General features: G+C 45.2%; 1 protein-coding gene and 1 pseudogene across 6 annotated transcripts; both read left to right on the top strand.

The window, feature by feature from the left end:
- The first annotated feature begins 204 nt into the window (after nucleotides 1–204).
- LOC147031195 (uncharacterized) lies at nucleotides 205–1,862 on the top strand (annotated as a pseudogene).
- Nucleotides 1,863–36,823: 34,961 nt separating this feature from the next.
- LOC147031194 (uncharacterized) lies at nucleotides 36,824–128,399 on the top strand. 6 transcript variants are annotated; one of them, XM_085876027.1, is made up of 5 exons: nucleotides 36,824–52,786; nucleotides 53,100–53,131; nucleotides 89,585–89,697; nucleotides 115,439–115,524; nucleotides 127,964–128,399. In XM_085876027.1, exon 1 carries the CDS (start codon nucleotides 44,949–44,951, stop codon nucleotides 46,917–46,919), a length of 1,971 nt encoding a protein of 656 aa, XP_085732153.1. In that variant the 5' UTR covers nucleotides 36,824–44,948; the 3' UTR covers nucleotides 46,920–52,786; nucleotides 53,100–53,131; nucleotides 89,585–89,697; nucleotides 115,439–115,524; nucleotides 127,964–128,399. The 6 variants fall into 6 exon arrangements, with proteins under 6 accessions (XP_085732153.1, XP_085732154.1, XP_085732156.1 ...); XM_085876028.1 differs by lacking the exon at nucleotides 127,964–128,399 and adding an exon at nucleotides 121,889–123,622; XM_085876030.1 differs by lacking the exons at nucleotides 115,439–115,524; nucleotides 127,964–128,399 and having other exon boundaries at nucleotides 53,103–53,131; nucleotides 89,585–92,332.
- Nucleotides 128,400–144,179: the final 15,780 nt, after the last annotated feature.

Genomic DNA, 144,179 nt, shown 5'->3' with positions numbered 1-144,179 from the left:
ACCCCTACCCCCTTAATTTGAAATATGTGCACTTTGTGCGTATTCGGTCCAAACAAAGGATAAACGCCTGGCTATAGCTAATACATTAATAGGATTAAGACAAATTCTGATTTTAAATACCATAGCTATGTTTATTTGTTAATATAACATATTCAGTTCAAACTTTAAAAAAATTATACTAATTCTGGATTTTTATTTTCAGACATGGAGGGACCTGAACGGTGTGCCATCTGCAAACAGGATGGAGGAGGCCCATCAGCTTCAACTCTAACAGAAAAGGGGTGCTCAGCCATCAACCAGGCCAGCAGCGCAAGGAAAGACAGCATTCACACTGTACCTGGGGAAAGGGTGCACAAAGACTGCCGGCGTATATACTGCCACCCACATCAGATAGCCAAGGATACCAGGAAAGAAGAATCAAAGGCAAGTACAAGCAGTGATAGACATGTACTTAGGTCATCTGAGGACGGGTTTTCTTTCAACACTGATTGCCTTTTCTGTGGTAGACCAGCCAAGTTTGGGAGGAAGCAGAAGACGCAGGATGTGCTTCAAGTAAAGACAATTGAATTGAAGGACACGCTCCTGGCAATATGCCGCTAACGAGCCGATGTTTGGTCAGATGCTGTGAAGGCACGGATTCTGCATGTGCATGACTTGCACGCAGCAGATGCAGTTTACCACCAGACATGCAGTGTTAACTTTCACACAAATAAACAGATACCAATAGCTCAGATGACAGACACCGAAGAATCCAATAGGACAAAGCTTGGACGGCCTCGAGGCGATGAGAAGACAGCAGCATTCTTGCAAGTGGCAAGATATCTTGAGGAAAATGATGAGCAGATCACCATCAATGATCTCATTGACCTCATGACACAGAAACTGGCAGGCACTAACCACGAAGCGTACAGCTACACCCACATAAAGGCGAGGCTGTGGGAACACTTTGGTGACAGGATAATCCAAACTGCGATCAACGGCAAGCTGAACGTGGTCACCTTCAGGACAACAGCCAGGGCAGTGCTTCAGGAATATTACAACAACCAGCAGCAGGAAAAAGACACAACTGAAGAGAAAATCAAGCTTGTACAGGCGGCTGCCAAACTCATCAAAGAAGACATTAAAACCATTAAAACATCCCATGTGGTGATGACCTGCAATTGCAAGAGGCTGGCATTAAATACTTACCAGATACTCTGCTGGTACTGCTTGAAGGATTGTTTGTGGGAAAGAAAGATGGTGTTAAAGTGGCTTCAATTGGGCAAGCCATAGTGCAGGCAACTAGACCCAGAGTCTTACTGGCATCATTGCAGGTTGGGTTGGGTGTGCAGCTATATCACCACTTCGCATCACGATTTCTCATTGACTCCCTTCATCATCACGGGTTCTGCTGTTCATATGAAGAGGTGCATCAGTTGGAACGAAATGCTGCTCAGTCACATGGAACAGACATCCCTAACCTGACAACAGAGTTTGTGCAGTATGCAGCTGACAATGTGGACCATAATATTCGCACATTGGATGGCCATGGCACATTCCATGGCATGGGGATGATTGCCGCCGTGACCCCTGGAACCAGATCAGGCCGGCCAATACCCAGGGCTAAGGTGACGTCTCGTGATGTCACAATGGTTGGTAGGGTGCAGATACGGTACAACAAAGAAGAAAGTCACGGGATGACAGCAGTGACGTACCAGAAACTTGTCAACCTAAAAGCCCAGAACTGCTCTGAAAATCTTGATGTTCTGTGGAAGACATCCATCTTGTTTGGGTCCCCCAGACCTGCATGGTCAGGAATGATGCAATTCATAAACACAAGGGTGACCACCCTGGCAAGGCGGCTATCATGTTTCTGCCCATGATAGACATGAACTCGAGTGACAGCACATCCATATACTCGACCCTGATGTTTGTCACTGAACATGCACGACGCCACGGTGTCACTCTAGTAATCACCTTTGATCAGCCCCTCTGGCGGAAGGCCCTCATGATCATCAACTCAGAGCCTATGGGAAGTGATCTGAAAGGGATTGTCCTACGCTTGGGCGGCTTCTACGCAGAGATGAGTTTCCTCGGATGTATTGGATACCTGATGGTGTCATCTGGGCTTCAAGAACTGATGGAGTTGATATATGCCCCCAATGCAGTGATTCATATGTTTAGTGGCAAGTCCATTGCCCGTGCAGTTCGCGCACACCTAATTGTTGATGCAGCCCTCAATGCCTTGCTGTTGACAAATGTGCTCAATGCACCTCTACCATGCCTACCTGAAACATCAGACGGCAATGGGAATGAAGACCGGACTTAGCCGAAGCAGCTGCAAGGCCGCTACATGACCAGCATACAGATCTAAGCAATAATCCAGACTTCAACGAAGCTTGTACCCTCCATGAGAAGCTGATGGCTGGGACACTATCTGTGGAAGAAGTATGAAAGTCTGACGTCTTGAAACAAATCAAAGACCACCTTCAAAAGCATGCCGAGTCTGCAAAGATATCTTCTAGAACTTCAGCGCTCTGGGTTCAGTATATGGACATGCTCGACAATCTACGCAAATACATCCAGGCAGAGCGCACTGGGAACTGGGCACTACATCTACAGGCCATCCAGGAAATGCTGCCTTACCTGGCAGCCTCGGGCCACAACCTGTATGCCAAATCTGCGAGGGTGTATCTGCAGCAGATGTCCAACCTCAAAACCCAACATCCCAATGTCCAACAACGTTTTGATAAGTGGTTCCACGTGGTTCGACAAAGTGATCGCCTGTGGGCAGGTCTTTCATCTGACCTGATCATCAAACAAGTTCTGATGAGAAGTTTGAAGACCAGCGGTGGGCTCACTCGAGGGTGAGGAATGACAGAGCAACAACGGCTGGTATGGCTACTATCAATGCCTGCCTGTGCAGAAATAAACCAGGCAATGCAGGAGCTCACAGGTGTGAACTACAACATTGGAGAGCAGAAGAAGGACATGACCAAGGCAAGACAATCTCGTGACTGTAAGGACATACTATCAGCTCTTCAGTATTTACAGGAACGGAATCCGTTCAATAGTGATCCACATCTGAGGAACATTGCCACTGGAGTTCATGCACACCCCACCGTCAACGTCGATACAGCACATGCTGTAGGAGCCAAAATATTGAAATCTATGGATGGGAAAACACCTGCAGAGTACACACATAAGAGGAAAGACCAAATTGTCACCCTCGGCATGAAGTCATCTGTCAAGATTGATGGAGAGCAAGTCCAGGTTGACCCACAACTCCTCTTCCGGAGACTGATCACTGTTGTACAGAGAGCAGAAGAACTGGAGTCGGCCTTCAAATATGAACTGTGCAGCTATCCACCAGCCCTCTTTGATTCCTCTCTTCAGCTCCGAGAAGCACACAAGCCAGTTTTTGCTGATGCCATCTGGGATCTTCTTGGATCCGATGTCCCAGCCGATATCCCCAATGATGGGCAACAGTATTTTTTGGATGGCGGGGCACTTGTTCAACGCATTCCATGGGCTTATGGATCTACATACAGAGACATATGCCACCAGTACACTGATTATGTAACGAAGAAGTACGGAGATGCCATAGTCGTGTTTGATGGTGATGAGAGTTCCAACACAATGGACATGACACAGCAGAGACGGTCTAAAGGGAATGCTGGCACTACTGTGACATTTGCAGCTGACATGCATCTCACATTGAAGAAGGAACAGTTTCTTGCCAACAGGCAGAATAAACAGCGATTCATTTTTATGTTGAGTGAAGAGCTTCAGAAGAAGAACTGTGAGACACACCCGATGTAAAAGAATTGTAATTCCGACTTCCGATTACCGAATTATGACGTCATCACCTGATTTCGTAACGTTAATTTTTCAAGTTCAGCCGATTGACATGGGGCCAACGCCATTTGCAATAGAATGAAAAAAATAATGCTGCAGTCAATTGAAGACAATGACTTCCGACTTCCCGGTTTCCGAATTATGACGTCATCACGTGATTGTGTAACGTTAATTTTTCAAGTTCAGCCGATTGACATGGGACCGATGGAATTTGCTCGAGAATGAGAAATTAATACTACAGTCAATTGAAGACAATGACTTCCGACTTCCCGGTTTCCGAATTATGACTTATGCATTCGACACACTTGCAAAAATGACCGTATGTATATTATACCGTACTAGCAGGGATACCCGTGCTCCGCACAGGAATCCCGTGGATGACGGCGGGTCTGAAGGAGTATATGTCAGTTATTTGTAAAATTGTAGAGGCTGCCACACATACACTGACTGACACACACACGCACACACGCACACACGCACACACGCACACACGCACACACGCACACACGCACACACGCACACACGCACACACGCACACACACACACACACACACACACACACACACACACACACACACACACACACTTTTAATAGTGTGGATACAATATTCACAATATAGAAATCAATCCCGATCGTGTTTATACACCGCACAGTGTTTATTAATATTCGTAACATAGAAATCAAACCCGATCGTGTTTATACACCGCACAGCGTTTAATATTCGCAACATAGAAATCAAACTGAAGTGAAGACGAGAGAAGAACCTTCAGAGTGTAGGCTTTATTCCATTTGATTGAAGCCGCTTCTACGGGCACACCAGGAAATACAAACGCAGTATGGAGTACAAGCAGTAAGGTACACACGCGCAACTAATCACCGCAAAATAAATCAGTATTATATATCAATCAGTGTTCTCACCATTCAATGAGCACCAAGTGAGCCGGCGACATACAATGGCAATGCCCCAGGGACAAAACCCCGCGGCCGAGCCGAACCTCAGCTTTATCTCTTCTGTGCTCGAGCCGCGCGACATGTGATCACACGTCACGACTTTCAATTCACCACATTCTCCCCGTCTTTAAAATGTAACTAGAGGCCCAACTAACGCACCATGATTACTTCAGCGCTACAGGACTATACATTTCAAGCAGTGCGAACTATCTAATCTACAGAAGCATACATGCCAAGCAGTGAGGATTATTGTGAGTTGTAGGAGCATGGTAATGAGCATCGACATATTATGTAACGAGCATATAGGAGCATGAGCATCGAGGATGCCGATAATCCCCTTTACAGATTGAGTCAGCGAGGGGGTATTATCCGTCGACCTCTCCGGGAGTAGATGGCGGTTTCACTTGAGGGAGGCTTCCGATCCTTTTGGTGAGCCTCGACTCGAGCCGGAGATGTCTCCCCGATCGCCCCCGGGTGGAACGCGGTAGCTCCGCCGTCACCCTTCTCGGGTGGAGTCCCTGGGGGAGAAACACCTGGGGAGGGAATGTCAGAGGGAGGTGTGCCAGATGGTGGTGTACCGGCGGGGGGAGTACCTGAGGGAGCCAAATGACGAACCGACACAGTGGTCTCCCTGCCATCCGGGAGCCTGACATGAGCGTATTCTGGATTAGTATCGATGAGTTCGACCTCTTCCACCATGGGTTCATACTTGCTTTGTCGTACCGGGCGTTTCATGAACACTGTTCCGGGATGGGTTAGCCAGTCGGGCACCGATTGGCCGTCAACATAACGTCGTTGGTGAGTAAACATTCGTTCGTGAGGAGTCGCATTGGTGGACGTGCAGAGCAAAGAGCGTATGGAATTCAGAGCGTCGAGAAGGGTAACCTCCCACCGCTCGGGCCCCAGTCCTCTTGATTTCAACGCCAGAGTTACGGCTTTCCAAATAACTCCATTATAACGTTCCACCTGACCGTTACCCTGTGGGTTGTAACCCGTCGTTCGACTAGTTGCTATGCCGTGCTCTAATAGGAACTGTTTTAGCCCGGCCGACATGAAACACGGCCCTCTGTCTGAATGTATGTACGAAGGTTTCCCAAACATAGCGAAGAGGTCAGACAGACATTTCACGACAGTGCCCGAGGTCATATCCGAGCACGGAAACGCGAAAGGGAACCTTGAATACTCATCAACAACAGTGAATATGTATCTGTTGTCTGTCTCGGTCGGCAGGGGCCCTTTGAAGTCAATGTTTAGTCTCTCGAAGGGAGAAGTGGCCTTGATCAGTCTGCCAGAAGCCGAACCATAGAATCTGGGTTTTAGTTCAGCACAAACAGGGCATGAAGCATTCATTTGTTTAATATCTTCAATAGAATAGGGCAGGTTCTGTCTGCGTACGAAATGTGCCATTCTGGTTACCCCCGGGTGGCAAAGAGACACATGGAGGTCTTGCAAAGCCCGACTGATTACCGCCGAGCGGTAGACCCGCGAGAAGGTGTCTGCAGCAGGGTTTTCCCTCCCGGGCCGGTAAACTATCTCGTAACTATAGCAAGCTAGGTCTATCCGCCATCTCATAATTTTTTCATTCTTAATTTTCCCGTTATTTTTCCCATCAAACATGAATGCCACGGATCGTTGTTCCGTAACGAGTGTAAAGTGGTTTCCCAGTAAATAATGTCTCCATTTCCGCAGCGCTTCGACGATGGCGTACGCTTCCTTCTCTATCGCTGAGTGTCTCTGCTCGCTTCCAGAGAGAGTTCTCGAGAAGAACGCGACGGGTCTCCCAGACTGATTAAGCGTAGCAGCTATCGCGTGATCTGAAGCGTCGGTTTCCACCACAAAGGGCACCGAGCTATCGATCGATAAAACCACGGAATTACTGATATCATCTTTGAGGCTGTGGAAAGCTTTTACAACAGCGGCATCTGGTGGAAGGTTTTTGCAATGCACTCGGGGATGTATTTTCTCGGAGTATTGCGAAATCCATCTTGCATAGTAAGCGAACATGCCGATCACCCGGCGCATTGTCTGCAGGTCCTGAGGTGGTGGTAGCTCACGGAGCGGGCGCAATCGTTTAGGATCAGGCTTAATTGTGCCGTCGGCTATCGTGTAGCCAAGAAGGTCAATTGACCTTGCCGAGAATACTCATTTCTCGTAGTTGAGAGTCAGATTATATTTTCTAGCAATGCTCAAGAATCTGTCCAGATTCATATCATGTTCCCCCTGATCCCTACCGCACACTGTGACATTGTCCACGTAAACAAAAGTGTCTTTGAGGTTTTCATCTGAGATGATGTCGTCCATAACCCGTTGGAAGCAAGCTACTCCATTCGTGACACCGAATGGTATCCTCCTGAATTGGTAGAGGCGCCTCCCTGCCTGGAATGCGGTGTAAGGTTTGTCTTCCTCTCGGATGGGAATTTGATGGTAGGTGCTTCGCAAGTCGATGGTGCTGAATACCTTATAATTGGCCACGCGTTCGACCATCTCGTCTATGCGCGGCAGGGGGTAGGCATCGAGTTGGGTAAAGCGATTGACCGTTTGGGAATAATCGACAACCATTCATTTCTTATGGTTCTGACTGCTGGTTACTAACACCTGTGCGCGCCATGGCGAATCGCTCGGTTCTATAATTCCTTCTTCCAGTAATCGCTTGGTTTCTGAAGTGATGAAATTCATGTCAGCAGTGGTATATCGCCGCGATTTGATCGCTATCGGTTTGCAGACCGGCGACAAGTTAGCGAACAGCTGGGGGGACGTTAACTCTGCGGTGGTCAAAGCATTTAAAATTAGACGAGGTTTGCTTCCTCCAAAGGGTATTTCGACGCTTGTGTGCTGCTTGAGGACATTATGACCCAGAATTACGTCTGCGCACAAATCACGAAGCACCAGTACCCTTACATCCCGATGCGTGTACCCTTTTACGTCCAATTCGACTTTGCAGTACCCTCGTACGCGGGATTGTAGTGAGGTGGAGGCCATGCATACCGTATTGTCTGTCGGGTGGATTTTCCATTTCCTGCCCTTCACTAGCGAGCTGTTGACGAAACTTTCAGAGCTACCGGTATCAATCAGTGCCTCAGCCATATGCCCGTTAATTCGTACGTTGATGATAGCCTTGGATAGATTCCCCGGGGAGGCTGCAGTTAATTTATTTTGCGAGTAGAGAGCCGCAGAAGTGGGTTTATTTCTCCTTCGAGTAGATTTACATACCCTGGCATAATGCCCTTTCTTGTCACAGTTCATGCATGTGGCATCTCTGGCGGGGCATTTTTGACGGGGGTGCCTTTTGTACCCACAAAAGAAGCATTTACCAACCGGAGTAGCAGCTGAGGAGTTTTACGTGGCCTGTGTATCCGGCTCCTCGGGTGTTTCTCCATCCCCTATGTCTGGCTGTGTCTGTGTCAGTGGGGTTCCTTGAGTTTCCACCGTAGCCGCGTTCATTAGCAGCATCGGTGTCCCAAATGACTCAGATTGCTGCTGTGCCGTATCCATCGCTCGAGCCTGATCGACTACCTTGTCAAGAGTGGGTTGCGCTTTCTCTAGTAAGCGTTGCTGTATGTGGGCTGATCTGAGTCCTTGGATGAATGCCTCCCGTGTCGCTTCCTTTCGGTGTTCCTCGGCGCTTACGGCCCGGAAGCTGCAGTCTTTTCCCAGCTGATTCAGAGCTTGCAGGAACTGATCGATTGTCTCCCCGGCAGCTTGCCTGCGTGTGTTGAGAAGATGTCGTATGTATACCTCGTTCTTGCGCTTCACGTAGAGCGCCTGCAGCACGTCGATCGCTGCTTCGTAAGTGTCGCACTCCGAGAAGAGCCTGTACACGCTGGGCGAGACATGATTCACGAGAGCGGCAAATTTGTCAGCTCCCTCCTCGATGATGGTCAGATAGTGTGAGAAGGAACAGAACCAATGCGACCATTTCATTTCTGCGTCAGTCGCGTTTGGGTCTGCGTCAAACCTCTCTGGTTTGTAGATCTTGTCCATCGTTGGTTGAGAGAGCCGAGAAAACCAAATGGAATAAATTGAAGTGAAGACGAGAGAAGAACCTTCAGAGTTTAGGCTTTATTCCATTTGATTGAAGCCGCTTCTACGGGCACACCAGGAAATACAAACGCAGTATGGAGTACAAGCAGTAAGGTACACATGCGCAACTAATCACCGCAAAATAAATCAGTATTATATATCAATCAGTGTTCTCACCATTCAATGAGCACCAAGTGAGCCGGCGACATACAACGACAATGCCCCAGGGACAAAACCCCGCGGCCGAGCCGAACCTCAGCTTTATCTCTTCTGTGCTCGAGCCGGGCATCATGTGATCACACGTCACGACCTTCAATTCACCACACAAACCCGATCGTGTTTATACGCCGCACAGCGTTTAATATTCGCAACCTAGAAATCAAACCCAATCGTGTTTATACACCGCACTGCGTTTAATATTCGCAACATAGAAATCAAACCCGATTGTGTTTATACACCACACAGCATTTAATAGTGAACGTAGTGAGCTTCATACTCAACGTGTGCACATGACAGAATAGTAAACAACAACAACAACAACAACACAATACCCTGGCAATTTGGAATCCGTGTCGTCAGCTATGACCCTTTTGCTTCCGGTTTTTGTCATGGGGAATGATGCGTCCCTCGAGATAAAGGCATCGTCGGAGACATGAAAGACTCAAATATCAGACATGGTGTATATTTCCTCTACTGATTTTAATAAAGTTAACTCCCGCATCATCAAAAAATAATTTTTAATCGTGATTTACATTATTTGATCGCTGATCCCGAATCCAGGCCGAAGTGACGTAAAAACGTTATACAGTAACAATGAAAATGGTTTTTATAACCATGGTTATAAAAATAATGAACAAAGAAAATGTTGATAAAATATGACTTGCAGATGATTATGATATCAAAATATATATATATATATATAATATAAAGTTGAAAGTGTGTCTGTCTGTGTCTGTGTGTGTGTTTCTCTGTGACCTATGCACGCGAAAAGTACTGGACTGATCCTCACCAAACTTCACATGCTGACAGAACATGTACCCGGGAGTTTCCCGATGTAAAAGAATTGTAATTCCGACTTCCGATTTCCGAATTATGACGTCAACACCTGATTTCGTAACGTTAATTTTTCAAGTTCAGCCGATTGACATGGGGCCAACGCCATTTGCAATAGAATGAAAAAATATTGCTACAGTCAATTGAAGACAATGACTTCCAACTTCCCGGTTTCTGAATTATGACGTCATCACCTGATTGTGTAACGTTAATTTGTCAAGTTCAGCCGATTGACATGGGGCCAACGCCATTTGCAATAGAATGAAAAAATAATGCTACACTCAATTGAAGACGATGACTTCCGACTTCCCGGTTTCCGAATTATGTCATGCATTCGACACACTTGCAAAAATGACCGCATGTATATTATACCGTATAATGATATAATAATCATCTGTAAGTCATATTTTATTAACATTTTCTTTGTTCATTATTATTATAACCATGGTTATAAAAACCATTTTTATTGTTACTGTATAACGTTTTTACGTCACTTCGGCCTGGATTCGGGATCAGCGATCAAATAATGTAAATCACGATTAAAAATTATTTTTTGATGATGCGGGAGTTATTTTGATTATAATCAGAAGAGGAAATATACACCATGTCTGATATTTGGGTCTTTCATGTCTCCGACGATGCCTTTATCTCCAGGGACGTATCATTCCCCATGACAAAAACCGGAAGCAAAAGGGTCATAGCCGACAACACGGATTCCAAATTGCCAGGGTATTGTGTTGTTGTTGTTTACTATTCTCTCATGTGCACGCGTTGAGTATGAAGCTCACTACGTTCGCTATTAAATGCTGTGCGGTGTATAAACACGATAGGGTTTGATTTCTATGTTGCGAATATTATACGCTGTGCGGTGTATAAACACGATCGGGTTTGATTTCTATTTTGCGAATATTAAACGCTGTGCAGTGTATAAACACGATCGGGTTCGATTTCTATGTTGTGAATATTGTATCCACACTATTAAAAGTGTGTATGTGTGTGTGTGTGTGTGTGTGTTTCAGTGTATGTGTGGCAGCCTCTACAATTTTACAATTAACTGCGACATATACTCCTTCAGACCCGCCGTCATCCACGGGATTCCTGTGCGGAGCACGGGTATCCCTGCAAGTGAATCTTATAAAAATCGATGAGGACAAGAAGTTTCTTGCTTCTCAACATGAAAAGGGGCGTCCAGGAAAGATCGAGAGTCTTGACTACAAGACTTCCAGGACTTCAGAGAAAATTATGAAACGTAAGGATGAAGAGAAAAAGAGGAAACAGAAGGCACTTTTGGAGATGGCTGCAACTTCTGAAACAGCCAACCTCCAGTCTTCCTCCTCCTCCAGCTCTACTGAATCTAGTCCAAGTCGACAACCATCTTCTTTCATCCATCCAACCACCTGTGATTCCCAGCCTCCGAAGAGAAAACGTGGGACAACTGGATTAACATCTGAAGTAACTGAGGCCCTGGATAGAACTCTCCTTAGCGATCGTTCTGCAAGTCGGGTTCTAATTCCATTTGCCAAGCAATTGGGACAAGACATCAATAGACTTTCTCTCAGTCCAAGTGCCATTTGTGCCGCTCGTGTTAAGCACAGGAAGCGACGCGCTGAAGAGATAAAGCAGAGCTTTAAGGTTGACACACCCCTTGTAGTCCACTGGGATTCCAAGCTGATGCCAGACCGAACTGGAAGAGACAAAGTTGACAGGCTGCCATTTTTGGTCACTGGGAATGGTGTGTCAAAAATCCTGGCAATTCCGATGCTGAAAGACTCCAAGGCGGAAGAAACAGCCACGGTCATCTTTTCAACAGTTAAGGAGTGGAACCTGATTGGACGTGTCAAAGGGATCTGTTTTGACACGACAGCTGTTAATACTGGAATCCGGGGTGGGGTCTGTGTTCGTATTGAAAACATCCTTGATCATCAACTTCTTTATTTTGCGTGTCGGCACCATGTCTTAGAACACCATGTCTTTTGGAAGCAGTTTACTCTTCTTCGGTCGATGAAGCATCCCAAGGGCCAGACATCACCTTATTCCAAACCTTCCGGGACTGCTGGCCCAATTTTAATTTCACGCAGTACTTGACTGCTGCTGATGATGCAAGCACAGCCACCGATATCCATCCATGGGCCAATTCTGTCATTCAGCATGCCCAAGAGCTTCTGAAGCAGAAGCATCCCCGAGACGACTACAAAGAACTTCTCCAACTGACGATCATTTTCCTTGGAGGCGTCCCTTCTGGACATCAGGTTCCAACATTCAGGGCACCTGGCGCCGTTCACCGAGCGCGTTGGATGGCTCGTGCAATTTACTGCTTCAAGATCTGAATGTTTCAAGGGCAGTTCTCGGATTTTCTCACTAAACGCGCGTCATCATCCCGCAGTGCATGTCGCACAGAACGCCTATTTAGCAGGATCAAGCAGGTCTGTCTTTTTGTTGCTAAGCACTATATCAGGGCCTGGTTCGACGCTCGAAATGCTGCTTCCGCGCCAAAGAATGACCTCCAGCTCCTTCAAGCCCTCCATTCCTTGAATCATGCTGCATACAAAACAATGAGCCGCCATCTGTGGTACCTGAGCGAAGTTAACGTCGGCCTTGCACTCTTTGATGACAACTTAGATTCGTCAGAAAAGATCGCCATGGTAATAAGCATGAAGGACGTGGAGGGTTCAGAGGATCCATCTCGACGAGTCTGGCTTCCCAATCCAGAGGGAAAGAAGCTGTCTGACCTCTGCTCCTTCCAAACTAAAAATATTTTTATGCTCCTCGAACTGCCAGAAGGCTTTCTTGAGGAAAAGGATCCATCAAACTGGAAGAGCTTTGAATCCTACGGCAGAGCAAAGCAGAGGGTTGACTCTTTGAACGTCGTGAATGATGCGGCCGAAAGAGGCGTCGCCCTCATCCAAGATTTCGCGAAAGCTGGTCAAGCGCAGTACCTTGTTCAAGTGATAGAGGATGACTGACGGAAATACCCAAAGGCCTCAAAGGAAACTTTGATTTTATAAAGGCATGTTATTTACTTTTCAGGAGAATTTTTTTTTAAATTGTTTTCATCAAAAGAGATTTTCATTTTAATTTAGCCATGTTGTACTAATGGAGAAGGATGTCAAGTGCCTGCGCAAGTCCTAAATATTATTTAATCTTAATAAAACTTGGAAGATTTTAGTTTTTCATGTAACCTCACCATTTGGAAGGTTCTGCAAACTTCTATCGCAAATTTGAATTTTTACCATAGTAGCTTAAAGCGCCCGAATATACACGCATATTAAACAGTATATTATATACACACATGTACAGTATATTATATACACGCACATTATACAAGATATATACACGTGTGTTATACAGTATATTATATACACACATATTATACAGTATATTATATACACACATGTACAGTATATTATGTACACACATTATACAGGATATCTTGCTACGAATTTGGAAGCCTTGTGCACACAGACAGACAGCTGTCCCCTATAGCTCAGTAATATCGGTAAGTATGTGTTTCTAGTTAGGGCCCCGTACATGGTCTTATGGGAATTAAATGTACATGTGCTGCGAAGTTATTTTGATGGTTACGATTTGAATTACACCCATAAATCTTCTACAACAACACCAGCATCACCCTCACCTTCATCTCGCTCTGGCCGACGGCATGGCGCCCGTGGTGGGCGGAGTTCAAGGAAGAGCCTCGCGGCGACCCTCGACCAATGGGCGTGCAACGAGTGAGGTGGCCACCGCTCAGCCAACCAGACCCCACCACGGTGGGAAAGGCGGTCCGCGTGACGTCACTATGCCCCGGGCCAATCAACGGACTTGGCGCCCGTTTTGACAAATGACAGAGGCGACGAGCGCATTTGCGCGCCAAAACCGTCCAGTGAGGGAGAGCGGGTAGCGAGGGGGGTCCCCCCCCTGGACAAGTGTGAAATAAGGTTGCTGCGAGATCGGACAGGGCGGAGTGTGGTTGTCGGGACAAGCGCGAGAAGAACAAGGGGAATTGCGTTTGGTCCGCTCGACGCTGATCGCATCTCGCTGGCGCCTGGTTCTTCTGATCGCATCTCGCTGGCGCCCGGTTCTTCTGACCGCATCTCAACGCTGGTCTAGTTCACTCGTCTCAGCCAAACCGCACGAGGCGGGTAGGTCCATGTCCGTGTGTGTGTGTGTGTGTGTGTGTGTGTGTGTGTGTGTGTGTGTGTGTGTGTGTGTGTGTGTGTGTATTTGTGGGCCCGTCTGTAAGTAGAAATCGTTAAGTGCTTGCTCTTTGTACATTGCATAACTGTATTCGGTGTTAATTCTGCTCTGTGTTTTCCCTTTCCCAATTGTAAATAAATCCCCTGTTAAATGTATCAGCTCGTTTCTGTGTTTTCCTCATTGATTTAACACGGTGCGTGTTGGGGAATTAAAGAAGGCCGTTGCTGCTGTCGAAGCACATTTGGACCAACGGGACCTCGGTAACCATCAGCTCGGGTTACGCACGGGTCGAGCACAGAAACGACTCGTCCTGTTCGAGTTCCGTCGAGGGTGTGAATACTCGGTAGTTCACCACGTGGGCCTCTAGGTATTTTGAAGTTTGGCAAATAACCCTGTACCACGTGGTTGATTTATTGACGATTCACTGTCCTGTAAGGGACCCGTACCCTCAGAGTTTTCCGAAAAGTACGATCTCGATCCGGGTGTTCGGTAGAGCCAACCCTACTGCTCCACCTCGCGGTCGTGCTCGCAGCCGACGCCCGGCTCCGCAACAAATTGGTAGTCAGGAGTGCGATTCGGCCTCCGTATAGAAATTCATGGGATTCGGATCAGGGGTAGGGAGCAAACCCCCCCATTCCCCCAAATTGCGAGTGTCAAATGTTATTCCCAACACGCAACATGTCTAACCAAGACGGGCTGAAGCAGGTGGGTAGTGAGGTAGATGTAGTGGTAGACAAACCCATGGTCCAGGACACCATCCCCATGCAAGAAGACATGCGCCCACAACCAAGCTCAGAGTCCGAAAGGGGCGCAGCGGCGGCGTATGACAACCCCCCCTCACCCTCCGTCAAATTTCCTCCCCGATCCAGGCCGGTTCCGCACACCATCATGGCAGATCGGCTCCGCTGAGTCCATTTGACATGAACCGGTTGGGGGAAATGTTTATGGGAATGATGGAAGAAATGAAAGGAATGAAAACGAACACGCAGGCACTGAGGAGCGATATGCAAGAAATGAACGCAAATGCGCAAGTGATGGAAAACAAAATGACACAAATGCGCAGGCATTGAGGGGCGATATGCAAACGAAGCAAGGGGAAATGCAGAGCATGGGGTTGAGTCTCCAAAAGGTCCTGAGTTCAAGCCCCGTTGGGCCACTGAATTAATACACCAGGGGGTTGACTCAGCCTGTCATCTTTCCGAGGTCGGCGAAATGAGTACCAATATACTGGGCCGGTGTATACCCCGGTTAAAATAGGTGTACCATATCCCTGTGTCGTAAGAGGCGACCAGGGTTGTCAGGAAGGGCATCCGGCGTAAAACATGTGCCAAATCACGATGCGGATCATACGGATGATCCGCTGTGGCGACCCTGAACGGGAGCAGCCAAAAGAAGAAGAAGAAGAAGGGGTTGAGTCTCCAGGCAGGGCAAGAGGTGATGAGAGCGAGTATGAAGGAGGTGAAAGGTGAGATGCGGACAATGGATTTCAAAATGGCGACACCACGTGGCGGAGCGACCGAACCAATGAGGGGGAGTGCGAATTGTGTCGGGCCCGTGATGGAGACGGGTAAGGTCGAGGGGACGAGCGACGTCACGATAATTGATGGGGAGACCGAAACGTGTAGGGTGAGACATGAGGGGACGACGGAAAAATTAAAAGAGGTGACGGAGAAATTAACAGAGACACAAGGAGAAACGCAGGAATTAAAAGAAACCAGCATCCATTGAAGACAAAGTCTTCGATATCCCCCGCCATAGTAAATGAGGATTAACAAACATATTCCCTAAGCGTGTGCAATATGTATGTGGAGTTTCCCCTTGATCTGACCAGTCATTCTGGAGAAGAAGATGTTTGAAGGTTTTAGGGTAAATTCAATATGGCCGCCAAACCATGTGACCTATCAATTAGAAATTAACAAACTTCTGAAAGGATGTCTTGGGGGAAAGTGTATGTGAAATTTTGCCTCAATCTCTCCAGCCGTTCTGGAGAAGATTTTTTAAATTTCTTGATTTTCAATCCAAGATGGCTGACGAACCATGTGACCTATGACATCATAAATTTACATTCTGCCTCCAATCCTCCAGTGGAATACATGTGTGAAGTTTCGTGTTAATCGGATGAGGTGTGTTTTTCTATCCAGGATGGCCGCCAAACCATGTGACTTGTGACGTCATAATTTTTACTATGTATGCAGACATGATGGAAGATGATAGTTGCAAATTTTCGCTTCGTTGGGTTATGTGATTCCAAAGAAAACATTATTTAATATTTTTCTTGAATCCAACATGGCTGCCAAACCATGTGACCTATCAATTAGAAAATATCAAAAGGCACCAGTTCGCCACTTGCTTGATATGTGTACCAAATTTCGTAAATATATCTTGAGGGGATTTGTAGTTAAGCTCCGGAAACGAAATGTAACGGACGGACGGAACCCATTTCTATATTCCCCGCCAACTTCATTGGTTGGCGGGGGATAATAACAGAGATACTGGAGATAGATCAGGTATAGAACTATATTCGGTGTTAATTCTGCTCTGTGTTTTCCCTTTCCCTATTGTAAATAAATCCCCTGTTAAATGTATCAGCTCGTTTCTGTGTTTTCCTCATTGGTTTAACACGGTGCATGTTGCGGAATTAAAGAAGGCCGTTGCTGCTGTAGATGTACATTTGGATCGACGGGACCTCAGTAACCATCCACTCGGGTTAAACACGGGTCGAGCACGGAAACGGCTCGTCCCGTTCGAGTTCCGTCGAGGGTGTGAATACTCGGTAGTTCACCACGTGGGCCTCTAGGTATTTTGAAGTTCGGCAAATAACCCTGTACCACGTGGTTGATTTATTGACGATTCACGGTCCTGTAAGGGACCTGTACCCTCAGAGTTTTCCGAAAGGTACGATCTTGATTCTGGGTGTTAGGTTGAGCCGACCCTACTGCTCCACCTCGCGGTCGTGCTCGCAGCCGACGCCCGGCTCCACAACAATATACACGTGTGTTATGCAGTATAATATTATATACATGCATATTATCCAGTATATTATATTGTTGAGGTTTCCCGCCGGTGCGTCGCCAGGAGCACGAACCTCGATGGAGCGGTGGTCTCCTCGGCTCGATCGCCCGGAATATAGATCGTACTTCTTGGGAGAAGACGGGTCCTGGTTCTTTTGGACCGAAATATGCCAATGGGTAGATCACGTGGGGTAGGGTTAATTGCCAACTTCAACTTACCTAAGTACCCACGTGATCCAGCTCCCGGGGTACTTCACCCTCAGCGGAACTCGTGCGGAAGCGAGCCGCTTAAGCGAGCCCGTTCCATGTGCAGAGCCAAGCGTTGGTATCGCCGAATTCCGCCGGCCCGAATATCTTGTGACTCTGGCAATGGCCAACTAATCCCTTACACGCACGACATGCTCAGTCAATGCAGAAATGACACGACGAGCTGAGTACATTTAACAATTGGGGTTTATTTATACAGTAGGCAAGCAATCAATGGGGGAAAGGGGACAAGACGCGAGCAAAGCCTACAGCCAGTTCTATGCGGAATGTACAAACGAGCATGCACTTAACAACAATTCTACTTCTCCAGACTAGCGCCACAAACAGACACACGCACATGCAGACAGAAATGATGTTGCTGGAGCATTTATTCGGCCTTCATCTCAGAGGACAGGGGAGCGAAGGACCAGGATGGCTGGCTACCTGGCCGCCAACGCGCGGCTGGACGATTCCGCCTTCCAGGAGCTCCGGTCTCCGGGGACTCGCGCGGTGAAACCGCAGCCGGCCGAGGTGAGCCAAAGTGATCACCCAGGCTCGCGATCGCACGGAGGAGGAGGAGGAGGAGGAGGAGGAGATGGCGACACTGGGAGCGTTCTCCCTTTTTCGTGGCTGGCTGGGTCCCTCCATAACTCGTGCGCGAGCACCTTGCCAGGACCAGAACGAGATCAAAACGACGACCACGCCAGACCCAGAACAGAATGAACCTCGAACCTCCAACCACTTGTTTGCGCAGACCGCGCTATTTTTATCTCCCCCGCTCCGAAAGGGGCGGGGGGGGGCGCCTCCTTGTAACTTCGCCCTTTCCACAGCGGATGACCATCTGCGCATGCGCGCCCCATCATTCCATGGAGGCGCGCCTTTTCTTCTCTTCGTGACTCAGCTGCCGCCGGTGGGCGCTGCCGCATTCCATTTCCCCCGCGAGCTGCTTTTATGCCCATACAAGGCAAGGAATTCAGATCGGGTGTGCAGTCTGAACACGCCCGCATTCCAGTGAGCGCGCAGGGGACGCTCGCTGTTCTGGCAGCGTGGCCGCCACCAACGGGCATTTTGTGGCTGTTGTTGTTATTGATGGTTTTCCTCATACAAATTGCAGCGCATGAACATTAAATTACCCATTAGTCTAGGGCCGGGACCCTAACTGGCAAATGTACTTACCGATATAACTGAGCTAAAGGACCTGAATGTTGAGTGCGATAGCTTTCCAAATCCGCAACACTACCCCCTCCCCTTTTTACAGACTCGTCCCGAGTCGTCAAATTTTCGTGTGCCTTCATGTGTAAGTTTCTCCTCGTACATTTTATCTTCGGATCTCTGAGTGCGACATTTTGTGTATCCGTGTCCCAAAAATAATAACCTAATGCGCTGCGTAACTAAAAGGCCAATTCACTCAGACTCATTCGGACAACTTAACTAAAATTGCCGGCGCTAAAACAAACTTGCAGGTGGGGGTCCACGTATTTATAATTCTAACTTTTGCCGTAACCTTATGAATTTACACTAAACCATGGCCCAGGACCGATAGACTCTGTGGGGAGAAAGGGCATGGCAAAGTTAATCACAATTTGTGCGGGTGAGCGCCCCGCAGCTGAAGGTCAGATGTCTTTGGGGCCTGTTCAAAAGGCCCCGTTGTCTGTCACTGAACCTTCTTGGTCTTCAGCTGCTGGAGGCAACTCACCCTAACCCAGCATGCCATATGCCATCCCACAGTCCATTTGAAGAGGGTAGCCAGGCTGCCCAAATGCAGTCTCTGGCTCCCTATGCAGGAACAAGAAGGTAGCCGGCTGCCCAATGCAGTCCCAGGCTCCCCCTTTGACATGGACACAAGCAAACACAAAACGGTGCACAGGCTGCATCAATGCAGTCCCCGTGTGTGGCTGCCTGTAGTGCAGTCCTCGCAACTTGCGCGATGATCCTGGCGCACATAGTGATGGAATGAATACAGGGGCAAATGCAAGACACAAGGGAAGCAGGCATGGGGTCAAGGCAGAGGCAGGCAGGCAGACAAGGCATGGCGAGGAAAGGCCGGAACAGGCCGCTGTAGCACAAACAGGCCGGCATATGAAGCTGGCCGGCCTCTGATCTCGTTTCATGAGGTTTGTGGAGGGAGTGCGGTGGTGCCGGCCGCTCTGAAGGTGGGTTCGGACCTACCCTACTGTCTCCCCCCAACCTATCGCCTTTGCCTGTCTCTGTCCATACCCACTCCCTTAGTTTGTTACACAAAACCAAATTTAGCCCCTTTCTATTTTATTTTCCCTTTTTATAATTTCATCTCCCTAACCCCCTTTATCTTATTTGTCCGGCTCACCTATCATGTCGCCTAGCCTTCTCCCAACCCCTACGTTCCCTTCCTGGAGGGGAATAAGGGAGAGGCTCGTGTCCAGTCTCCAGGCCCAATAAAGCCTCAGAATGGCCTCCTCAGATTTCAGCGATCTTTCACCATGGTGAGTCCAGCGGCCCATCGATAGCGAAGGGATGGATGGTGCGGAGGGGTACTTTTTCCTATCCACCCTAAAGGCCCAGTCACACCTTGACGTTTTAGCCAACGTATGCCGATTTTTGAATTTTTTTTCTAAAACGCTGGCACACGTTGAATACGTTATGGGTAAGTTTTGATAACATTGAGAGCATGCTGAAAAACACTGCCATACGTCGTTGTACGCTGGCTTTAAACGTTGTACTTTTCGGTTGTCCTCAAATTTTTGCATTATTGAAATTTCACGACGTATGCCGGCATATGACTCACACGTTCCGCTATGCTGGCCACAAGTTGTATGCACGGTCTGCGATCGTTGACAGACGTCAACACATGCTACTTTAAGTTAATCATAAGTTGAGACACGCCGAGGTAATGTTTAGTGTACCCGAAACTTATTTCTAACCTATGATTAACGTGTTGTTGGCACGTTACGCGACCGTTGCCACACGTCGACAGACGTTACTTTTAAGTAACTCATAGGCTGAAAGACGTCGGTATAATGGATCGTCCTTGCATCAGCATCCACGGCCACGGCCAGGACACTTATTTGCAGCATTCTTCAAACTTTTCTTCGGCATGACGAGGATGTTCACACTTCGATGTCTCGCTTGGCTATGATTCCAATTGTCCAACGGCAGCGTCTATTTAAAAGTCGAGTTTGAGCGTTTTAACACGTTCAGAAGAAACGCTTCAAATTTCCAAACCCCAGCGTCAAAAAACAAAGGCGAGTGACAGCAATTTAAATCGTTCATTGTAAACAATGAAAATAGTTGAGTGGTACCGTTTAAAAGTCGTTGAGTGTAAAAAAAAATCCAATTGTTGAGCGCAAGCGTCTACTTTCAATAGTGGAGTTTGAGCGATTTAGCACGTTCAATAGAAACGATTAAAATTTCCGAGCGCCAGCGTCAAAAAACAAAGGCGAGTGACAGCAATTTAAATCGTTCATTGTAAACAATGAAAATAGCTGAGTGGTACCGTTTAAAAGTCATTGAGTGTAAAAAAAAAAATCCAATTGTTGAGCGCAAGCGTCTACTTTCAATAGTGGAGATGCAGCCATTTAAATCGTTGAGTGGCAGCCTATGAATAGCAAACCCCACGTTACCAGCAAAGATAAACTGCCGCACGAGATGGATAAGTTAGGCTATCGTTGGGCATAGTTTGTGAACGCCGGCTACACGATAATTATTCGTTGGTATACCGTATCTATAAGTTATCGAAGCGCTCTATGCACATTATTAGTTCATTGTGCATTTGTCCAACCCGTTATGAAAAGACCTAAATCGTAAAAACAAGCCATAGCTCATTGTTGAAAATGCCCCATAAAAAATTAGCCGCGAAGAACTTCGAACAATGGTGCAAAGATGTCTCCTACCCATGGACACGTGGACGCAAGGAGGATCCATCATAACCCACACCCTCCCCCTCACACTCACCTACTACTGCCAACATGAACAAACTACTACTGATACTGATACTGTTACTGCTGACATGGACATCGACTCAAAAAGGACTCGAAAACACTGTTGGGTTCCCCTTTTATGAACACCATTTTTATATACCAATTCCCAATATCGCTGGGAACACGTCTTTATATGGCAGTTGTAAGTTAGAAACACGTTCATTTATTTTTTTTGTCGACCGGAAGACGTCATTGGAATACGTCTACATACGTCAATGTGTGTTGGGACTACGTAAAGAATTGGTTCAAAGCATGTCAAACATAAGTTAGAAATAAGTTTCGCGTAAAAAAGACATTACCGCGACGTGTTTCGAATTGTGAGGAGCTTATAAGTAGCCTTTGTGGACGTGTGTAAGCGTCCGCATATCGTGTGTACAACTTATCCCCATCGCATGCGGAACGTGTGTCATACGCCGAGTACGTCGTAAAATTTTGAACATGTTTAAAATTTCTTGACGTATTCTACTTACTACGACGTATGATAGTGTACTTTAGCGTTCTACTCACGTATACCAAACTTACTCATACCGTATTTGATGTGCCCCAACGTTTAGACACATTTTTCTTAGGTCGGCATACGCTGGCAAGATCGCCAAGGTGTGACTGCGATGTTGACACTTCCATTTCTACGGCAGTTATGATTCGAATCGTTGTGCGTCAGCCTTTTAATAGGCTACGTCACGACATCGTCAGCGATGCGTGCAACGCGCTGTGCCTAAGTTAGACTATCGTTGGGCATAGGTTGTGTAGTCCGACAACAGGTTCAGCATTCGTTGGTATAAGTTATCTATAACACAACGAAACGTTCTGTGTCCGTTACTAATGCGTTATACATAAGACCAAGTCGCTATGAATACGTCCGAATCTTAAAAAAAAACATCAAAAGTTCAACGTAAGCCAGCGTTTTACGTAAATTTTAATACGTTGCCATCGCTGGCTAAAACGTCAAGGTGTGACTGGGCCTTAACATTTATTAACCTTAAACTACCCAGGGGCTTTTCAAAAGCGCCTGTCGCTTAAACTCTTGGTTCGACCAACCAAGATTCCCGTCGCCTGTGTTGATGTCCTCACAAATTTTGGCCTTGCCCTCAAATTTTCCCTCGTGCTCTCGCACGGTTTCATGGCTGGGCAGCGTGGCTCACTTGGCAGGAACTACCCACTGCCGATTCTCCAACCATGCTACCCCCAGGCCCTGAGACTGTCTCTGAGCCTACCAGCTCCCTATAATCTGGGGAGTGCCCTCCCTGGCTACTCCCCCTCGACGGTCATGTGGCAGGCTAGAGCCACGTCCCCTTTTCCCCGGGTGCCCGTGCCCACGACACTGCCCACGCGGCCATTGGCGCTCCGGGTCCCGCTTCACGCGGGCCCACCCGTGCCCACAACGCTATCCTGGCCCCTCTTTGGCCCTTGGCCTACCGCGGCCGACTCGTCCGGTGCCCGGGGTGCCCACTAAGCGATACTCACCGTTCGCAGCCACGTTCCTAGCCCGTCAACAGGACTCCTGCACCCCTCCAAACGGGTTTCGGGTCTACACTCGCACCAATAGCAAAACGACTTCCATTTTCTCAATTTGGCTAACTCACCAACTAACATTACTCTGACCCCAGGGTCCCTTGGGTGGGAATCACTGCTCCTCCCCAATCACTCATCGCACCATGCATACCACATTCGCTCCATTCACACAGGCCCACTGGCCCTCACTCACTCGTCAAGTACATTTTTCACTTTTCAACACATATCATCGCTCGCATCACTGCCATTCCTCTTGCTAAATTCCCTCGCTATCTCGTGCTCCCAGTCATCCCTTACGCTATAGCACATCCTTTCAACACGACGTAGCTCAGCTACGTCCCCACGACACATTTAAGTCTGTCAGTGTCTCCAAATAATCAAAAATTCCCATTTTCTAAATCTAAGCTGAAATCCCTCGAACTAATCCATTCCACGAGCTTCATGAGGAACAACTCACGTCCCCATGAAGCCGGTCTAACTGACTCTAACCCATCCTGCTAACTCGTGCTTCCTTTGCCCTAAGCAAGGGGGTCTCCTACCCCCTGCCTGGGCTTGTGTACTCACAGCAAGGCTCTGTGAGCCTTGCGCCTCTGCGAGCCTTCTGCCTCTGCGGGAGCGGTAGTTCCAGCTCCGGCTACTCTGGCAAGACTTATCCATGAGGGCGTAAGGTCGCCCTTATAGGGTCTCAGGCGGTCCGCGTGGACGATCTGGGGGAGGGCTCGTGGTCCCATTTTAATTTTGAGGACCACGTCACTGATTTGCGCCAGGACGACCCCCGGGCCCTGCCAGGGTGAGGTGAGTTTCGGGCATCTGCCCTTCCTCCTCCGGGGGTTGAAGAACTAAATCTTCACCCCCGGAGGGTACCCACTCACTTGGCTCCGGTGGTCGTACCTGCGCATCATCTTTATACCTGCCTGTTGGAGCTGGCGGCGAGCGAAGGCATCAACTTTTTCCATGCCTTCCTCCAACAGACGGGCATAGCCCTCCCCTGGGGTCTGTCGCGACGCTCAGGTGTTGGTCCACGCAGCAAATCGACGGGAGCTCGCAGCTCCCGTCCATACATGAGCAGCGCCGGACTACAGGCGGTGGCCCCATGTTGGGACGCGCGATAGGCCATCAGGAGATATGGGAGATGTTCGTCCCAGTCCTCCTGATTATCGGCAGTGAAGAGGGCCAATTGTTGGATAAGAGTTCTATTGAACCTCTCCACCATACCGTCAGACTGTGGCCTCAGGGGCGTTGTTCGTGTCTTGCGAATTGCCAGGAGCCTGCACACCTCTTTTAGCAATTCGCTCTCAAAATTTCACCCCTGGTCAGTGTGCAGCTCCTCTGGAATCCCGTACCGACATACAAGTCCTTCTACGAAGGCCTTTGCCACGACCCCGGCCTCCTGGTTGGGAAGGGCAAAGGCCTCTGGCCATTTGGTGAAATAGTCCATCATCACGAGGATGTATCGATTACCTTGGCGAGTGGGGGGCAGTGGTCCCAAAATGTCCATGGCCACTCGCTCAAGGGGAGTCCCAACCTGACGTAGTTGGAGTGGGGCCCTCATCCTCCATGCCGGTCCCTTTTTGGCAGTACAGGCGTTGCATGCTTGACACCAGTCCTGTACATCATGCCCCATGTTGACCCAATAGAACTGCCGGCGGACCCGAGATATTGTTTTGGTCCTGCCCAAATGGGCGCGGGTACCGTGCACCTGTTTCAAAATTTGGGTCTTAAATTGATCTGTGACTAATACCAGCCAAGAAGTTCTCTCTGAGGGAATCTCCACCCACTTGCGATACAAGATGTTGTCCCTCATTTCTTGGGTCTTCCACTGAGCCCAGTACGCTTTTGTTCATGCCCCGAATGGGGTGATCTCCCTACTGGGCCTCTTGTTTTCCTGGACCCACTTGTACACGGGCCCTATGACGGGGTCTTCCCGCTGGGCCGTGCTCCACGCCAAACTGCCAAATTCCTCCCCTGCGGTTAGTGGCAAATTTGGGCCAACCACCCGGGCCGCACGGGCTGGGAGTTTCTGGGAGGTGTCCGCCAATTGGTCCCTCTCCTCATGCCTCGTACAATATTTGCAGTTTTCTCCCAGACAAGGGTGTCGAGAGAGCGCATCGGCGTTCCCATGAGCCTTACCGGCTCTATGGGCCACACTGAAATTGTACTGCTGCAACTTTTCCAACCACCTTGCAATCTGGCCCTCAGGTTCCTTGAACCATAAGAGCCATTGCAAGGAGGAATGGTCAATTTGAACCAAGAATTTCCTCCCGTACAAGTACGGATGGAAATGACTCACGGCAGACAGCAAGGCCAATAGCTCCTTGCGAGTAACACAAAAATTTCGTTCGGGCCTACTCATGGCCCGACTGTAATACGCGATCACTCTTTCCACGCCCCCCTGTGTCTGAGACAAGACTGCCCCCAATCCTTCCTGGCTTGCATCCGTGTCCAGGGTATACATCCCGTCATCGGTGGGGTATGCTAAAACGGGTGCGGATGTCAAACACCCCTTTAATTTGAGGAAGGCCTGATGGCATTCCCCTGTCCAATTAAATCTCAACCCCTTCTCCGTTAACCGGTGAAGGGGTCTGGCTATCTCCGCAAAGTTTTCCGCAAAGCGCCGGTCGTAGGAGCAATGACCCAAAACCCCCCACACCTGTTTAACGTTTGTAGGTACGGGCCACTCCTCTTCCGTGGTAATTTTTCCTGGGTCGGTTTTCACCCCTTCGCGGCCTATCACATGTCCGAGATAGGCCACCTCTGTCGCGAACAAAGTACATTTCTCCGGGCTCAATTTCAGCCCTGCCTGCCTGAGGCGCCCAAACACCTGGTCCAAATTGGCTATTGCCTGGGGAAATGTTCTTGCGTGTACCAGGACATCATCCAGGTACACTAGGCATGATTGCCATGGCATGCCGCCCAGCACACGCTCCATCAATCTCTCAAAGGTGGCAGGGGCGTTGCACAAATCGAACGGCATTACAGTGAACTGATACAGTCCCTTCCCTGTAGATGTACCAGGACGTCATCCAGGTACACCAGGCATGATTGCCATGGCATGCCGCCCAGCACACGCTCCATCAATCTCTCAAAGGTGGTGGAGGCGTTGCACAAACCGAACGGCATTACAGTGAACTGATACAGTCCCCTGTAGAAAATGCCGTTTTCTCCTTCCCCGTCTTATCCATCTCCACCTGCCAATACCCACTCTTAAGGTCCAAAGTTGAGAACCGTTTGGAGCCTGAAACCGCATCGAGGGTCTCGTCAATTCTCGGTAGGGGATAGGAGTCTTAGAGTGTCACGTTGTTAAGGTGGCGGTAGTCCACGCAGAAACGCGTGGTCCCATCCTTCTTTTTGACCAGTACAACCGGTGACATCCAAGGACTTCCCGAGGGCTCAATGACGCCTACATTGAGCATCTTTTCTACCTGTTCATCAGCCTCCTCTCTCATGCTCCATTGGGAGCCGTCGAGCAGGCTGACGGACAGGCCGGGCCCCATCGGTGTGGATCTGATGTTGCACCAGTCCCATACGTCCAATATCCTCTGGTGACAAGGAGAAGATTCCTATATGTCGGTCGACCAGTTTGCGTACCGCTGGGCATCCTCCAAATCTACGTTACTCCGATTTACCGTCTCGCAAATGGGGTTGGGCCAATTCCTAACAGACTTTGGAGACCCCCTCTGGGGCCGGTCCGACTCGATGTTATCGTCCCTCAGCACTGTGACTTGTACCACTGGATGCAATCTGCCACCTTCGTGCCCCGTCTTATAGTGCGTGGTTTCGTGCTAACATTTATCACCCGGACGGGCACGATATGCCCGTCAGTGTTTACCAGGGTGCGGCCCACGACTAAACCGGGGGTCGATTGCCCCGCCAGTAGTTCGGCCATGCCGCGGGAGTCCTGCCAGGTTGGGTGTGCCTGCCACCGGGCCGGGACCACCGCCTCGGCACCCGGGAGAATGACCACGGATCCTCTAGCTCCACCCTCTCATCCGTCCCCATGCCCCCCAATGCCAATTCCTCACCACCCAACTGCATGATTCCTCGGCCTAAGTCGATTTTGCAACCACCGGCGGTCAGCACATCCAACCCTATTAGACATCGGTCACACACCTCCGCCACCCAAACCTCAATTTTCCTTTTAGTAGTGCCCAATTTAAGGGTCACGAAACCACGCCCTATGATGGGGGCTGTTGCCCCGGTAGCTAGCTGCAAACTATGATTTTGCAGACGGTGGATCTGTTCCCACCCATCCACACTCAAATTAAGGACTACAGGGCTGATGATCGTGGTGCTTGCTCCTGTGTCCACAACGGCGTCTACCCATATGCCGGCAATTTTGCACCGAATTGTCAAACTTCCAGTGCCAATTTGGCCACAATAGATGACCTGTCGCAGCTCTGAGGGCTCTTCTCCATCTGGGTCTGCCGAACACGGCCCTATATGTTCGGCACTCATTAGTTTCCCTGGGACTGGTGGGGGTGGGGGTGGTGTTGGGGTCCGGCTATTCCGGTTTGCACGGGGCGGAGTTGATGGTCCGAGGGCCTGGGGCCTTTCCCTGTGCGGGGATCTACACCACCGCTGCAGGTGGCCCCCCTTGCCACAGTTAAAACACCTCACCTGGTAAGGTGCATGCCTCTGGTACTCCGAATTATACCCCCCTTCGTTCTGAATTGGGGTATCCCCTGATGGCCCATCTCCCGCCCCTCCTGGGCCCGACCCGGACCCCGTCAACTGGTGGTCGACCATGCCCCGGACCATTTTCTCCAACTGCGCCCAGTCGCCAAAGGTAGCCCTGGCTCCTGGCGCATCGTTGCTCACGGGCTGCCGGATTGCCACTGCATGTCGCCCGGCCCCTCCAGCCGACGACTTTGACGCCTCCCAACGGGCTGCAGCGTCGGCCGCCTTCTGGAGGTTCTCCGGGCGAAATGTGGTCAGTAGCGCCCCGGCATCGGTGCCCGCAAGAGCCTGGATAAAGTAGCCCAGGGCAAGGTCTTCCTGGTACTGCGGTGCCATATTCGCATGTGCGATCCCCACTGCGCGGCGAATATCGTGCGCCAAATCTCCTATCTTCTCATGGGGGTGTCGTTTGCGCCCACTGAGCTGAGCCTTAACAAGCTCGCTCTGCTGTTCCACACCAAACCAGTTATTTAGAGCCGAAAGGAGGGCCGCCAGTGTTATCCCTCCGGAGGGTATCATGGTCAAGACCTCGGCCGCCCCGTCACGCAGTGCCGCCGTGAGCTGTGCAGTACCCTCCTCCAAGCTCCAGCCATTGCCCCTGGCCACGCAGTCAAATGGCCAAATACGCCTTTAGGTCCCTCTTCCCGTCGTACGGAAGCAGCGGCACCTTCTGGCCCCTCGAGGTCCGAACCCCACCTCCCAGTCCCTGAGGGACAAATGGAGGGACGGACCCCCTAGATTCCAATGGTGCCCTACCCCCACAGAGCCCGAGCCATTCGCCCGGGGAGTTTATTACCCCCGTCTGTGTCGGTGCACACCCCGCACCGTCCGGCGTGCTCCCCCATGCCACCCCGCTCGCATTCTGCATACACTCGGGCACAATCATGCTGGGGGCCTGTATTAGGCCAAGAGACCCCGTGGCCTCTGCCCCCCCCCCAAACTCGGCATGCACACCCCCGCGTCGTGCAACACTCTTACCTCGTTCGGTGACCCCGGACCCACCCGGTTGCGATCTGCATCAAGGGAGCGTATTTTCTCCCCCTGTTCCATAAGGAGGCCATCCTGCCTCTTACACCGGGTCTCAACACATTCCACCAACTCTGCCTTCATATCCCCTATCTTCCCCTCCATTCATGCCTGCCCGTCTTACCTTTTCCAGGTCGTCTCTAACCTGCCCTATCTCCCCTTGTCTCTCTACGAATTCACCTTTTACCAGTTTAAATCCATCTGTCTCGTTTATATGTCTGTCCAGTCGTACTCCCATTTCCTGCGTCTCTGTCTCGGCCTTCCGTCCCATCTCTTTAACCATTTCAGTCATCTCTTCCTGTCTCGTTTTACACTCCTTCTTTACGGCCTCCAATTCCTTCTTTGTTTCCCACCTTAGTTGGTCTTGTCCTTCTTTGACCTTTTTCATCCCTTGTCCTAACTTGTCTACCTCCTGTCCAACCGTTATTATTTCTTTTGTCATGTCCCCGTTACCCGCTTCCATTGCGGACCACACACCTTTTACACTCTCCCTCAACTCAGCAATCTCTTCCCGGACAGTGCCGATCTCTTTTGCCATTTTGCCTTTCGCTTCCTCTAATTCCGTCCTCAGTGCCTCTTGTCCTTTTAAAGTTTATTTCACCCCCTGTCCGAGTTTGTCTACCTCCCGTCCGACCGTCATTATTTCGCCGGTCACTTCCTTCTTGCCCACCTCCATCGCAGACCACACACCTTTTACACTCCCTTTCAACTCGTTCACCTCTCCTAGTATCGTGCCGATCTCCTTCGCCATTTTGTCGTTCATTTTGTCCAAGCCTGTCTGCAGGCCTACCCCCATGCACTGCATCTCACCTCGCAGTGTTTGCATATTCTCGTCCATGCCGCCCCTCATCGCATCCATTTTGCTATTCGTGGCTTGTAAATCGCCCCGCAGATCCTGCGTGTTTGCATCCATCTTGGCGTCTATATCGCGCGCATTTGCCTCCATCTTGTTCCCCATCGCTTTTAAATCCTCACTCATTGCTCGTCTGAGCATCTCCACCAAATGGTTCATGTCAAACGGCCCTGACGAAGCCGAATCGCCTCGGTCGGTCGCGGTTTTGCTGGGGACTGGGAGGGGCGCTTGTTCTTGGGGGTGTTCGTGCGCTGTTGCCCCTCCACCGCGCCCATTATGGATTCTGGGTTCGGTTGTGGGGAACGGTCAACCCGCATAGCAGTGTCCTGGGCCTCTGGTTCCTCCAACACTACACTATCAGTACCCACCTGCCTCAGGTCGTCTTGACTGGCCATCTTGCGTGCCAGGAATAAAATGTCAATGCTCGCAATTTGGGGACATGGGGAGGGGGGGAGGGTTTGTTCCTACACCCCTGATCCGCATCCGTGAATTTCGTGTGGAGGCGGATGAGGCCGAATCCCGCTCCCGGACACCAGTGTTGGACAACTAGTGTTCTGCAAATTTACGGAGGTGGAAGCGGAGAGTTCGCTGTCTCACTCCTGACAGCCAGTGTTGAGGTTTCCCGCCGGCGCGTCGCCACGAGCACGACCCTCGATGGAGCGGTGGTCGCCTCGGCTCGATCGCCTAGAATATAGATCATACTTCTCCGGAAAAGTCCGGAGAAGACGGGTCCTGGTTCTTTTGGACCGAAATACGCCAATGGGTAGATCACATGGGGTAGGGTTAATTGCCAACTTCCACGTGATCCAGCTACCGGGGTACTTCACCCTCGGCGGAACTCGTACAGAAGCGAGCCCGTTCCGTGTGTGTAGCCGAGCGGTGGTGTCGCCAAATTCCGCCGGCCCGATTATCTTGTGACCCTGGCAATGGCCAACTAATCCCTTACATGCATGGCATGCTCAGTCAATGCAGAAATGACACGACGAGCTGAGTACATTTAACAATCGGGGTTTATTTATACAGTAGGCAAGCAATCAATGGGGGAAAAGGGACAAGACGCGAGCAAAGCCTACAGCCGGTTCTATGTGGAATGTACAAACGAGCATGCATTTAACAACAATTCTACTTATCCAGACTGGCGCCACAAACGGACACACGCACACGCAGACAGAAATGGTGTGGCTGGAGCCTTTATTCGGCCTTTAGCTCAGAGGACAGGGGAGCTGAGGAGCAGGATGGCTGGCTACCTGGCCGCCAACGCGCGGATGGACGATCCCGCCTTCCAGGAGTTCTGGTCGCCGGGGACTCGCGCGGCGCAACCGCAGCCGGCCGAGGTGAGCCAAAGTGATCGTCCAGGTTCGCGATCGTGCGGAGGAGGAGGAGGAGTAGATGGCGACACTGGGCGCGTTCTCGCTTTTTCTTGGCTGGCTGGGTCCCTCCAGAACTCGTGCGCGAGCACCTTGCCAGGACCAGAAGGAGAGCAAAACGACGACCGCGCCAGACCCAGAACAGAATGAACCTCGAACCTCCAACTTCTTGTTCGCGCATACCGCGAATATTTTTATCTCCCCCTCTCCGAAAGGGGTGGGGGTGCGCTTCCTTGTCACTCCGCCCTTTCCACAACGGACGACCTTCTGCGCATGCGCGCCCCGTCATTCCTCGGAGGCGTGCCTTTTCTTCCCTTCTTGACTCAGCCGCCGCCGGTGGGGGCTGCCGCATTGCATTCCCCCGCGAGCTGCTTTTATGCCCATACAAGGCAAGGAATTCAGATCGGGGTTGCATTCTGAACACGTCCGCATTCCAGTGAGGGTGCAGGGGACGCTCGCTGTTCCGGCAACGTGGCCGCCTCCAATGAGCATTTTGTGGCTGTTGTTGATGGTTTTCCAAATAAAAATCACAGCGCATGAACATTAAATTACCCATTAGCCTAGGGTTGGGACCCGAACTGGTAACATTTACTTCCCGATATAACTGAGCGAAAGGACCTGAATGTTGAGTGCGATAGCTTTCCAAATCCGCAACAACATACACACATGTACACACAGTATATTATAAACACACACATTATACAGGATACATACACATGTGTTATGCAGTGTAATATATACACATATTATCAAGTTTATTATATACACACATGTACAGTATATTATATACACACAATATTATACAGGATATATCCATGTGTGTTATGCAGTATATTATGTACACACACATTATACAGGACAGATACACGTGTGTTATGCAGTATATTATATCCATCCATCCATCGGGACCATACTTCATGCAGAGCGTTGGTGCTGCCTAAGCAGTCTCCTTGGCTATTGGACACAATCCTGGACGGGTCGCCACTCCGACACAGGATACCAGCATGCTGGCACTCATTTTGCCGACCTCGGAAGGATGACAGGCAGAGTCAACCCCACCTGGTATGAATTCAACAGTAGAGTGGGGTTTGAACTCAGGATCAGAGGATTCCAAGCCACCACCCTAACCATTGAGCCAACACCAGGTATAGTATATTATATACACACTTATTATCCAGTATATTGTTGCGGATTCGCGCCCGCCGGCGTGCGGACGGCCACGTAACTCGAATCGCGGCACGTCGCCCACCGGACGGACAATCCAGTCGTGACCCTCTCGGACTAACGCCGGGAACCAGTCACGGGTGGACCTTTCGGTCTCACCGCGATCGTGCCAATCGGCCCCCGCGTGGGATAGGGTTGCTCGCCAAATTCGACCTACCTAAGTACCCACATGGAGGGTAGACCGGGCGATCGCACCTCGCCGCAGGTCGACTTCGGACACGGGCCACTTAAGCGACCCGTTCCGTACTATCGGGATAACCGAGCGGTGTTATTCGTCGGCCTCGACGGTTCGATTAATTATCGGGCGTCTTAGCCCACGACCAACCCTTTACGTGAAGCAAGATGGGGATTCAATGAAAGAAATGACGAAGTGAAGCGGGAAAACAGTTCAACAATAAGCACATTTATTTCGCGATGAACGGAAAGCACACATATACAATTCCACCAAAAGCACATGTAAAAGAAGAAGACAATGCAATATTACACAAAAAGCAAATGCAACAATGCAGATCTATCCGACTACCAGGCACACGGCAACACTTATACAATTTTACTTCACAGACGGCGCCGACAACACATATTCCCAAAGCAAAAGAAAAGAGAACCACCCTCCAGGATGAGGGGGGTAGGCGGGCCTGGGGCCGAGACCGTGTCGGGCCTACCCGTCTGATGATGTGACGCAGAGCGGCCGCGGCGCCTCAACTCCGCGGGCCTCGCGGACAGTGTCTGGTAGGGGGTGGGAAGAGGGGCCCCCTTTGTCGCACTATCTCAGCGCGGGGGGAAACAGGAGGGGGTTGCTGATGCTCGGGGAAAGGAGGATATAACCCTGTCTCGGGTCCCGCGGCGAGCGTCTCCTCCTCCACCTCGGTCGCGTTGCTGGCCTCTCCCTGTGCCGCTCCCGGCACCGACGCGAGCACCCCCTCGTCCGCCTTCGCCGCCGTCACCTCTCCACAGCTCCGTCCTCTTCACTCCGACTAGTACCACTTCTTTCCAGCTCCACCGACGACTCCTTTGAACTCCGCACACTCTCAACCCTCAACTTCCAACTGAACTGCTCTGACTGACGAACGCAGTCGTTTTTATAAGCCCCGTGGCTTCGCTCTTTTACCCTTGACCCTTTGCCTCCGACCCTTCACCTGGCTCCCCATTGGCCCGAGGAAAAGTGGGCGTGAATGCTTTTTGATCCATGAATTTGCATATAGCGACCGCCCTCCAACGCCCTGGAGGCGGGGCCAAATCGCCCCTCGCTCACCGATTGGACGGAACAAAAGTGGGCGTGAGTCGTTTTTGATCCGTTTTTCTGTGGAAAGTCCGTGATGTTTTTGAACACGCTGCTCGGTGCGCGCCCCGCACGAGTCCAGCATCGGTGCCCACGAGTGGCGCGAGATGACGGTGATGCGATGGTGGCGAGTTGTGACGGTAAAGGTCGTGGCGGTTGTGGTGAAGCGGCGTTGTGGTTGGTGGTTGTTGTTGTGAAGCGGCGTTGTGGTTGTTGTGATGGCCGCGTTGTGGTTGGTGGTTGTTGTGTGATGGCTGTTGAGACGTGGTTGGTGGTGGTAATAATGGCGGCTGGTCCAAAATAAAGATAGTAAAAGAAAAACGGCTATCCTGAAGAGTCGCAGCCCTCATGAATGACATTTATTCCCTCTAGACAACGGGTTTGGGCCTAACTACACATATACTTACAGAGATATCTCACCTAAGGGACCTGAATGGTGGTTTGCGAATTTGGTCAACCACAACAATATTATATACACACATTATCCAGTATATTATATACACACATATTATCCAGTATATTATAAACACATATTATCCAGTATATTATATACACATATTGGATTCGCTATATATGCTAGATATCCCGTATTGTCTGGTTGTGTGTGTGTGTGTGTGTGTGTGTGTGTGTGTGTGTGTGTGTGTGTGTGTGTGTGTGTGTGTGTGTGTGTGTGTGTGTGTGTGTGCGCGCGCAACGCGAGGCTCCACAGCACAAACCAGCGAACCGATTTCGATGAAACTTTGCCAACTTGTGCAGTATTTGTTGGGAATGTGCGCGTTTGAATTCCGTTGCCCAGCAACCACCCGTTGCTGTGCAGCGGCCGAAAAACCGCGTACAGTATTTTCAATACTTGTCCTTCAGTTTTGAATGTAGAGAAGTGAGACTTCGGAATTAAACACTTCGAGATATTTAGAAAATTTTACTCGAGCTGATTTTTGATTGAGGTTTTATTTTTCAAATGGTAGTCCTTCAAAAATCGGGTGTCTATTCACCGTCATTTTTTATGAGGGGCTTCGGAAAGTGGGCGCAGCTTCGGGAAGGTGGACGTGGTTGATGAAAAGTGGGAGTGGTGTAGGAAAGGGGGCGTGGTTTATGGAAAGTGGGCATGGCTTATGAAAAATATTGTGTGGCTCAGGAGGTGTGGTCAAACAAGAGCATTGAGAGAAGTTAATCGGGTTTTCCGTGTGTGTGTGTGTGTGTGTGTGTGTGTGTGTGTGTGTGTGTGTGTGTGTGTGTGTGTGTGTGTCTGCAACGCGAGGCTCCACAGCACGAACCAGCAAACCGATAATTTATTTATTTACCGAAAACGATGCACCACCTCCAATTATTTATTTATTTACCAAAAACGAATCCGCACCCACACACCACCTCCAATTATTTATTTGTTTACCGAAAACGATTCCATGATCCACACACCACCTTTAATTATTTATTTATTTCCCGAAAACGATTCCACGACCCACACACTACCTCCAATTATTTATTTATTTACCATTTCGGATTCTCCTCCCGACACACCACCTCCAATTATTTATTTATTTACTTACCGAAAACGATTCCACGACCCACACACCGCGTCCAATTATTTATTTACTAACCGAAAACTATTCCACGACCCACACACCGCCTCCAATTATTTATTTATTTACCAAAAACGATTCCATGACCCACACACCACCTTATTTATTTATTTATTTTCCGTAAACGATTCCACGACCCACACACTACCTCCAAATATTTATTTATTTACCGTAGACGATTCCACGATCCACACACCACCTTTAATTATTTATTTATTTTCCATAAACGATTCCACGATCCACACACCACCTTCAATTATTTATTTATTTAGAGAAAACGATTCCACCACCCACACACCACCTCCAATTATTTATTTATTTTCCATAAACGATTCCACCACCCACACACCACCTCCAATTATTCATTTATTTAACATTTCGGATTCTCCTCTCAACACACCACCTCCAATTATTTATTTACCGAAAACGATTCCCCACCCACACACCACCTCCAATTATTTATTTATTTACCGAAAACGATTCCACGACCCACACACAACCTTTAATTAACCTCCGCCATCTTCGAAGATGGATGGAGTTTACTGTTTTCACCCCTGTCTGTTTGTTTGTTTGTTTGTGAACAGTATTACGGAAAACTCCTTGACGGATTTCGACGAAACTTGGTGGGGGGGGGGTTAGGTATGGTCCAAGGATCATGCCATTAAATTTTTGACTTGGTCCCCCCCCCCCCCAAAAAAAAATTGTTAGAGAATTTTTTTTTTGCATTTATACATGTTTTAAATGATTTCCAACCCCCCCCAAAAAAAATTGGTACCCCCCCCCAAAATAGAGAAATATATTTTTTGCATTTCTACATGTTTTAAGTGATTTCCAACCCCCCCCAAAAAAAAAATTGTTAGAGAATTTTGTTTTGTATTTCTACATGTTTTAAGTGATTTCCAACCCCCCCAAATTGTTACTCCCCCCAAAAAAATTGTTAGAGAAATGTTTTTTTTTTTTTTTTTTTTGCATTTCTGCGTTTTAAGTGATTTCCAACTCCCCCCCCCCCAAAAAAAAAATTGTTAGAGAATTTTTTTTTTGCATTTCTACATGTTTTAAGTGATTTCCATCCCCCCCCCCCCAAAAAAAAAAAATGGAGAAAAGAACTATAACTCTGTCAGCACTGTTGACATCATATTTAATGAATAAGATATAAGGTTCACTTGAGTGACCCAGCAGTATTGGCGGCAGAGGTTTTGCACTCTCCCGAGTGCTCCCCCTCCAGTTAACCTCCGCCATCGAAGATCGGAGGTTACTGTTTTCACTCCTTTCTGTTTGTTTGTTTGTGAACAGTATTACGGAAAAACTCCTCGATGGATTTCGACGAAACTTGGTGGGGGGATTAGGTATGGTCCAAGGATCATGCAATTGGATTTTGGACTTGGTCCAAAATCCAATATGGCCGCTATGGTGGCCATTTTGAAAAAATATTAGAATTTTTTTTTTGCATTTCTACATGTTTTCAGTGATTTCCAACCCCCCCCCCCCCCAAAAAAAAAAATTGTTAGAGAAAAAATTTTTGCAACTTTTTTTTCAACAAAATTTCGATTTTTTTTTTGCATTTCTTCATGTTATAAGTGATTTCCAACAAAAAACATGCCAAAATTATAATTGCGGCTGATTTTGGAACTTCAGGTGGATATACCCACCTAAAATCAATTTCTGTCTCAAGGAATCTCGTTATGACGAATGAATTGAGTATATAAAGGTAAAAGTAAAAGGGAAAGTTGCAAACTATAACTCTGTGAGCACTGTTGACGTCAAATTGAATGAAAAGGATATCAGGTTCACTTGAGTGACCGAGCAGTATTGGCTGCGGAGGTTTTGCACTCCACCGAGTGCTCCCCCTCTCGTTATTTATTTATTTTCCCAAAAAATTCCCCACCCACACCACCTCCAATTATTTATTTATTTACCAAAAACGATTCCACGACCCACACACCACCTCCAATTATTGGATTCGCTAGATATCCCTTATTGTCGGGTTTTCTGTGTGTGTGTGTGTGTGTGTGTGTGTGTGTGTGTGTGTGTGTGTGTGTGTGTGTGTATGTGTGCGCGCGCGTGTGTCTGCAACGCGAGGCTCCACAGCACAAACTATCGAACCGATTTCGATGAAACTTTGCCAACGTGTAATATGTGTTGGGAATGTGCGCGTTTGAATTTCGTTTCCTAGCTACGACCCGTTGCTGTGCAGCGGCCAAAAAAAAAACCGCGTACAGTATTTTCAATACTTGTCCTTCAGTTATGAATGTGGAGAATTGAGACTTCGGAATTAAACACTTCGAGATATTTAGAAAATTTTACTCGAGCCGATTTTTGATTGAGGTTTTATTTTTCAAATGGAAGTCCTTCAAAAATTGGGTGTCTCTTCACCGTCATTTTTTATGAGGGGCTTAGGAAAGTGGGCGGAGCTTAGGGAAAGTGGACATGGTTGATGAAAGTGGGAGTGGCGTAGGAAAGTGGGTGTGGCTTGTAGAAAGTGGGCGTGGCTTATTAAAAATATTGTGTGGCTCAGGAGGTGTGGTCAAACAAGAGCATTGAGAGAAGTTTTTCGGGTTTTCCGCGTGTGTGTGTGTGTGTGTGTGTGTGTGTGTGTGTGTGTGTGCGTGCGTGCGTGCGTGCGTGCGTGCGTGCGTGCGTGCGTGCGTGCGTGTCTGCAACGCGAGGCTCCACAGCACAAACCAGCATAGGGTGTCGATTTACCGTCATTTTTTATGAGGAGTGCCAGTTGGCAAAATACGCAATAGGAAAAATTTTGCCAAGCAGAGGAACAATTGTATGTGAACCAATACGTCTTGGCAATGAATCTTCGTCGGTGGATCAGTCAGAATGAAAAGCATCGTATCCAGCGCTTCGATCCTAGCGAATCCCTCATCGCCTACCAGCTTGTTATACAGTATATTATATACACGCACATTATACAGGATATATACGCGTGTGTTATGCAGTATATTACATACACGTGTGTTATGCAGTATATTACATACACGTGTGTTATGCAGTATATTACATACACGTGTGTTATGCAGTATATTACATACACACATATACAGGATATATACACATGCGTTATGCAGTATATTATATACACACATATTATCCAGTATATTGTATGCACACATATTATACAGTATATTATATACACACATTTAAAAAAAAAAAATTTGTATACCTTGTCGAGGCTCGTATGAGAGCTAACGCACAAAGCACATCAAGGGGGGCATGAGACAGGAGGGGAGGGAATGGGAAGGACAAAACAGTGGGGAACAGAGACATTTGGAGATCTGTGGAAGGGAGAGAGATGGGACGGGGAACATGGGGAATAGAAGATGGACATTACAGGGACTTTCAGGAAGGAAAGCAGGAAATTTGAAGGAGGTGGGTTTGGATTGGATTAACGGGGGTAGAAAAGATCATGGTTTTGGATGGGGGAATATACTGTATATTATGCAGGATATATACACGTGTGTTATGCAGTATATTATATACACACATGTACAGTATATTATGTACACGCACATTATACAGGACATACACGTGTGTTATGCAGTGTATCATATACACACATATTATCCAGTATATTATATACACATATTATACAGTATATTATATACACGCACATTATACAGGATATATACACGTGTGTTTTGCAGTATATTATATACACGCATATTATACAGTATATTATATACACACATATACAGGATATATACACGTGTGTTACGCAGTATATTATATACACACATATTATCCAGTATATTATATACACACATGTACAGTATATTATATACACACATATTATACAGTATATTATATACACGCATATTATCCAGTATATTAAATACACACATACAGTATATTATATACAGACATTATCCAGTATATTGTTGTGGCTTCCCACCCACTCGGTGTGCGGGCGACCGCTTTTAGCCAATGGCGACCGCTCTCGCCCACCGAACGGGCAAACCGAGTCGCAGCTTTCGGATCAACGCCGAAATCCAGCTCCGCGTGTATCTTTAATCACACCGAAAATCGGCCAGCTATTCTGTCCGCGCGCGACAGGGTCCGATCACCAAATTGTCGATTTACCTAAGTATGCGCGTAGACAGAAATGCCGGGGATTTACACCTCGACGGGACCTGATTGGAAACGAGCCGCGAAGCAGCTCACTCCGTTTGCGATTTGCCGAACGGTGTATATCGCCAAGCTCAGCCAGATCCGATTCTCTTATCGGTTATTAAGAACCAACTATATTCCGAACTTAATTATGGCAGTTCAATTTAGGGAAGAGGATGCAACGAGCAGGTGAGCATTCACACAAGGATATTTATTACACACACGACACATATGCAGTCATGCAGTCATGTATGCAATCAGGTCTTCAAGCACACATGCAATAAATGGGGGGTAGGGACAAGACACGAGCAAGAAAAAGAACTACAACCGTTGGTCTATTTATTATGTACAATTACTTATTAACAGTTCTACTTAACGGACTCAGCGCCACAACATTCATTCAAAGAAAAACCCCAGGAAAGGCAAGGGGAAGAATTGGACCTCGTGGGTCTTTATAGTTCACGGAGCTGTAAAGACCGCAGGAACTCCGAGAGACCGGTCTGGTTACCTGTCACCTTCGTGGTTATTTGCTGGGCGCTCCTCGATGTCCCGTCCACACGGCAGCTGGCGTGACCACGGCTCGGCCCAGGCCTCGTGCGGCCCGGTCGATCGGGCCTAGTCGACACCGCCTCAGAGGAACGAACGGGCCTTTGCTCTTTTAGAGTTGATGCTCTCTTAAGAGCCCGCCCGTTCCTCAGCGTCGTTCAGACTGTCCCGGGGCCCGATCACTTCGGACCGTTTGCCGCTGGTTGGCGACTCCTCTCCGGCTGTGCTCCAGCGGCCCACAGTTCGGCACGGCAGGCTGCGCTCCAAGCTCCGCTGCGACGATCCTGACTGCCTGCTCGCCACGCAACTCCTCACAGGCCGCAGACCGACTCTCTTCAAGCGAGCTCCACGGCGAACCCAGACTTCTTCAGCTCCCCACCGACTCCAGACTTCAACTGCACTCCGACTTCAACTGCTCGCTTGGCGTCTCTGCATGCCTTTATATGGAGTCCGTGAGGCGAGGTTTTGATCTCTCCCCTCCGACCTCTGACCCCCCGCTGGCTCCGCCCTCCTGGCATCCCGATCCGAATTGTCGCGAAACGCGAACAAAGCGGACGTTGCAGGAATCACCAGCCCTACGCGGACGTTGTGGAAATCACCGGCCCCCGTCCTAACAGGGAACCCTTGCGTCTGTTCGATGCCATTCGTGGGGAACTCGCCATGGCTGGTGCAAAGATGGCGGCGCAATGGAGATGAAGGTGAGGCGATGCTGTTCGTTGTTGGTTATGTTGTGAGGAGATATGGTTTAGGAGATGTCGTTGTGGTGAAGGTGGTTGTTGTGAAGGCGGTTGTGGAGAAGGTGGCTGTGGTTGTTGAGATGCTGTTGGTGGTGGAGGTGGTTGTTGTGAAGCGGTTGGTCATGGAGGTGGTTGTTGTGAATGCGGTTGTGGAGAAGGTGGTTGTTGAGATGCGGTTGGTGGTGGAGGTGGTTGTTGTGAAGCGGTTGGTCCAAAATAAAGATAGCAAAAGAAAAACACTACCTCATAGATCACAGCACGGTTACACGAATAAATCCCTTTAAACATCGGTGGGGAAATCTAATCTGAACACAGACTTATCTACATAACTGATCTCTGGGGAAGCCTGAATGGTGTTCTGTGAATTTCCACAACTGTAACAATATTATATACACACATTATACAGTGTATTACACACACACATATTATAGTGTATTATACACACACATATTCTACAGTATGTTATATACACACATATTATGCTTTGTATTATATTCACACTTTATACAGCAAATTACACACACACATATTATACAGTGTATTATATCCACACATATTATACAGTGTAATATATCCACACATATTATACAGTATATTGTTACGAATTCGCCGCCCGCCCAGCGTGCGAACGACCGCTTTAGCCAATGGCGGCCGTATGCCCACCAGACGAACAATTCAGTCACAACTTTCCGGAACAACGCCGGAAATCAGTCACGGGTGTGCTCCAAGCGCACACCACGGCCTAGTCAATATTCTACCCGCGCGCAACAGGGTCAATCGCCAAATTGTCGATATACCTAATTATTCGCACGGGCAGCCTACCGAGAGACTGTACCTCAGCGAGGTCTGGTTGGACACGAACCGCTTAAGTGGTTCGTTCCGTTCTGGGATAACCGAGCGGGGTATTATCGCGAGATCTCGCTGGACCCGATTCTTTTATCGGCTATCAAAAAGCCCACTATTATTACGAAGGAAAGATAGCAGTTCAATTGGGGAAAGAGGACACGACGAACGGGTGACATTTAGACAAGCACATTTATTATTTACACACGTATACAATCTAGCAATGAATTGGCGGGAAGGGACAAGACGCGAGCAAGACAAAGCACTACAACCGTCTATTATTAATCATGTACAGGCACTTATACAGTTCTACTTAACGGGACACGGCGCCACATCATTCACACAAAGAAAAGCAAAGAAAGACCCCCTCAAAGACAAGGGGGTCAGACTGGACCCGTAGGCCTTTGTGTCCAAGGAGCTTGGTTTACCAAAGGAACTCCAAGAGGCCGCCGCAGGTTACCTTCACCCTCGTGGTGACTTTCTTGGGCGACCCTCGATGGTCCTTCTCCAGCGACCCACCGACTGCGGGAACTCTGGACTCCAGGCTCCAGCGCGGCTACCCACAACTCCACACTCCGACACTAGCCCAGATCTCCACCGACTGACTGACTCCGAACCCAACTCGACAACCACCTGCTTCTCTTCTCTTCTCAACTCGGTTCTCTCCACGCAGCTCTCCACACTGCGTCCAGCGCACCCTTTTATTTCCAACGCTCCCGCCCCTCCCCTCGCGGCGCGCGGGGGAAGAAGAATTTGCTGCCCTGGCCCCAAGGGGGTGGGGCGCCGGGCCCATTTTTCACCCAAAAACAGGCCCCCACTCTACATCACCTTTGACCCCGGTTCGATCTGCCCTTCCCCCGTCCCGAAGTGCGGGAAAGCAGGAGGGAAAATCCCATGCGTGTTATTGGAGCTTCTTCTTGTTCTCCATGGCGTAGATGTTATTCGCTGCGGCGAGGTTTGTGGTGTGGTTGTTTGTTGTGGTTGCGTGGCCGGTGGTTGTTGTTGTGGTTGAGATGGTGGTTAGGTGATTGGCGGGGTGGAGAAGATGGTGAGGCGATGTTGACGGTTGTGGGTATAGTGGTGAGGATGGTGTGGTTTGTTGAGATGCGGGTGTGGTTGTGGTGGTGGAAAGGCGGTTGGTCTGAAGTGGTTGTTGAGAGCAATGTTGGTGGTGATCTGAAGTGGTTGTTGAGAGCAATGTTGGTGGTGATGGTGGTTGGTGGTTGGTCCAAAATAATGATAGCAAAGAAAAACGACTAACTCAAAGATCACAGCCCTGTCCACACAGATAAACCCCATTAAACAAACCCCATTAAACAACGGTGGGGAAATCTAACTAATCACGGACTTATCGGCATAACTAACTAAGGACCTATATGGTGTTGTGCGAATTTCCACAGCCGTAACAATATTATATACACACATATTATACAGTGTATTATATCCACACATATTATGCAGTATATTACACACACTATTATACAGTGTATTATATCCACACATTATACAGTATATTGCACACATTATACAGTGTATTATATCCACACATTATACAGTATATTACACACATTATACAGTGTATTATTACCACACATATTATACAAAGTATTATATCCACACATTATACAGTGTATTACACGAAGCCTGGTGTTGGCGCAGTGGTTAGGGCAGCGGCTTGGGATCCAAAAGGTCCTGAGTTCAAGCCCCGTTGGGCCACTGAATTAATACACCAGGGGGTTGACTCAGCCTGTCATCCTTCCGAGGTCGGCGAAATGAGTACCAGTGTACTGGCCCGGTGTATACCCCGGTTAAAATAGGTGTACCATATCCCTGTGTCGTAAGAGGCGACCAGGGTTGCGTCAGGAAGGGCATCCGGCGTAAAACATGTGCCAAATCACTATGCGGATCATACGGATGATCCGCTGTGGCGACCCCTAACGGGAGCAGCCAAAAGAAGAAGAAGAAGATTATACAGTGTATTACACACACATCATACAGTGTATTATATTATACAGTATATTATATACACACATATACAGTGTATTATTGTTGTGGGCCAGGTATCGGCGACGAGCACGACCGCTAGATGGAGCAGTGGAGTCTGCTCCACCGAACACCCGGAATTTATAGGTCGTCACCCCGGATAACTCCAGAGCCGACGGGTCCCTTATCGGACCGAAGATCGCCAATAGGTCGACCGCGTGGGAAAGGGTTGATTGCCAATTTCAATTTACCTAAATACCCACGTCATCCAAACTACCGGGGAAATTCACCCTCTGCGGAGCTCGAGCGGAACGCGCCGTTAGCGTGCTCGAACCGTGTGCAACCCGAGCGGATGGTTACCAAGGTCCGTCGGTCCAAATGTACAACTATGGCAGCAACGGCCTTACGAGCTCACAATACGCACCATGTTAAACCAATAAAGAAAACACAAGAACGAGCTGAAACATTTAACAGGGGATTTATTTACAATAGGGGGGGAAAGGAACACACAAGGAGCAGAGTTATCCGACTATAAGAAGAAATGCAAATGATTTACAAGCGAAGAGCACTTCACAATTCCTACATACAGACGGGCCCACACACAGACACACACACACCCAAAAAGAAAACGGACCCAATGGGTCTTCAGTCGGTGGAGCCGGCCCGGGGTACCTGCCTCGCCTCGTACGGTCACACCGACTCGAATCACCATGGTGGGACTCGAACCCACGACCTGAAGTCCACGACCACGACCGTCTGCAGGGCCCTCGTCGACAACCACTCACTGGCTTTGGATACCAGGTTGGAAAATGCCTGGCCTGAGAATGTCCTCTCCCACCAGGAACATCTCACACACGATCCTCGTTGCTTGGGAAAACTCCACGATCTCGCGAACTGGCCAACGCTCCTGCCATGAGCACACCGTCTCTCCACTCGCTGGTCCAGACCACCACTCTTTCTTCTCAGGCGGGATGGGCCTCTTTTTCTCGCCACTCGCCTCCTCATTGAACGGTTCCGTCGAGCGATTCGCTCATTGCCCCCGTGAATGGCCGAAAGGGGCGCCAAGTCAGCTGATTGGACCGGGAAGGGGGGGGCGTGATGGGCATCCCGATGGACCACCCCTCCAAACAAGGAGAGTAACATGGTCCTGCTTGGGCTACGCTTATTAGTCGTCTGACGGCAACCTCGCTCGCATCCCCCGGATTGGGCGAGAGAGACGTCAGGTCCACGTGAACTCTGCGCACGTACGTGCTGACACGTACGCGTGCAATGGTACCGGTGGGGGATGGTGGAAGGAAGCGAAGGCAGGTGTTGTTGTTATAAGTCTCCTATCTATATTGGCATACGCGTGCAAAGCACAATGCGTAGAGCGTTGTGGGGGCGTGGAGGAGTTGTGATGGTAGTCACGTGTCTGCAATGCATATAGCTGGTTGTGCCCGCTTGGGACTTGAAGCACCAGTAGCACCAGTAGCAGCATGTGGTATCATTAGCAGTGTCTTGTAGGTCGTGTGCTTGTAGAGTGCATCGAGTGCATAATAAAGCGGAGTTACGGGCATCCTACGCCCACCCTCTCGCTCGAGGAAATATAGCGGAGTTGTGTTACCCTCCGGCTCGTGTCTGCCTGTTCGCACCTCTGCCACGACACCACAGTTTGGCGACAAGGCTGTTTCGGATCGACGTGTGCGGAGTGCCTGTTTTCCTCGGCATTGACTTTGAGTCGTTGTCAGGACAATTAGATTGTCGGGCGCACAGAGCGCCGGGAGAATCAGCGCAGCTCGCGCGGTACGAGTTTGATCACCTGGCGAGGAGCCCAGGGAAGTGCATCGCGAGTTTTGCCGCACGGGTGAGGCATCTCGCCGGCGCCTGCAAGTTCACGTTAAGTGAACGGTGGGCCGGGCTCGGAGATCGTTTTATTTCTGGTTTGCTCGAGTCGGAAATGGTTTCTGCAATGCCACGGCTAAAGGACGAGGACATTACATTCAACTCAGAAGCGGCGTCAGCCATCGCACAGACTCTGAGGGATGTCCCAGCTCTCGATGGCCAGAGCATGCCAGGTGATCTGGGGGTCCGCGCGGTGTACCAAGCACCCACGGCTGCGCACACAGTCTTCGGTGCGGGTCGTGGCCGAGCATTGCAATGCGACCAGTCGGACGGCGATCTGAACACTCAGGGACATCTACGGTGTGTGTGCCAAGTGTCTTTGGCCACCATAACGGTCATGGTTGGCGATGTGCGAAGCGACCCCAACGTCCCGGGTCGAGACCTACAGCCGGTACGATGTTTTGTGCATGTCATACACTTTTACGCCCCAGGTCGAGTCCTGCAGCCTGGGCAAGGTTTTGTGGATGGAACGCCGATTGTGTTTCAAGTTGGTACCGGAGCGGCGGTGTCGATCATAAGCGAGTGCACCGCTCGTGCACTCCCCGGTCTACGCCTTTTCCGGTCTACCCTCACATTGCACACGTATACCGGTGAAGCGCTGCCAGCGGTTGGCAGGGCACACGTCTTGGTCGCCCATCAAGGTCAGCGGGTCGCGCTCTCGCTGTTCGTGGTGCGAGGGGAGGGGCTCGGCCTTTTGGGTCGGAGATGGTTGGCCCGCATTCAACTAGACGGAACGGCGCCAGTCATTCACCTTGGGCGTCCCGTCCCAAGCCGATTAGAGGGTCGGTGGGAGGAGGTTCCTGTTTCGGAGTTCGTACCTCCAGGTGCACCTGTGTCTCCTTTGCGCCCCGTACCTCCGTTTGGGTCCGGGCCTCCCTCGAGACCCGAGGGCGAGGTCCCGGCGGCAGGGGCCGCGGCGATACAACATGGGTTTCCGTTCATTGCTTCCTGCAACTACGATATACGGTTCCGGAGCAACGGGGAGCATGCCAGCTGCGACGGACTCTCGCGCTTGCGCTGCGCTCATGATACAGTGCACGCCCGTGTCGTTCAGGCAATTTCAACGGGGGATTGGAGCGAGCCGGCCGCATTCAAGAAGTTCGCGGAACGCGACCATCGACGGTGTCCTCTTCGACGTTCAGATGAGGACCTGCACGCAAGTCGTCTCGACGTTGTTACAACCAAGAGGCTTGCGCGCAGCGTGGTTCTTGATTTGTTAATTGTTGTATGTTTGATTCTCACGGCACGAGTGATTAAGCTTGGCGTTATAAAAGCAAATGCCGACAGCCCGCGTATGAGCAAAATGTGGTTGATTGGAATCAATGCTTTCTTTGATGTGAAGAACTTGTGGACGATCATTGCGAATAAAGAGGTCTTCCCAATCCCGATCTTCGATGACAGTCCGCAGTTCGCTGCAACCTCATGTGTTAACATTATACTGTGGGAATGCGCTGTACGTAAAGAGAAGTTTGCATCTGTGCAGATGATGTTTTTGCTGCTTTATGACATTGCTATGCATCCAGTCTACGCTGATCGTCTGTATGGACGTGCGTTGAAGTCTCGGCTGGATTTGCTGCGACCTAAGTGGTTGGTGGCAGGGGCGATGTTGCGCCCGGCGTTGGTGCGCGGTTTTGGTGTGGGACAGCTGGTAATGGAGCCGGCTTATTGCCTGGTTCGAGTTGATGGCGGGGAGCCGGAGCCGGTTCGCTGTTCAGCGTCACCCCCACCCCTGATATCGCCAAGGTCAGACGGGCCAGGCGCCATGGAGCGCAAACCTCTGGTCTCGCCAAGGTCAGCCGCGCTGGCGCCCGCGGGGCTTGCAGGCTCGGGGTGTTTACCTGATTCGGTCCTGTCTGAGGGAGATGTGCCAACTTGTCGACCGGGAGCATTTGATGGTGCCGGGGGAGGTTCGCTTGGGGTGTCATTTCGACCTCGCCGGGAGGCGTGTAAGCATGGGCCGCCTGGGGGCGCTTCTACAGTCTACTGCATTTGGAGTTCAACTCACTCGCACCAACACAGTATATGATGTGCCAGATTAAAACAACGGCTTTGGTGTTACAGGTTGTGCGGATGAAGCACGCTTTTCTTTTGATCCATCTCATCTGGGTTTGTTCTCAGCCCGACCATCACCCCAGGGTTGGATCAAGTGATGTGGTACTTGGAGGATTTTACTTGGTTGATGTCATTTTGTTCCTCTTTGCTTTTTATGTCGTAGTATTCTTTGCCAATTATTATGTCATTATGATTGTCATTTTATAATCATACTTTTAGGAGGGAGGAGTGTGGCGTATTGGCATACGCGTGCAAAGCACAATGCGTAGAGCGTTGTGGGGGCGTGGAGGAGTTGTGATGGCAGTCACGCGTCTGCAATGCATATCGCTGGTCGTGCCCGCTTGGGACTTGTAGCACCAGTAGCACCAGTAGCAGCATGTGGTATCATTAGCAGTGTCTTGTAGGTCGTGTGCCTGTAGAGTGCATAAATAATAAAGGAATAAAGCGGAGTTACGGGCATCCTACGCCCACCCTCTCGCTCGAGGCAATAAAGCGGAGTTGTGTTACTCTCCGGCTCGTGTCTGCCTGTTCGCACCTCTGCCACGACACTACAGCAGCGCATGAACATTTAATTCCCATTATACTAGGAATGGGACCTGAACTAGAAACACATACTTTTCGAAATAACTAAGCTATGGGGACGGCTGTCTGTCTGTGTGCTCAAGGCTTCCAAATTCGTAAAATTATATCCACACATATTATACAGTATATTACAGACACATATATTATGCAGTGTATTGTACTGGATTTTGGGGTGGCCAAGTGGGGCCATGGCCCCGGGCCCCCCCACATTTACAGCCCCCCCCCCACAACTTCGATGACATTTTGAAAATCCCTTGAAAATGTGCTTCTAAAGTTTTATTGTCAGTGAATGAAGATTGTAAACTCTTTGTAAGGATATCTTTTGAAAATTGTCTGTCATTGTGAGGGTCCTTTTCAAGCTTTGGCTTTTTCAAGCCGTTTCTTCCACGGTCCACAGAACGGATCCAACGTGGTCAAAAATTCCCGGGGCAAGCCTCGGGCATTGGCGGCCTGCATTCGGATCTTTTTTGGATCGATCGATGCTTCGGGTGGTTGAGCGTGGCCAACAATACTACGGCACTGCCCGCCAGAGCCCAGCAAGCACAGACGGAATACAGAGGTCCAGCCAGAGGAGAGGTGAAAAGGTGAAAGTCGACGTGGTAAAACTAGGCCAGGCCAGCACAGCATACGGCCGGCAGGGGTGGTATTGTACACACTGAAACTGCGGCTGGCAGGGAACGCTGTCAGTACCCTGCTTACTGGCGCGCACAGCACAGTAACACGGTGTGACTTTCTATGTTCCAGGTGTGTGAAACATACTTGTTCGTGATTCTGGTATGTCCCACGTGCACTCTGACGATATCTCGGTTACTCGGTACCTACCAGCTGCAGAAACCACAATGAGCGGCTTTGGTGACGACGCACAAATCCAGGGCGCCATGGAAATATGACAGTGGTGCTCAAAAGCTGAAACGTTCCAAGGAAAAAGATGAAAGACACAAGGCCGTCGTCGACAAGACCCGGAAAATCTCAGTTTTTCACTCCTGCACAAACAGGCGATTCGTCCATGACAGAGGCTGGAACACCAACAGAGACAGAACAAGCGGATTTGGCAACGCAACCCCCGCGTCAAGATTCACGCAACATCTCGGAAGGTTCCACCGATGAAGAACATGCATCAGATGAAGAAGCGCGAGATATACTTACTGGTTGTGGACCTGGTTTTGCCAATGACATTGGATGTTGGCCTCCTGAGCGACCGTCGTCAGAGATGATTGACTACTGGGCATCACAAGATTTCGAGCCCCTGCAGAATTTGACTGGTCCCTTTGATTCATCCATACAGTTCGTTGAAGGTAGGAAACGCTGCTGCTCCAAGAATCTTTTTTACCGTGGACTACAAAACGGAGAGTCCATGAAAAGGTCCTGGCTTTGCTTCTCCACATCAACTGGCAAACTTCACTGCATCGCTTGCAAGCTCTTTGGGGGTGCTACTGCCCTGGGCGGGGAAGGATTCAACGACTGGAAGCATGCCAGTCATTCTATGGAGGTGCATGAGCGTTCGCATGTGCATTGTGCGAATATCATCCGCTTGTCAGACAGAGCAACATCCGCAGGTCGTGTGGACACTGAACTCGTGAAACAGGTGAGTGAGATTGTGTCCTATTGGAGGGAGGTGCTGAAACGAAGTGTGAGCGTGATATCGTTTCTCGCTGAGCGTGGTCTGGCATTCCGTGGATCAGATGAAATTGGTGGGTCACGGACGAACGTTAACTACCTTGGTTTAATGGAATTACTTGCGGAATACGATCCATTTTTGGCGCAGCACATTCAGAAATATGCCAACCAAGGTAGTGGCCACACCAACTACTTATCATCTACGACATGTGAAGAGTTAATCTCCGTCATCGGAAAATCTGTGCTGGATAACATCGTCGCTCGTGTGAAAGAGGCAAAATACTTTGTGTCAGTCGATTCTACTCCTGACATAAGCCACATCGACCAGCTCACAGTAATTCTACGATACATCGAGAACGAGGCTCCAGTGGAGCGTTTCATGACCTTTGTGAGCAACACAGGACACACTGGATTCCAGCAAGCGACGGGATTATTGGATTTTTTGAAAGCCACTGGTTTGGACATCGCTCACTGCCGAGGATAATCTTAGGATAACGCATCTAATATGATAGCCGATACACCGGGATGCAGGGAATGATCAAACAGGAGAACCCTCTCGCAATATTTGTGCCATGCGTGACGCACTCACTGAACTTAGTCTGTCAGTCGGCCGTGGGATGCTGTAGACCTTCAGCAGCATTCTTTGAATTTGTGGAACAAGTGTATGTATTTTTTACAGCTTCCACATCGCGCTATGCCAGATTATTTGACACCCTGAAAGCCAAAGGTCTGCAAGTACCAAAGCGCCTCAGCGACACTCACTGGTCGGCTCATTCTGATTCAACCCGAGCTCTTGTAGACAGTTACACCGAAATCATGGATGTCCTCGATGAAATCGCAAACAATGTACAACTGAATAGTGAAACAAGAAACACCGCTGAGACACTTCACCAAACGATGTGGATGCTTGAGATAGGGTTCTATGCTGGTTTCTGGTCTACTGTCCTTGGTAGATTTGATCGTACGAGTAAAACCCTTCAGTCGCAAGCTACCGATCTCAACACAGCCGTGCAGCTCCTCAAGTCACTGGCGAGCTTCGTGCAGTCATTATGCGATCAGTTTGATACATTCGTTGTTGACGGAGTGGAGCGCTCAGGTACGGAGGAATTTGCTCGCGGATCGCGTAGACGAAAGCATAATGTCCGCCTCGCTCCCTTGGACTACGGACACACTTCCGAAGTAGAACTAGACGCCAAGGAGTCCTTTCGCATCAGTGGATATGTTGCAGTGATCGACGTACTGCTGTCGCAGTTGGAAAAGCGTACAAACGCTTACAGCGAGATAAGCGATAGATTTGGATTCTTGCGTGCTCTTGTTCAACTCGAAGTGGAGCAGATTCGAGAGTCATGCTCGAAGCTCGTCAAGCTGTATCAGGAAGATCTATCACCTGACCTCACAGACGAAATGATTCAGTTCTAAGCCAGGATGAAGTAAAGGAGTCAGAGCCAGACTCGGGCCATACTGAACTCGAGATGTGCAGTTTTCTCATCGAGCGAAAACTCACCGATACTTTCCCAAACGTGGAAGTGCTGCTTCGGATTTACCTCTCACTGATGGTGTCAAACTGCTCCGGGGAGCGCTCGTTTTCGAAACTCAAGTTTATCAAGAACCATCTTCGCTCCACGATGGGACAGCAGAGACTGGTCAATCTGACCATAATTTCAACCAAATCCGATGTGCTCAATTCCATGCAGGTTGACAGTATCATATCCGAGTTCGCTGCCGCGAAGTCGCGTAGGATGTTTGTCCATTGATTAAGGCACCGTGTGTATGTTCATTGATGTGGATGACACTGCCATATATTTGCGGTCGCTGTAAGTCTGCTATTAATCACCATTTCGGATTTCTCTTGCCCTGAGGGTTTTTTGAAGTTCGAAGATGTTTAGTCGAAGTTCGTAGTATGATTAATGACTGCGTCGTTTGTTATTTTCTTATACTAGTCCATCTCTATCTCTTACTCTTGTAGCAACAGCATTTTTGTGATTTGATTTTAGAAGAGCATAGATAAGTCATCAGCCATATCAATAACAATCCATCCATCTTGTCATATTGTCAGATTTAATTGTAATTTGTGAACATATATGCCAAATCATTCCTGATCAGGATCTGCCAAATCTATAGATATAAGTTCAGTTGTTGATTAAAAAGCAGTTATAATTTAAGTTGTTGATTAATCTCCAACTTTGGGGCCCCCCACAATCATTGTGCCCACAGCCCCCCACATGGTAAATCCAGCCCTGCTGTATTATATCCATACATTATACAGTATATTACACACACACACACACACACACACACACACACACACACACACACACACACACACACACACACACGCTTCATTCCACCTTCTGAAACCTGCACATAGAGATAACAACCAACCACATACACACACGAGCACGCACACACATCTCGTTTTATAATTTATTTCATAGTGACAGCTATTTGTAAAATCTTATTTTATGATGTAAAGGATCATGAAGAAGAGGACAACAGTCCAGCCCAGCATGTGAGGACAAGATGATTTAAATTTTTTTTAAGTGGTTCTTCACCCTGGAGAGATTGTGCCAAACACGATGGACAGCATGATCTTTCAAAACGATGTGGACGAGTTATGGCGAAACGATGTGGATGAGTTGATTAAGTGAGAATAACAAGCCGCTTCCATTTTTGGTTCACGTCGGAATCCAGATGCGGCCTACCAATGGGATCCAAAACGTAACTTGTTCAGCCTGGTGCAGGTATGTGCTCTACCGAGTGATGTTCTCATGACTACAGTAATTGCAGAGAAGTGCTCTATCAAATTACCACTAAACTCCACATTTACCACGTTCTAGCTCTATATGATTTACTGCTTTGCCAGTTGTTTCTTCCGAGTGTTTCTTCGACTTTGTCCCAATTGTAATGAACATGAGGTATTTTATGACCGATGTCATCCCCAATTTCCACCTGGGGTTCATACATGGACCTCCTCCATAATGATTTGGACTATCAGAGGATTCTTGATCAGCAAAATCTTCGTCAAAGTAACTTTTGGATGAGTCTGAAGCGAATTTTGTGGCCATATTATTCTTTGTGTGCTGAGCCAACCTTCCTTTTAATTACGTCATAAAAATGACGTCTTGACATTCGTGGTTTTCTGGAACTTTTAGGGGTGGTACCCGACTGGTTTACTTTTTAAACCGTAACACCTCAAAAAATTCTAAGAAGTAAAAACTATGTTCAGTTTTTTGTTTGTTGCTAAAAAAAATCTACATAATCACACCAAGAATTTTGATGTCTGTGGACTTTTAAGGGTCTTAGGGGTCTTTAAAGGCTGAGGTGGTAAATGAAAATACCCTTGAGACAATCCCTGGGTTGGACTTGGTCTGTGTGCCAAATTTGGTGGTTGTCGGTCTTTGCAAATAACGCTTCTTCTTTTTCATGTTCAGCCTTTGGCTGCTGGTTGCATCATTGGTTGAGTGCATGGCCATGCCGCTGATGCAATGCTCCTATTACCAGTACATTGATACTCATTTCGCCAACTTTGGAAGGATGACAGGCTGAGTCAACCCCACCTGATGTTACTTCAACGAAGAGAGTGGATCGAACAAGCCACCCACTGAAGTGGGACAACCAAAGGAAACCCACGGGCATAGACAAGTATGGCATTTGGACATGTTAAGCTATCATGCTGCATGTGGAGTTTTACAAAATTTGTGCTGGTAATTCATCAGATCCAGAATGAACAATGATGTAATCTACACAAATTATTCACTTCACTTAATATGTGAATACCTGTCCATGCACATGTGAAATACGGTTTATAATGTGAAATCCCACATTATGTGAAATGTGACCTCAAGATCTCAATTCTCCCCCCGCCCCTTCCCCCACTCCTTCAACCCTCCTCCCACTCTCTCCCTCTCTCCTCTCTCCTCTCCTCCCCTCCCCCCTCATCCCACACACTGCACAGAAGGGAGGATCGTGCATGGAGAGAAGATGAAGGTAAGGGTGATGGGTGGGAGAGGGACTTACTTCTGCTTTGACTTGAGAGGATTGACATGATTAACTTGACTTGAGAGTGAAGGATGGGGAGACGGGTGGAGGAAACCTGCCTTGGCTGACTTACTTCTGTCATTCATTTTTTAAGCTTGAAAGCATTGAATACACTTCACAAATTAAAAATTGCTTTGTAAAACCAAACGTTATCTACACTATCATACTCTCCTCCAATGTGTCTGTCTGTTCAGGGTGGGGCTTCTTCCATTGACGGAGGGACTTCAAAATCAAATCACTGCCATTTTGTTTGATTGAGATTTTAAAGTCACCGTATTGGTCTGAGGCCTCTTTTGTAAGGTTCATGCTTTTTGACTCTCACGGCTTTATCTTCACTCAAATTCGCCATCTGATTTCGTTTTTCATAGTCGCGAAGATGGTTAAAGTTTAGGTTTTCAGCAAAAGATGATCTAACTCTCTCTCAATCACTTCCGGTTCCGGTTCTTGGGCGATGGTGGCGGTTCTTCTTCATGGTCTCTGCCGACTTTCTCCAATATAAGTTTTCCGGTCATTTTTGTCACGTTTTTCTGTCATTTTGTTATCTCTGTGTTTACCGTGTGTTTCCAGTTCGGTCTCGTGTTAAAACTTGTGCTAATTGTTGAGTTTTTGTCCTCTTTTCATATCAAGTTTCCTTGAGGCCTACTCTTCTTCCCGTTTGTGTGCACGATTGTGTTTACTGTATTTTCTCCTTTTTACCATCAGTTTTTATTTTCTCCACATTGCCCTCCAACCTCCTTCTATCCCACTCAACTCTAGCCTCTGCCTCACGGCTTAAAATATAAAAAAATACAACAAAAATCCTTTTCCCTCACATTATATCCCACGTAACCACGTGACTTCCTGTACCGACTCTTCTTCCTCCTTCTTTTGCCGCCCTCCCATCTACTTTTGCAGACCCACATTCACCTTGCACCTTCACAATTTTTTCTTCAACCTTTCCTTTACCTAATCTTTAAAAGAAAACATGCTATATTCTTTTAACCTCTCGTTACACCTCCCGTAACCACGTGTTTCTCAACCCCCTCTTCTTCCTGTAACTTTCGTCGAACAACCAGCTTCCTTCTGTGTTTGCCGATCAAAATTCACCAACACATACACGATTTTTCTTCAACCTTTCCTTTTCCTAATCTTACGTAGTTTTTTTTTATCAAAAAATGTAAAAAATGGTCTTTTAAAACGTTACAACTTCCTCTTTCCCACGTTTGGTTCTCGGTATTGTATCATAATTCACAACTCTTATTCTTCTTCTTCTTCTTCAAAACACTGTTTTCAACTCGACCTTTCCTTCCTCCCGTGTCAAAATCGTCCCACTGTTACGTTTCTTCTCTTCTTTCTCTTAATTTTCCTTTATTCCATCCCTCATGTAATGTCTTCAATTGCATCTCTTATGTAAAAAAAATTTAAATCCCAGTTTGCAATGTATGTTCGTGTCCCATCGATCGTCCTTTTTTTACAACTTCAGTGCTAATTCACCCCCACCCTCCTTAAATCTACCTCCTCCTAACCTCTCACCTGTTATCCCCTCTCCTTACCCCTCACATCTTGCCCCTCATCCTACCTTCACTTTTAGCTCCTCCTCACTGTCTTCTGCTTCAGTATCAGCTCCTCCTCTGTTGTCCTAAAGTGTGTGGTGTTCTAACATCTGTGGGCTCCATTCCAACCGAACAGATATCTCACTCTCTCAATCAGTACACTCATCACCACAAACATGCTCCTTCCTTCCTCTCAGCACACCTCCCCCTCTTCCCAACCCCTCAAATTTTGTACCTCCCCTGCCTGCTCCCTTCTTCACCATACCTCGACCAAGTGTCATCCTTCCCTTGTACCATCGCCTTCCTGCACCTTGGCCGTGCCTGCTCTCATCGTCTCCCCTCCCTCCCATAGCTTCCTTCTCACCTGTCACTCTCAAAGCACCCTTCACACTCTTCCCCCTCCAAGCTTCCCTCTCACCTTTCTCAAAAACTCCCCCCTTACCCTTCTCCCTCCAATCTTCCCCTTCCCAAAGTTGCTCCCCCTCACATCCACAAAGACGCCTCCTTCCCCCACCCTCTCTCTTCCATCTCATCACTTCACCTCCTCCAATCTTCAACTGCCCTTTGCCCCCTCTCTTATTACTTCCCACTGTACCTCAACCCATCACCACCGAGCCTTTTCTCCTCATTCGGCCTGCTCCCTTAGCTCTTCTGCAATCCCCCACACTCTTTCAACAACTCTCCTTACACCCCCCCTTTCCCTCGTCCTATCCTCCCCCTTCCCTGCACCCAAAACTCCTCCTCTCTCTCTTCCTTCCTAGTGTGAATCTCACACATCTGGGGCCTTCACTCAAACGTGACAAATCTTTCCATACAGGTTGCCACTGACAAACCATACACAATCTCCTTAACATAAACTTCCTTTTTCAAGACGTCTTTGACTCCCGAGTGTCTCTCCCTAGTTACTCCCTCCTCTGGTATGACAGACCGAAGCCTCGTCTTGGTGGCGGAGTTGTTCTCTTCATCGAAGACTCTATTCCTCACTCTCCATGCGCTGCCCTCACTCCCCCAAACCCCCAGGAATACCTCTGGCTACGGCTTCCCCTCCACTCCCACCTCATGTTTATATGTGTACTGTACCATCCACCAAACAGTGATGACTCCATTTACATCTCGCTCTCTAAAAACATGGACCAACTTCTATCCGCTCGTCCCAACTCTCTCTTCCTCATATGTGGTGACTTCAACTGTCATCACGCCAGTTGGCTGGGTGTGGGTACCTCTCTCACAAATCGTGGCACTTCAGAAAAAGACTTCTGTGACTCATTGGGACTGACACAGTCAGTCAACTTCCCAAAGCGGATCTCAACCAATGGTACTCCATCCCTTCTGGATCCGATTTTAACTAATTTCACTGAAAATATCCGCTGTTCTTTCTCCGCTCCAATCCGTTCATCTGACCACGTGCTTGTCAGAGACATCTCTTCGGCTGTTATTGGAGAACCACCTCAGCGCCGTCGAGTCTGGCATTTCGCTCAGGCTGACTGGCACAGACTTCAAGCAGCCATCAAACTTCTAGACTGGTCTCCCATCTCTACTTCTTCCGACATCAACTCGTCCTGGAAATTCTTTCAAAGATCCGTGCTCTCTCTCATGCACAGATTTATCCCATCTCGTCTTCAGTTGTCCTACCCATCCTCCCGCCCATGGTGCACTGAAGTTTGTGGCGAGGCAGCTGTCCTGAAACAACTCGCCTTCGCCTCATGGAAGGCTAATCCAACCGAAGGTAATCAAAGTTCCTTCCACAAAGCTCGTAACAAGTGTGTCTACCTTCAGGAGAGCCAGAAAACAACATCTTTGTAATATCAAGAATGAACTCTGAAACCTGTGTCCCTCCTCCAAATCCTGGTGGCGTCCCGTGAAGTCTGTTTCTGGTGTATGTTCCCCATTCACCCCCTCTCTTACCTCAAATGGCTGCACAGCTGACACTGCACGTGCAAAGGCTGAATGCCTAAACTCCATGTTTGCTTCTAAATCTTGTGTCCCAAACCCATCGCTTTCTGTACCCAACTTACCCAGTCGCACCCAGCTGTTCCTGGACTCTGTGTCCTTTTCTCTTGACAAGGTGGAGAGCTTGCTGTCAAGCCTCGACTGAGATTCTGCAACCGGTCCAGACAGCATCAGTCCACTTGTCCTAAAAACCTGCTCTGCTGCTCTTGCTCACCCTCTCTCTGTTCTATTCACCCTCTCATTTGCTCAAGGTCATCTGACATGTGTTTGGAAATCAGGAAACATTACTGCTCTGCATGCAAAGTATCAAAAACAGAACCCTGCATCTACAGACCAATCAGCCTTCTCCAAATCATCAGCAAGATCACGGAATCCATCATCACTTCTGACATTAAATCCTTCCTCTTATCCAATGGCTTGATTTCTGATCATCAATTTGGATTCAGACCAGGTCACTCTTCCCTGGATATGTTGCTTCTGCTCTCCCAATGATAGATGGAGGTCCTCAATGCGAGACATGAAATCAGAGCCATCTCCCGAGACATTTCACCTGCTTTCGATACAGTATGGCACCTTGCCCTGCTCATCAAACTCTCTTCCTATAGTATCCAATGATATCTTCACTCATGGCTCATAGACTTCCTCTCCTGTCGCAGCCAACGTGTGGCCCTTGACGGAGGTCTCTGAACCTCCCTTCCTGTCCTCTTCATCTCTTTGCTGATGACTTCACCCTCTGCCGTACCATCTGTTATCCCTCAGATCAGAAAGCAGCACCCTCTTCACTCTCTGCAGATCTGGATAAAATCACAACCTGGTCCAACACATAGAACATATCTTTCAATCCTGACATATCTCACACTCACTATGTCTTTCCGAAATGACTATCTGGAAAACTCCCCCCATCTACTTTCTTAACAATCCTCTTGAATAAGTTCTTTCATTCAAGGTTTTGGGTCTAACTATCTGCCATGATATTTCTTGGGAAAGCCACATTTCCAAGCTGTCCTCCAAAGCCAGTCGCCCAACTGGGCATCCTCCGTCGTGCAAAGTCCTTCCTTGGCACACTGGAGCTCCTGACCACATACGAAGCTTTAATCCTCAGCCTGATGGAGTACTGCTCTCCTCTCTGTGCTGGAGCTCCCACCTCTCACCTTTTTCGGCTTCACGCTGTGGTAACTAAGGCATTTAGGATCATTGGTATCTCCCGTGATGAGGCTGCGTCTTTGGGTCATGAAGACAAACAGCACCTGGACACGTCTGGAGACAAACAGCACCCGGACGCGTCTGGAGACAAACAGCACCCGGACGCCTCTGGAGAAAAACAGCACCCGGACGCGTCTGGAGGCAAACAGCACCCGGACGCGTCTGGAGGCAAACAGCACCCGGACGCGTCTGGAGACAAACAACACCCGGACGCGTCTGGAGACAAACAGCACCCGGACGCGTCTGGAGACAAACAGCACCCGGACGCGTCTGGAGAGAAACAGCACCCGGACGCGTCTGGAGACAAGCACCACCGCGACGTTTCTGGAGACAATCACCGTCCCGATATGTCCAGAGACAGAGACAGACAGAGAGAGTGAGAGGTAGGTGTGGGATGAGGGTGCTGCACTTTATTGCAAGGTGACAGCACAAGGGTGGGACAAATGGAGAGGGGTGGGAGTTGGGGAGTTTGCAGAGAGAATATGTTATGCTTTAAAATTTGGCTTGGTAATTTAGAAAGCATGATAATACGGCAAACGGCTTGGAAATTGGGTGTTATTTCACAACAACTCCCTCAGAATGATGATCCACAAACAAATCACTCAGAATGATGGAGCACGAACGACTCGCTCAGGATGACAGAGCATGAACCACTCGCTCAGAATGACAAAGCATGAACTAATAGCTCAGGATAACCAGCACGAACCACTCGTTCAGGATAACGGAGCATTAACCACTCGCTCAGGATGATGGAGCACAGGCCACTCGCTCAGGATCATGGAGCACGAGCCACTCGCCCAGGATGACGGAGCACGGGCCACTCGCCCAGGATGACGGAGCGCGGGCCACTCGCCCAGGATGACGGAGCGCGGGCCACTCGCCCAGGATGACGGAGCGCGGGCCACTCGCCCAGGATGACGGAGCGCGGGCCGCTCGCCCAGGATGACGGAGCACGGGACACTCGCCCAGGATGACGGAGCACGGCCGCACGGGCCACTCGCTCTGATTGACGTCGCTTGCCAAAAGCGTCCCATTGAGTGAATAATCCGCTCAGAATGACATGTCGCGGTACTTTATCGACTACAGGGTGCTCTTCAAGTGGCGCAAGACTCAAGCAAGCACTCCACTTAAATGGTTGATATGGAACAGCTGGCCAGAATCCCTTGTGTCTGCATACCTTATGGATTCCCTTTAACTTTAAAGTCGGTCTTCAAGACGCTTGCGGTAGTGAAAGAAATTAAATGAATTCGTTCACATAATGACTTTTTCCACAAAAGAGTTGCTGTTTGACGTAGATAGACATCACAAAGTTTAATCCCCCATGAAATAAACATTGCAGATAATTCACCAGTTGCCTGCTCGTCTGTGCACGCAACACGTGGTATATCGGTTCGCAGTCTGCGCAAACGTGAAAACTTTGCAAGGTTTCATGGCTTTGGGGTTATGGACACACACACACACACACACACACACACACACACACACACACACACACACACACACACACACACACACACACACACACACACACACACACACACACTTATTAGCATCGAAGATAATAGCAAGGCATTCTTCAAGTATACAAGTGGTAAAGAACAGGTTTGGACAAGTGTGGGCCCATTGAAGAAAGAAAGATGGCAGGCCTATTTTCCTGTTCTTGTGTAAAATTTGAAGCAAAATAACAGTCAGGAGAATTGCCAATAGCTGAGAGTATCTGTCAAGGAGGTGAGGAAGGGCTTCCACAGAAGATCCAGGTTGGGGTGGAGGAAGTAAAGGAACAGCTCGGTAATTTAAGTGAAGATAAGGCTCTGGGTCCAGATAATATGATACTGAGAGTGTTGATGGAGGTGGCTGAGCAGGTAAGCAAGATGTTAACGGATATTTTCAATAGTTCCCTGGAGTCAGGACAGGTACCGGAGGATTGGAGAGTAGCAAATGTCGCACCATTATTTAATAAAGGATCCAGAGAAGAATTGGGAAATTATAGACCTGTTAGTTTGACTTCAGTTGTGGGGAAGGTGTTGGAGACATTAATTAAGGACCAGATGAGCAACCATTTCAACAAATTCAAACTAATTAAGGTAGTCAGCATGGGTTTACCAAAGGTAGTTCCTGTTTAACAAATCTTTGAGAGTTTGATGAAGCAATGTCTGATTGGGTGGATGAGGGAAAGGCAGTGGACATATTATATCTACATTCTAGACTTTAAGAAGGTACCACATCGGAGGTTGTTAACCAAAGTGAGGGCTTGTGAAGTGGCTGGTCAGGTATGTAATTGGATTGCAAACTGGCTTAGTGGTAGGAAGCAAAGAGTGGCTGTGAGTGGGAGGATGTAAGTAGCAGGGTACCTCAGGGATCAGTACTTAGACCATTACTATTCATTATTTACATTAATGATTTGGATAGTGTGGTAAAGAGTATGCTTTTCAAATTTGCAGATGTGACAAAGCTTGGATAGGAGGTAAGGTGGATAGCAGAGGGGGTGGTGATCAGACACAGGAAAGTATTGATACTTGTATAGATTAGGCAAAAGACTGGCAGATGTAGTTTAGCCTGAACAAGTGTAAGTTGTTGTGGATGGGAAAGAACAATGAAAGTAGAGATTGGAGGATACAAGGGGTAATTATGGAGTATGTCACACAGGAGAAGGATCTGGGGGTGGTAATAGATATGGGAGGTAAGCAGACAGCGCAGTGCCAGGCAGCTATCGGTAGAGCAAGTGCCGGGCCACTCGCTCAGTGCCGGGTTTTAGGAGGATCACTTATAAATCAAAAGAGGTGGTGTTAACATTGTACAGGAATTTTGTGAGGGCCACATCGAGAATATTGTGTGCTGTTTTGATCACCACAACTCAGGAAGGACATAGATACCATTCAGAGGGTTCAGCGCAGGGTGACTGGATTGATTCTGGGCCTAGCTTGACTCAGCTATGAGGAGCGGCTGAAGGAGACAGAGCTGTGTACACTAGATATGAGATGGTTACGAGGAGATATGATAGAGATGTTTAAGATAATGGAGGGTACGGACGTAATAAGTGGAGAAGAATTATTTAGCAGAGGAGATGGTGATATTGTTACGAATTTGGAAATTGATCACACTCAATATTCAGATCCTTTAGCTCAGTTATCTCATTAAGTACGTGTTCTATAGATAGCTCACCTTCCATTGTTTAAAGGGTAAATCTATGTAAATGCGCTGTGATTAATTTTAATAGTTAGGCTTCAATCAGACCAACAACAAAGAAGAATGACCCTCCTCCGCAAATAAGAAGAAGAAGAACCCTCCCATCCCGAGATTCAACAGCATAAACAGGAATGACGGTTGGGGCGGGTCTGACAGAAAGCAAGGTAAACAGCCCCCACCCACGGTTGCGGGGGGCGGCGCACGAGGGCGAATGAGTCACGCCGGAAGCGAGGCGGGGCTGAGAAGGATAAGAAGGGGACCCTCTGCTTGGCTCGAGGGGGTTGCTCTGGTGCTGGTTCGATTTTTTGCTCTGCTTTGTGGTCTGGTTCGGCTGGCTCTTCTTGGTTCGTGGAGCTCTTCGTGGTCTCTGCTTGGTTACCGACTTGGTGCGACTCCTTGGCCTCATCTCGGTCCGTGGTTCTTCGGGGAAGTGACGCATCTTCGGGAAGGATCGACGCCTCGTCTCACAAGCACGTGTTCCGGAGCGTGAGGGGATCCGCCGGAGTTCGGAAAGGATCGCGGCTTGCGGTGGTTGGAACCAGCTCGCCCTCACTGGTGCCCGGTCCGAACAGCTGGAAGACCACACGAGGTGGAAAGGTCCCAGATAGGTCCTGGGCTTCAGCTCATCTGTCCCTCCGAGCTGAAGTCCATATTAAAGGCATCAGCCACCATTTATTGGGTGTGTGTGCGTATGCGTGTCCGTGGTCCCGTCTGACAAATAGTGAACTGTTAAGTGCTTTGTGTTCTGTATATAATTGCATTGCATTTCTTATATTCGGTATAGCTCTGCTTTATGTGCTCCCCTCATTTCCCCATTGCAGTATAAATAAACCCCAATTGTTAAATGTTTTCAGCTCGTCCGCATTCCTTCTTTCATTGACTGAGCATGTCGCATGCTGAGGAAGATTAGCAAGGCCGTTGTGCCGCCGTAAGGGGACACTCGGACCGACGGTTCTCGGCGATTAAACCGCTCGGAATCACACATGAAACGAGCACGCTAAGCGGATCGTTTCAATTTTTTGAAGATTTGGCAAATAACTCTGTACCACGTAGTGGAAACATTGGCCCTTCACGGTCCAAAACAAGGACCTGTCGACTCCGGACTTATCCGGGGCGACGATCTGAATTCCAGGCGATCGGTTTGGTCGAGCCAACTTGCGGCTCCGTCTAGCGGTCGCGCTCGAGGCCGACGTCCCGACCCCGTAACAATATGACCAGGGGCCATAGCCTGAGAGTAAAGAAGAGGAGAGTTAAGACGGTAGCAAGGCAGGGGACTTTTACTCAGAGAGTAGTTAATGTGTGGAATGGTCTCCCTGGAAAGGTAGTGGCAGCAGAAACAGTGGATACGTTTAAATTGGAATTGGATAGGTACCTTGAGGTTATGGAGATAGAGGGGTATAGGGATGTTGGCAGGACTTTTCGGTCGTGTGAGTATTGATGGGTGATTGTGCGCATGTGTATGGAGTGGTATTGGTGAGGGTCTCATTAAGGGGTGTTGTGTGGTTGATGATGTTGTGTTTGTTTTTTTTTACCCAAGACAGTTCGCCCATGCCCCCTCCCCTGGAAAGAAAGAAAAATACAAAAAAAAACCATTTTTCATGTTTTCATCTTGTGTTGGTAAATTGGTGGTGTTGATGTGGCGCAGGCATGATTGGCCGAATGGCCTCCACCTGCATCTAATTTTCTTGTGTGTAATGCTATTTCAGCAGAAGTTGTTGCCATGAATTATTTACTGATAAATATTTAATTGAGGAGGTGGCAATTGCATCACACGCCAATCATAGGGAATTAATGAACTTTCTGTGACCACGGCTTCCAAGATTACTTTACCTTTTCCTCGCATTTTAGGTCCATTCATCTTCCGAGCTCTTTATGACTGGTCCTCAAACAGCTTGATGGATTAATTTTAAAATTCGTGCCCTGGCAGGATACATCAAATTAACAAAATAACGAGCACATGAAATTGCATTTCCTCATTTATAACTTGGTTGATGATGGCAGTGATAAGGTGACTGCACTGACCAAGTCCTGTAAGATGTAGCAGTTCCATTTTTCGATACAAGGGTCTCTCATCAAAGGAAGAGCTATTTTGGAACTTTATATCCCAGGTCAAAAAACCAGTAAAGACCAGTAGCTTACTGGTCAACTGGTACCAGTTGAAAACCAGTAGCCAACTGGTACCAGTAAAGCCAGTTGGTTTCTTACTGGTTTTAATATGGAAATTGGAATAGAGTGATATATTACCAGTTGAAATACATGTATTTAACTAACTGGTATCAACTGGGACCAGTACATTGTAACTGGTATCAACTGGGAGACCAGTACATTGCAACTGGTATCAACTGGAACCAGTAAGACTTTAACTGGTACAAATATGAGCTACTGGTTTTTTCAACTGGGAAATTGGAATTCTGACTGAATTTAACTGGTACCAGTTGAAACCAATAGAGACCAGTTAAAGACCAATTAGAACCAATAGAGACCAGTTGAAAATGTGTACTGGTTTTAACTGGTTTTTCGACCTGGGATCCTAATGGGAATGTTGTTTGCAATCCCACGTGCACAAGAGCTGTCGAATGGTTGAAACCTCTGACAATCATGGTCATGTGCTGAAAGCAATGAGGGATTATCTGCACGTTCTCCAGGATGTCAATGACTAAAATGACTTGTCAAGATAAATCTTACACAAAGCAAGGATCAAAAATGATGAGATGAGAGATGTGAGTTGGTCTTTCTTTTTTCATTTATATATTGACTGCTTTTGACATTTACATGTGGTACATGCTTGGGAGCCTCAGTGTTGCATGTTTCTGTCTGCGTTGTCACTGATGATTCGCCAATAAGCGATGAAATCTTTCTGGCAACTGGGGTGTGTAGCATTGGGATTCTTGGGATGGGTTAGTGGCGTCACGGATTCAGGTGGGGGCAGAGGTTATGAGAGGGCATGATGCAAACAGCAGGGAGCTGCTCAACACTGGCGAGTCTGGCGGATTGGCAAGAACTGCAAACAGCCATCTCTCTTCAGGACTGCTCTCCCATATCTACTGCCCCTGATGTTAACTCAGCCTGGGAATTCTTCCATAGAAATCTGCCCTCTCTCTCTCTCTCTCTCTCTCTCTCTCTGTCTCTGTCTCACTCTCACTCTCACTCTCACTCTCACTCTCACTCTCACTCTCTCATGAACTGATTCATCTCATCTCGTCTTCAGTTATCCTACCCTTCTTCCCGCCCATGAGACACTAAATGCTATGGTGAGGCAGTTGCTCTGAAACAATTTGCCCTCTCTTCCTGGAAGACAAATGAGACCATAGGCAAACGCAATGCATTCCAGAAAGTCCACAGCAAGTGTGTGTCCACTCTCAGGAGAGCCAGAAAACAACATCTGTCCCACCTCAAGATTGAACTTTATAACTTGTCAACTCGTCTCCCTCCTCTTAAACCTGGTGGTGCCTTGTTAAGTCTGTCTCTGGTGTATGCTTCCCTTCCATCCCTTCCCTCACGTCATATGGCACCACAGCGGACTCTGCTTGTGAGAAGGCCTAATGCCTCAATTCTGTGTTTGCTTCCGAATATTGTGTCCCCAACCACTCACTCTCTGTACCCACCCTTCCCAGTCGTATTCCACTGCTCCTGGACTCTATATTTTGTACCTGAGAAGGTGGACGACTTTCTGTCAACCCTAAACTATGACCCTGTTACTGGACCGGACGGCATCAGCTCACGTGTCCGAAAAACCTGCACTGCTGCTCTTTCACATCTGCTCTCTGCCCTTTTCACCCTATTATTTGCCCAAGGTCATCTTCCATCTGCTTGGAAATCAGCCAACATCACTGATCTACATATAAAGGTACAAAAACTGATCCCCACAACTACAGACCTTTCAGCTTACTCCCAATCATCAGTAAGGTCATGGAACTCATAATCACAGTTGATATGAAAACTTTCCTTTTCTCCAACAACCTCCGCTCAGATCACCAGTTTAGATTCAGAACAGGTCACTCCACCTTGGACGTGCTGCTTCTACTTTCTCAACAATAGATAGAGGCCCTCAATGTCAGACATGACATCAGGACCGTCTCTCTGGACATATATCATGCTTTTGATGCAGTCTGGCATCCTTCCTTACTCTCCAAACTCTCTGCCTATGTCATCCAAGGCCAACTCCACACATGACTTACTGACTTCTACTCTCGTAACCAATGTGTGGTACTGAATGGAAACGCTTCATCTCCTCTCTCTCTGTCAAGGCTGGAGTGCTCCAAGTCAGAACACTGTTCTGGGCCCAGTCCTATTCTTGATCTTCATTAATAATCTCTCTGAGTGGAAAATCCTCTTTATCTATTTGCTGATGACTCCACCCTCTGCCATGACATTACTCTTCCTTTAGACAGACAGACAGGCAGATTGTAGCCTCCACCCCCTCTTCAGACCTTGACAAAATCACAAGCTGGCAAACACTTGGAAGACATCATTCCTGACAAATCTCACACTCTCATTCTTCTTCTCCAAAAGGACCATATGGCAAATCTTCCTATCTACTTTCTTTAAAAAATCCTCTTGAGGAAGTTCAGTCATTCAAACTCCAGGGTCTCACCGTCAACCATGATCTTTCTTGGGCAAACCACATTTCAAACTTGGCCTCCAAAGCCAGCTGCTGAATGGGCATCCTCTGTCATCCAAAGTCCTTCCTTGGCACACCTGACCTCCCATCCATGTGCAAGGCTTTCATCCACAGCTTGATGGAGTATTACTCTCCCCTTTAGGTTGGCTCCCCTGCCTCACACCTTGCTGAGCTTAAAACCATGGAAACCAAGGAATCTCAAGATTATTGGAATCTCCCACAATGAAGTTGAGTCTCTGGGTCTATCATGAAGCCATCACAGATAGGTTGGTGGTCTCTGTATTCTACCACCTCCTTTCTGGTTTTCCATCCTCTGCTCTTTCTGTGTTTGACGCACTCAGACTTCTGCAAGGCACACAACGTCCACCTTGAACCCCTTCTGGTGAAACTACCTTAATCCAGGATCACTGTCTACCTCCACTCATTCATTCATCTTTTTTCCGCCTGTGGAACCAACTTCCACATTCTCTTCAATCTCATTCTTCCCTCCAGATCTTCAAAACAGATATTCACCACCATCTCAGATCATCCCTATTTCAAAACCAGGGTCGTTTCTACCCTTATTAACTCCCCCTCCCACCACTACCCCACCCCAAGCCCTTCTCTTTCTAAACATCCAGTTTTTCCCTCCTGTGAGTTTCCTTCTGTATCCATCTTGTCTGTTCCTGTCTCCCATTCCTCCCCACACCCATTGAATGTCCAAGTCTCCCTCTATCTTGGCCTTCAATTCTGCAGTTAGCATCTCCTCCTCCCCCCTCCACACACCCTCTCTCTCCTGTTCCTTTTGTCTTGTTGCCTCCTGATCCATTCAGTGTACTCGCTCTTAAATGAGCCTCTGCTATGTATTCAAAAAAAGTGTTGTAACGTTTGTACGAGCTACTCAATGAGCCTTAGATCACTTTTAAAAGCCAAAATGAGAGGAGTAAGTTGGTATATATGTACATGTAATGATATACAGGTGGTCTTAGAAATGTGTATGGTGGAATGTGTTGTTGAGATGAATCGCCTGATTGGTGCATTTAAGCGAGCCTGGGCAGTTCAGAGGAGTCAGCCGCTAAATGTGTGCAAGGGCCTACGGGTCATTAAGATGAATAATCAGATAGGTTTGTGTGTGTGTGTGTGTGTGTGTGTGTGTGTGTGTGTGTGTGTGTGTGTGTGTGTGTGTGTGTGTGTGTGTGTGTGTGTGTGTGTGTGTGTGTGTGTGTGTGTGTGTGTGTGTGTGTGTGTGTGTGTGTGTGTGGGCGAAGCGTGGTTGAGTTGAAGAGGCTGGGATGTGTATGTAAGGATGTATGGGTGGTCTATATGAGTGGGTTGGTAGATGTGTGTATGATGGTATGGGGAGTTGAGATGAATACAAGCAGATAGGTGTGTGTAAGGATGTACAATTGGTCGATATGAGGAAACTGGTTGGTACAAGGAAGGGGGTAGGGGTAGTTGAGATGTATAAGTAAGGATCTGTCTATGTCTCTGTCTCTCCTCTCCTCTTTTTTCTCTCTCTCTCTCTCTCTCTCTCTCTCTCTCTCTCTCTCTCTCTCTCTCTCTATCTCTCTATCTCTCTATCTCTCTCTCTCTCTATCTCTCTATCTCTCTATCTCTCTATCTCTCTATCTCTCTATCTCTCTATCTCTCTATCTCTCTATCTCTCTATCTCTCTATCTCTCTATCTCTCTCTCTCTCTCTCTCTCTCTCTCTCTCTCTCTCTCTCACATCACCCTCTTCCCATTGTGTTAAACAGAAACACATCACTGAACCAAGCTAAACATGCCTTGTAATGGGATTTCTGTAAAGGATTCCTCCAAACAGGGTTTCACACAAACCATGACTTTCAATGTATGTTCAGTTGTCCAATCTTGTTTGGTTTATTGACAGCAATATTTGGTTCCCTTTGTCCCAATCATCAGACTTTTTCCCATTAATTGATTAACTTCCCGCACATGATGATTCGAATAAATATTTCAATTAGGACACGGAATAAACACGTTTATCTGGAACACACCAGAAGGCAAAGACTCTCGCGTATCTTCCTCGGTCTGACAATGTTGTTGATATGATGTAAGTGGTGTAATATGGATGATTTACCACGGTTATACCACTATCCAAGGTTTAATGTTCATCTGTTCGCATTCTGCCTTATTCTCCAATTAGTTGGTTTGTTTTTTTGGTATTCCCCATCTGAGTACTTTGCTTATTCAGAACTCTGCAATCCCAATTTCAAATGCTAGTTCAGTGATCATGGTGTCACCAAACTCGGTTAGAGAATGACGTCATAAACGATTGGCATATTTAAACGTTCTGCGAGTAGCAATTTAAGCTTTCTCTTCGAAAATTTCAAAAAGCCATCCTATCACAAAATAATACCACCTATGTCATTATTCTGGTTACTATGGTGAAGCACTATGTGCAGGAGAGATTCTGTTCGACTGGTTTGCAGAGTTGACAGAGTCATGTCCGAATGATAGAGAAGGGAGGCTTTTGAAACATGAAAGCGAAAAGCATTTTAAGCCTATTAAATTCTCAAAATCAAGCAAAATATAAACCATGGTAATGCTTATACACATGACTTAAACAGAGCAACGCGAACATAGTGATGCAGCTATTCCACAAGCCGAGACCATGAAAAACAAACGAAAAATAAATCATTATTCCGATGGTGTATGACGTCATTTTGTCACAAAGCTTTCTCAATGTCCATGCGTTTGATGTCATAATCCTGTACTGGAGTGTTCGACCAGGTTAATGATGAGAAGGCTCATGATCTAATACAAGTGACGTGCTGTTTGTGCTTCGAATGAGCACACATCATGAAAGATGCAATAGTCTTTAATTTTACAACCTTAAAGCAAGATTAAAGTGCAATTAAAGTTCCCTTTTGAAAGCAGTTCAAGTGGAATCCCGAAAGGTGGATGTAACTTTGAATGATAATCATGCAATGGGAAATATAATTGTGTCCTAATGGATGCGGATGCGAGGCTTGGTCCTTGTGCATCTTCGCACCACCTGTCTGCGTCATGATGACCCATTAAATGGTCCATTGTTGAACACTTTGGGGTTTGTGACGGATTTTCTTCAGCACACCGCCTGGCTGAACGACACACACTCAGCTGGATTATCACTAAACATGAGCAAGGATACCGTGGATAGCTCCATTGGGGTAAAAACGCTTTCTGTAAATGTTCGCTCTTCATGTCATTCAGTAATTGCAATGACCAAGACCATCATGACTCGGACAAGACCAATATCTTCTTTTGGTATATTGTCATTGTCTTGTATCATACGTGCCAAGTGAAAGCTGCAATTGTATCATACAGACAATAGAAGAAAGCTGTAAAATCCAAACAATGGGATCCAAACCAAACTGTATAAACCATCGGGGGATTTGAACCTTGTGGTTTATGTTTCAATCATAAAGGAAACCATGTATTGCTTTCTGTAATTTGGGAACATTTCCTACTTTGGTATCTCCTCATGCACCAAAAATAATGATTTGGTGAAGGATTTGGCAAAATATGTATCATGTACAGTGGCCTGTAAAGGTATTCACCCCCTCCCAGTAATGCTACATTTTGATGAATTTCGAATTATGTAGAAACAATTTTTCGAAATGAACTTTTTTATTCATAACTGAAGAGATCAAACTAAACATTGTTCTCGTTGAAGGAAGTTACCTGTCGGGAGTACCTGTAAAAAACAAGTACAAATCAAAATTCACTGGGTGTAACAGTATTCGGCCCCTTCGGTCAGTACTTGGTGGAAACACCTTTAACAGCAATGACTGCTACGAGTGTTTGTGGGTAGGTCTCCACCAGCTTTGTACAGTGACATGGTGAAATCTTTGCCCATCGGTGACATGGAAATTTCTCTAGTTCTGCCATGTTTGATGGGGATCGTCGATGGACTGCGATGTTCAAGTCTCACTATAAATGTTCAATTGGGTTCAAGTCAGGACTTTGACTGTGACACTCAAGAACATTTATTTTAATTCTTATTCAACCACTCCAGTGTGGGTTTAGTTTCATGCTTCAGATCATTGTCATTAATCTGCTGAAATGTGAATCTCCTTCCCAGTTTCAGATTGACGAGTACACTCACTCACTACAGGAGCGGCAAGGGTAGTCATGTTATTATTATTATTATTATTATTATTATTGCCTATTCTTAATATTACAACCAGCAGATTTCCCAGACATTCGGTGGGAAGAGAAACGTGAATATATTATTGTGGGCCGGGGTTCGGTGGCGATAAACTACCACTAGGTGGAGCAGTGGAGTCGTCTCCTACCGAACACCCGGAATTTAGGTCGTGACTCCCGGATAAGTCCGAAGGTCACGGGTCTCTTAGCGGACAGTGATCGCCAATATTTCGGCGGCGTGGGGTAGGGTTAATTGCCTAATTTCAATACAACTAAGTACCCACGTCATCCAACTACTGGGGAAAACCGCACCCTCGACGGGCTCTGTTGAACCGGGTCACTCTAGCGACCTCGGTCCAGTGTAACCGAGCAGAATTACCAGTCATTTGGACCCAATGACAACTTACCGGCACAAATCGCCTCACTAATTCTCAATACGCACCATTCTGGGTCAGTGAAGGAAAAACACGGATGACGAACTGGAACATTTAACACGGGGTTTATTTTGCAATAGGCAATTATAATCGGGAAGGGAGACACAGAGCAGAGTTATCACGAATAAAAGAAATACAATTTACAAGGAACACAGGCACTTAACAGTTTCTACTTGGAGACGGGGCCCACACACACACATGCACACACCCAAAAGAACTGGACCCTGTCGGGTCTTTATTTCGGCCTTTCAGCTCTGAGGAAAGGCGAGCTGAGGGCAGGGGCCTATTCTTGCACCTGTCCGCCTCGTCCGGTCTGGTCGTGCTTGTCCAGTGGCGGAACTCGAACCCGCCGCCAACAACCCAGCACCAGGGACCAGTGACGATGTAACGGACGCCAGCCAGCATGGGAATGGACCAGACGAGCACCCGCGGGTATACGAGAACGCTAGCAGGCAAGACGAGGCTTCTTCTCCTTCTCTTTTTTTTTTTTTACCACGGGGCGAACCTTCTCTTTCCTTCTCCTCTCCTGTGGGTTGAGGGAAACGCTCTGAGGTACTCGCCTCCAGATTGGACGAGGGGTTGTCGGGCGACTCGTGGCCGCTGTTGATTGTACCAGCTCATGGTGGGCGGAGTCGGAGCTGACGCGATTGTAGCTCCGCCGACCTCCTCGCCTAAGGCCACGTGCGTAATAGTGATGGTGGAGCGAGGTGACGGTCCGCTGCTGTTGTTGTAGTTGATATATAAATTGTAACTATAAAAGAACTCGTAGCACACACACAAAATTCCCATTAGAAAGAAGGAAGGATTCTAACTATAAACACATACTTATCGAAATAACTAAGCTTAGGGACTGCTGTCTGTTGGTGTGCAAATGGCTTCCAGATTCATAACAATATAACACTTTGCAGCCAAACACAAAGATAGATTAATTGATTGGCTGATTGGAGCTCTGTTTCAATTTCCAAGAGTCTCCCCAACAATCTGAGGTTTAGTTTCTTGTCTCATCATCTTATGAGCTGTTGTTCTACAATAAAGAAGTCTTCCTTGGAACCACTACATGTGACAATTTTTCAACGCTACTTCAACACTGGGGGTTCCATTTTCCAGTTTTTCTTTTGATCTCTCTCTTAGTGTGTTGTTGTATATCATACACAATTCACCATCTAAAAAGGCAGTGATGAATATCTCCTTGACAATGTCCCCCTCCTCACTGCTTACACCCCCGATTTCATTTTTTCCCAAAGCGGATGCGGAGGGGCTTTGCGATGACAGGACAGGCGAGCACTTTTTAGTTTTATATAAACAGAAACCTGCATTCCCTTAACTCACCGTTTTAAACTATTCACCACCACCCCCCACTCTGCCGGCTCTCCTGCACCCCCCCCACTCCGCCGGCTCTCCTGCCCCCCCCCCCACTCCACCGGCTCTCCTGCCCCCTTCTCAGTCCATGAAACTCTCCCCCCGCCCCATCGGGCAGGCAAGACTATATGCTGTCTTGGTATGTAATAGTGGAGATTAATTTACCGATGCAATGGTGTTTTAACAGTAATAGTGAATATTGATAGGACTCGCCATTGTGGTGGGGGGGGGGGGTGATTGTTATTATTATGCTATTATGATTGTTGTTATTACTTTTCTTATTGGAAGCAGCTTTTGAAAAATGCCACAATTACAGGCAACCATGCTCAGGCTGATAGATATATATATATATATATATATATATATATATATATATATATATATATATATATATATATATATGTATAATATATATATATATATATATATATATATATATACATACATATATATACAGTATATCTATATACACACACAGACACCTTAACATGGCGTTTCCCAAAGTGGAAAGGCCAATAAAACATGGGCGTTCCTCTGTTTGTTTGTTTTTTGCATTCCAGTCGAAAGCATCATAGGGTAAGCATCAGGTCATTGGGAGGATCAGACCATGCATGACATTATATCATGTAAGATCAGGTCATTGGAAGGATCAGACAATGTATGACATTATAACATGTTAGATCAGGTCAATGGAAGGATCAGACCATGCATGCCATTATAACATGTTAGATCAGGTCATTGGAAGGATCAAACCATGCATGACATTTTAACATGTTGGATCAGGTCATTGAAAAGATCAGACCGTGCATGACATTATAACATGTTAGATCAGGTCATTGGAAGGATCAGACCGTGCTTGACATTATAACATGTTAGATCAGGTCAGTAGTAGATATATGGGGTTTCTAAGACAACCATGCAAATGAATGGGGTGAAGGGGGAAAACTCTTTGAATTGATCCCCGAAAACCCCTCAACTGGAGTCTAATTCCTCCCCCTCCCATACAAATGTATAGTCTAACCTTTTGAAAACCCCTTAAAAAACCTAAAACAGGAGAATGATTTTCTCCCATACACGCTCATGTTAAATTGAGACTGTCTCAGGGCCCAAAAAACCTCATACAAATTAATAGGGAGAACTCTCTGACTCAAGACCCATCAGGACAAAAAGAGGAGAATGATTTTCTGCCATACAAGCTCATGTTAAATTGAGACTGTCTCAGGGCCCAAAAAACCTCATACAAATGTACAGGCTAACCTTTTTGAAAACCCCTTTAAAAACCCCAAACAGGAGAATGATTCCCCACCATACAAATTAATAGGGAGAACTCTCTATCTCAAGGCACATTCAGTTAAAACAGGAGAATGATTTTCTCTCCCCGCTCTGACTCTCGGTCCAGGGGGTCAAAAGAAGAGATCGATCTCTGCCCCATTACTTACTCCACTCAAAGAGTGAGCCAATGAATATTTGATCATGTTCTACTTCAGGTAAAAAATTAATTTTCCTATTACATTCATCACCATCGAGTATGTTCACAAATATTATTTTGGAACTTAGTTCTTGGTCTAAATATCTTTGTTGAGCAGAAATAAAATGATAAACTTCTCTTAATGCTCTCGTTTGACCACCTCCTGAGCCACATATCATTTTGAGATTATAGTAAATTGTTTTTCCATTGTTTAATTGATAACCATCAAAGTTTTCAGTCCATTCAAGGATATTTATTTTTTTCTTTACATCCTCTAACTTATTTGTAATTAAATTTATCTGCTTATTTGTTTTATTTACTTTTACCCCAGTTATTTCTTCAATAAGACTTCTTTGATATTTCTCACATTATTTATGTTTTCCATTTCAGTACCAAGGTTGATTACATCTCCACTCTTTAGTTTGGTTATTGCTTGGTTCTATCATTTATAAATCAGTAAATGACGGTCGTAGTCCCTCAGCACTTATACTTATAACCACAAGGGAGACTATTAATTCCATTCTCTAAAATATATCTTTTATCATCAAAATCTCCTAATGCTTTCTTATTTATTTCTTCTGTTTATAATTGATGTTTTTAACTTCTTGTTTTATTCATTTTTCTATACTCTTCCTTCTTTAAAATTAAACAGTTGTAATAATGTTTAAAGTTTATTGTTTCATTTCTTATTTTTTTTCTTTTTTCCCTTTAACTTCTTTTTACACCTTTCAATATTATTGTCAATATCTGTAAAAGCATAAGCCTTTGATCTCAATCCTATAAATTCACTCATAACCTTCCCACCCAATTCATCTTTAAACTTTCCAATAACCTTTTCGTTATTTGATGAAAACAACACATCACCAGGTTTATAATTACTTGTATCATATATATCAATATTATCAATCAAAACAATGACGCATTATCCTAATACTTTAATTTTAAATTATTACAGTAATAGTCATACAGAAACAACTTTGACAAATCAAGAATTGATGTTCCTATATATACATAGGTTTATCCATTTCAAACTCTCTTTTTTCAAATGAATAGCGCAAAAGTTCTCTGAAAATACCTCCACCCGTTCAAAACTTAGTTTGTTAATTAACTTTGAAGCCTGCTTCCAAGATGTAGCAAGTCTTATGTTTTGTCGATTCCTAACATTTTCCATCGTCTTTCCAAATACAGCATTATTCATTAATTTATAAAAGTCCTTCTCAAAATCTGTTTCTGCGTTTTTTCTACTTTTTGCATTAAAATCAATATAGTCCTTCAACCATGGACTTTGTTTAAATTTCAAAATCCTATGAATTTTCCTCACTCTCAACCCAGCAGATAAATATTGTCTCAAGTTCCTTTGATGTAAAACATAACTTTCTTTTTCATTTAATGTAGTAAGTAGTTTTTCTGAAGATTTACCCTTTATATTAAATGACTGTTGGTAATCACTTAACCATTCTTTTCTTGGACTTTCTTTATCAGAGGCATAGCGTAGGTCTTTATGTTTATTTTGAAGTTATTCAGGGTATTTTAAATCAACCTCAAAATAATATCCAACTTCAGCCTCATCCAATTCTTTTTGAGAGGAGATAACAATATCAAGTAAAACTTTTTCATAATGTTTTTCTTTAACCCATTTAAGTTTCCCATAAGGTAAAGATTGAGACATGGCCCACCCATACAAATTGTTAGCATCATAATACATCAGGTAAGAGTTGTCCTCATTCTTATTATAATCAGGAAGATATTTGTTATTTGCTTTTGCATATCTCTTGGAACATACTTGAGATATTCCTCCTCTTTTAGCCTTTTCTATCATTAAAAGCATACCTATATCACTGATTAATTCCAAATTTTGTTTTGTCATTTTTAACATAGCACTCCAAGCCAACTCGGGGCTGTGTAATAGTGAGCGGGGTCTAATCCATAAGAATTTTTATCATGACAGACTGTTCTAAAAGTTTCAAACACATCACTTAATAACAGTACATCAGTTTTAAGATATAAATCATGATATTCCCCAAGATTCTTTAAATTAAACTTTTCCCAAAAATTTTAGCTTGTGTATAATCTTCATCAGAAATATGAGTATTATTCAACTTACCATAGAAATTTTCCCTTGAAGGAAGTTTTGTTTCTTTAAACCTTTCAAATGAATCCATAGAGTCATACGGATATATTCCCTTTTGTGATAGGAGATCAATCTCTTCTTGATTTTATAAATATGATTTAAGACTCGGGAAGTTTTTAATATTTGATGCGAACTCAGATAATGAATCTCCCATAAACTTGTATGTGTCAAGAAATCTGATATAGGTTATGGGGGATGTATAAATTGTTTTTGTGAATGAGATGTATTTTTGATCTGTGTTTGGAATGGCGAAAATATTTCCGAATGTCTTTGAAAGTTCATTTATAAATAGATGTGTGTCATTGTGAGCATTGTTGTGAAGAAAGACGGGAATAAAGTTTGGAGGTTTGTAATTAATATTACAACAAGAATGAGCGGGACCTCTATATTTACCAGTAAGATGACAATGATCTCTAACTTTAAACTCCTCAATTTCCTCCCCACAAGTATGACAGATACTGTTCATTCTAAATTCCTTTTTCTCTTCCTTTGTTAACGACATTGGCTTATAGGTTTTCACCATTATTTCTCTTAGTCTTATACAATCTTTTTCCAATCATCTTACACACTCCTCTGAGGCATCTTCTCCTCTATAAAGTTCGAACTTGTTGTATTCATCACCAACAGCTGATTTGATATAATAACAGAAACCACAAGGATAATGTTTTTGATATATATTTGTGTATGATTTATTTGGATTTGTGGAAACATTATCTGTCTTTTCAAGGATACTTTCAAAATCAGCATATATCACAAACGGATGTTTTATAGATTTGTTAAAATCTTTAAATGATATGTTTGAACCTGCTTTTGGTAAATTGATTACGGTTGATTTATGATTGCTACAATATTTCGAATGTTGATTTAATCATTCTTTTGTGTGAATAGAGTTGAGACATCTCTTACAATGATACGTTTTACATTTTCTCTTATATATTTGTGATTTGGTTAATCTTGAGAAATTTTTGATGATAGCATAATGTGATTTTTCCTTTGAAGTTCAGTGGAGAAGGTCAATGTGTGTTTCATCATTTTTAGAGTTGTTTGAAAATTTTAATATCTGAACTTTGTTTGTATCTCTTAATCCATATACATTAACAGATTGATTATTCATTTTCTCAAATTTAGGAATATCTCTCAATGACATTGGAAACTTTAAATCTTTAACATTTAATGTATTCTCATATTTCTTATGATGTTCAACCCTTTCAGGTTTCCATTGTGGAGGATGTAAGTGAGCAAGAACAGACCATAGAAAACATTTATTATCTTTGTTTTGAATATTTACAACCGCTTTCTTAAGTTTTATCTCTTTTGGTAAATCAATATAAGAAGAAGCTTGAAGAGTGTCTGATTTTAAGATGTGTATATCTAAAAAGATTATTTTTGTGATAGTAAATCCACTACCTACTAGAGTGTTATCAACATCTTGTTCCTGTCTCTGGAGATCATCGTAAACATCACATCTTACAAAATCTTGAAATGATGAGATAAAGTGTGGGTTTGTCCTCATATAGGGAGTAGTTTCATCGTCTTGTCTTACCATTTTCAATTTTACTTCCATATAAAACTTAAAAGTTTTCATTTCACTTAATGTGTTTTTAATTATAGTTTCAAAACTTTGTTTAGCCATATCAACAGCTTCCATGATTGAAGATGGCTCAGGGTCTTGAAAACGAAACAATCTTATTTTTATATGCCCTTTAAATGACCCATCAGTGTTTTCAATGGAGAATTTAGCTTTCCTTTTTTCATTGTTCTTGTGTATGCGTGATTGAAGATGTCTGTTATAATTCTTTTTAAGAATATCATTATCACATCTATCACAATGTTTTGTTTCTTGGGCAAGTGGAGATATTTGTCTGAAGAGATTGAATGTGTGTTTGTTGGTTTGAAGGTGTTTTTTATAATATTTATATTCGTTATTACAAACATGGCAGTACATTGTTTTCACCATGTTTATGTAATAAAACTTTGCTTAAAGTAAAATTTTCTTGATGAAAATTTCGTTTAATTTATAGGTGAATCTGTGCTTAAAACAAATTTATCCTCCAACTTTTTTCACTTAATAAATACAATGTTTCAAGTCACAAAAGACAAGTTTCAATCAATCTCTTCATTTGTTAAAGATACTGAGAAATATGTCAATGATGTAAAATTGAATAAAGATAAAAATAACAACTATTGGATAAAAACAATTATGGTAAATAATATGAGTTCTTCAAATTCTTTTCGTGGAAGGGCTTTTAGTATACCTGGAAGACCATCAATTAAATATCTCGAACAAAAGTTTCTCCTCTCCTTCTGACAATATATTCAAAACCAGAAAAAGCAATGAAACAAGAAAAGTATCAAAAAATAAAAACCTTATGGATGAAGCTTTAGAAAGAAAAGATAAGACGATCTGTAATATGCAAGGATAAATTTGTATTTTTTTCAACAACCATAAAGATGTAAATCCTGATGAAATAAAGGATGTTAATATATCAGGTGAAATAACATTTCGTTCAATTTTAATTAAGGATCATTCTAAAATTACCTTTAATATAAAAAATGTAGCAGTTGAATCTGTTAATGAAAAAAAGTATATAGATATCGATGGTAATGTTTTTTTCTACTAATTAAATATGAGTCAATATTCAACTGAAGATTATGAGAGTGATTATGATTCCGAGAGTTTGTGTTCAAACGACAGTTATGATACCGAGAGTTTGTGTTCAAATGATAGTTATGAAAGTAGTTTTATAGATGATTGTGAAAGTACCGAAGATGATACCGAAGATGAATTTTAGTTTAAGTAAAGTTTTACTTTATAAATATGCTAGAATTGAGCCACTTGAATTCCCTGATTCTCCATATGATAAATTTGAGAATTGTCCTGCATGTGATAGAGTGGGATTAAACACAGTTAAAAGCCTATAAACAATGTATATTCTGTGATTATCTTCTAATTAATGATCATAAAAAATAGAAAAAAGGAATATAATTATTTTAGATTTACACCAAAAATGAATTACTTTACAAGATTGATTAGATAAATGAATGTAAAGTATGAGGGCGATCACACACCTTTCCTTACAAGGCAAGAAACTGAATGTATTAGAGAAATGTTCAAAGGATTGCTGTTATATATTATTCATGATTGTCATTTTCAGGGAAATATCAACACAAGATATTGTATAAATAACATAATGGATTATCTTGAAATTAAACCCGAACTGAGGATAACATATGGAGTTTCTAAAAAAGCCAATAATAAATTAAATGACCTGTTTTCCAAATATATAAATGAGTGATTTTTTTGCCCATTTGGGAAAATATGATAAAATTTAACAATCATAAAAATCTTCCAAATTCATTAAGATGTCTCATAGTTGGTTAAAGCAGTAGCGGAAAAACCTGCTTACTTTTGAAGATGCTCCTGACTCCCAACTTTTTAGATTATGATAATTTAATAGTTTTCACAAAGTCGAGTTTTCAACCAGAGTATCAACTACTCTCACAAGGTTTTAATGCTGGTCTTCAAAAAAAGACATAATCGGTTTATTTAAACTTCAAAAAAACCTAAATGATTATAACATTGAAGATATAATACAACTATTTTGTGATACACAGATATGTAAAAAGAAATCAAAACCGATAACTTGTATTCTTAGTGATAATACGGATGATATACCGTCTCCCCAAGATTTGGATAAATCAAAAAAGAACCTTGTTATCTTTGATTATTGTGTTAATGAGAGAAACCAAACGGTAATGGACAGCTACCACACAAGAGGGAGACATTCTTCTTGCAATTGTATTTATCTTAGTCAATCATACTTTCAACTTCCTCGTCGTTCCATCAGAAACAATGCTAATACTTTTATTTTATTCAAGCTAAATTCAAAAGATATAAACAATTTTTGGAGAGATAATTGTTCTACATTATGCAGTAAAAAGGAATTTGGGTTTATATGAAGCACACAACTGAAAAATATAAATATATTGTTGTGAAACAAGATGAGATATTAAATGATATTTTCCAATAAATAAATGGATGCAAAAGAAAGAGCAAGAAGATTTAAGGAACATCAAGAGTTGGTTTCAAAAGTTGTAAAACAACAGGAAGACTTAAAGAAGAAACGCAGACAGAAAAGAACGGGCGAAGAAGCATTTGAAAGAAAACAAGAGAAATTTTTTAAACCACTTTTAAAAACTTCCCAAGATAAAATTATGGATGTTTCCACAGTTCCCACAATAGAATATACTCCTAAAAAACTTCAAATATTAAAAGATTTTGATCAAATGATGGAGGAAGAATTAGAGCATACAGGAGAATTAGAATATGATGATGAAGGTTTATTTCAACAACTGGAAGAGATTAATCGACCCTCTGATTATATTGTGAATGCTCTTCAAAACAATGAATATTCACCGGAATCAAAAACCAAAGCAGGACTCATTCCAACAGAACAACCAGCAATATTTCATCTTGTTAAAGAAAAGGTATTGAAATTTAATGATGAATTAAGGTTCTTGCGTTCTGCTCAACCTCCTGTTAAAGGAACTCTGAGACTCATGTTTCTTCTCACAAAAAATGGGAGACGAGCTTCAACTGCAAGGGGTGAATCAAAGTATCTTGATAAACCATTGGATATGAAAAACAATGACGATAGAGAACATGTTGATCTGCTGAACACTCTGAATTATAGGGTTAGTCTTTCTGGTAAAAGTAGGAAGAATGAGAAGGAGAAACACATTATTCAGGCTTTAAGTATCCTTGGTTCAGGTGTTGGTTTTCTTCCAAATGACCTATCACAATTCGTTAATAGACTGTTATTGTTGTTAGGTAGTAAGAAGGCTGGAAATAACAATTGTTTTAATGAAGCATCACCATTTTAGGCCAGTTGATGAACATGAAAATAATTAATTAATATCAATATAAAGACATTTTATCTCATATTAAAGAAGATGAGAAGCACAATCCTGAGTTTTAATTTCACAACAAGCGACCAGACATCTTCATTCCCATACCCATGACAACTTGACCCAACAAAAGAATATGAGGCATCTCTATTGTCCATGGAAACTTATAATACCGTATTTAATATAACTGAGAAAAATGACAAGTTTAGTTATAATCCGGAAGGTGGAGACAAAATGATAACAGTTTCACCAGGAGCATATGAGATTTCTCAAATATCTTCCGAAATTGTTCGTGTTATGAAAGAACAGGGTGATGAACCAAAAAATATTTTCATAGATATTCAAAAACCTACTTCAAAATCAACGATTAAACTTAAAAATAACTACAAGGTTGATTTCACAATTGATAATTCATTTAGAGAGTTATTGGGTTTCTCCTCAAAAAAGTTTGAAACTAATGGGACGTTTTACAGTGATAATGTCATTCAAATATCCTCAGGAATAAATTCGGTATTAATTCACTGTGATTTGATTGATGGTGCTTATAATGGTGGAATAAAAACAAATACAATATTTTCATTCAACGCACACTCAACCCCAATTGGTGATAAATTCAATATGGAACAAAAATTTGGTTTATCTTCCTGTCAGGAAAAATCATACACAGAGTAAATTTTAGGATAACCGACTAAGATAATCGTATGATTTATTTTGATGGAGAAGTTATATCCATCAGAATTCACCTACGTGAAGTTTTCCAATAAATAAATACGATGGTTATTGTGAGCAAACACGAGTTGGGAAAATATAAAATAATTTCAGGGGATGGGATGTTCCTTTCCCCATACTACAAGGGTGAAGGTATGTATCTTGGTAGAGGATACTATTAGCCTAAGAGACAAAGAGGTGTCGGACATCAATTTAGAGGAGATGGGATAATTGATACTCTAATGGGTATCGCTTCAACTGTTCTTAAACATAAAGACATAATTGGTTCAACTGCTTCTGCTGTGGGAAATATAGCAGGTGCTATAAAGAGTATAAAAGATGCCCAAAAGGAATCTCATAAATTACAAGCATGAAAAGAAATTAAGAAAGGCAAAACTCAGTTGTCTCCCCAAGAATGACAGAAAATAATTCAAATATTTGGGTCAGGGTTTCAAAAGTTTTAACATCTTTTTTCCTAAATAAATACAAGTATGGAAGCAATTGATAGGGTCAATGATTTGAAAGATACTATTATCATCTCAAACTCCACTAAAAAAGAAGATTCTTCAAGGTAAATGCAATAACTGGAACAGACTGGAATGCAAATGGTACAAAAAGTTTTGAAATAAATAATCAACAAACGTATTTGAATCTATTCGAAAGTTTCTTGTTGTGTAAATTTAAATTCACTAAGGCTGTGAATAACACAAACGCTACACTCGTAAATGATTTCTTCTGGAAAATGTTTGATAGTGTTCGTTTGTACATTGAAACACAAGAAGTTGAAGCAGTTGATTATGTCTCTGCTGTATGTCAAATGATGAAATTTACACCATATTCATTCAGTTATAGAATGGGAAAGGGGGCTGTCGAAGGTTTTATTCCTGATATGTCAACGGGAACAAACACAGACCCTGGATATACTCAAAGGAAAGGAATGTGTAATGATCATACAAAAGCAGTTAATAGTTTTCCTGTCAGTTCCTCTTAAAGGTATATTTGGATTTTGTGACCATGATAAAGTTCTGTATGGACTTAAAATTAGATTTCAACTGCAAAGGATTGATAATGAAAATAGATTACTTTTTGGTGTTGGTAGTGCGTTTGGTGATCAGAATAAATTTGTAATTGATGAAATGAGTTGGTATTTTAGTTAATATACTCCTAATCTTAAAACCGAAGAGATGTTGAACAGAAGACTTAACTCAAAGAAACCACTTAGTGTATCATACCTCAAAAGAAGATGTCAACACGTTAAACTAAACCAAACCACTGACACATGGAATTTGGGTGTTCTGGAAGGAAAGCCATGATATCTGTGGATCATTTTTTAAAAAACAGATGGTGATACTGCTACAGATAAGAATAATGCATTGAGTGATAATGCTAAGGTGAAACAACTTCGTGTTTCTCTCGATGGAACATTTTATCCACGAGAGAGATTCGAAATTAATTGGGAAAAAAATGATTTTGCTGAAGCATACAAGTCTTACCAAAAGGTGTGTGAAAGTAATTGAAATAACGAACCTATTTTGGATATGACAGCATTTAAAAGTTTGTATACAATCTATGCGTTTGACCTGAGTGCTCAAAAAGAAACTATAAAGTCGAATTGAGTGGATACTTCCCTATATATTGAAAGAGGAGAGAGTGAAGAAGTTGATACATATTGTTTGCTTTTGGAAGAAACAGAATTACAGATTAATACAGATAATGGTGTTATGATTAGTCTCACGTAATTTTTTGTTGCATAAAGGAGTGGCAAAGTACCAACTGGCGTATATGTTAATCAAATCAATCTTTAGAAACTATCATCTTGTGTTCAAAATCAAAAGCCTTGTACGATTAATGTGAATACAGTTCAGAGAAAAGGAGCAGTAAGAATTGATGTTTTGCTCTTAAGAGAACAGGTTAAAATCTTGAACGATACTGGCTCATTTAAAATTAAAATGACAAAACCAATGTTGAAAAAATATTCACTATGAGAGACGAGTGGAGGATTTCTCCCATTTCTAATTCCTTTATTTGCTGGTTTAAGTGCGGTTTGAGCATTGACGGGTGGTATTTCAACAGCGGTGAAAGCTGCCGACGAAAGGAAGGCTCAACTCCGGGCTCAAAAAGAATTGGAAAGACATAAAGAGTTGGAGAAACAAATTAGTGGAAGTGGTGTAATTAGAGATTTTGCTGAAAAACTTGAAAGTCTGCCTGATAAAGCGAGATTGTTAGTTGGAGATATGCTTTCTTCTATCGCACAAGCAGGTGTAAAATTAACTAAAAGGGGTAATGGATTATATCTTTCTAATAAATAAATGAGCATTGATGAGTGGTTTAAAGAATTTGGAAAGAATACAACATCAAATTTACAACTTGTCAAATATTGTAAGAAATTAAAAATTAATAATGTGGTTATTTGTATGAGAGATGAATTAAAAAACTTGCCTAAACATACAAAGAATATTATTATGAACTTAGAAGATAATAATGGGAACGGTTCTCATTGGGTTTGTATTTTTAATTGTCAAGATAAATATTATTTTGATAGTTTTTGTCTTCCACCACCTGTTGAAGTCATAAAATTCTTACAGAATGGTGTTTATCAAACATTTCAAGTCCAATAATTAAATTCCAAGTGTTGTGGTCAATTATGTCTATATGTGTTATTTCAACTCAACAAAAATAAAAAAATTATGACATTATTTTTAATCTAATATAAATTACTTATGTTGGTAAAGATGTTCTATCTTTGGTGTATCCCAAGAACTGGATATTGATTTATCAAATTATTACACAAAGGCACAGACTGAATGACAAAAATATAGTATAACAAAAAATATTAACATGAAAAATGCTTATAAATGAAAAAATTATCCAAGCCCGACTGACGCGAATGACTTGGTGAGATTAAGCGATTTATCACAATATATATCCTAAAATAAAACGGCCGTGTATTCCAAAGATACAGAAGTGTTGATTTTATCTTCAGGTCATAGAGAATTCACAGTTCCAATTAAAATATTTTTTTCTCAAGAAGGGCGTATCGTTTATATGAGAATAGAACAATGGGGGTATGATATGAATTATCTAGGGTATAATTGGTCATTTAAAATTGACCTAGAAGACCTGGAACAATTAAATCAGTCTTGTAAGGAAGAATATTATCCACTTGGTTTTGAGAATGAGTTTTGTGGAAGCACGATTCGTAAAAAACAAATAAAAAGAATTTAATAAGGGTAAATATAATAATGGTTCTGCCCTAGTTTATATCATGAAAACAGAAAAAAACAGGATTATATATAATAACTAAGGAAATACAAAATGATTTAACTGTGGGAAGATGGGGAGGTGTTTCGTGTCATAATATTATTCTGTCATATATTTCTAATACATAAATGACAGCATGAAGGCTTCAAGAAAATTATCATTTCTGTGTCCAAGCATACCTTTAAGAAAAGGGTATTAGGTATTTTAATAAATATGTTCTACAACATAAGAATGAGGTATTTTCAATGAAAGATTGCCTTTATACTGCTGTTAATAAACTAACAACTTTGGATTTAATTAAAATGTTAAATAATGAAAAAATTATAGTCAAGAAAACGTATGGCTCTTTTAGAAATTCAAAATCAATTTTATTGGTTTCCTGTTGTAAAAAAAATTATTTTGGATACAGGAATAACAAGAAATCCCAATGAATATATGTGTGATATTCTATGGGGTGAAAGTGATTCAAAGATAGTAAGGGACGAGGAAGGAGTTGAAGAGAGAGAAGAGGAGGAAAAGGAGAGGAGCGATCAGGAGGAGAGGGAGAAGAGAGGGAAGGAGAAGAGAGGGAAGGAGGAGAGGGAAGAAAGAGAGAGAATAAATAAATATGAAAATATGGAAACCAGTGACATTTAAAAAAGATTGGAGGTATTACAGAAAATAAATAAATCTCAACGTACCAAGGAGGAAAACAAAGAATTGACAAGTCTATTAGCAATATTTTCGACAAGACTATTGACATCGTTATGAATGACAAGATATTGACTTTAATTAAGGTTTTTCATTTTTTTTCTTTAATAAATGGAGGAGAGAGAGAGTAAAGACGTTTCTAAGGATTCTTTATGTTTTAAAAATTAAGATTGAAATGTGCATGTTGGAAACTAAAAAGGTTTTCGCACTCTGTCGGAATTTTTCTCATAAATAAATGAGTTATTGTCTCAAATGTAAAAAGAAAACTAATACTAAAAATATTTCATATTTTAAAAGTAAAAATAATAGGGTCATACAAAAAGGTAATGTTCGGTGTGTGGTTCAAAAAAGTGTCAATTTATCTCCAAACACAAACGAGGAGGAGATATACAAAAGTTTTTATCAGGAAGTAAATTTATATCGACTAGAATACCAGGGGAATTACATCTACCAGGGTATTCTTTCTGTGGTCCAGGCACAAACTTGGATAAAAGATTAGATGAGGCAGACAATCCTAAACCATGGAGTAAACCCATCAATAGGGTTGATAAAGTGTGCATGAGGCACGATATTGATTTTGGGAATACCACAACGTTGGAAGAAAAGCATGAAGCCGATAGAGAAATGTTGTATAATTTGTCTCTGACACAAAATCCAACCTTGAGAGAAAAAGTTGATCGGTTCATCGTGAAGAAGATGATCAGTGCTAAATTGAAACTTGGACTTATAGGCTCTCATGATGGCTCTAATGGCTCTAAAAAAAACTTTTCGGCTCGAATGATGTCATTAAGACTGAAGAACAATTGGCTGATGACATAAACCAATATTCACAAAGTTTCAGAGAAGGAAGGTTTATTCCAAGGAAGTTGATTTTATCTGGTCCTCTGATTTGATTGAACTCAATAATGATAAGGGGTACAAGTATGCTTTATCCGTTATTGATTTGAGGAGTAGATATACGTGGGTTGTACCTTTGAAAAACAAAACAGGTTGTACTCTTATGTTGGCCTTCCAACAGATATTTAATAAAAGTAAGAGAAAACCTAAAAAATTGTGGACCGATGAGGGTACAGAATTCTACAACAAAACGTTTATGAATTTTCTGAAAAATAACATTATATTATACAGTACCTTTAATGAAGGAAAGGCAGTTCTTATTGAGCGCTTCAATCGCACTTTAAAAGAGAAACTGTATAAAAAATTCACACAACTTGGTTCTCAAAATGGGTGTCTTTAATTCAGGACATTGTTGATAAGTATTGTGACGTCCACGGGACTTGAACAGTCCCGCCAACGTAGAATGAGCCGAAACGATGGAGGCGGTTTATTTATTTATAACCCAAAGATGGCGGTTTTAATCGCTCTACCGCAAACGGGACGAGGAAGGTGGCACGAGTCGCTTTTCACTGAGTTGATAACGTTTATTTCTCTAACCAGAAATAACAAGACTCGGCAAGAAGAGGGATCCGGGGCGATTCGACGGGATGGTGGTGTGGGTTCGGGCATGGGGAAAACACAAACTATTCCAATGGATATACCAATCTCAAACCCTCTAAGGTGCCAGGTACACACACACACACACACACAAAACGTAGCTGGTCCTGGTGGTCAGGCTGGCCCGTGGTGTAAACGTAACAGTCCCTGGATTGGCGTCGGACGAGCTGGCGTTGCGCTCGTCTTGTGCAGGAGACACCGTGGTGCTGTCGACTTCCTGGTGTCGGCCCAAGTCCGCTCACAGCCGCCAGGGAGCCAGTTCTGGCGCCAAGTTGCGAGCAGGAGAGGGAGGCAGGTCCGCCTGCCGTTCGACCCCGTGCTCCGAGCCAGCAGAACCCCAGAGCCAACCAAGGTGAGGCACGAGGCACAGCAAGGCCACGAGACACGATCAAATCCAGGATCGAATCAGCCCAACAAACAGCACGCTCCCAGCACAACAGCCTCCACCAGAACAGTTTTTCTGTCCTGATCTTCTTCCTCTTCACCTTTTCCCCGAACAGAGCCTTTTTATCCTCGAGTCCTCGTCACTTCCAATCGAGCCGTTTATTGGCCCTCCGCCGTCGCCTTCCGCCAATCGTGATCACGGGGCGGAGCCATCCGCAGCACTGTCCTGTGACGTCACGGCAAGCCTCCAGGGAATACCAAAAGGGGTTTACGCAGACACACTTACCCTAACCCGTGTCCCTATCTAATTACGTGACAATTATCATTTCCCCCTTGAAGAAATGGACATTTACTAGACAACTTATCACCACTGAATTGCTACTTATTACATCGAGATCCTGGTAAACTCGAACAGCATGGCATACCTAATTAAACATCCTAATTACCCTTTGAATGCATACCCCCCCTCAAATGTAACAGTATAATGATACGATTAACACCTCAACAAAAATAAAACCAACACAAACATTTTTAAAATTAAAATATGATAAAGAGATTAATGTTAGAAAGCCTAAGTTTAAAGTTGGTGATATAGTAAGAATGTACAGGTGGAAATCTCATTTTGAAAAAGGTTATACTAAACGATGGACAAATGAGATTTTTAAATCGTTGATGTAATAGATACAGTTCCTTAGACTTATAAGGTATATGATTTGGAAGGGGAAGAGATTTTCAGGTACATTTTATTCACAGGAATTACAAAAGACAAAGATTAATTAATTTTTTTTGACTCCGCCCATTTTTGACTCCGCCCACTCAAGATCCACCCACACAAACCCCACCCCACACAAGCCCCACACACAAACCCCACTCCACACAAGCTCCACCCATATTCATCATATTCACATAATTAGTGATTCGTTAAGTAGTTTCCCACACACAACATGTTTATTTAATTAAAAAAATTTGCTCCTCCTATCCACACAAGCTCCACCCATCCATCTATCTACAGAAGCCTCATCCACATAAACCTCATCCACAGAAGCCTCATCCATATAAACCCTTCCCACAGAAGCCCCACCCACATAAACCCCTCCCATATAAACCCCCTGCCCACACAAGCCCCACCTACAGAAGCCCCGCCCACACAAGCCCCACCCACATAAACCCCTCCCACACAAGCCCTGCCCCCCCTCATCCCGCTTGTGCGACCCCACCTTTGACCCACCACCTCCCTTATCCCACTCCCCACCCTTCCCCACACACACATGGGGAGGGGAGGGGTGGGATGAGGGGGTGATGGGTCGTTGGGGGAGCACGCCTACCCCCCTCCCTCCCTCTTCTCTTCATGTCTTTATTCTCTTTTTGTAATTCAAAATCAAATAATTGTAAACAAAACAAATATAATTAATCAAAATTAAAAATATTAAATATTCACTTGCGAGAATGTATAATATTTCCCAGCAATCTTCTTCAGATGTCTTGTGATTTCGAAACTTGGACACCATATTCTGTTTTGAAACAAAAAGTGGATAACAATTAGGGTACATAAAGATAATTACATGGTAATATTAATAAGCCTGATGTTGATTCTAAGTTCAAGCCCCGTTGACCACTGACTGAATTAACACACCTGGAGGCCGACTCAGCCTGTCATCCTTCCGAGGTCAATTAAATGAATTCCAGTGTACTGGTAAGGGTACATTGCATCAGAGGCATAACCGCGTCCCAACTAATGAAACAACCAACAACCATAAGGCCACACTCAAAAGAGAGAGTGATATTAATAATATAATAAAAAAAACAAATAACTAAATAATAATTCAGAAACATTTACCTCCAGAAGATCATGTGTTGTACCAGATTCCTTCAACAGATTATGTTGTGTGATTGAGCTGAAAAAAAAATAATGATGAGTCAAGGACAGAGAGAGATACAGAGAGACAGACAGAGAGATAGACAGAGACGGAGAGAGAGAGACAGAGAGACAAAGAGACAGACAGGGAGAGACAGACAGAAAGACAGAGATAGAGAGAGATATAGAGACAGGCAGAGACAGATAGAGAAATGCACAGACATATATACAGTCAGATTGATCGACAAACATATATATATATATATATATATATATATATATATATATATATATATATATATATATATATATATATATATATATATATATATATATATATATATGTTGTTGTTGTACGTCTTTCGGCTGCTCCCGTTAGGGGTCGCTACAGCGGATCATCCGTTATGATCCGCATACCGATTTGGCATCGGTTTTAAGCCGGATGCCCTTCCTGACGCAACCCTGGTCGCCTCTTACGACACAGGGATAAGGATTGAGTTTCGCCATGATTCTGGGCTGCCGTACACCCTCTCATAGCATGGCCCAGTGCAGAGATCCCGTCCTTAAGCGATCCTCCAACCCAAGCCTCCGAGTAGCCTGATTAGTAGCCTTGGTGAGACTGGTTTCACACGAGAAAGGCATTTTACTGGTCAAACAAAATATTAAGAAGCAGACAGGGAAGCAGAGTAGAGGATAGGTGGGAGATAAAACATTAGATTATAGGTCTTAGTATGAATGTGATTATATACTTTTTGAATAAAAAGAAATGAATATAAAGAAATGAGTATATAAAAAGGCAGTGAGTACATGGGTCTGATAAGCATTAGTCAAAAGAACTCAAACTGCAAATACGTGTCCACTGGGTGAAAGAGAATGACATAATCATGGCAAAAGTTGCAGTGTTATCAACCAGGTCACCTTGTTTTATAGTAAGACATTCCTTTTATCAATATTTAGGTCAAAAGACTCTTGGGTAAAGGGACACATAACTGACAGCCAATTTGACTATAGCATAAAAATTAAATTTATAAAGCACCAGAAATAATTATAATTGAGAGTACATGAATCTCATTATTTTTCTTCCACAGAGCCTCGTGAGTGGAGGAAGCCATTCGGCCGACCACGTGCCTTGTGGTTGCAGCACATTGATCAGCGGTTGCAGCAGTTTTTGCACTGCTCGTGGTTGCAGAAGGTTTTTGATGTACGCTTTTAACGCAAGAACTGCCACTTTATAACTGCTTGCAGTGATCAGCAAATACCAAGACATCCCACTTTGATGCAACCCCACTTTGATCGGATACTTGACCCATTACATCCTCTTTATTCAATTGAATTCAGAATTGGATTAAAAAAAAAATTCAAATCAAAGGGAACACCAAAATAGGCACAGCACTGCATTGGATTAATCAAGAAGAACCCAAAAAGCAAAGATGAAGCCTTCAGGAGGAACCTGGATAGGATTCAGATTTCAGCTGCTACTGTACCTTCAAACCCATCCAGGCACAGCCAAGTGAGCCTCATTAAAAAAAACAAAACAAAAAAAACCCAGATCAAAAAATTAAATTTTTCTGGCTGCAAGATCATGTGTCCGATTAGGTTGAAATTTAAAACATATATTCCCCATCACTATGAGATCATAAATTTTTTTTGTTTCACATTGATTGATGCAGCAGTTCAAGAGAGAGGGAATTAAAAAAATATTTTCCTTCAATCCAATATGGCTGCCAAACCAAGTGACCTTTCAATTATTTGTGAAGACCTTGGTATCACCATGGCTTAGGGAGCATATGTGTGAAGTTTACGCTCGATCTGTCCAGTCATCCTGCAGAAGAGGATTTTTAAAGGTTTTGGGGTAATTCCAATATGGCTGCCAAACCATGTGGTCTATGACGTCATAGGTGTGTAACATTTTGTTCCTCATGGATAGGCGGTCATACGTGTAAAGTTTTGCTTCAATCTGTTTAGTCGTTTTTGAGAAAAGGTTTTTTTTTGGAGAAAATTTGAAGGTTTTTTTTGTTTTTGGTTTTTAATGGCTGCCAAACAACGTGACCGATGACATCATCAATTTTTTTTTTCTGTTTACCAATTTTCGCAAGATGACCCTCAAAATTTTTCATAGTGATCTGATGTCACGTTCTACATATGCAATTATGATGTCATAACTAAGTCACCTATGACATAAAAAATATAGGGGTAATACCCCTGGGTGCCCACCTGGAAGAATAATGATACGGAGGAGTTTGTCAACCTGGGACGGAATCAGCAAAATGTATCAATGAACCAATGTTGTGGCCCTGTTTTTTTTTAATGGCGTAAACAAACTTTTTAAAAAAAAATCACGGGTGATGAACGTTGTGGTCAAGTTTTATCGAAATTGCGTTTGTAGTTTTGTAAAAGAAGGAAAATACATATTTTGGGGGAACCCCCCCCCCCCACCATCAACCCTATCGTAGAACCCTTAGAACCAGATTTTTTTGAATTTCATGAACAAACTTTGGTACATCATGGGTGACCTAAATGACCCCGATGACCCAAAATTCCCCACCCCCCCCCCCTGACCCCGAGGACCCAAATGGCCTTGAGGAAGAAAATGGCCCTGAGGACCCAGAAGACCCCAATGACCCAGAAGTCCCCAAGGACCTTGAGGAACCAAGAGACCCCGAGGACCCAAAAGACCCAGCGGAACGGAAAGACCCCAATGACCCCCCCCCCCAGAAAAACCACTGAAGACCAAAAAGTCCCTTACAGACCACAAAGACCTTGAAGGACCCTGAAGACCAAAAACCAAGAAGACCCAAAAGGCCCTCAAGACACAAAAGACCCTGAGGACCCAAAATAACCTGAGGAACCAAAAGACCCTGAGGACCCAGAGGATCCAAAAGACCCCAAGGATGCAAAGGACTCCGAGGACCCTGACGATCCAGATGACCCTGAGGACCAAAAAAACCCAGAGAACACAAATGACCCCAAGAACGCCAAAAGACCCAGGGGATCCAAAATACTCCGAAGACCTAAAAGACCCCGAAGATCCGCAAAAGACTCAAAAGACCCTGAAGACACAAAATGCCCTCAAGACGCACAAGATACAAAAGACTTTATGACCCAAAAGACCCCAAGGACCAAAAACACCCAAAAGAGCGCAAATACCCAGAAGACCCCGAGGACCCTGAAGACCCAAAATATCCAGAGGGCCCAAAAGGACACAAAAGACCTGGAGGATCCAAATGACCCCAAGGACACAAAAGACTCCAAAGACCCAGGGGATCCAAAAACACAAGGACCCAAAAGACCACGAGGACCCAAACTACCTAGAGGACCCAAAAGACCCAACGGAACAATATGGAACTCATGGAAATTCTGCCCAATATAAAATGTGACTTCAGGTTCCCAACCACCCCCACCCACCCGAACATGAAACAGATTAGTACAGGTATACATGATACCTGTAGCAAGTTACAGATCTGATGTGGCCTGATCTGACAATTGCCAAGGTTGTAGGACCTATACTCATGAAGGAAAACAAACTTTTCCAAGAACAAACGGGAATTTTCCGAGGGGGGGGGGTTCAAACAAAGCCGACATCATTGCAGCAGGTGAAAATACCATGGAAATTTTGTACAAGGGGAAACAGAATGATAAACTTGATGCAATAAGTCATCACCCAGGCAAAAATGCTACAGTTAGAACTGTAGTATGTGAGAGTTGTACTCTCCTTTCCTGTAGTAATTCTCTGCAGACTACTGTACTACATGAATGTTATATTTGCCTATGCAGCGATTCCAGGAACTTGTCACTGTAAGCAAAAAGGCAGCGCACCCCAACTTGTTACCACCAACCTCTGCTGCAGTGAAGCAGCATTCACTTTGTGTATTCCACCAAATGCAGCAGTGGAAAGGAGTTACAATGGACACCGAGAAATGGGGATGGAAAGTGTGCAAGGGAAGAATGGTCCCCATTCCAACTGATTTAAATCCTGCCACACAGCAACTACTGTTGCAACTAGTCAGATGCACGTGCTGGACAGGTTGTGGGACATTCCGCTGCGGATGCTGCGGACAGTTCCGCGAATATCTGCCTTCTTGTTCAGGTTGCAGGGGGATACAAACATTGAGGAACATTTGAGGCAATCTTCCTTGGATGTTTGGGAAACACTATTCCTTCATTGATACACTTTCCCACTGTTTAACCATCCATTTCGTTCCAGAAAACCATTGATAAGTGAGACTTGATCTCCAAATTACATTGAATTGTTGAATTCTTCATGGACCATCATTGAAGATGTCCCCCCCCCCAAAAGGATGGAACACGAATAAACAACCGTAGGTTGGCAACCATTGCGTGGGTTTTGAGAGGCCTTATGGCCTCTCTGTTGTGGACCCCTTTCAGGGAAATGGTGTTTTATGTCATTATTCAGGACTCAGGACAGTAGAGGGAGAATGTAAACAAATGAAGCATACCTGACGTGTGAACCGGGGATCAAAACGTCTTACAATCCATTAATGTTCACATCGAATGGCAAATCGGACACAAGGAATTGATGAACCTTGTACCCATCACGAGGTCACTGTCCTGCACAATGGTTGTACCCATCACGAGGTCACTGCCCTGCACAATGGTTGTACCCATCATGAGGTCACTGTCCTGCACAATGGTTGTACACATCACGAGGTCACTGTCCTGCACAATGGTTGTACCCATCACGAGGTCACTGTCCTGCACAATGGTTGTACACATCACGAGGTCACTGTCCTGCACAATGGTTGTACACATCATGAGGTCATTGCCCTGCACAATGGTTGTACACGTCATGAGGTCATTGCCCTGCACAATGGTTGTACACGTCATGAGGTCACTGCCCTGCACAATGGTTGTACACATCATGAGGTCACTGCCCTGCACAATGGTTGTACACATCATGAGGTCACTGCCCTGCACAATGGTTGTACACATCATGAGGTCACTGCCCTGCACAATGGTTGTACACGTCATGAGGTCACTGTCCTGCACAATGGTTGTACCCATCACGAGGTCACTGCCCTGCACAATGGTTGTACTCATCATGACGTCACTGCCCTGCACAATGAGAAATCCATCCGGTAAAGATGTAACCCCATTGTGACTGCGTTTTACAGGTGTGTGAATTTAATAAGTGCCGTGACCAGGTTAACAGAGTTTTCTTTTGCTAGACAATTTACCGGGCCCGAACAAGCTCCATCACGAGTGCGGTCAAACAGTCACCGTTAATGGACCATGTAAGGACCGTTTACCATGATTAAATATTCGGGTTACTCCTCGTCTTGTAAGCTACCTTTAGCACACCGACTGACTGGTTCCTCACAAAGGGTACACTCCACCTTTGTTCATCCACCACGTGACCACAGGGATACTTTTCACAAGAATTTCTCAAATGCCACTTACAAACCAACACCGGTAGCTGTATTTCATTCCCACCATACGCGATTCCTGAACTCATGGACACATGGACGGTCATTTTGAAGGAGGTAACGTGATCCTGTAACTTCGTTATCTCGTCGTTTGGAATATCGTGTAACAATTGCATGATTGTGTGTGATGTATGTTCATGACCTTTCCAGTAATAAAGGATCTTCACACGCCTTACCCCCTTGGGGGACAGCCTCGGAGTTGCTCGAGAGCGTTCACATCCATCAAGCCGAGCCACCCCCACCTGAAGTGGGGGTTCCAGGGTTGGGTCAGGAACTTGAGACATCTTGGTTATCCCTGTTTTCCTGCGACCTGATGTTGGGAATGCTTTTGAAGGATGTGTATATGTGGCGAGGATGGAAACATGCACACGGACACCATCGAGCAGTACGGATGAAATGGTCACATTCGAGGTAAGGGGATGCATCCGGAGGGAGGACGCCCATCATGCTAACTGGAGACCGGACCTGCTCAATCCTCGTCAATGCACTCACATCATGAGAGTGATGCTCCTGACCGAGTGCCAAGCGGCCTGGCACGGAATGCGTCCATTAAGCTCGCTCTGCTTCATTAGCATCCTCGAGGCAGCATCAAGCCAATGAGTGGGTGGACGTACTCGGGACATCTCAGGGTGTTCACCCAAGGTAGATCGCTTACCCTACTGATCTAACTGACTGTCGACCGTGTTGTCATCTTAACATTGCTTGTTCGTTATTTCACCACCCAACCAGGTAGAGATGGAAGGAAGTGGTCCACAGTGGCTCGAGGTAGAAGGAAGCGGCCCACAGTGGGTCGAGGTGGAAGGAAGCGGCCCACAGTGGGTCGAGGTGGAAGGAAGCGGTCCACAGAGGCTCGAGGTAGAAGGAAGCGGTCCACAGTGGCTCGAGGTAGAAGGAAGCGATCCACAGTGGCTCGAGGTAGAAGGAAGCGGTCCACAGTGGCTCGAGGTAGAAAGAAGCGGTCCACAGTGGCTCGAGGTAGAAGGAAACGGTCCACAGTGGCTCGAGGTAGAAGGAAGCGATCCACAGTGGCTCGAGGTAGAAGGAAGCGGTCCACAGTGGCTCGAGGTAGAAGGAAGCGATCCACAGTGGCTCGAGGTAGAAGGAAGCGGTCCACAGTGGCTCGAGGTAGAAAGAAGCGGTCCACAGTGGCTCGAGGTAGAAGGAAACGGTCCACAGTGGCTCGAGGTAGAAGGAAGCGATCCACAGTGGCTCGAGGTAGAAGGAAGCGGTCCACAGTGGCTAAAGGTAGAAAGAAGCGGTCCACAGTGGCTCGAGGTAGAAGGAAGCGGTCCACAGTGGCTCGAGGTAGAAGGAAGCGATCCACAGTGGCTCGAGGTAGAAGGAAGTGGTCCACAGTGGCTCGAGGTAGAAAGAAGCGGTCCACAGTGGCTCGAGGTAGAAGGAAGTGGCCCACAGTGGGTCGAGGTGGAAGGAAGCGGTCTACAGAGGCTCGAGGTAGAAGGAAGCGGTCCACAGTGGCTCGAGGTAGAAGGAAACGGTCTATAGTGGCTCGAGGTAGAAGGAAGCGGTCCACAGTGGCTTGAGGTAGAAGGAAGCAGTCCACAGTGGCTCGAGGTAGAAGGAAACGGTCCATAGTGGCTCGAGGTAGAAGGAAGCGGTCCACAGTGGCTCGAGGTAGAAGGAAACGGTCCATAGTGGCTCGAGGTAGAAGGAAGCGGTCCACAGTGGCTTGAGGTAGAAGGAAGTGGTCCATAGTGGCTCGAGGTAGAAGGAAGCGGTCCACAGTGGCTCGAGGTAGAAGGAAGCGGTCCACAGTGGCTCGAGGTAGAAGGAAGCGGTCCACAGTGGCTCGAGGTAGAAGGAAGCGGTCCACAGTGGCTCGAGGTAGAAGGAAGCGGTCCACAGTGGCTCGAGGTAGAAGGAAGCGGTCCACAGTGGCTCGAGGTAGAAGGAAGCGGTCCACAGTGGCTTGAGGTAGAAGGAAGCGGTCCACAGTGGCTCGAGGTAGAAGGAAGCGGTCCACAGTGGCTTGAGGTAGAAGGAAGCGGTCCACAGTGGCTCGAGGTAGAAGGAAGCGGTCCACAGTGGCTCGAGGTAGAAGGAAGCGGTCCACAGTGGCAGCCATTTCCACTGTATGGAAAGCACACTGAGCAGTGTTACACATGTGGAGGATTAACAAGGATCCAAACTACCGAGGGGAACCGTGTGGAGGAGTGGGATTCGAGCTTAGGGACGAGTGTGGGTGGGTGTGTGTGTGTGTGTGTGTGTGTGTGTGTGTGTGAAAGGTGCTTGTGTGTGTGTGTGTAAGGTGTGGGTGTACAAGGTGTTTGATTGTGCAAGGTGTGTAAGTGTGTGTGTGTGTGTGTGTGTGTGTAAGGTGTGTGTGCAAGGTGTGTGTGTGTGTGCATGCTACCATTACGGACAGGGTGTTGTGGACACGTACACACGTCGTACAGTCGATAGTTGTCCACGAAGCGAGTTTGCTGCTGCAAGGAACAACGATCCTTCAGAATGTGACAAACAAATTAAATATTTAGTGTGCTTGATAAAGCAGCTTGTTAACCTGTACCTGTTACCTTTTTAACGGCCACACAAGGTGAAGCTTGTTAACCTGTACCTGTTACCTTTTGTACGGCCACACAAGGTGTAGCTTGTTAACCCGTACATGTTACCTTTTGTACGGCCACACAAGGTGTAGCTTGTTAACCCGTACATGTTACCTTTTGAACGGCCACACAAGGTGTGGCTTGTTAACCTGTACCTGTTACCTTTTGAACGGCCACACAAGGTGTAGCTTGTTAACCTGTAACCTTTTGAACGGCCATACAAGGTGGAGCTTGTTAACCTGTACCTGTTACCTTTTGTACGGCCACACAAGGTGTAGCTTGTTAACCTGTACATGTTACCTTTTGAACGGCCACACAAGGTGTAGCTTGTTAACCTGTACATGTTACCTTTTGAACGGCCACACAAGGTGGAGCTTGTTAACCTGTACCTGTTACCTTTTGAACGGCCACACAAGGTGAAGCCTATCGATTGGTCCAGGTGTGCGAATGTAAAGGTAAGCTAACGGACGAGAGAACGCTTGATGTTCGTTCGGAATCCATTATTATCCTGTAGTTTGGGGACGTGGAATGTGTGGAGGAGAGGGAGAGGGACACTGGGTTAATGGGGTCAAAGGAAGCTGGGACACGGTAATTCCCCGTAAACTGGGAAGATCATTTTGAGTGTATTTCCAACTTTTCTTTTTGACCTTGAGTCGCGCGACGCCGTTAACTAACCAGGCATCGTTTGAACGGGACAATTTGCCCGGAATGAAGATGAAGGAGCTGAACACAAATGAGAACACATCCCCGAACCCGCGCTCTATTCATTAAGCCTAATGTTTCCGGGATTTTTTACTCTGCAATCCGCATAATTAAATTAATCTTCCCATCGCCAGCGCCGCCACAATTATACCTCCGTGGGTCAGCAAGTCGCCAAACGTTGGGCGAACACAGCCAATGGTGATTTGCGGCTCGGAGCGCCGTGAGGCCGCCACGTCGTTTGTAACGTTTATGGCCGCCTCCTGCCATCGAATGGGTACTTTATAGTCATGACGGCGGCACGGAACGAGCGGCCGGGGCATTGCGCACCCGCTCCTGCGGCTTTGTGGGTTTTCCCCGATCGCGGCCGAGTCTCGGCACCGTGTCGGTGCGACGTGCGGCACAGCTTGCACGGCGAGCGCCTCAACACCCCGGAGGGTCCCTCTCCCCGACCAGCGCCTCAAGACCCCCAGAGGCTCCCTCTCCCCCAAAGTAGTGGCTCAAGACCCCCGGAGGCTCCCTCTCCCCGACCAGCTCCTCAAGACCCCCAGAGGCTCCCTCTCCCCGACCAGCATCTCAACACCCCCAAAGGCTCCCTCTCCCCCAAACCAGCGTCTCAAGACCCCCGGAGGCTCCCTCTCCCCGACCAGCTCCTCAAGACCCCCAGAGGCTCCCTCTCCCCGACCAGCTCCTCAAGACCCCCAGAGGCTCCCTCTCCCCGACCAGCATCTCAACACCCCCAGAGGCTCCCTCTCCCCCAAACCAGCGTCTCAAGATCCCCAGAGGCTCCCTCTCCCCCAAACCAGCTCAACACCCCCGGAGGATGCCTCTCCCCGACCAGCACCTCAAGACCCCCGGAGGCTCCCTCTCCCCCAAAGCAGTGCCTCAAGACCCCCGGAGGTCCCTCTCCCCGACCAGCGCCTCAAGACCCCCAGAGGCTCCCTCTCCCCGACCAGCATCTCAACACCCCCGGAGGATCCCTCTCCCCAAAACCAGCGCCTCAACACCCCCGGAGGATCCCTCTCCCCAAATCAGCGTCTCAAGCCCCCGGAGACTCCCTCTCCCCGACCAGCATCTCAAGACCCCCGGAGGATCCCTCTCCCCGACCAGCATCTCAAGACCCCCGGAGGATCCCTCTCCCCAAAACCAGCGCCTCAACACCCCCGGAGGATCCCTCTCCCCAAATCAGCGTCTCAAGCCCCCGGAGACTCCCTCTCCCCGACCAGCATCTCAACGCCCCCAGAGGCTCCCTCTCCCCAAAACCAGCGCCTCATCACCCCCGGAGGATCCCTCTCCCCGACCAGCGCCTCAAGACCCCCAGAGGCTCCCTCTCCCCCAAAGTTGTGGCTCAAGACTCCCGGAGGCTCCCTCTCCCCGACCAGCTCCTCAAGACCCCCAGAGGCTCCCTCTCCCCGACCAGCATCTCAACACCCCCAAAGGCTCCCTCTCCCCCAAACCAGCGTCTCAAGATCCCCAGAGGCTCCCTCTCCCCCAAACCAGCTCCTCAACACCCCCGGAGGATGCCTCTCCCCGACCAGCACCTCAAGACCCCTGGAGGCTCCCTCTCCCCCAAAGCAGCGCCTCAAGACCCCCGGAGGATCCCTCTCCCTGACCAGCATCTCAAGGGTCCCTCTCCCCGACCAGCGCCCCAACACCCCCAGAGGCTCTCTCTCCCCCAAACCAGTGTCTCAAGCCCCCCGGAGGATCCCTCTCCCCGACCAGCGCCTCAAGACCCCCAGAGGATCCCTCTCCCCCAAAGTAGTGGCTCAAGACCTCCGGAGGCTCCCTCTCCCCAACCAGCTCCCCACGACCCCCACAGGCTCCCTCTCCCCAACCAGCATCTCAACACCCCCAAAGGCTCCCTCTCCCCCAAACCAGCGTCTCAAGATCCCCAGAAGCTCCCTCTCCCCCAAACTAGCGCCTCAAGACCCCGGAGGGTCCCTCTCCCCGACCAGCGCCTCAAGACCCCCGGAGGCTCTCTCTCCCCGACCCAACCTCAAGATCCCCGGAGGCTCTCTCTACCCGACCAGCGTAACACCCCTGGAGGCTCTCTCTCCCCGACCCAACCTCAAGACCCCCGGAAGCTCCCGCCCTGACGAGCACCTCAAGAACGCCCCCCCCCCCAGAGGGTCCCTCTCCCTGACCAACACTTCAACACCTCCAACCACGGTGGATCCCTCCTCTTTCCCCGCACGACGAGTACCTCAAGACCCCAGGAGGACCCCCCGCCCCTTCACCAGGTTTTTTTTAACACGACCTCCCCGCGAAATGCCCCCCACCAGGCCCGGCCCGTTCGTTGTCTCATCGTCCGTTTCTTGGTGTCATTGTCAGTGACGAAGATGAATTCTTTAAATGAAACGACGTATTGAGTTATGAGAAGCACTTTGGTAATAACCGATGAAGGCAGGTAATTAGGGAACGGATAAATGTATTAACGAGCCGCCGTCATCATTAACCTTTTCATACCTCATTATGCACCTTCAATGTAACCTTGATGATGAATGACGATTCCAATTACTCAACAAACACAAGGAAACCGCAACGCTCGTCGCCTCCCATTGTCCCAATCACGTGACACGATACGACACAAGTTCCCACTTGTTCACATTGTTGCCAAAGTCACGTGGTTCGAACCAAAGCACCAATCGTGTCAATTAATTAATGGTCGTCGCAAACAGAGAAGGAAAATATTTTGTTAATTGATTTTAATTAATTACATTTTGTGTCCAATTTCACTTCCACGGGAACTTCAACCGATGTGGTGTCCTTTGTCTTAGAGACATTCCACGTGAGGTTACACAGACAAGGTTAGGCTAGTCAGACATTCCCCATGAGGTTACACAGACAAGGTTAGGCTAGTCAGACATTCCCCATGAGGTTACACAGACAAGGTTAGGCTCGTCAGACATTCCCCATGAGGTTACACAGACAAGGTTAGGCTCGTCAGACATTCCCCATGAGGTTACACAGACAAGGTTAGGCTAGTCAGACATTCCCCATGAGGTTACACAGACAAGGTGAGGAAAGTCAGACATTCCCCATGAGGTTACACAGACAAGGTTAGGCTAGTCAGACATTCCCCATGAGGTTACACAGACAAGGTTAGGCTCGTCAGACATTCCCCATGAGGTTACACAGACAAGGTTAGGCTAGTCAGACATTCCCCATGAGGTTACACAGACAAGGTGAGGAAAGTCAGACATTCCCCATGAGGTTACACAGACAAGGTGAGGAAAGTCAGACATTCCCCATGAGGTTACACAGACAAGGTGAGGAAAGTCAGACATTCCCCATGAGGTTACACAGACAAGGTTAGGCTAGTCAGACATTCCCCATGAGGTTACACAGACAAGGTGAGGCAAGTCAGACATTCCACGTGAGGTTACACAGACAAGGTGAGGCAAGTCAGACAATCGACGTGAGGTTACACAGACAAGGTTCAGCTACTCAGAAATTCCACGTGAGGTGACACAGACAAGATTACGCTGGTCAGACATTCCACGTGAGGTTACACAGACAAGGTTAGGCTCGTCAGACATTCCACGTGAAATGACACAGACAAGGTTAGGCTCGTCAGACATTCCATGTTAGGTTACAAAGACAACATTAGGCTCGTCAGACATTCCACGTGAGGTTACACAGACATGGTTAGGCAAGTCAGACATTCTCCATGAGGTTACACAGTCAAGGTTAGGCTCGTCAGACATTCCACGTTAGGTTACAAAGACAACATTAGGCTCGTCAGACATTCCACGTTAGGTTACAAAGACAACATTAGGCTCGTCAGACATTCCACGTGAGGTTACACAGACAAGGTGAGGAAAGTCAGACATTCCACGTGAAGTTACACAGACAACATTAGGCTCGTCAGACATTCCATGTTAGGTTACAAAGACAACATTAGGCTCGTCAGACATTCCACGTCAGGTTACACAGACAAGATTAGGCTCATCAGACATTCCACGTGAGGTTACACAGACAAGGATAGGCTAGTCAGACATTCCACTTGAGGTTACACAGACAAGGTGAGGCAAGTCAGACATTCCACGTAAGGTTACAAAGACAACATTTGGCTCGTCAGACATTCCAGGTCAGGTTACACAGACAAGATTAGGCTAGTCAGACATTCCCCGTGAGGTTACACAGACAAGGTGAGGAAAGTCAGACATTCCACGTGAGGTTACACAGACAAGGTTCGGCTAGTCAGACATTCCACGTGAGGTTACACAGACAAGGTTCGGCTAGTCAGACATTCCACGTGAGGTTACACAGATAGGTGGTTCCGGTTTCCGGTTTTGAGCGGCAAGAGGTCTCCTTCGGGGCTCCCTGCTGACTTTCTCAAAGTTAAGTTCCGGTTGTTATTTGTCCCGTTTTAACTGTTTAATTTTCTCACCTATATGTTAATGTGTGTTCCTAGTTCAGTTTTGTTTCAAAAATCGTGCTATTTTGTGAGTATTTATGTCGACGTTCTTACCTGGTGTTTGAGGCCTAGTCCTAGGCTTGAGGCCTACCGGTTCCACTCGGTGTCGATCGTTTTTTTTTGTTTGTTTGTTTGTTTTTTCTCCCCATTACCTTCAATTTCTATCCTCCCCATTACCTTCAATTTTCATCCTCCCCACTTTCCAAACATCCCCCATTCTCCCAACTAATCTCTTTCTTATCTCAAAAAAAAAAAAAAAAAAAAAAAAAAAAAAAAAAATATACCCAACAACAACACGCTCACCTTCTCCCGATTCTGCTACTTCTTCTTCCTCTTAACTTCCTCCTCGTCTTCCTCGATTTTTTTTTTTTTTTTTTACACTTCCATGACCTAATCTGTTGAACTCTCTCATACATTAATATTACAACAAAAACGATCTTATAATGCTTCATCTTCCTCTCTCACACATGTGGTACTCTTTACTGTTTCACAATGCACTACTCTTCTGCTATTTTAACAGACTGCTCTCATTTCGACCTCTCCTTCATTCCTTGCCTAAAAAATCCAACTATTACAGCGCTTCTTCTCTCCATGCTCTGAATTCGCCTTCATTGCATCCATCAAGAATTGTGTTAAATCGCATCTCTGACCTAAAACTTTTAAAAACCACAGTTTGCCATGGATGCTCGCTTTCCATCAACCATTCTTTTTTCCAACTTCAGTGCCAACTCACCCCCTCACCCCTCACTCTCACTCTCAAAGCAACCATCCCACTCTTCTCCCTCCAAGCCTCCCTCTCACCTCTTTCAAAAATTCCCCCTCAACTTTCTCCCACCTTTCATCCCCCTCACTCTTCCTTCTCTAAGTTGCCCCCCTCTCATCCACCAACCTGCCTCCCTCCACTGCCCTCTCACCTCCATCTCTTCACTCCACCTCCTCAAATCCTCAACTGCCATCTTCCTTGTCTCTTGCCCCCCCTCTCTCCCAGCACCACAGAGCCTTTTCTCCTCCTCATTCCGCCCCCTCCCCTCGCTATTCTGCAATACCCCACACTCCTTCAGCAACCCTCCTTACCTCCCCCCTCTTCCCTCGTCCTACCCTCCCCCGCCCCCTCCACCTCCTGCACCCAAAGCCTCCTCCCCTACCTCTTCATTAAAAGTGTGGACCTCAAATATCCGGGGCCTTCGCTCAAACCTTTCAGATCTTTCCATACAGGTTGCCACTGACAAACCAGACATTATCTGCCTAACAGAAACTTTCCTCTCCCAAGACGTGTCTGACTCCCAAGTATCTCTCCCTGGTTACTCCCTCTTACGGTATGACAGACCTGAGTCTCGTCCTGGTGGAGGTGTTGCTCTCTTCATCAAAGACTCTATTCCTCACTCTCCCTGCACTGCTCTCACTCCCCCACACCCCCAGGAATACCTCTGGCTCCGGCTTCCCCTCCACTCCCACCTCATGTTTATATGTGTACTGTACCGTCCACCGAACAGTGATGACTCCATCTACACCTCACTCTCCGAAAACATGGACCATCTTCTATCTTCTCATCCAAACTCTCTCTTCCTCTTATGTGGCGACTTCAATTGTCATCACGCCAGTTGGCTAGGTGTGGGTACCTCTCTCACCTGCCATGGGACATCAGCAAAAGCTTTCTGCGACTCATTGGGACTGACTCAATCGGTCAACTTCCCGACCCGGATCTCAACCAATGGTACTCCATCTCTTCTGGATCTTATTTTGACAAATTTCCCTGACAATATCTGCTGCTCTTCCTTTGCTCCAATTGGTTCTTCTGACCACGTCCTTGTTAAAGTGGACATCTCTCTGGCTGTTATCAGAGAACCACCTCACCGCCGTCGAGTCTGGCATTTCACTCAAGCCGACTGGCAGGGTCTCCGAGCAGCCATCAAACTTACAGACTGGTCTCCTATCACTACTTTCTCAAACATCAACTCATCCTGGGAATTCTTTCAAAGAAACTTGCTCTCCCTCATGCACAGATTTATCCCCTCTCGTGTTCAGTTGTCTTACCCTTCCTCCCGCCCTTGGTTTACTGAAGCTTGTGGCGAGGCAGTTGTCCTGAAACAACTTGCCTTTGCCTCATGGAAAGCAAACCCAACTGAGGGCAATCTCAGTTCTTTCCACAAAGCTCGGAACAAGTGTGTATCTACCCTCAGGAGAGCCAGAAAACAACATCTTTCTCATCTCAAGTCTGAACTCTCAAACCTCTCTCCCTCCTCAAAATCCTGGTGGCGTTTAATCAAATCTGTTTCTGGTGTATGTTCCCCCTCCATCCCCTCCCTTACCTCAAATGGCCGCACTGCTGATTCCACACGTGATAAAGCTGAATGTCTAAACTCGGTGTTTGCAGCTAAATCTTGTGTCCTAAACCCATCACTATCTCTACCCACTTTACCCAGTCGCACCCAACTGTCCCTGGACTCTGTATCCTTTTCTCCTGACAAGGTGGAGAGCTTGCTTTCAAACCTCGAGTCAGATTCTGCAACCGGTCCAGACGGCATCAGCCCACGTGTCCTCAAAGCCTGCTCTTCTGCTCTTGCTCACCCTCTCTCTGTTCTATTCACCCTCTCATTTTCCCAAGGTCATCTGCCATCTGCTTGGAAATCTGCTAACATCACTGCCCTGCATAAAAAAGGTGCAAAAACAGATCCCTGTAACTATAGACCAATCAGCCTTCTCCCAATCATCAGCAAGGTTATGGAATCCATCATCGCTTCAGACATGAAATCCTTCCTCTTCTCCAATGGCTTGATTTCCAATCATCAATTTGGTTTCAGACCAGGTCACTCTACCCTGGATATGCTGCTACTGCTCTCCCATCAATGGATGGAGGTCCTCAATGCCAGACAGGAAATCCGAGTCGTATCCCTGGACATATCACGTGCTTTTGACACAGTCTGGCACCCTGCCCTACTCACCAAACTCTCTTCCCATGGTATTCAAGGCCATCTCCACTCATGGCTCGCAGACTTCCTCTCCTGTCGCAGTCAACGTGTGGCCCAAAATGGAGTTCTTTCATCCCCTCTTCCTGTGCAGGCTGGAGTTCCTCAAGGTAGCGTTCTGGGCCCTGTTCTTTTTCTGGTTTTCATCAATGATCTCTCGGACTCTCTGGAAAATCCTCTATTTCTCTTTGCCGATGACTCCACCCTCTGCCGCACCATCTGTCATCCCTCAGACCGGCAAGCAGCAGCTTCTTCGCTCACTGCAGATCTGGATAAAATCACAAACTGGTCCAACACGTGGAACATGTCTTTCAATCCACACAAATCTCACACTCTCACTATGTCTCTTCGAAAGGACCGTTTACAAAACCCCCCCATCCACTTTCTCAACAATCCTCTGGAAGAAGTCTTTTCTTTCAAGCTTCTGGGTCTCACTATCTGCCATGACCTTTCCTGGGAAAGTCACATTTCCAACCTTGCCTCAAAAGCCAGTCGCCGACTGGGTCTCCGTCGTGCAAAGTCCTTCCTCGGCCCTCTTGAGCTCCTGACCACTTACAAAGCTTTTGTCCGTAGCCTGATGGAGTACTGCTCTCCCCTCTGGGCTGGTGCTCCTGCCTCCCACCTTTCTCGACTTCACGCTGTCGAAACCAGGGCTTTTAAGATCATTGGCATCTCCCGCAATGAAGCTGAGTCTTTGGGCCTCTCACTCAATCACCGCAGGTTGGTCGGTGGTCTTTCTGTCTTCTACCGACTCCTCTCCAGCCTTGCCCCCCCTGCTCTCTCTGCGATTTGTCCCAACCACATTTCCACAGGGCGCTCAAGGTCCGCCAACAACCCCCTTCTGGTAAAACTACCAAAATCACGAATCACTGCTCATCTTCACTCTTTCATTCCTCTTTTTTCCCGCCTTTGGAATAAACTTCCTCACTCTATTCTTTCCCATTCTTCCCTCCAGGCTTTCAAAACAGCTGTTCACCACCACCTCTTATCTTCCCCCATCCAAATCCTCGATCTTTTCTACCCCCGATAATCCACCCAAGCCCACTTCCTTCAATTCTCCTGCTTTCCTTCCTGAAAGTCCCTGTAATGTCCATCTTCTCCTCGCCATGTTCCCCGTCCCATCCCCATCCCTCTCCCTTCCACAGTTCATCCGTGTGTCTGTTCCCCAATGATTTGTCCCTTCCACTCCCGCCCCTCTTGTCTCATGCCTCCTTGCTGTGAGTTGTGTGTTAGCTCTCATACGAGCCTCGACCAAGGTATACAAAAAAAAAAAAAAAAAAAAAAAAAAAAAAGGTGAGGCAAGTCAGACATTCCACGTGAGGTTACACAGACAAGGTTCGGCTAGTCAGACATTCCACGTGAGGTTACACAGACAAGGTTCGGCTAGTCAGACATTCCACGTGAGGTTACACAGATAAGGTTCGGCTCATCAGACATTCCACATGAGGTTACACAGACAAGGTTAGGCTAGTCAGACATTCCACGTGAGGTTACACAGACAAGGTTCGGCTTGTCAGACATTTCACGTGAGGTTACACAGACAAGGTTCGGTTCGTCAGACATTCCACATGAGGTTACACAGACAAGGTGAGGAAAGTCAGACATTCGACGTGAGGTTACACAGACAAGGTTCGGCTTGTCAGACATTTCACGTGAGGTTACACAGACAAGGTTTGGCTCATCAGACATTCCACATGAGGTTACACAGACAAGGTTAGGCTCGTCAGACATTCCACATGAGGTTACACAGACAAGGTTAGGCTCGTCAGACATTCCACATGAGGTTACACAGACAAGGTTAGGCTCGTCAGACATTCCCCGTGAGGTTACACAGACAAGGTTTGGCTCATCAGACATTCCACATGAGGTTACACAGACAAGGTTAGGCTCATCAGACATTCCACTTGAGGTTACACAGACAAGGTTCGGCTAGTCAGACATTCCACGTGAGGTTGCACAGACAAGATTAGGCTCATCAGACATTCCACATGAGGTTACACAGACAAGGTTAGGCTCGTCAGACATTCCACATGAGGTTACACAGACAAGATTAGGCTCGTCAGACATTCCACGTGGGGTTACACAGACAACATTAGGCTCTTCAGACATTCCACGTTAGGTTACACAGACAATATTAGGCTCGTCAGACATTCACGTGAGGTTACACAGACAAGGTTAGGCTCATCAGACATTCCACACGAGGTTACACAGACAAGGTTAGGCTCGTCAGACATTCCACATGAAGTTACACAGACAAGATTATGCTGGTCAGACATTCCACATGAGGTGACACAGAGAAGGTTAGGTTCGTCAGACATTCCACACGAGGTTACACAGACAAGGTTAGGCTCATCAGACATTCCACATGAGGTTACACAGACAAGGTTAGGCTAGTCAGACATTCCACATGAAGTTACACAGACAAGATTATGCTCGTTAGACATTCAACGTGAGGTTACACACACAAGGTAATAGGTTAGTCAGACATTCAATGATTCGTTGTGAAAGTGCTGCAGAGATTAAACGATACTCGAAGGTTTTCTCATGGAAGTCGACCTGCTCGTCCAAGAATTGAAGTGTCATTATCTGTTTAGTGGCATGCAATTTTAACAATTAATTAATTCGGTGTAAATTGTGTATTGTTCCCGATGTGTCCAGATTTCTGAGTCACCCTGTACAAATACACACGTCGATGTAATGGCAAATATCGTCTGAACTTGTACTTCGTTGCCTTTTCACTCCGTCTTCGAGCAGCACCTCCAACTGCATCAGGTGCCTCGGCTCTTTCACACTGTCCCCACACCTGCATTTTATTTGTGTTGCACACAGTGTGCACACCTGCATTTACTCGGCTGTTTCACACCGTGCACACACCATCACGCACCCCTCCTTCAGGTTCACAGCTGTAACGAGATGGCATCTGCCCGCTGCAGTGTGCCCAGGGTCCTCATTCATTACGAGCCCATAATGCTTGTGCCTTTATGGCCCATAATATGTCAGGACATTGCGGAGTCTACGTCCGGTAAAAAAACGAATAACAGAGAACTGAACGATTGGGTGGTCCAGTGAACGAATGTCCATGGGTGGCCGCTTGGATGTAGCTCATAAACCCGAGAGGTGCCATCGGAGGACTAAAATGGTACGTATGATACCTGGTACGGATCTTTGACCGACATCTTCGTTTATAACACGAGCAGTCATTTCAATTGCCGGTTCTCATGTACACTTGTGTAGAATAAGATGTACCTGATCGATAGCATACTGCAATGCCACCGCCGACGCACAGCAAATGCCTTTCACCTTGGTGGACAGGTGTCCTGAACATCCCAAGAAGATTCCATCCTTGCAGATACGCGGTATCCTGTCCACTACTCTTCACCCAGCACACCTCGCAAATCAAAGCTGTTCTTCCTGGTCCTATGCACTGGTGAGAGTGTGCTGATCGTGTCACCGATGACTGCACAACGGTGTGCAGAAAACAAGGCACAGACATCTTGGAGAACTCCATGAGGCCGATGTTTCCGCAACAGCTGGGTTGTGACTTTCAGACACGTACGCCCTAAATGTACATCGTTTGTCTTGTCCAGGCATTTCCCGGTCTAACATCCTCCAGAAACCCACATCGGAGATGTAAGAAGCAGGAAAAGTGAAAAATGGCCCCCAATGTAGGTTGTGGAGGAAAATGCTTCGATTGCTGCCCTCGAAAAGCCAAATCCTTCTCACGATCGAGTGTGCACAAATATGGTACAAAATGGCTGCTCGTACGATTCAAACCTCACCAGAGGCCTGTGCATCATTTGTTTTGCATGTACACGCTCACTCTGCGTCACTCCTGACACCATGATGGGCATGGCCTTGCCAACCCTGACAAACGTTCAGCACGTGTCCTTCACTGAATGGACCCCGTTTTATTCACCTCAACTCGCGGAGCTATTCAAAAGCCATTCTCTTACTTGACCAACAGTTACACCTCTTCTGGAGTGGACAAGCGGCCATTATGGTGCGACGTGTCAGCGAATAGCTCGGCACTCCAGGGTATTGTTCTCTGGATGGGGGACCCGATTCCAGGGAACAAATCAAGGGTGCAGAGCGTCCTGCGGCACAGGATGTACAACCGAACACACCATCCTAATGGCCGCCCAGACCTCACACATTAAACTCGAACAAATGGAGGTGAAATCAACGGATGTTTTGTGTCCGTAGAATAACTTCCATCTGATGTATCATTTCAGGTCGTCAAAGAGCAAATGGGCAGGAATCAAACTGGAGAGTTCATAGAACACTTAACCCTGCGCAGCCTTGAGAGACTCGAACATGGGCTGGAATCAAACTGGAGAGTTCATAGAACACTTAACCTTGCACAGCCTTGAGAGACTAGAACATGGGCTGGAATCAAACTGGAGAGTTCATAGAACACTTAACCCTGCACAGCCTTGAGAGACTAGAACATGGGCTGGAATCAAACTGGAGAGTTCATAGAACACTTAACCTTACACAGCCTTGAGAGACTAGAACATGGGCTGGAATCAAACTGGAGAGTTCATAGAACACTTCACCCTGCGCAACCTTGAGAGACTAGAACAGGGGCTGGAATCAAACTGGAGAGTTCATAGAACACTTAACCCTGCGCAGCCTTGAGAGACTAGAACATGGGCTGGAATCAAACTGGAGAGTTCATAGAACACTTAACCTTGCACAGCCTTGAGAGACTAGAACATGGGCTGGAATCAAACTGGAGAGTTCATAGAACACTTCACCCTGCGCAACCTTGAGAGACTAGAACATGGGCTGGAATCAAACTGGAGAGTTCATCGAACACTTAACCCTGCACAGCCTTGAGAGACTAGAACATGGGCTGGAATCAAACTGGAGAGTTCATAGAACACTTCACCCTGCGCAACCTTGAGAGACTCGAACATGGGCTGGAATCAAACTGGAAAGTTCATAGAACACTTAACCCTGCGCAGCCTTGAGAGACTCGAACATGGGCTGGAATCAAACTGGAGAGTTCATAGAACACTTAACCCTGCGCAGCCTTGAGAGACTAGAGCATGGGCTGGAATCAAACTGGAGAGTTCATAGAACACTTAACCCTGCGCAGCCTTGAGAGACTAGAACATGGGCTGGAATCAAACTGGAGAGTTCATAGAACACTTAACCCTGCGCAGCCTTGAGAGACTAGAACATGGGCAGGAATCAAACTGGAGAGTTCATAGAACACTTAACCCTGCACAGCCTTGAGAGACTAGAACATGGGCTGGAATCAAACTGGAGAGTTCATAGAACACTTAACCCTGCCCAGCCTTGAGAGACTAGAACATGGGCTGGAATCAAACTGGAGAGTTCATAGAACACTTAACCCTGCACAGCCTTGAGAGACTAGAACATGGGCTGGAATCAAACTGGAGAGTTCATAGAACACTTAACCCTGCGCAGCCTTGAGAGACTCGAACATGGGCTGGAATCAAACTGGAGAGTTCATAGAACACTTAACCCTGCGCAGCCTTGAGAGACTAGAACATGGGCAGGAATCAAACTGGAGAGTTCATAGAACACTTAACCCTGCACAGCCTTGAGAGACTAGAACATGGGCTGGAATCAAACTGGAGAGTTCATAGAACACTTAACCCTGCGCAGCCTTGAGAGTCTAGAACAGGGGCTGGAATCAAACTGGAGAGTTCATAGAACACTTATCCCTGCACAGCCTTGAGAGACTAGAACATGGGCTGGAATCAAACTGGAGAGTTCATAGAACACTTCACCCTGCGCAACCTTGAGAGACTCGAACATGGGCAGGAATCAAACTGGAGAGTTCATCGAACACTTAACCCTGCACAGCCTTGAGAGACTAGAACATGGGCTGGAATCAAACTGGAGAGTTCATAGAACACTTAACCCTGCGCAGCCTTGAGAGACTCGAACATGGGCTGGAATCAAACTGGAGAGTTCATAGAACACTTAACCCTGCACAGCCTTGAGAGACTAGAACATGGGCTGGAATCAAACTGGAGAGTTCATAGAACACTTAACCCTGCGCAGCCTTGAGAGACTAGAACATGGGCTGGAATCAAACTGGAGAGTTCATAGAACACTTAACCCTGTGCAGCCTTGAGAGACTAGAACATGGGCTGGAATCAAACTGGAGAGTTCATAGAACACTTAACCCTGTGCAGCCTTGAGAGACTAGAACATGGGCTGGAATCAAACTGGAGAGTTCATAGAACACTTATCCCTGCACAGCCTTGAGAGACTAGAACATGGGCAGGAATCAAACTGGAGAGTTCATAGAACACTTATCCCTGCACAGCCTTGAGAGACTCGAACATGGGCTGGAATCAAACTGGAGAGTTCATAGAACACTTCACCCTGCGCAACCTTGAGAGACTCGAACATGGGCTGGAATCAAACTGGAGAGTTCATAGAACACTTAACCCTGCGCAGCCTTGAGAGACTAGAACATGGGCTGGAATCAAACTGGAGAGTTCATAGAACACTTAACCCTGCGCAGCCTTGAGAGACTAGAACATGGGCTGGAATCAAACTGGAGAGTTCATAGAACACTTAACCCTGTGCAGCCTTGAGAGACTAGAACATGGGCTGGAATCAAACTGGAGAGTTCATAGAACACTTAACCCTGCACAGCCTTGAGAGACTAGAACATGGGCTGGAATCAAAGTGGAGAGTTCATAGAACACTTATCCCTGCACAGCCTTGAGAGACTAGAACATGGGCTGGAATCAAACTGGAGAGTTCATAGAACACTTAACCCTGCACAGCCTTGAGAGACTAGAACATGGGCTGGCTCGGCGAGCAGAACATATGATTGGTCGTGATGACATAAAATTCCGTAATATTTATTCCAATTACTGCTCAGCGGAAGGGTTTTGAAAGTGCCAAAAAGATGATTTGTGTTGAAGTTTATAATTCAATTTAAATAAAGTAAAGATTTTAAAGGTCGTACAAAAAAGAAATTCGGAAGTTTGCCGCCGTTGACACAGAGTCGTTTTGACCACTTTATCTAGCAAGTTACATTAGTTATTCGTGCCTGTTGTTTATATCCTTGATAACGTCCTTTGAAACAGTACGTTTCCTGTTTGGAATCATTAGCCCGTCCCCCACGCAGCGGCAGATGGGGCTTTACAATCGTGTGTGTGTGTGTGTGTGTGTGTGTGTGTGTGTGTGTGTGTGTGTGTGTGTGTGTGTGTGTGTGTGTGTGTGTGTGTGTGTGTGTGTGTGTGTGTGTGTGTGTGTGTGTGTGTGTGAAGATGGGAAGGAGCTCGAGGTGGAGCCCTACCTGTAATTTGTTCATTTGAAGGTTAAGCACAGTGATCTTCACTATTTTTTTTGAGAGTGGGGGCCATTTTTGCTGATAAAACATCAGTGTGCGAGCCGCCACCGCCTGCAGGACTCCGTAATAGCTGCTATTAGGCCCCAACCCACAAACTCTTCTTTGCTGTGGTTAACTGGGCTGCCAGCAGAATTGTTTGCATCTTGCCATCGACTGATGTGGTTTTGTTACTTTTATGCTTCAAATTTGTAACACGAATTTGAAACCACTGGATCAGTTTGATTGTATGTTGGGCAGATTATGATGGAGGTGTTTTCACATTTGTGCATTGTCGGAAGCACGTCAGGGGCCACACTTTAGGCCACCAGGGGCCGCCAGTGGCTCATGGGCCGTGCAATGGAGAACAGGGGTTTGGACTGTTCATCTATTTGAGACAGAAATTTCCTTTTTTTTGTTGCGATTGGATGACTGAGTGGTTGAGCCTCAGTTGCACTTCCATTAGTTTGTGGTTTGTGGTTTGTTTTGCGAATCCCTGTCAGGACACGTTTATAAATATGAACTTGTATTAATTATGAGTTTGTAATGTACCCATTTTATTACATTTTTATTTAATTATTATTATTATTATTTTTTAATAAAAGTGGTTCCTTTTCCTATATATCTAACCTGCTCTTACCCCTTTATTTACTTTTATTCATCATCCACCATCCCACCCAGGGCCACCGACCAGGGCCGGGGGTCGAGCCAATCCCACCCCACCCTCTCACCGTCCCCTTAAATTAAAGACCATGTTAGAGCTGATTAACTAAGTTTGAAGTCCAAGAGCCACCACTGAAGGTACAGCTGTGGGATTCAAACCCACATCCTTTGCGTGAAGAACAAGTCTTCAAACACCGAAAACCTACCCAGCACTGTTTATGGCAATTGAAAAAATATTTTTTAAACAATTAAATGCCTTTAAATATTTAAATAAAGGATAAAAAGATGGGATTCAAACTCAACCTCACCAATCAGATAAATGTTTAACCTACTCAACCAACCTACCACGAGTTAAATTTGATAAAAAATTTTTTTTAAATCAATTATTTAATAATCCTTAAATGATTGGAGAAAAGGTCAGGATTCGAAATTGCAGCACTCCCATCAGACAAAGGATTGTTCAATCACACTCACCAAACCTGATAGCTATTTAAGTCTGAATAATTTTCTCAGGTGAAGTAGTTTATAATCCTATAATAATCGGTAAAAGGATGAAATTCAACCCTGCAACCCTCAATCCAACCACACACTCATTAACCCAGGAAACCAAAAAATATAAAACCAAAAAATATAACCGCCTGTCCTGAAGCTCACCTGCATCAGGAGCCAGGTCAGGTCAGGTATGGGAGCATGTGCCAGAACAGCGCGTCGCTGCGTCCACTTTCCGCCGGTACTCCAGGGGCCTACGCCTGGCCATCCCCCAGTCAGATGCCAGGCCCATCCCCATCTCCTTGAGATGATGGTCAACCTGCTGCAACCACGAGGCATGTGGTCGGCCCACTGGCCTCCTCCACTCATGAGACTCCCTTGCTGAGAGAATCTGGTGAGCAGGATCAGCGTCAGGAAAACGAGCCACATTGTCCATACAGCCGCAATTGACGCTCACGGACTATGCAGGTAACAAATCTCATCCGAGTTTCTCTCAGCAACCGCTCGTTGGACACAAAATCCGACCAGCGATAGCCAAGGATTCTCCGAAGAGACCTGGTACCAAAGGAATTAAGTCTCCGTCTCAGATCCTTGGTCAGAGTCAAAGTCTCGCATCCATATAGCAAGACTGGAAGTACCAAGGACCTGAAGACTCGGACTTTCGTCCTCCCGCACAGGTACCAGCAGCGCCACACCCCATGATCCAGTGAATCCATGACTCCCCAGGCCCGACCCAGACGTCTATTGACCTCTGACTCGCAGCCAGCAGAGACATGAATATCACTGCCAAGGTAAGTGAATCTCTCCACAACCCCAACATCCTCACCACAAACAGACACAGACAGGACAGCAGCATCCAAGATGTTACCGAAAGCCTGGATCTTAGTTTTGACCCAAGAAACCCGTAATCCCAGCAGCTCCGACTCCTCATTCAGCACCTCGAGGCCCCCCAAAAGGATGTCTAAAGTCTCCGCAAAGATGACTGCATCATCTGCAAAATCAAGGTCCGAGATCTTGACATTCCCAAACGATGCACCGCAGCTAGATCTCTCCAACATCCTCCCTAAAATCCAGTCCATACAAGTGCTGAAAAGTGTGGGGGCCAGTACACACCCCTGACAAACTCCAGTAACAACTGGAAATAAGTCATAGATGGTACCACCACACTTCAAAGCACTCTCAGTACCAGAGTAGAGTTCAGACATCAGATCGATCAGTTTTGGTGGCACCCCACGAAGTCCAAGAATCCTCCAGAGGACATCCCGATTCACTGAATCGAACGCTTTGCAGAGATCAACATAGGCTGCAAGCAGCCCCTGCCGAAACTCTCGTCTGCGTTCGGTGAGGACACGAAGAGCAAGGATACGGTCAATCGTTGACCTCTTTGGTGTAGAGTCTGACTGCTCTGGACACTGGTGCTCAAGCAGATGGTGGCGAACCCTATCTAGAATTATCCGAGCAAAGACCTTGCCCAGCACTGAGAGCAGCGTCACCCCTCGGTAGTTGTTGCAGTCTTGGCGATCACCCTTCCCTTTCCAGAGAGGAACAACAAGGCCCCTCTTCCAGTCAGTTGGGATGATGCCTGTGTTCCAGGCAGAGCACAAAACTGCATGCAACGACACGAGTTCAGCATTTCCACCAGCCTTGAGAAGTTCAGCATGGATGCCACAGATCCCTGGAGCTTTGCCCCGTTTCAACTGGTTCACCGCAGCCCGTGTTTCCACAAGCGAAGGTGGACCACAGTTGATTCGAGGGTCAGCAACAGGGATTGTAACATCAGGAGCAACAGTCACTCAAACCCCCTGCAGACCCCCTTCGATGCTGATGTTTTTTTTTTAATGCCATGACCAAATTTTGGGACATCACCTGCTCTTTCCGTGAAATAGACTGAACAGGTGAATACAGGTGAAAGCTGTGATCCCTTATTGGTTGCACCTGTTAAATCCACTTCAATCAGTGTCGATGAAGGGTGGGAGACAGGTTAAGGAAGGATTTTAAAGCCTTGAGACGATTGAGACATGGATTGGTTATGTGTGCCATTCAGCCCATCATACCTGCGTTGTTCTTGTCCCCGTTTGTTAAGAATAATGTTAAAAGTAAATAAAGATGGAACGTTAAATTCACAATCACTTCCCCCCTTTCTTCCCTTGTCCTTACTATAATTCATGGACCGGTGTTTGTGTGCTTGTCTATCATGTCGTGTCACCTCCAGGTGGGTGAGGATATGACAAGTCTCCACCATTTACAGTGCAGTACTCCTGTCCCCATATTTTCCAGCACAGTGAAGCGTTTTGAATTATGAGCAGTATAAATGTTTTTACTTCTTGCACGTAACACACATTTATGGTTTTTTTTTTTTTACCGACACAGAGCTGTGAGTTGCCGACTCCAACGAAGTAAAGGTATGCGTCAGCAGAACGTGTTGCATGCATGGAACAAGATCGCCCGTTGGACAGGTACTCCGCTAATACCTTGAATTGAGGGTTGTGAGATCACCTTCATCCTGTTAACAGGCTGATGATGATGATTGTAATGATGATGACTGATGAAGATTACTCATAGAAGAGAATGTACAAGGCACAAGGACTAACATTGGTGTACCTTTACATTCATTCAGTCACACACACACACACACACACACACACACACACACACACACACACACACACACACACACACACACACACACACACACACACACACACACACACACACACACACACACACACACACACACACACACACACACCTCGTTTTTAGCTCACCTGGAACTTAGTTCCGGGGGAGCTTATGAGATGGCGTGTCGTCCGTCCACAAATACTTGCAACTTCTTTTCTGAAACTACACATACGATTTCAATGAAACTTTATCACAACCTTCATCACCCTGTATGTACCAAAGTTTGTTCATGGCCTTAAAAAAACAAAAACATATATATTAATATATATTGCTCTAAGGGGGTCTACGTCGATTCTCTAAGGGGCCCCCCAAAAATAGGTATTTGCTTTCTTTTCAAAACCTACACACACAATTCCGATGAAACTTGGTCACAACCTTCATCACTCATGATGTACCAAAGTTTGTTCACGGCATTCAAAAAAAAAAAATTCGGGTTCTGTGGGGGTCTACGGAGGGCATTTACAGGGGTTTCCCCCCTTAAAGAGGTATTTGCTTTTTCTCAGAAACTACACACACAATTCCGATGAACCTTCACGCCAACCATAATCACCCATGATGTACCAAAGTTTGTTCACGACATTAAAAAACATTATATTTATATAGCTGTAAAAATCGGGGCCGAAGGGGGTTGCCCCCCTTAAAGAAGTATTGGCTTTTTCTCAGAAACTACAGACACAATTCTGATGAAACTTCACTGCAACCATAATCACCCATGATGTACCAAAGTTTGTTCACGACATTAAAAAACATTATATATATATATATATATATATATATATATATATATATATATATATATATATATATATATATATATATATATATATATATATATACATATATACATACATACATATATATCAGGGTCTGAGTCGGTATATATGTTGGCATTGCCCCCCGAAAATAGGTATTTGCTATAACAATGGTTCATTGGTCCATTTTGCTGATTCCGTCCCACATTTACTTCATCCTCATTATCATTATTCCACAAGGTGAGCGCTTAGGTGTATTGCCCCTATTTTTTAGCTTATCTGGAATGTAAATTCCAGATAAGGTATTGTCATCCGTCCGTCTCCTTTTTGACTTCTCCGGCCAAACCGCTGGGCCGATCCGACTGAAATTTTGCAGCAATGTTCATCACCTGACTGGTAACAGGAATTGCAAAGCTCCTTCCGGTCACATGACTTTAACTAGGTCAAAATGGTCGACTTAGTAAATATCTTCAAAAATCTTCTCCTCCAGACCCACCAGTTCGAGTGATGCCAAATTTGGGTTACAATATTAGGACAGGGTTTTGATGTTAAATTATAGAGGCCATGCCGATCACATGACCAGAAGTGTGTCAAAATGGCGGACTTTGTAAAACTTTTGGAAAATCACGTAAATTCCTTCATAAATCTTCCTCACAAGATCCACCAATCAGAATTCTACCAAATGTGGGTTACAATATTAGGCCAGGGCCCAGATAAGCTACAAGTTGAGTGGTCCTATTTTTAAATTTTCTGTTCATCACAATTCTATCTCTCACACACACACACACACACACACACACACACACACACACACACACACACACACACACACACACACACACACACACACACACACACACACGCACACACCCACACACGCGCGCGCACACACACACACACACACACACACACACACCCACACACACACACACACACACACACACACACACACACACACATGCACACACGCACACACGCACACAGGTGCGCGCACACACACACACACACACACACTGCAAGTGTGTGTGTGTGCGTCTGTGTGTGTGTCTCCTCCATAACTTCAAAACCATAAAACCTAGCAGCCTGAAACTTTTCACGCATACTAATAAAACACCATGGAAGTGCAAGAATCAAAATTGGGTGTATGGGTTAATTACAACACCCTTTTGAAGATAATTAACGGCCTTATTTAATTATATCCTTTATCAGGCGCATCCTCAGCCATCTCCCTCTCTGGGGTCTTAAAGCGTTTCCTGGGTAACCTCACTGTGGTCTGAAGGCACCATGTTTTTGGCCTGCTCAACCAGGCCTTGACTTGGAACAGGCCACAAAGATTTCTTAACGATTAAGTTTTTTTTTCACTTTCCTCACTCATATTATCGAATGTCTGTTCACCATCGCTCTGAATCACTGGGTACATTGCAATGTTTATAAACACCCAGAGACACCAGCGTTCTTGGCTTTATTTCATTTCCACATAATGAATAACTGAGAGAATCGCTTAAACTAAGCAAAATTACAAAATTTAATCTCCAGACTTGAAAGTATCAGCAGTTCCGACTCCTAAAAGAGTGTTCATTTGTCCAATTTGGACATAGTTTGGACATTTGGACATCACTGTCGCTTTCCAACAATTGAATTGGAGTGCTTGCTTCAGTGTTTAAGCTGCTTGCCGAGCGCCCCACAGTGGACGAGGATGCAGTTCCTGTCCCGAACGGGATGTACTCTCGGCAGTTGCTGTGAGGTAGAGTGCATTCTGATAACACGTTTTTGCTGCAGCGTGGATTTAATTCAACAACAACAACAATGATGATGACGATGACGACAATGGTACAGGCATTGTTCCCTCAACCTCTATCTTCACAGGATAGGGCGTCATCCCATGGGGTTGTGTGACTGGTGTAATGTTCCTGAGGATTTGGTTCCTGTTTTTCTCTCTCTGCCCTCAGTACGATGAGCCCAGATCGCATCAACTGTATTCTGTCCCTGTCATGGGGATCACGTGGTCAGGCCCACCGGATGCGTTTTGCCATCTGACTCAGAAGCATTCCCTGGTCCTGTGGATCAGTTTTCAAATTCATGAAAGAAACGGGGCTAGCAATATAAGCCTCCAATGTCCATGTCAGTGGTGTTTCGGTGTGCGGCGCATATCGAACCTCACGGATCTGAAATCACCATTGAACCCCAAAAAGAAAGAAATAACAATCGCAGAAACCCAGTGTGGACATGAGATTGGGAGATGATCAGTGAACTCCATGTTAGGATGGGTTTTGAGTGTCGAAGGTGCATTGGCTTTTTTCCGGTATTCTGTATCCTGTCTTGCCTGTATTATGGTCGATTCTCAGCTCAATTGGCCAAGTTAATCTTCCGGGGTGTCGGGAGGAGATGATCAAAGATGATCAACGTGTCTGGCGAGGATGACGAGGTCTTGGTCGGTTAATCAAATTAGGAAGAGGTGCAGACCACAGCGGGAGAGTACTGATGACTCTGAACCTCCCAAAGCGGTGAAGGCCACCTCTATCCCCATGAGTACCTTGCCAAACTATTGGTCATAGTTTCGCCCTTGGATGGTTCCAAACCCTTAAGCCCCGACAATCCAATTAAAATGGCTACACTGATTAAAAAGGAATTCAGAGACGTGTCCAGCGCCAAAAAGCTCAGATCCGACGACATTTTCATTGAGTGTAAATCAATCACTCAATGTGGGACGGTGTTGAGAGCCTCGTATTTTGGCTGCGGCCGGGTCTTGTGTCGGATTCCTTGGTCTCTGAGAGAGTCGAGGAGTCGTTTATGGGATTGATCCCTCCATTTAAATTGATGACATCAAGAGCCATTTCACAGATGTGGGAGTTGTGGGCGCCCGCCATCTCACCACGGTCTGGCATGGGGTCAAAGTCCACACCACCTCGATGATTTTGTCCTGCGGCAACCCAGTCCTTCCCCCAAAAGTTTTCCTGGGGTATCAAGCCTTTACTGTATGGGAATACATTCCATCCCCCTTAAGATGTCACAAGTGCCAAAAGTTCGGTCATACTGCTCCAGCCTGGAGGGGCAAACAACGCTGCAGCAAATGTAATGGAGAGCACGAATACGGAAGTTGCACGAGTGAAAAAATGTCGTGTGCTAATTGTGGTGGGGACCACAGTTAGGATGGGTTTTGTACCACAGTTAGGATGACCACAGTTAGTGCAGCCTTCAGAGGATGCCCCGAATTACTAAGCGCTGCCCAGATCCAACAGGTGAAGACGCAGGTGAAGTCTTATTCTGAGGCTGTCCTGATGGTCCCAAAATTAAGACCCCTGTAAACATGGTTCAGAGCAAGACCTAAACTGAGGGCCCGGTTAACGTACTAACGAAATCGCCGGGAGTTCAGACTGAAACGAAAGATGCAGAATGCCAAACTGAGAGTGCAATCACCAACGTGGATATGACTATTACAAAAATGGGGCTCATTGGTATTTTTATCACCGAAGTAGTAAATTGTACAGATCAAGCAAAAACACAGATCGGAGAAAATCAATATTATTTCTGCTGCAGTCATCAAACATTTGGGCTGGGCGTCGGTTTCTTCCAAGACAATTAATATAATATTCAGCCAATCAGGCCAAAAGCACAAAGGGTGCGACTCCAAACAGTCTCAGGATTCCCTTGCTGATTAATGAAAATTATCCAATGGAATGCAAAATGCTTAGCTGCTCATGGGCCGGAGTTTATTAAATACATCAGCGATATCACATCCAAACCGGATACAATCTGAATTCAAGAAAGCTGGTTGAAATGTCAAAACCGAATTAGGATCCCCAGATACACCCTTAAAAGCAGGGACAGAGCAAGTGGGAATGGAGGTGGGTGTGGGGTGTTTGTCAAGTTTGGTGTTCCCTTCATAGAAATCGATGGCAACACCCAGCTTGAATGTGATATCATCAAACTCCCCAGCACAAGAGATGTTGTCACAATTGTAAATCTCTACAATCCGTGCCTACCCCTGATCGACAACACACTTCAGGGGGTTTTAAGCAAGTGTGAAGGGGCAAACATTTGGTGAGGAAACTTAAACAGCCGCAATATTCTTTGGGGCTCTAACGTCACCGATAGAAATGGAGAATGCATCGAAAACATAATTAATCGATTAATTTCATCTGGTGCTTTTAAACAATGATAGTGGGACCTTTGTCAATCCATCCGCTGGGCAATGTTCTCCTCTTGACTTCACCTTTATCTCCTCTGCAGCTGCAAGGTGTGAATGGTATGTTCACTCTGACAGTATGGGGAGCGATCACTTTCTGGTGATCACCAGCCTCAAAATGGACAAATCCCCCTCGTGGATCTTTTCCAAGGTAAGGCCAACTAGGTGCGCTTTTCATGCCGCTGCTCTGAGGAAGTGACAAATGGGCATTCCAATGAAGACATTGACCATTTTAGCAGTAATTTAGTCAATACCATAAAGACCATTGCCATGGATTTAATCCCCTTCGGCAAAAGTTCAGTTGGTTGGAAAATCCAAGTCCCCTGGCGGAATGATGAATGTAAACAGGCGATCAGGGCTAGGAGGGTCTCTCTCTCAAAAGAGAAAGGAAATCCCTGTTGATTCAGTTAAAAATGCCTTGGAGTTCAAAAGGAGAAGAGCTCAATCCCAGCGAGCAATCAAGCGAGCCAAGATTGCGTCTTGGCGTTTTGTTGTACATCCATTAACCTGTATGTGTCTCTTCATACCATCTGGAGGAGAGTGAAACATTTGAACAGCAGCCAAGATGAAGGAAGAACTATCCCTGTACTGATCTACAACAATAAAGCCCTCAGTGTAAATGATGATGATGCCTCTACCTTGGGAGCTCTCTTCTCCAATCGAAGGTTGTCGCGTTAGATTGATATAAAGACCCCACTACTGTTTATCCGGAATGGTTTGGGTATATGGACCGGAGCTCAACAGTATCGCGTCAAGTTCCGGGTCAAGAAGGAGGGCACAGTCACCCACATCCCAAACGGGATATTTATAGGGATGGACTTTGAGCAGGTGTTCCTCCTGATGACTCCATCTTTGCTCCACTTCTTTGGGTTCCTTCTTTGTCTTCTGTTTCATTACGTTGGTGAGTCTAAAGTATGCCGCAGGTGTGGTCAACTGGGTCACCTTGTGTCTGGGTTTAAAGAACAGTTTTGCTCTCAGTGTGGCTGATTAGGACATTTGAGGGAGTTCTCCACTGCCCAGATGTATTACAACCTCTTTGGTGTACTGGGGCACACCCTTCGCTCCTGCCTGCAGAGCTACACAAGCAAGATGCCAGTATTTGCAGGCGGGGTGGGTGTGTTGCCCCAGGGACTTGGGTGGATGTGCCTGATGTGCCTGCTGTGCCTGTCATGTCTCCCCCTCCCTCCCCCCCCCCCAACACAGTTTAAGAGGATGAGGGAAGGAAGAAGGAAGCAAAGGAGCAAGAGAGCAACCAGTTCCTGGATGTGGTTATGCCAAGTATGTTTGAGTAGCACTGCCCTAGACCATCAGTGAGGATGGTGAGGGGGATTGGGGGGTAGGGGGGATTCCTTCAGATTCCTACCTGCTATCTGAGGAGATGCTCCTGAACTTTCACCTTTGTCCCCCATCCCTGGGTGGTGGAGACTATGCGAATCAGTCGTGTGGGTCGATAGTTTTGTTATTGCCTTATTATTTGACTTCCTAATTTGTTTATTGATTTTTGGTTTTTTTGCTTTTGATTTCTTGTTTCTGGTTTCTTGTACTTTGATGTCTTTGTTCCTTGATTTCTTGTTTTGATTCGTTGTTACCCTCGCCAGAGGAGAGGGTATTTAATTTGTGTCCGGTTGTTTGTCTGCACAAGAACATGAGTGTTTTTCTCTGCAATCACTTGTCGGATTGAGACAAAATTTTCACCGTAGGAGCGACTACTCGTGTGGAATGTTTTAATCATAGTTATGATGCCATAGATCACGTGGTGTGGCAGCCATATTGGAAAAAAGGAAAAAAACTTTGGACCTCTATCTTTGAAACCGCAACAAGTAAAAAAATTGAAACTTGGCACATCGCAAGTACTTCCCATGAGGAATAAGTGATTTTATGACGTCATAACTGCATGCATAGAATGCCACACATGATGAGCAAGAATTTTTTTGAGGGTCATCTCGGGATAAAATGGGCCACAGAAAAAAAAAATTTGATGTCATCGGTCATGTGGTTCGGCAGTCATATTGTTTTATTAAAAAGAACAACCTTCCACAATATTCTCTGAAACGGCTGAACAGATTGAGGTGAAACTTTACAAATATGACTGCCTATTCATGAGGAACAAAAGGTTCACACACACGTGACATTATGGGTCACATGGTTTGGCAGCCATATTGGATTTACCCTAAAACATTTATAATTTTAAAAAAAATTTAATTTTAATATTTTTTAAAACCAGCCATATCCAGAATGGCTGGACAGATCGAGGGGAAACTTCACACAAATGTTCCCCAGGCCTTGGAGATACCAGGGTATTCACAAATATTTGATAGGTCACATGGTCTGGCAGCCATATTGGATTGTGCCAACATCTTTAAAAATATTCTTTCTCTTGAACCGCTTCATCGATCGATGTGAAACTTCACAGTTATGATCTAGTAATGATGGGGAATATATGTTTTAAATTTCAGCATGATCGGACATGCTGGCATACAGAATTATTTACTTTTTTTGAAACTGGGTTCTTTTGGATTTGATTTTTTTTTTTTTGAATAAGGCTCACTTGGTTGTGCCTGGATGGGTTTGAGGGTAGAGGAGTAGCAGCTGAAATGTGAATCCTATCCAGGTTCCTCCTGATGACTTCATCTTTGCTTTTTGCTTGCTCGGGTTCCTTCTGATTAGTCCGATGCAGGACAGTACCTATTTGGTCTTCCATTTGATTTGCATTGAATAATTATAATCCCATTCTGAATTCAATTGAATAATTATAAATGTCATGGGTCAGGGTCAAGTGTCCGATCAAAATGGGGTTGCATCAAAGTGGGAAGTCTTGGTACCCAGTCATCACTGTCAGCAGTTATAAAGTGGCAGTTCTCGTCATGTCTATAATGAATTACGTAACACACCAGTAAACAAACACCACACAAAATACACCACACAATACAAGTCCTGGCGAGGGTCTGCAATCTCTGAATGCTCTTTTTATTGTTATTTTTGTATTGTGGAGGTTTTTTTAAACCTTTTTTTAGAATAAAAAAGGCCGAGGCCATGAAACCTCAATGACTTTGAAAGAGGGGTGATTGTTGGGGGGCATTTGGCAGGATCTTGAGTGACAAAGATAACTCAACTTGCTGATGCTTCACGAGCAATGGTGTCGAAGGTGATGTCGACATGGAAAGGAACATGTCATCAGCAAAGGGCAACAGTGGGTGTAAGCACATACTCCAGGATCATTATGACCATGCATTAATTTGATGTGCAAGGCAAAACAGGCGAACAACTGCAGATCACTTGACTGTAGATTTCAACCTGTGGCATGAGCAGCCAAGTTCATCAAAAACGGTCTGCTGAGAACTCCACAGAGCAGGTTACCATCGTCGGGTTGCAGTGCACAAACCACTCATTGCACTTGGCATGCCATCCAGTGGTGCAAACAGCACAGGCAATAAATTACAGAGCAGTGGAGAAATGTCATATGGTCTGATGAATCATCCTTCACCATGTTCTCAATAAACGGACAAGTGCACGTGTGGTGCCAACCTAAAGAACTTGAGAACAATGAAGGGTTCTGGTGGTTCTGTAATGTTGTGGGTTGCATTTTCCTGGCATACTTTTGGGTGTAGTCATTCCCTTAGAAGGTAAGGTGAATGCAAATCGCTACTTAAAGGTACCGAGTGATCATCTTCACCCCATGTTGCAGCATTTCTTTCCTGCCGGGATGGGTACCTTTCAGGATGAGAATGCCCCCATCCACATATCACGTCCACAGCCCAATGATTTGATTAGCCTGACACTGATGTTATCTATACGTCATGGCCTTTTCAATCTCCAGATCTGAACCCAATGGAGCATTTATGGAATATTCTGGAATGACACCTGAGACAGTGTTTTCCACCTCCATCAAACAGTTGTGAGTTGATTGACATTCCCATGGAAGAATGGTGCAGAATTCCAGACGCTGGTGGACTCAATGCCATGGCACATACAAGATGTAATGGCCGCATGTGGTGGCCCAATGCCATATTAAGTGACTTTACATGAGTGTTTCCATTTTTTTGTCCACTACCGCTCCACACACACACACACACACACACACACACACACACACACACACACACACACACACACACACACACACACACACACACACACACACACACACACACACACACACACACACACACACACACACACACACACACACACACACTTTGGATGTTTTGTGTTCATTTCAAGAGCTAAGGCTATAAATGAAGGCACATTGGTTCGTACCCAGTGTAAAGCACATTTGTGTCTGCAGTGTACAGGTAATGGAGTGTTCTAAAAGGACAGCTTACATCCTCAAGTAACGTTGTTATGCAATAAAAGCTGTTGATGGCGCAGATAATGATTGCGATGATGGTTTAATTATGTTTATTTCATCCGCGGATTACCATGGGTGAGTCCTAAATTATCCTAATAGAGTTGATTGATTCAAGCTTGCTCCAGTAATGAGGCAGCAACAAGGCCAATGGCATGGCACGTGTACACGCCCAAACGCAGAGAACGTGTGCAAACACAAAGGCCACGGCTGATAAAGACCACGGTCGGTCCTCAAGCACACTAACCACCCGCGGTGTGAAAAGCCTCCGGCCAGGGATGGAGTGCCTTTCAGAGCCGGGAAACACCGTGGGACATCATGAGGGTCCTGCTTGTTAGTAAAGCCAGCTCGTTGCCGTGCAAGCTTGTGGCTGCGGCACACGAATATGGGAGAAGGATGTAAAAATTCTCATTAATTTCTAAACTAGTTCCGGTCCCCTTAAGAGGGGCGCGTGAGTGAGCGATGTTGCGCACGTGCGCGGGTGAGCATGAGGGTGCACTTGCTCATCCTGCTCGCGTGCCGCCATTACCGATTCAATTACTGCCTTTTGTTGGACCCCCTTTAATGCTCAGCAGCGACCATTGCTGAACTGATGGATGTTCGGCTCCTGGAAGGATTTCGGTAAATAGGACAAAACTTATAATTCCCTGCAACAATGGCACAAAGAAGGGAGAACGTTTGTTGTGTCCGTCACGCAAGGAGCTGCTGACGTGTCGCGTTTCTCCCAACGTGCCACCATTTTGGGTCCCCATAAATTGGAACCTTCCTTCATCTGCTTTTATGAGTGATTTTTTTTTTTTACCCGCTCCTGATTTATCTCCTCATTCCTCCCTTACAAGTGAACACCTGCAAGTCATGAAAGTTTTGCTCGGGATTCATTACCCCCACCCCCCCCGGCTGCCTTTCTCATATAATTATATCCGCGGAGCATTCGTGAGGAGATCACGTGGACGAGGCACCGTTTCTCACCGTCCTTCAGGTGTGCCTTCGCTGACGAGGCCTCTCCCTGAACAGCTGTCATTGTTTCTCTCTGCACCTGTGAAGCTTCTATCACGTCATAAAGGGCGTTTGTTTTCGCCCGAATCCTCGAGCCTTCCGTCCTCATTGTCCAAAGCGAGCTGTCCCGCTCCATCAGATGGTTTCGCAGCAACTATATCTCCCGCAAAGATGTCCCATTATTTTGTACATTATGATAGTACAAATTATCATTTAAATCGTCAATAACCTCTAAATACCTCTTACGAAATAAAAGTAAAAAATAAAGGGTAGTACGACTTTGGCAAAGGCATAAAAACATCATTATGGGACCCATAGAGGTTGCTCTAATTAAATCTTAAGCATACAAATGGTGTGCACATGAAGCTCCTGAGTGTGTTCCATTACAAGGGCCATAATTATAGTAAGTACGAAGTCATCACAGCTCGGTTTGCTGGTGGCTTATTCGATTTCTATTAAACTGTTCATTTTAATGATGGGGTATTAAAATCGTGTCATACCCGATCGCAGATCAATGAACTATATTGATAAATGAATACCAATTTAACCATCGTGAATTCACAACACCTGATCTGCATGGGACACTGCACCCTTAACCTGCATGTAACACTTGATCTGCATGGGACACTGCACCCTTAACCTGCATGTAACACTTGATCTGCATGGGACATTGCACACTTAACCTTCATGCAACACTTGATCTGCATGGGACACTGCACCCTCAACCTGCATGGAACACTTGATCTGCATGGGACATTGCACACTTCACCTTCATGTAACACCTGATCTGCATGGGACACTGCACCCTTAACCTGCATGTAACACTTGATCTGCATGGGACATTGCACACTTAACCTCCATGTAACACTTGATCTGCATGGGACACTGCACCCTTAACCTTCATGCAACACCTCATCTGCATGGGACACTGCACCCTAAACCTGCATGTAACACTTGATCTGCATGGGACATTGCACACTTAACCTTCATGTAACACTTGATCTGCATGGGACACTGCACCCTTAACCTTCATGCAACACCTCATCTGCATGGGACACTGCACCCTTAACCTTCATGTAACATTTGATCTGCATGGGACACTGCACCCTTAACCTGCATGCAACACCTGATCTGCATGGGACACTGCACCCTTAACCTTCATATAACACTTGATCTGCATGGGACACTGCACCCTCAACCTTCATGCAACACCTGATCTGCATGGGACACTGCACCCTTAACCTTCATGCAACACCTGATCTGCGTGTGACACTGCACCCTTAACCTTCATGTAACACCTGATCTGCATAGGCCACTGAATCCCTAACCCTCATGTAACACGTGATTTCCATGGAATATTGGACCGCCAACCCTGTAACAGAAGTACTCTGATCGAGGTGCCGATAAATAGTGCATCTGATCACCTGCGATGGCTGTTCCACTGTTGGATTTGCTCATTGGTGACCCAACGGTCATGGCTCAAGGTTGGAATTAGCACATGCAGCCCAACCCTGGACCATTTCCACACCAATTAGTGCACGTGTGCCTGCCTGTGGTGTGGAGCTTTGGGGGTGCACAGCAGAGACCACCAGTGATAAAAAAATAAAGTTTATGAAAGAGAGAAAAACGAGAAGAGGAGAGAGAAATGCACAATACTGTAAGAAATGATTTACCTGAGAAGTACCTGTTCTGGGCCATGCATGGTGTTTTGATACCGTGGAGCGAACCGCACGATCCGGATGACCTCTGGTTCACCCCACATTCATCTTTCATTTAAATGCATTAGATTATGATGGGGCTTCGCCTCCCAGCGGTAACTTTGCTGTCTTGGAATGCCTGACACAAACATTTTGCATGTTGATGTAATGGACGCGTTTGCATAATGCATTCTGCTTGGAGCTGCTGTGCGTCATTTTCTTTTCCAACCGCACCTTCAGAGACTTCCACCAGTCAGACAGCCTGGCAAGCAGCTGGAGGCGGCGAACGACCGAAGGAATTGCTCCCAAAGCAACCGCGGCACGCCAAAGTCCCGGATGTAGGCCGCAGGCAGAATTCGAGACACCACCATATTTGCCCAAGAAACCGAGCTGCTCCACAAAGCCTCGAGCGAAGAGGGAAATCCACAAAATATTGTTTCGTATTCCAGAACAGTCCATTGTGAGAAGTTTTTTGTGTGCTGATCGTTGTTCTTACAGATTTCAGAGATAAACATTCCCATGTCATGGATGGTTTCACTCGGCATTGCTGTGGAGCCCAGGGATCTTTACACAACCCTGTTAATGGTACATTACAAAGATATACCATTAATGTGGAATTATCAGAGTTTTGGGGAATGTGTTCCACGAGTATCCAAATAAACACACAAAACGCTAATATGGATTCACAACCACTTATTCTCCAAACTCAAACTTCCATCATATTGTGCATTCAAAAAAAAAAAAAACCTCTCTCTCTATCTCTATCTCTATCTCTATCTCTATCTCTATCTCTATCTCTATCTCTATCTCTATCTCTATCTCTATCTCTATCTCTATCTCTATCTCTATCTCTATCTCTGTATCTCTGTATCTCTGTATCTCTCCCTCTCTCTCTGTATCTCTCCCTCTCTCTCTGTATCTCTCCCTCTCTCTCTGTATCTCTCCCTCTCTCTCTGTATCTCTCCCTCTCTCTCTGTATCTCTCTCTCTCTGTATCTCTCCCTCTCTCTCTGTATCTCTCTCTCTCTCTGTATCTCTCTCTCTCTCTCTCTCTCTCTCTCTCTCTCTCTCTCTCTCTCTCTCTCTCTCTCTGTATCTCTCTCTCTCTCTCTCTCTCTCTCTCTCTCTCTGTATCTCTCTCTCTCTCTCTCTCTCTGTATCTCTCTCTCTCTCTCTCTCTCTCTCTGTATCTCTCTCTCTCTCTCTCTCTCTCTCTCTCTCTCTCTCTCTCTCTCTCTCTCTCTCTCTCCACATTACATCACAGAGTTTTATTGTACTGGGTACTTAGCCAGTACAAAGGATTATAAGCCACCGAGATGGTAAAACATCTTCAATGATTTGCACTAAAACAAGATTACATTTTCGTTGGAGAGTGGAGATGGCTGATAAACCTGAGCCAAAGAACTCCAAAATGCAATACTTGTCTTCTCGATGAAAAGCGAATTACATAATTACAGCAAATGTTACTGTTATCAACCAGGTCACTTTGTTCCACAGCAAGACATTCTTTTTATCAACATTTAGGTCAAAAGACTCTTGGCTAAAGGAAAAACATCACTGACAGCCAATTCGACTTATAGCATAAAAATTTAATTTATAAAGCACCAGGAACAATTATAATAGAGAGTAAATTAATATAAATATTTTCCTCCACAATTCCCCCCTTTTTCCTCATAAGGAAAATTCGAATAATTATATTACACATGATCACCATAACCCGTTCCTGGAGGAGAAAAGATACATCACACAAGTTCAATCAACAATGGCAGCGAGTGCTCATATCAGAAGAATGCTGGATAACAACGATTTCAAGTGTCCCAGCCAGGTGAGTGAGTTTCCACTTAATTCATGGCCTGTTAATCAGCATGTCACATTGAGAAGACACGCTACCCGAAGTGAGAAGATAAACAGGTCAGGGTGCAGGTAGCGCACCCAAAGGGAAACACAGTCGAAGCACTCCTTCAGCTGAAGAGAAGGTAGATCTTGGCAGGTACGAGCTTGGGCCTGCACGGGGTTGAAGGAGACTAAAAGCATTCGAGAGGTGATAAGGGAGTTCCAACCCCAGCAGAGTTTGGGCCCTCATAGCAGCAGTTTGTGCAATCAGGTTTGATTCACCAAGTCAGCTGTGCACGTTACACATGTTGCATATAACTCGCCATGTGGACCTTCAGGGTCTTCGTTGTGCATTGAAGCAACCACGGCAAGTTCACGATGTATCTGCAGAGCAACAATTTGTGAGAGTGGCTGAGGACATTCCTCCACGCTTGCCTGGTCGGCCTGGCACCACAGAACAGCGACGTTAGGACTTGCCCAACCTTCTCTTCAGTGGGGTTTTCTTTTTCTTTTCACATTGCTCATCTTATCTTCTCAGGAAGGGGGTAGTTTCATGATCACGTGTTGAATGTCCAATCACCCAAATCTGGGTTCTCCCATCGTCCAATCTATCGTTGGAAGTTCCCCCAAAGCTCCACGAGACAAAATCGTACATTGCATGGTTCAACTGCTCTCAACACTCTGAAACAAACAAAATCAAGGTTAAGCATCGATTAAACATGCCATCAGTAAACAAATGGGGGCTCATTTATCTCAACAAGACTGACAAAGGTTCTTGCAGAAGCATTCCACTTGCATTATATGTCATATCAAGATTTTATCCCTTTCCTTATTATTTCCCTAAATGACATGAGTCGTAGATTAATGGGGTTTCTGAGACATCCATGCAAATGAATGGGGAAAACTCTATGAATTGAACCCCAAAAACCCCTAAACAGGAGATTGATGCCCCCCACCCCCCATACAAATGTATAGGGAGAACTCTCTGACTCGAGACCCATCAGGACAAAAAGAGGAGAATGATTTTCTCCCATACAAGCTCATGTTAAATTGAGACTGTTTCAGGGCCAAAAAACCATACAAATTAATAGGGGAAGCTTTTTTGCTCAAGGCTTATTTGGTCAAAAGAGGAGAATGATTTTCTCTCCCCCCTCTGACTCTTAGTCCATGGGGTCAAAATAAGAGATCAGTCTCTCCCCCATTACTTACTCCACTCAAAGAGTGATCCGACAAATATTTGTTCATGTTCCATTTAAGGTAATAAATTATTTTTCCTTTTACATTCATCACCATCGAGTATGTTCACAAATATTATTTTAGAACTTAGTTCTTGGTCTAAATATCTTTGTTGAGCAGAAATAAAATGATAAACTTCTCTTAATGTTCTTGTTTGACCACCTCCTGAGCCTCAGATTATTTTTCATAAGCTGTGCCCACCTCTTCATAAGCCACGCCCATTTTTCCATAAACCATGCCTATTTTTCTTACGTCTCACCCACTTTTCATGAGACACTTCTCATAAGCCACGCCCACTTTTCATAAACCCCACCCACTTTTACTAAGCCCCACCCTCTTTTGTGAGGACCACCTACTCTTACATCATTTCCAGTTAATCTCTGACTCACAACCAATTCATCAGAAAATTCTAGAATGTTATATGCCCAGGGAATTTCCAAAGGAAACCACACCCACCAGTCTTTCCATATAAAGGCTTGAAACCCAGACTGAATTTTAACATATTTTTTACTTTTACTGAGAATGGACTGGTGTGCTGAGCTTGAGTGGGATGACTTTGGAGTTCCTTGGAGTTCTACTACTTGTATGGAACTAAACCTTCAAGTTGATGAACTGGATTCAAACCTCTTATCTATTGAGGTAAGATTTTCTTTTCCTATTTACAGAGTTTGATTTAAGCATATAATCATTTAATAATTAAATCACTTAATTAATACATTAATATTTTCTCTCACAGGAAATTGTATCAGAAATACGAAATGAAAATACTGCTTTTGCCACAACTTGGGGCAAAATTGTTGGTTTGGTTGAAGACCTTGTGAGCGACCAAGACCCACAGAATGAGCTCGACCCTGATGACCCAACCAAAGAGATATACCTTGGAAACCCGCAAAATCCTGAAAAATATATTTACATCAATGGTACTCATTGTGAGTTATCAAGACAATACCCACTGAACAAGTTATACCTTGATGAGCCAGAATACAAGTTTTACCTTGGAGACTGACAAATTATAAAAAAAATCAGTAAACGAATTCTGCCTTGATGGTTTAAATAACTACCTTGGAGACTCTGGAAAAGGGTTCTGCCAAGATGGTTCTAAATATGGAACCTACCTTGGAGACACAAATTTTGAAAAAATCAGTAAATGAGTTCTGCCTTGATGATTTAAATAACTACCTTGGAGACTCAGGAAAAGGGTTCTGCCAAGATGGTTCTAAATATGGAACCTACCTTGGAGACTCACAAATTTTGAAAAAATCAGGAAATGAGTTATCCCTTGGAGACTTTGTAAGTTGGTTTTATTTGGGAGACTTGAAATGTGGGTTCTGGCTTGATAACTCACAATGTGATACATATCTTGGAAACTCAACAGGAATGTGGTTATAACTTGGAGACTTGGAAAGTTGAGTTTATTTTGGAGACTTGAAATGTGGTTTCTACCAAGAAGACTCTTGGGTATCTAAACCTATTGATGTAGTTCTTTGTTGGATGGTGCTTGATGAGAGCAATATCAAGAAAGTTCTGAGAAGAAAGTGCAGGAAAGTTCTTACTCCCCCTTTCTACTTCATCAAACCTGAAAGCCTTAAAAGACAGAATTGGAAGAAGAGAAAAAAAAACATTAAAAAATATATTGTTAGTTCTGGGAAGAAGATGCAGGAAGGTTCTGACTCCCCCTTTTTTCTTCATCAAACTTCAAAGCCTTAACAGACAGAATTGGAAGAAGAGAAAAAAAAAACATAAAAAAATATATATTGTTAGTTCTGAGAAGAAGATGCAGGAAGGTTCTTACTCCCCCTTTCTTCTTCGTCAAACTTCAAAGCCTTAAAAGACAGAATTGGAAGAAGAGAAAAAAAAACAAAAAAATATATATATTGTTAGTTCTGGGAAGAAGATGCAGGAAGGTTCTGACTCCCCCTTTCTACTTCATCAAACTTGAAAGCCTTACAAAACACAGAATTGGGAGAAGAGAAAAAAACATAAAAAATATATTGTTGAAATACGTATTTAAATAAAAGATATTAAGTTGGGTGAGGGTTGGGTTGGGGTTGAGATTTTGAATGTGAGGGTAAAGGGCGGGTTTGCGTTGGGGTTGAGATTTTGAATGTGAGGGTTGGGGTTGAGATTTTGAATGTGAGGGTTAGGGTGGGTTTGTGTTGGGGTTGAGATTTTGAATGTGAGGGTAAGGGTGGGGTAGGGTTGGGGTTGATTGTACTCCCTGTTATATTATCACTCACACACACACACACACACACACACACACACACACACACACACACACACACACACACACACACACACACACACACACACACACACACACACACACACACACACACACACACACACACCAACAAACAAAAGTTAAGCCTTGACTACTCAGGTAAGGATTCTGTGTTTGGGGTTCACAGATCTAAGAACGTCCCCCATTGCACACACACCAACAAACAAAAGCTAAGCCTTGACTGACTATTCAGTTGAGGATTCTGTGTTTGGGGTTCACAGATATAAGAACGTCCCCCTTGACACACTGTATATATATATATATATATATATATATATATATATATATATATATATATATATATATATATATATATATATATATATATATATATATATATATATATATGTATATATGTATATATATATATATATATATGTATATATATATATATATATATATATATATATATATATATATATATATATATATATATATATATATTTTTTCATTTTTTTTATTTAACCCTCGGCAGATGCCACCTGTTATACACCTCGGACTTGATCCTCGAGTGTCCATAAAGGTGTATAGTAGAGGGGAGTGAAGCGGAAACCTATTGCTCCGATGAGTATTATTAACCTCTGCCATCTTCAAAGATGGATGGAGGTGACTGTTTTCACCCCTTTCTGTTTGTTTGTTTGTTTGTTTGTGAACAGTATTACGGAAAAACTCCTCGACGGATTTCGACGAAACTTGGTGGTGGGGGGAGGGGGGGTTAGGCATGGTCCAAGGATCATGCCATTAAATTTTGGACTTGGTCCCCCCCCCAAAAAAAATTGTTAGAGAAATTTTTTTTTTTGCATTTCTACATGTTTTAAGTGATTTTCACCCCCCCCCAAATTGTTTTTTTTACCCCCCATCAAAAAAATAGAGAAAATTTTTTTTCTACATGTTTTAAGTGATTTCCAACCCGCCCCAAATTTTTTTTACCCCACCCCCAGAAAAAATAGAGAAATTTTTTTTGCATTTCTACATGTTTTAAGTGATTTCCAACCCCCCAAAAAATTGTTTACCCCCCCCAAAAAAATTGTTAGAGAAATTTTTTTGCATTTCTACATGTTTTAAGTGATTTCCAACCCGCCCCAAAAAAGTTACCTCCCCCAAAAAAAATTGTTAGAGAAATTTTTTTTTTTTTGCATTTCTACATATTTTAAGTGATTTCCAACCCCCCAAAAAAATTGCTTCCCCCCCCCAAAAAAATTGTTAGAGAATTTTTTTTGCATTTCTACATGTTTTAAGTGATTTCCAATCCCCCCAAAAATGGTTACCCCTCCTCAAAAAATATAGAATTTTTTTTTGCATTTCTACATGTTTTAAGTGATTTCCAACCCCCCCAAAAAATTTGTACACCCCCCCAAAAAATTGTTAGAGAAAAAAAAATTTTGCAACTTTTTTTTCAACAAAATTTCGATTTTTATTGGCATTTTTACATGTTTTAAGTGATTTCCAACCCCCCCCCCCCAAAAAAAAATGTTGGCGAAAAGAACTATAACTCTCAGCACTGTTGACATATTTAATGAATAAGATATAAGGTTCACTTGAGTGACCCAGCAGTATTGGCGGCGGAGATTTTGCACTCTTCCGAGTGCTCCCCCTCTAGTTTATTTTCTGTAATACCCCCAATCTTTTTAAAATCTCATTGGTTTCCATATTTTCATATTTATTTATTCTCTCTCTTTCCTCCCTCTCCTCCTTCTCTCTCTTCTCTCTTTCCTCCTTCTCTCTCTTTTCCCTCTCTTCCTTCTCTTTCTTCTACTCTTCTCTCTCTTCTTCTGTCTCTTCAACTCCTTCCTCATCGCTTACGATCCTTGAATCACTTACACCCCATAGAATATCATACATATATTCATCGGAATTTCTTGTTATTCCGGTATCCAAAATAATTTTTTTTACAACAGGGAAAATTTCTTTTGAATTTCTAAAAGAGCCTTAAATTTTCTTAAATTTATAATTTTTTCATTATGCAACATTTTAATTAAATCCAAAGTTGTTGGTTTATCAACATCAGTATAAAGCCAATCTTTTATTGAAAAATACCTCATTCTTATGTTGTAGAACATATTTATTAAAATACCAAAGACCCTTTTCTTGAAGATATGCTTGGACACAGAAATGATAATTTTCTTGAAGCCTTCTTGTTGTCATTTACGTATTAGAAATATATGACAGAATAATATTATGACACGAAACACCTCCCCATCTTCCCAGAGTTAAATCATTTTGCATTTCCTTACTTATTATATATAATCCTGTTTTTTTTTCTGTTTTAATGATATAAACAAGGGCAAAACCATTATTATATATACCCTTATTAAATTATTTTATTTGTTGTTTACGAATCGGGCTTCCACAAAACTCATTCTCCATACCAAGTGGATAATATTCTTCCTTACGAGACTGATTTAATTGCTCCAGGTCTTCCAGGTGAATTTTAAATGACCAATTATACCCTAAATCATTCATATCATACCCCATTGTTCTATTCTCATACAAATGATACGCCCTTCTTTATAAAAATTTATTTTAATTGAAACTGTGAATTCTGTACGATCTAGAGAAAAAATCAACACTTCTGTATCTGTGGAATACACGGCCGTAAATTTAAGGATATATATTGTGATAAATCACTTAATCTCACCAAGTCATTCGCGTCAGTCAGGCTTGGATAATTTTTTTAATTTATAAGCATTTTTCATATTAATATTTTTGTTATACGATATTTCTGTCGTTCAGCCTGTGCCTTTGTGTAATAATTTGTTAAATCAAAATCCAGTTCTTGGGATACACCAAAGATAGAACCATCTTTACAACATGTCATTTATATGAGATTAAAAATAATGTCGTAAAAAAAATTACTTTTTGTTGAGATGAAATAACACATGAAATGAGAGCGAGAGATGAACCTTCAGAGTTTAGGCTTTATTCCATTTGATTGGAGCCGCTTCTGTGGGCACACCAGGAAATACAGGTTCAGCTAGGAGTACATAAGCAGAAACGTATACATGTGCAGTTAACCATTGCAGACTAATCCGCGTAAGCACGGAGTTCGATATAATCTCCATTCTCACCAGTCAATGAGCACCTTCAGTTAACGAGCATCAAGTGGACAGCCGATGTCAATAGCAATGCCCCGGGGACAATCACTCGTGCCGCAGAGACCTCCCCTTATACGCGAGACGCACAACATGTGATCCCGCGTCATGTCCCTTGATTCACGTTAATTCACCACATTCTCCTCACCTTTAAAATGTAACTAGGGGCCCATCTTACACACCATGATTGCTTTAGCACTATAGGAGTATACATTTCAAGCAACGCGGACTAATTGATCTACACAAGCATACATGCCAAGCAGTGATTATTTTGAGTTGTAGGAGCATGGAAATGAGCATCGATATATGATATAATGGGCATATAGGAGCATGAGCAGCGAGAATGCCGATAATCCCCTTTACAGATTGAGTCGTCGAGGGGGCCTTATTCGTCGACCTCTCCGGGAGTAAACGGCAGTTTCACTTGAGGGAGACTCCCGATCCTCTTGGTGAGCCTCGACTTGTGCCGGGATTGACTCCTCGATCGCTCTCGGGGGGAACACGGCAGCCCCGTCGCCTGGCGGAGTTCCTGGGGGGGAAATGTCAGAAGGAGGAGAGCCAGGAGGTGGTGTACCGGCGGGAGGAGTACCGGCGGGAGCCAGATGGCGAACCGACACAGTGGTCTCCCTGCCATCCGGGAGCCTGACATGAGCATACTCTGGATTAGTGTCAATGAGTTCGACCCCTCCACCAGCGGTTCATACTTGCTTTGTCGTACCGGGCGTTTCATGAACACTGTACCGGGGTGGGTCAGCCAGTTGGGCACCGTTTGACTGTCAACATAACGTCGTTGGTGAGTAAACATACGTTCGTGAGGAGTGGCATTTGTGGACGGCAGAGCAAAGAGCGTATGGAATTCATTGCGTCAGGAAGAGCAACCTCCCATCGCTCGGGGCCCAGTCCTCTCGATTTCAGCGCCAGAGTTATGGCTTTCCAAATAACTCCATTATACCTTTCCACCTGCCCGTTTCCCTGTGGGTTGTAACCCGTCGTTCGACTAGTTGCTATGCCGTGCTCTAATAGGAATTGTTTTAGCCCGGCCGACATGAAACACGGCCCTCTGTCTGAATGTATGTACGAAGGTCTCCCAAACATAGCGAAGACGTCAGAGAGACATTTTACGACAGTGCCCGAGGTCATATCCGAGCACGGAAACGCGAAAGGGAACCTTGAATATTCATCAACAATGGTGAATATGTATCTGTTGTCTGTCTCGGTGGGCAGGGGCCCTTTGAAGTCGATGTTTAGTCTCTCGAAGGGGGAAGTAGCCTTGATCAGTCTGCCAGATGCCGCGCCAAAGAATCTGGGTTTTAGTTCAGCACAAACAGGGCATGAAGCATTCATTTGTTTAATATCTTCAACAGAATAGGGAAGATTTTGTTCATGCGTACGAAATGTGCCATCCTGGTTACCCCTGGGTGGCACAGAGACACATGGAGGTCTTGCAAAGCCTGACTGATTGTTGCCGAACTGTAGACCCGGGAGAAGGTATCTGCAGCAGGGTTTTCCTTCCCCGGGCCGGTAAACAATGTCGTACCTGTAGCAGGCTAGGTCTATCCGCCATCTCATAATTTTTTCATTCTTAATTTTCCCGTTATTTTTCCCATCAAACATGAAAGCCACGGATCGTTGGTCCGTAACGAGCGTGAAGTGGTTTCCCAGTAAATAATGTCTCCATTTACGCAGCGCTTTCGACGATGGCGTACGCCTCCTTCTCTATTGCCGAGTGTCTCTGCTCGCTTCTAGAGAGAGTTCTCGAGAAGAAAGCGACCGGCCGCCCAGACTGATTAAGTGTTGCAGCTATGGCGTGATTTGGAAGCGTCGGTCTCCACCACGAAGGGCACCGAGCGGTCGATCGATAGAACCACGGACTTACTGATATCATCCTTGAGATCGTGGAAAGCTTTCACGACAGCGGCATCTGGTGGAAAGTTTTTGCAATGCACTAGGGGATGTATTTTCTCGAGTATTGCGAAATCCATCTTGCATAGTAAGCGAACATCCCGATCACCCGGCGCATTGTCTGCAAGTCCTGAGGTGGTGGAAGCTCACGGAGCGGGCGCAATCGCTCAGGATCAGGCTTAATTGTGCCGTCGGCTATCGTGTAGCCGAGAAGGTCAATTGACCTTGCCGAGAATACGCATTTCTCGTAGTTGAGAGTCAGATTATATTTTCCAGCAATGCTCAAGAATCTGTCCAGATTCCTATCATGTTCCCTCTGATCCCTACCGCACACTGTGACATTATCCACGTAAACAAAAGTGTCTTCGAGGTTTTCATCTGAGATGATGTCGTCCATAACCCGTTGGAAGCAAGCTACTCCATTCGTGACACCGAATGGTATCCTTCTGAACTGGTAGAGGCGCCGCCCTGCCTGGAATGCAGTGTACGGTTTGTCTTCCTCTCGGATGGGAATTTGATGATAGGCGCTTCGCAAGTCGATGGTACTGAATACCTTATAATTGGCCACCTGTTCGTACATCTCATCTATGCGCGGCAGGGGGTAGGCGCCGAGTTGGGTGAAGCGATTGACCGTTTGGGAATAATCGACAACCATCCGTCTCTTATGGTTCTGACTGCTGGTTACTAACCCCTGTGCGCGCCATGGCGAATCGCTCGGTTCTATAATTCCCTCCTCCAGTAATCGCTGGTTTCTGAAGTGATGAAATTCATGTCAGCAGTGGTATATCGCCGCGATTTGATCGCTATCGGTTTGCAGACCGGCGACAAGTTAGCGAACAGCTGGGGGGACGTCACCTCCGCGGTGGTCAGCGCATTTAAAATTAGACGAGGCTTGCTTCCTCCAAAGGGTATTTCGATGCTCAGTGTGCTGCTTGAGGACATTATGACCCAGAATTACGTCTGCGCACAAATCACGAAGCACCAGCACCTTTACATCCCGATGCGTGTACCCTTTTACGTCCAATTCAACATTGCAGTACCCTCGTACGCGGGATTGTAGTGAGGTGGCGGCCATGCATACCGTATTGTCAGTCGGGTGGATTACCCATTTCCTGCCCTTCACTAGCGAGCTGTTGACGAAACTTTCAGAGCTACCGGTATCAATCAGTGCCTCAGCCATATGCCCGTTAATTCGCACGTTGATGATAGCCTTGGATAGATTCCCGGGGAGGCTGCAGTCAATTTATTTTGCGAGTAGAGAGCCGCAGAAGTGGGTTTATTCCTCCTTAGAGTAGATTTACATACCCTGGCATAATGCCCTTCTTGTCGCAATTCATGCATGTGGCATCTCTGGCTGGACATTTTTGACGAGGATGCCTTTTGTACCCACAAAAGAAGCATTTACCGACCGGAGCAGTTGCTGAGGAGTTTGACGAGGTCTGGGTATCCGGCTCCTAGGGTGTTTCTCCATCCCTCATGTCTGGCTGTGTCTGTGCCAGTGGGGTTCCTTGGGTTCCCATCGTAGCAGCGTTCATGAGCAGCATCGGTGTCCCAAATGACTCAGATTGCTGCTGAGCCGTATCCATCGCTCGAGCCTGATCGACTACCTTGTCAAGAGTGGGTTGCGCTTTCTCTAGTAAGCGTTGCCGTATGTGGGCTGATCTGAGTCCTTGGATGAATGCCTCGCGTGTCGCTTCCTTTCGGTGTTCCTCGGCGCTTACGGCCCGGAAGCTGCAGTCTTTTCCCAGCTGATTCAGAGCTTGCAGGAACTGATCGATTGTCTCCCCGGCTGCTTGCTTGCGTGTGTTGAGAAGATGTCGTATGTATACCTCGTTCTTGGGCTTCACGTAGAGCGCCTGCAGTACGTCAATCGCTGCTTCGTAAGTGTCGCACCCCGAGAAGAGCCTGTACACGCCGGGCGAGACATGATTCACGAGAGCGGCAAATTTGTCAGCTCCCTCCGCGATGATGGTCAGATAGTGTGAGAAGGAGCAGAACCAATGTGACCATTTCATTTCTAAGCGTCAGTCGTGTTTGGGTCTGCGTCGAACCTCTCTGGTTTGTAGATCTTGTCCATCTTTGGTTGAGAGAGCCGAGAAAATCAAATGGAATAAATTGAAATGAGAGCGAGAGATGAACCTTCAGAGTTTAGGCTTTATTCCATTTGATTGGAGCCGCTTCTGTGGGCACACCAGGAAATACAGGTTCAGCTAGGAGTACATAAGCAGAAACGTATACATGTGCAGTTAACCATTGCAGACTAATCCGCGTAAGCACGGAGTTCGATATAATCTCCATTCTCACCAGTCAATGAGCACCTTCAGTTAACGAGCATCAAGTGGACAGCCGATGTCAATAGCAATGCCCCGGGGACAATCACTCGTGCCGCAGAGACCTCCCCTTATACGCGAGACGCACAACATGTGATCCCGCGTCATGTCCCTTGATTCACGTTAATTCACCACAACACATATAGACATAATTGACCACAACATTTGGAATTTAATTCTTGGACTTGAAATGTTTGATAAACACCATTCTGAAAGCATTTTATGACTTCAACAGGTGGTGGAAGACCAAAACTATCAAAATAATATTTGTTTTGACTATTAAAAATACAAACCCAATGAGAACCGTTCCCATTATTATCTTCTAAGTTAATAATAATATTCTTTGTATGTTTAGACACGTTTGTTAATTCATCTCTCATACAAATAACCGCATTATGAATTTTTAATTTCTTACAATATTTGACAAGTTGTAAAGTTGATGTTGTATTCTTTCCAAATTCTTTAAACCACTCATCAATGCTCATTTATTTCTTAGAAAGATATAATCCATTACCCCTTTCAGTTAATTTTACACCTGCTTGTGCGATAGAAGAAAGCATATCTCCAACTAACAATCTCGTTTTATCAGGCAGACTTTCAAGTTTTTCAGCAAAATCTACATTTACACCACTTCCACTAATTTGTTTCTCCAACTCTTTGTTATGTCTTTCCAATTCTTTTTGAGCCCAGAGTTGAGCGTTCCTTTCGTTGGCACTTTTCAAAGCTGTTGAAATACCACCCATCAATGCTCTAACTGTATTTAAACCAGCAAATAAAGAAATTAGAAATGGGAGAAATCTTCCAATCGTCTCTCTTATTGAATATTTTTTCAACATTGGTTTTGTCATTTTAATTTTAAGTGAGCCAGTATCGTTCAAGATTTTAACCTGTTCTCTTGTGAGCAAAACATCAATTCTTACTGATCCTTTTTTCTGAATTGTATTAACGTTAATCATACAAGGCTTTTTATTTTGAACACAAGATGATAGTTTATGAAGATTTATTTGATTAACATATACCCCAGTTGGTACTTTGCCACTTATTTATTTAACAAAAAATTACATGAGACTAATCATAACAACATTATCTGTATTAATCTGTAATTCTGTTTCTTCCAAAATCAAACAATATGTATCAACTTCTTCATACTCTCCTCTTTCAATGTATGGGGAAGTATCCACTCGATTCGACTTTATAGTTTCCTTTTGAGCACTCAGATCAAACGCATAGAATGTACACAAACTTTTAAATGCTGTCACATTCAAAATAACTTCTTTATTTCCATTACTTTCACACACCTTTTGGTAAGACTTGTATGCTTCAGCATAATCATTTTTTTTCCCAATTAATTTCCAATCTATCTCGTGGATAAAATGTTCCCTTGAGAGAAACACGAAGTTGTTTCACCTTAGCATTATCACTCAATGTATTATTAACCTCCGCCATTGAAGATAGATGGAGGTTACTGTTTTCACCCCTGTCTGTTTGTTTGTTTGTTTGTGAACAGTATTACGGAAAAACTCCTGGACGGATTTTGACCAAACTTGGGGGGGGGGGTCCAAGGATCATGCCATTCCATTTTGGACTTGGTACAAAGTCCGATATGGCCACTATAGCGGCCATTTTGAAAGAATATTTGAATTTTTGTTTTTGCATTTCTCCTTGTTTGAAATAATTTCCAACCAAAATAAAAAATAAAAAAAAAATAAAAATTTTGCAAATATTTTTCAAAATAATTCGATTTTATTTGAAAAATATTTAATTTTTTTGCATTTCAGCATGTTTTAAGTGATTTCCAACCCCCCAAAAAAATTTGTTAGAGAATAAAAACCAGAAACTTTGCACCTATTTTTTCAAAAAGATTTGGATTTTATTTTTTTGGCATTTCTACATGTGCGTCGATCGAGTTTAGTTTATTCAATCGTGGTTCAGTAGAGTCTGATCCGTTTTGACCTACAATGAAAAGGATATCAGGTACACTTCAGTGACCCAGCAGTATTGACGGCGCAGGTTTTGCACTCTAACGAATGCTCCCCCTCTAGTTTGCTATGTTTTGTCTTTTGTAATTGCTGTGAATAAAATGAACCTAACATCTCTTCCCCTTCTAAATCATATACCTTAGAATTCCAAGGAACTATATCTATTACATAAATAATTTTTAAAAGTTCATTTGTCCATCGTTTAATATAACCTTTTTCAAAATGAGATTTCCACCGATATATACTTATGATATCACCAAATTTGAACTAAAGTTGTCTGACATTAGTCTCTTTTTCATATTCTAATTTTGCAAATGTTTCTCATGGTTTCATATTCGTTGACTTGTGAATCGTGTCATTATATTTATCGACACTATCCTGAATAAAAGATGACCATTGTTGAGAACCGAGTTGTGTGAATTTTTTATATAGTCTCTCTTTTAAGGTATGATGAAAACGTTCAATAACAAGGCTTTTCCTTCATTAAAGTACTGCATAATGTAATGCTGTTATTTTTTAGAAAATTCATAAATGTCTTGTGATAAAACTCTCTACCCTCATCAGTCCACAATTTTTTAGGTTTTCTCTTAGTTTTATTAAATATATGTTGAAAGGCTAACACAAGAGTATTACCTGTTTTGTTTTTTAAAGGACAACCCATGTGTATCCACTCCTCAAATCAATAACGGTTAGAGCATACTTGCACCCCTTATCATTATTGAGTTCAATAAAATCAGCGGACCAGATATAATCAACTTCCTTGGAATAAACCTTCCTTCTCTGAAACTTGTGAATATTGGTTAATGTAATTCATCAGCTAATTGTTCTTCAGTCTTAATGACATCATTGGAGCCTATAAGTTTTTTGAATTTCCAAGCCCAAGTTTCAATTTAGTGCTGATTATCTTCTTCATGATGAACCTATCAACTTTTTCTCTCAAGGTTGGAATTTGTATCAGAGACAAATTATACAACATTTCTCGATCGGCTTCATGCTTTTCTTCCAAAGTTTTAGTTTTCCCATAATCAATATCGTGCCTCTTGCACACTTCATCAACCCTATTGATGGGTTTACTCCATGGTTTAGGATTGTCTGCCTCATCTAATCTTTTATCCAAGTTTGTGCCTGGACCACAGAAAGAATACCCTGGCAGATGTAATTCCCCTGGTATTCCAGTAGTTGTAAATTTACTTCCTGATAAAAACTTTTTATATATCCTCCACGTATGTGTTTGGAGATAAATTGACACAATTTTGAACCACACACTGAACATTTACCTTTTTGAATAACCCTGTTATTTTTACTTTTAAAATATGACATATTTTTAGTGTTAGTTTTCTTTTTACATTTGAGACAATAACTCATTTATTTATGAGAAAAATTCCGAGAGTGCAAAAACCTTTTTAGTTTCCAACACGCACATTTGAATCTTAATTTTTGAAACGTAAAGAATCCTCAGAAATGTCTTCACTCTCTCCTCCATTTATTTTAGAAAAAAATGAAAAACTTTAATTAACGGCAATATCTTTCCCTTGAAAACGATGTCAATATTCTTGTCGAAAATATTGCAAATGGACTTTTCAATTCTTTGTTTTCCTCCTCGTTGAGATTTATTAACCTCTGCCATCTTCGAAGATGGATGGAGGTTACTGTTTTCACCCCTTTCTGTTTGTTTGTTTGTTTGTTTGTTTGTGAACAATTTTGCGGAAAAACTCCTCGACAGATTTCGACGAAATTTGGTGGGGGGGGGGGTTAGGTATGGTCCAAGGATCATGCCATTAAATTTTGGACTTGTCCCCCC

The sequence above is a fragment of the Eptatretus burgeri genome, chromosome 3 (genome assembly GCF_056783735.1).
Source record: "Eptatretus burgeri isolate ZD-2024b chromosome 3, Ebu_testis_v1, whole genome shotgun sequence".
In the NCBI taxonomy this organism is placed as follows: domain Eukaryota; kingdom Metazoa; phylum Chordata; class Myxini; order Myxiniformes; family Myxinidae; genus Eptatretus; species Eptatretus burgeri.
This window is presented reverse-complemented; position numbering and strand designations above follow the sequence as displayed.

Bases quoted from the DNA above. Each gene is read 5' to 3' on its own strand.
- LOC147031194 (XM_085876027.1), top strand. From the start codon at position 44,949: ATGGTTTCTGCAATGCCACGGCTAAAGGACGAGGACATTACATTCAAC.